The sequence below is a fragment of the Podarcis pityusensis genome, assembly GCF_964106645.2.
Source record: "Podarcis pityusensis genome assembly, chromosome: 6".
Taxonomy (NCBI): domain Eukaryota; kingdom Metazoa; phylum Chordata; class Lepidosauria; order Squamata; family Lacertidae; genus Podarcis; species Podarcis pityusensis.
In genome coordinates, this window is record NC_138030.1 from 42,856,577 (window position 1) to 42,971,385 (window position 114,809).

The 114,809-nt window shown below is 42.9% G+C and overlaps 4 protein-coding genes and 1 long non-coding RNA gene across 5 annotated transcripts; all 5 read left to right on the forward strand.

Moving 5' to 3' along the window:
* Window positions 1-2,528: 2,528 nt before the first annotated feature.
* Window positions 2,529-42,465, forward strand: LOC308479485. The gene is made up of 3 exons (XR_013987706.1): window positions 2,529-3,505; window positions 38,215-38,471; window positions 41,768-42,465. It is a non-coding gene; the product is annotated as an uncharacterized lncRNA (long non-coding RNA).
* A 433-nt stretch (window positions 42,466-42,898) lies between these two features.
* Window positions 42,899-57,900, forward strand: LOC308479405 (chitotriosidase-1-like). Its single transcript, XM_081010097.1, has 11 exons — window positions 42,899-43,032; window positions 44,523-44,552; window positions 45,706-45,907; window positions 46,478-46,534; window positions 49,051-49,216; window positions 50,979-51,103; window positions 51,316-51,406; window positions 51,928-52,110; window positions 54,548-54,664; window positions 56,033-56,168; window positions 57,331-57,900. The coding sequence occupies exons 1-11, from the start codon at window positions 43,008-43,010 to the stop codon at window positions 57,594-57,596; spliced, it is 1,398 nt and encodes a 465-aa protein (XP_080866223.1). The 5' UTR covers window positions 42,899-43,007; the 3' UTR covers window positions 57,597-57,900.
* Window positions 57,901-63,202: 5,302 nt separating this feature from the next.
* LOC308479426 (chitinase-3-like protein 1) lies at window positions 63,203-76,826 on the forward strand. The gene is made up of 10 exons (XM_081010128.1): window positions 63,203-63,360; window positions 63,796-63,828; window positions 65,185-65,383; window positions 66,514-66,570; window positions 68,465-68,615; window positions 69,350-69,462; window positions 70,817-70,940; window positions 72,506-72,688; window positions 74,463-74,579; window positions 76,267-76,826. Exons 1-10 carry the CDS (start codon window positions 63,336-63,338, stop codon window positions 76,423-76,425), a joined length of 1,161 nt encoding a protein of 386 aa, XP_080866254.1. The 5' UTR covers window positions 63,203-63,335; the 3' UTR covers window positions 76,426-76,826.
* A 4,339-nt stretch (window positions 76,827-81,165) lies between these two features.
* Window positions 81,166-90,814, forward strand: LOC308479402 (acidic mammalian chitinase-like). The gene is made up of 11 exons (XM_081010092.1): window positions 81,166-81,287; window positions 82,513-82,542; window positions 82,664-82,865; window positions 83,509-83,565; window positions 84,891-85,056; window positions 86,392-86,516; window positions 87,734-87,857; window positions 87,991-88,176; window positions 88,772-88,891; window positions 89,671-89,812; window positions 90,445-90,814. The coding sequence occupies exons 1-11, from the start codon at window positions 81,263-81,265 to the stop codon at window positions 90,720-90,722; spliced, it is 1,455 nt and encodes a 484-aa protein (XP_080866218.1). The 5' UTR covers window positions 81,166-81,262; the 3' UTR covers window positions 90,723-90,814.
* A 5,720-nt stretch (window positions 90,815-96,534) lies between these two features.
* Window positions 96,535-104,531, forward strand: LOC308479401 (acidic mammalian chitinase-like). Its single transcript, XM_081010091.1, has 11 exons — window positions 96,535-96,607; window positions 97,459-97,488; window positions 98,278-98,479; window positions 98,887-98,943; window positions 99,046-99,211; window positions 100,137-100,261; window positions 101,018-101,141; window positions 101,650-101,835; window positions 102,464-102,583; window positions 102,757-102,898; window positions 104,154-104,531. Exons 1-11 carry the CDS (start codon window positions 96,583-96,585, stop codon window positions 104,444-104,446), a joined length of 1,470 nt encoding a protein of 489 aa, XP_080866217.1. The 5' UTR covers window positions 96,535-96,582; the 3' UTR covers window positions 104,447-104,531.
* The last annotated feature ends 10,278 nt before the right edge of the window (window positions 104,532-114,809 follow it).

Below are 114,809 nucleotides of genomic sequence, written 5' to 3' on the forward strand. Positions count from 1 at the left end.
TTTTGTGGGGGGAGCAGTGAAAATAGCCAGGCTGGATGTGAGAATAGGGTTTGGTGTGGAAACGTGGGTGGGGGGGAGCAAGCTTTCCAGGCCAAAGAATAAGAGGGGAACTGAAAGCAGCAATAGGCTGGACATCTGGGCTTTTTTATTGCACTTACAAGAGCTGGGTTGCACCAGAATACCTTTCTTCTCTACATTTGTGTGCAATGGCCTTAATGATCACCTCAGAGGGCTGTTTAGGGTTCTGTGCTTCATACTCCCCTTTGCTTTTGTTCTCTTTCCAGCCTGCCTATTATAACTCAGACAAACATGCCGTTCACTCAAGAATCCTGAAATAGGCCTCATTCTTCATGGCAACTACCTCCAAGCAACTTGACAGCAATTTCACTTCTTAAACACACACACACACAACGGACCCACGGCAACAAAGGATACTTTGGGATAGAGGGAAGCAAACAAATTGCCTGTGGCAGATCTGGAGGCTTTTCAAGTAAAGCTCAGCTACGAAGGCATCATGGCAGCCAGCAAGACAGAGCCAAGACTGCCATTAGCTGAGGTAACAGCAGTGTCCTCTAAAGGGAAAATGAGATACGACGATAGATACTAGCCACAATACCTATGTTCTCCTTCCACTGGCAGAGGCAGTCTGCTTCTCAAGACTAGTTGGACTGAGATCTTGCTTATGGGCTTCCCATAGGTATCTGGTTCTCCACTGTGAGAACAGGATGCTGGACTTGATAGGGCTTTAACCTCACCCAGCAGGGCATTTTAATATATTTCCAAGTGTGCTTCCAAGCATTAGCTGGTTGTAAAGTAAGTTGCTATTCTCTCTCTTGTTACAGACGATGGCGTGTGCGGGGGGGGGGGCGGGGGGCGGGACTGCAGTCCGAGACAGAGAGAGAATGGCTTGCCTAAGGCTATCTAAATGAATTCATGGCAGAGGGGGAGTCTGATTTGTAGTTCAGTCTCTTGGTTCAGTCACGAAATTAAAAGATGCCTGCTCCTTGGGAGAAAGGCAATGGCAAACCTAGACAGCATCTTAAAAAGCAGAGACATCACCTTACCAACAAAGGTCCGATTAGTTAAAGCCATGGTTTTCCCAGTAGTGATGTATGGAAGTGAGAGCTGGACCATAAAGAAGGCTGATCGCCGAAGAATTGATGCTTTTGAATTATGGTGCTGGAGGAGACTTTTGAGAGTCCCATGGACTGCAAGAAGATCAAACCTATCCATTCTGAAGGAAATCAACCCTGAGTGCTCACTGGAAGGACAGATCGTGAAGCTGAGGCTCCAATACTTTGGCCACCTCATGAGAAGAGAAGACTCCCTGGAAAAGACCCTGATGTTGGGAAACATTGAGGGCACAAGAAGAAGGGGACGACAGAGGACGAGATCATTGGATAGTGTTCTCGAAGCTACCAGCATGAGTTTGACCAAACTGTGGGAGGCAGTAGAAGACAGGAGTGCCGGGCGTGCTCTGGTCCATGGGGTCACGAAGAGTCAGACACGACTAAACGACAACAACAACTCTTGGTTCACTTCACCAACAGGACATCAGTAGGGCAGAGTTTGCCTTGCATCTCTCTTCTCATCATTTCAACATGAGCAATGTGAAATGTACTTTGGATATATATGCAAGCCTGATTAAAAGAGAGCCACAAGTGCCAGCTCAAGACATTTTGCTGCTTGAAATGGAGCATCCAATTGCACTCCCCACTGATGGGGCCAACATGTCAAAAAAAGTCTAGCTGTACAAAAAAAAAAAAATATCTAGCAGCTTTTACTTATCTCCCTAAATTCTACTTCTTGAAGCAACCAGCTTCAGCATAGTAGCAGATAAGTAGCATAGCGACTCCCCCACCTCTTGACTTCCTGAAATATTAGACCACGTTTCTTCTCATATATGTATCAGCTTGACCCTATCCATGTCTAGTTAGAAATGAGCCTGAGATCATATGTGCAATCATTGCGTGTTTCAAAGCTACACACTGGTTGCATGTGGAGGTTCGAGGAAGGGCTATAGCTCAGGGGTGCAGCATCTGCTTGGTATGAAGAAGGCCCTAAGTTCAACTCACAGTACCGTATTTCCAGATAGGACTGGGTGAAAGCTACTGCCAGTTAGTGGAGACCACGGGTAGTCATACCTACCGCCCACTAATGCATCATTCTTGATGGTAACATTTCCTTACCACCCACCCACCAGTGCTAGATGGAAGGAGGATTCAGCTTGTGCCGTAGAACCCCCTACCGCCCACCTAGAATCCTGAAACACCCACTAGTGGGAAGTAGGGACCAGGTTGACAACCCCTGGTGTAGACAATACTGAACTAGATGGGCCAATGGCCTGGCTCAGAACATGAAGCTGCCTTATAGGAAGTCCTTTTCCTATGATTTTTTTGCAATGGGTGAAGCACATTTAAATTGCAGGTATGTAGATCCACACGAAATTTCAGGACAAGCAAGAAGGAAAGGGTTATAAATGAAAAACAGTGACCCAGGGAAGTAGTAGAATCACCCTACTTGGATGGTTGAGCAATAAAATAATAATAATATACCCATAATGTGGATGGGAATACCAAGTTACTGCTTAGTTTTGGCTTAAACTGGAGGCAGAGCTTTTAAAGCCAGTGAATAATATTTCTGACCCTTAATCATTTATACAAACACAAAGAGCTCTCTACAAAGTTAAGGCCTAGCTCTTTGTGTCTGCTGTATTCAGGAACTACCTCCTGTCCCATCCTTCCCAGGACTTGGCTCTGGTCATAGCCTCAGCTCTCAGGATCCCCTGCAATGCCCTCTTCTTTTCATACGGATTTGTCTAATGCCCATCCAGCACAGTATAGTTTCCTAATATGCAGAGCAGCAACAGACCACCAGAAATTTGAGCAGCACTTTTACTTGAGAGTCTTTAAATCTTAGATGCTGTGGACCAGACCTTGGATCTGCTACACGCTAAGTTCTGCCAGGGAACAACATCCCCATTATTTCAGTTTGTGCGTAAAAGATAGGAAAAATAGCTTCCTGCCTTGTGTCAGAACATTCTGTGATGTCAACAAAGGCAGCAGGGTCAGAAATACTTTCCAGCATCTTCTTGGCCCAAGCTGAATTACATCAGGGTCACTGAATACATCAACACACACAAACACACTCACACTCATAAATCATTGTACATTTGGGACTTCATAACTGCAGTATTTGAGACCAATGCTTACATCCAAAACAAATCATGCATGTCTTTCATTTTTGTAAAGTTATTACAGGGAGTTTAAAAGTATCACAGGGAGGGTCAATTACCAATGGTAACTGCCCAACTTTAATTCTAAAGTGGAACTTGCCCAGCTAGTTAGAAATGGGCAGGGCATTTAAATCTTATCCATTCAGCTAATAGATAAGCCATTGTGGGGACGCCCACAAGAGTCCTGACTGGCTGTAAGCAGGGTAACTCCATTAGCTGTTTCATGCCGTTTCCCCAAGTGGCAGGAAATTCCCAGGGCAGAATTACAGGGTCAGTCAATTTATTCGAGAAGAGTTTTAGATACTTTGGTCAGGGGTGTAATAGCTGCTTACAGTGGTACCTCGGGTTACAAACGCTTCAAGTTACATACGCTTCAGGTTACAGACTCCGCTAACCCAGAAATAGTACCTCGGGTTAAGAACTTTGCTTCAGGATAAGAACAGAAATCGCGTGGCGGCGGCGCAGCAGCAGTGGGAGGCCCCATTAGCTAAAGTGGTGCTTCAGGTTAAGAACAGTTTTAGGTTAAGAATGGACCTCCGGAATGAATTAAGTACGTAAACAGAGGTACCACTGTATTTACAAATGTATCTAGGTTAACCAGGAGGTAAGCAAGCAAATAACACAGGCAGGGACTTCTAATCCTGAAATAGCACCAGTCCCCTAAAACAGGAGGTCCCAAATTGTGATCCATGGACTGAACTTCATTTAGGCGGTCCACAGCATGTCTGTTAATTTGTGACTGAAGAGAAGATATCCCTGGCATTAAATATGCATAATTGATTTTTAATTGTATTTCCATTGCTTCTTGTGATTCTTATATTGTAGGGCTGCCATACATCTGGATTTTCCCAAACATTAACGGGATTTCAAAGGTAGAATTGACATTCGGGGGGGGGGGGGGAGTCCGAAAGGCGGCACTTTGTCCTGAACCTTAGGCAAGACAATAAAAAAACCACATGGATTTTTTTGGGTTTTTGTGGGGGGAAAGGCTCAACATCTTTTGTGTTTTCCTAAAAAAGCACAACAATTTTGGGGTCCTGCACTTTATTTTTATTGTATTATAGTTTGAATTCTATGGAAATCATGTGCCCAGTGCCTTCACAATTCCAGCTCCACTTAAAAAATAAATGGCAGCATGCAATTCCCTCTACAGCAAGGGTATATTTGCCCTTGTCCATACCTCCCTGCATCCATCTCTCTGCTGGGCTATTTACAGTGCTATTTAGGTGGTTTTTAAAGTATGTTTTGTACCTGGAAGGCCTATTGGAGCTGTGCAGGCCAGTAGTCCTGCACTGGCCTTTATCTGGAATGTCACTCTGCAGGAAGGGTTCTAATGGGCAGCGGAGTCAGGCAATATGCCAGCTTTTAGAGTTACAGCTCTTGCACGCCGGTAAGTACCAGCAGTGCATGAGCAGTGCACTCCCATTAATGAAGGACTATTTTCCTTCACCATATTTAACACGTGGAAATAGGAGTCATTAGACAAATGGTACAAACTAATTACATGTCATTGGTGGTGTTTTGCCCAGTGTGAAATTGGACTTGGAATAACATGTATGCAGCATCATGAAGGGCCACACCTCAGGCTGATGGGTTCATAACAAAGCAGTTATGTACGATGTGCAGACATTTTGGGTATTAAAGGCTACAAGGGCACAATTAAACCAGCTAACATTTACATGGCCCCCATTCCCATAGGATCTGATGCAATCCTTAATGCTAACAACTCTGGAAGCACAAGGCCAACTGGAAAACACGCTCAGAAGCAGAGATCTGAGCCTATGCTCACATTTGTATATGAGCTGAGTACAATGAACATTTCAAAGTAAAAGGTCATAGACAAGCATTACAAAAACTTGTTGTCCCCATCACTTATTCACTGTTGTTATTCAACTGCCTTCTCTTTCTTCTGAAGCCAGCTGTGAGCAGGGGGGCTGTGGATCAAACACCTATCTTATTTTTTTCCGGAGGATCAGCCAAAGTGGAGGATCAGCCAAGGGTGGTTGTCTGGGTCACCAGATTTGATTCATGGACGATCTGTTGGTTGTTGTTGTTTTAACATTTGTGTGATGCAGGGTGACCAGAATGTAAGCCAAAAGAACAAGCAATTGCATGTATATGCATTAGAATTTGCTATTGTCTACCATGGTAAATGCTTAACAAATATTTTCTAGCATGAATTAGATATTTCAAATATTTTGTCATCAGCAGTATCAAATTTCTTAAATACCTGGAAGGAACAATGGATGTTCTAGCCCATATCAGATTCTACTAGCCTGGAATCTAACCACGGTGCTTCTGCAGGTGTGCACAAAAGCTGTCTAAAGCAACATGTAAGCAGACACACTGCAAAAGAACCATCCACTCTCATCTACACACAGGCCAGAGCAGAAATGTCTCCTAGGGCTCCCAACATAGGAAGAGCAATGGGGATAGGAAGCTACCTTATAGTGACTCAGACCACTGATCTGATACTAGCTCAGTATTGTCTACAGTACACTCTGACTGGCAGTGCAGGGTTCCCAGTCCTACCTGGAGATGTTAGGACTGAATGTAGGACTAATTGCATGCAAAACATGTGCTCTACCACTGAGCTATTGCTTTAGCACAAAGTGATACAAGTGGTGCCCTATCTCGGGGTGAAGGATCCATTTCTCTCATTGGGGTATCATTGTGTCCTGACAGTAGATCCCCTGCCCCAGTGAGAATGTACCACTTATACCACTATCCCTAATCCACTTCCCATTTCTTGATCATCTGGACACCAGAACAACTGTGTTTGAGGTTAGATTAGGGATCACACTGGATCTGGGGCTTGGCACAGTGGACCCTTCAAATAGCTATAAGTTCTTCTTTTTTAAAATATATTTTTAATTACATTTTCTGTTTTACACTTTAGAGCAGGCTTCCTCAAACTCGGCCCCCCAGATACTTTTGGCCTACAACTCCCATGATCCCTAGCTAGCAGGACCAGTGGTCAGGGATGATGGGAATTGTAGTCTCAAAACATCTGGAGGGCCGAGTTTGAGGAAGCCTGCTTTAGAGTATTCATTTAAACAACCTTAAAATATCACTGACTTCCCTTCTTCTCTTTCCATGGTTCATTTTGCATAACATATTTATGCATATTTTACATAACCTAAACTATTCAGTATTCCATTATTACATCCATCAAAACATATTTACACTGTTGAATTTATCTTAATGCTGCCAACGTTTTCAAATATAACTATAAGTTCTAGGCATCAGCCTGACCTTGCTGATGCTAATGATATAAAACAGTACTCAGTTGGTCTAGGGTGGTAACTAACCTACTTTATTTCCTTCTGTAGGAGTATATACAATGCAATCTGGATAGAAAAGACTTGATGGAACAGAGCATTGTGATATTTTCCACTGAATGCATGGAAACGCAGATCAGAATGAGCTATTCACATATTTCCCACCATTACCTTTGCATCCATTCTTCACTGTCATTTAGATTTCTGCATTGCCCTCTGAAATGTCAAGAGATGCTGCTGTCATTGATGAAGTAGTGATTCACATGAACTCGAATTCAGAATTGGTAACTGGTTTCTATGGTATTGTCCATACAAACCCTTATCCCCACCCCAATTTTTTCCATCTTCAGGAAAGGTAAGGCAAGTGGGAAACATGATTTCAGTTTCTGTGCACAAAGCCTTCAAGAGTGCCATTCACAAGTAGGTGGTAAATTATATCCATTAATTACTTGTCATTTAGCGGCTTCTCTTTGCCAGAGCCCACAAAGCAATGTGCAATAGAATATCAAGTACAGTGCAAAAAGCAGTTGCTTAAAAAAAGAAGACAACGAAGAACAGCAGCAGAGCAAAGGAAAAGGAGCCAGATAAACATCCCTCATGGATTAATGGGTACAAATTACTCCAAACCGAAGGCCTGTCAAAGGAAGCCTCTGGAAAAGTGAATGGGATGGGGAGAGGCAGGCCTCCTAAAGGAAGGATTCCAGAGTCTGGGTGTGAAGCAGCCTAGAAAGCCCTACCCCATGTAACATACTGGTGCCAGTATGTCCACAAGTACTTGCTATGACACCCACAAAAGTCTCAGTATGCATCCCCATAGAAATCAATGAGAGATTGTTTGCTCTTCCAGCTCCATTCCTGTTTGCACCGACTTGGCTTCACCTACACTTAACACACATCCTTAAATGTGGCCATATTTCAACTGGATGTCTGCATTGGACACCCAGTCTTACATCCATTCTAGAAAGAGGATTGGTGCAAAGAGCTTCTCTCTGTGACCAAGAGTGGCAGTGGCTGACGTAGGTCCCCGTTTCTGTGTATTAGCTAGCATCTGTTCTGTTGGGTTTGGAACTTAACAGGTTAAGTTGTTCCCATGATGCCTCAGCATTCTGACGTCAGCTTTAGAAGCTGGGAGGAGTCTGGGAGGAGTTACGTTCTGTTCCCCTCTGGTCTCTGAGGGAAGAGGTCGCAGTTTAGTCATGGCTGCGGTGAGCCCAGGAGATTCCTGGGGAAAGTCGGAATAAAGGACTGATATTAGACAAACCTGGACTCTGTGTGTGTTTGTCTGAAGCTAAGTGAAGCTACGTGACAGTTTTCGCTGCTGTGTTCAACTCTGCTGAGGCGTGACTGGAGAGCTACTGGAGACGGAGCTGAGTGGCGCAGCTCGGAGGAAGCGCGCCGGGCATAAAGAGCTAATTGTGGACCGTAAATCAATTAGCGGGGTCACGCCAATAAATCAATTCCACAGGTTATGGACCCTTAATCACCGATCATAAAACTGTCACAGGAACGCTTTGAAGTGCCGGAATGCGTTTGAAGTCTGCGGTCTAAGGCAGAGAAAGCCGGCAGGACGCAGCGGAGATTTTTGCCTGGTGTTAAGAGGCAAAGGAGAGCTGCGGAGCTCAGAGCAGCTGAAAGACACTAAGTGGTTGCCTGTGTTGCTGCAGAGCTGAGAGCTGGGAGCAGCTGGAAACGGGTGCCGGATAAGCTGGTGAGTAAGCTTGGGGCCCCGGGAAGACGATGGCAGACAGCCAGGTCTTGGAGGACATTGCGTTTGAAATGCTCACTCTAAGAAGTGGAGCAAGGGCTGTCTGGGAATGTGCTGCTGCGTTTGCTGTGAAGCTTCAGCCGGAGGCCAGAGCCCTGGAGAAAGTATTGAGAAAAGCCTAAAGATGGCTGGTGCCCCTGTTCCTGATGCTTTAGCCTCAAGGAGTGCTAGTGAGCAGATCGGGGGGGCGAAGGATTCCAAAGGCAAGTGTAAAGGCTTGTCCACTGTGCGTGCTGGAGTGGAATGTCAACAAAGCAGGTTCCCAGAAAGCCGCAGTGGGAGCCAGGCCAGAGGGGGCGGAGCTGGCAAGGAGTGCTTTTCCGGAAGAAGGAGGGCCAGGCCAGCTGGGAGGAGCCCCGGGCAGTGTTTTTCCACTGGAGTTCGTCGTTGCTACGTGCTGCCCATGGAGAGCGGAGACAGCTGGGCAGGAAGGTCCCAAGGTCAACCAGCTGAGTTCCCATGGGAATCAGTCTCGGAGAGGAGGCCAGCGTGGGAACGCAAGGGAAAGACGTGGTTCAGACGCTGGGGAGGGTTGTTTTCTTATCACTGCTTCTATGGCAACTGTGAAGAACAACTCCAGCCAGGACACGGTGACACGCTGGGTTTTGAATACTGCTGTTGGTCGTCACCTGCTAAGCGAGCCTGCTGGCGAAATGCGGAACTGCAGGGCTGTTTCAACAGGACACAACTGTGATGTTAGCAGACGGAATGAGAAAGTCGGTTTCTGCTGTGGCTAACATGTTTTTTTCTCCTTTACAGGAGGAGCTAGAGGTCTACGTTGTGCCGGGACTGAATTGTTGTTTGTTATCTGTATCAGCTCTAATGAAGCAGGGATACAAAATTTGCTTTGAAAATGACACCTGTTCCATTTTCAGAGGGGGGAAACAAGTGGCCAACGTGAAAAGGGGGCAGAACAATCTCTTTGTTCTGGAGTCACCTCTGGAGGGTGGTGGGAATGCTGAAAAAGCACAGGCGCAGTGTGCTAAGGTTCCCAGTCATGTGCAAAAGCTGCACAGGTGCACAAAAGGGTACAAACTCCGGAAATGTGGGAGGTCCCTAGGGTGCTGGGCATGCAAGGGTGCACAGGTACATGGTTTTCCCGGGTTTGGGAGGGTAGCCAAAGAGCCCTTTGAGCTCTTTGAGGCAGGTGGTCCAAAGGTTCAGGAAATGATCTTCTGTGGATATGATCCTGCAACCAATGGGTGGAAGTTTGCATACCCAGAGGGTGATCAAACCAAGCTGCTGGTCAGTAAGCAGGCTGAGTTCTGGGAACAGGATGGGTGTTCAAGACTCAGGGATGGTCCTGATTTTCTCTCAGAATGTCTGTCTGATTCTGAGGAGGAAAGGGAGCCAGAGGCTGATCCCGGTGATGGGGACCAGGTCCAAGATCAGGGTTCAGAACCCGGTGATGGGGACCAGGTCCAAGATCAGGGTTCAGGGCAGGTCTGGGCATCTCCAAAGGTTGTGAAAGGAGTGTCCAGGTGTGAGGCCTCATCTCCGGTTAGCGTAATGGAGAAAGCTCACAAACAGGGTGTCAAGTCAGAGGGGGAAGAGTCTGACGGAGAAGACACAACTGCTGGCCCAAATGGGTCAATAGGGTATCAGGTCACAAGTGCGTGGAAAAGTGTCGCACAGTGTGATTCTGGGAATGTTGAAGGGGTTCAACAGGTGCCTGGGAAAGATGCCGGGAAGTGGCATAAGGCAAAGGGGAAGGTGTTGAACTCAACAAGGTCTTGTCAGAATGGTTCGGCAAGAGGGGGTGTTGGGTTTGGAACTTAACAGGTTAAGTTGTTCCCATGATGCCTCAGCATTCTGACGTCAGCTTTAGAAGCTGGGAGGAGTCTGGGAGGAGTTACGTTCTGTTCCCCTCTGGTCTCTGAGGGAAGAGGTCGCAGTTTAGTCATGGCTGCGGTGAGCCCAGGAGATTCCTGGGGAAAGTCGGAATAAAGGACTGATATTAGACAAACCTGGACTCTGTGTGTGTTTGTCTGAAGCTAAGTGAAGCTACGTGACAGTTTTCGCTGCTGTGTTCAACTCTGCTGAGGCGTGACTGGAGAGCTACTGGAGACGGAGCTGAGTGGCGCAGCTCGGAGGAAGCGCGCCGGGCATAAAGAGCTAATTGTGGACCGTAAATCAATTAGCGGGGTCACGCCAATAAATCAATTCCACATGTTCAACATTTTGTTTCTTCCTGCTCCATTAGAAGTGCCAGCCATTTTATGACTGGTGCCCATGACATTTCCTCAAAATTCCAAATGTGTCCACTGGCCCTCTAAAGGCTGGCAATCCCAACCATGCAACTACTAACTTTTCTTTAGACTTCAGTGAAACGATATATTTCAGGTCTTGGTGAGCAAACAGGATTGTGGACCTCATTTCCCACCTTGTTCTATATCCCCCCCCCCCAACCACAGTCATTTTACAGGACATTCATTGCTACAGATCAATGATAATCAGCATCAAGCATGTCTTTTTCTTAAATGAGGCCAGGTGCTTGGGTGGAGGAAATGAACTCTGCCAAGCATTTAAGAAGAGGAGAGAAAGTGCAAGCCCAGAATAGTGCGACAAGCAAGATGATCTATGAGATTAGATCAGGCTTGTTCTGCCCTGCACAAGAATTATATATGGGCCAACGGAGATTTTTGACTTTGGCCGAGATCCAAGGAGTAATTTAAGTATGCCCAATAACTTGGCATGCCTAGTAGCATTTTTAGAAGCTCCACGACTCCTGCTCTTGAACAGCAGCCATCCACCCATATCGCAATCTGCTTTTGAAACCCAAGTCCACAGCTCCCTTGACTGCAATGAACTGGTCATATAGTTCTTTGGACCCTGGCCCAAGTATTATTGGCTCCAACCCCCTAAATTCAGTGGCAGGAGGATATGTTCTTTTGTAGACAGAACATGTTTGACAGATTTGTCTAGAAGCCTCTGGTCCATTATGCAAGTCTGGCAGAGACTCAGAAGAATGACCCAATCTTGAAAAGGGACAAACCACAAACAGCATGATATGAAATGTGTCCAGAGTGAATACTGAACAGGAGTCAAGAATTTAGAAGGTGTGATATCATCATTCAGTAGGAGCCCTGTTTAGTCATGGATCAAAAATAAATGCAGGCAAGGCTTTTCGCTCTTATCCAAGCAAGTAGAAAGAGTTTTTGCTTTCCTAACAGAATCCCCATCGCTGTCTTCATCCTGCTACTTTTTGTCACTATCCCTTGACAATTAATGCATTGAAGAAGTTGGCCTGCTATTATCCTATCTGTTAAATCCTTTTCATTTCACAAAGTAGCTTACATTCTTACTTCATTCCATTCTCCTAAGAATCCTGTGAGGTAATTGGAGACTTCAACACAAAGAAAGCTTCATACTCTGCAGCCACAGAGTGTAGAGTAGAGAAACAGAATGGGAGAGAGGAGGCAGAGGTAGAATACAGTGGTACCTCGGGTTACATACACTTCAGGTTACATATGCTTCAGGTTACAGACTCCACTAACCCAGAAATAGTACCTCTGGTTAAGAACTTTGCTTCAGGATGAGAACAGAAATCGTGCTCTGGTGGCGCGGCGGCAGCAGGAGGCCCCACTAGCTAAAGTGGTGCTTCAGGTTAAGAACAGTTTCAGGTTAAGAACAGACCTCCGGCACGAATTAAGTACTTAACCCGAGGTACCACTGTACTCCGTATGGAGGGAATGCCTGGCTTAAACTCTAAGCAGGACCATTCCTTTTAGGAGAGAGAACACACAGCAACATTTCGTTGCAGATCCCATTAGTCAGGAACTATACAGTTTATACTTAATCCTCAATGCACAAGTTGGTACTAGTATAATGAAAATAGTTAACTCTCTATTTAAACCACACACCTCTGAAGCGTTTGTGGTCATTCAATCATCTTCTTGAGGATTTATAACAGCATTTAGAAATGTACTGATTTGGCCAGGGTTACACATCATAATGGCTACTCTCTGTAATTATGCAGAGCTTCATAATGACAACTGATGAGAAATAGCGCATAGAGCATAAAAGCTTAATTCATGGCTGAACTTTTTCCACCAATGAACATCCTCTGCAATAGCCTCATTGGCCTTTGCCACAGGTTGTGACTGGTAGCTCCCATGAGATTCGAATCCTGGGTGTGATGATGACATAATATTCATTACAAAGAAGTCAGATAAAATTACAGACTAGCCTCAAGGTTGTAATGGCGGAGAAGAAGGAGACGGGCATGGATATACTTCCTGTTCAGCCAGTAAGAAATCCCAGTGCTAGACCAGCCTGGCTGTCTCTTGGAACAGTTGCAACAGAGCTTTATCTATGTGCTATTGTTACTTCATGCACACACCTAAAGTCCTCCTAAATGGAATGCAGTAATTTAATTTGGATTTAAATTCATTTATACCAATTTAGTTTAACCTTGGTAATAATCCAAATTAAGGCTGCACACTCAGAGACCTGGAGGTAAAACAAAAAGGGCACTTGATTTTGCAAAGACTCGTTTTTAAATTCTCAGACACATCTTTCCATTTGTATTCATCCATCCTGCATATGTCTCCTTGATCCCCTTGGAGTCGTTTGAGTTTAATTAATTTTCTATATTGCAGTTCTGTGCCTAGCTATACCTGCATAAGCACCCTTGTAGAAAATAGGATTTCCCCATTCATAATCTCAATGCAAGATTGCATTCCTTGTAAGCTGTGTACAGAAATTTGCATTTTCATCTATTTTGTTTATTGAAACATTTCCTTATACATCTCACATAATCAGGGCTTTATCACAACATTGGGCCTACATGAATCAGATGTGTTTGGTGGGGATTAATTTTTAGAAAATATGCATTCCTCCTGCAATCCAAATGAATAAATCCCATTTCAATCCACATGTGTAGCTAAACCTATATGGTTCATAAAACAATAACCAAAATAAGATACAGCCTTTCCCCCTTGGGTCTATAGAAGATTGAATCCTTTGATGTTACTAAAGCTATTATATGCTTATGCTGTAAATATTATTGATCAGGGAAAACAATTGCTTTCTAGAGGATTCATTCTATAGACAATATGTGCAGTTTTATAATGCCAGTTACTGAGGATGGAAGTATCTTGATACTAGATTAATTCTGGTATAACATATTGTAGATGAGGAACATGGAGTCATTTCCTTCTATTTAGCTATTTGAAAATATTTCATCAGAAAGAATTAGTTTACCCACACAGATTTCTTCAAGATAGTTCTGTGAAATGGAACCATTCAGGGATCCACCATAGTTTATGAACAATCCATGAACAATCAATATGGCTAACCTAAGAAAAACAAAAGTTTTCACATTTATGCATCTACAGAAATCAGCAAGAAAACAACCACAAAGATGAAAAACATTACTGAGCCAGAATTGCTGTAGAGACAGTGGCAGCAAATTATTGCTTTAGGGAATGATTAAATACCTTATGGATGGATAGTGCAGAGCACATCAATAGGAAACCAGTTGCTGAGTTCTCAAAGGTTGTAAAAGATGAAGACAACTTTTAAACATTGTGCTATGTCATTACAATATTTGGACACTCAATTTTATTTTTATGTTGCTTTATGTTGCTTTTACTAGCAGATATGTAGTTTATTCCCATCATCATCACAGTGATTCTTCCAAGCTTGAAAAATATTTCTTTTTCATTCCACCAATTTAAAGCAGAAAAGCACTATGAAATTTGGTACACTAAAGAAACTGAGTTTCTGCAAGAAGGCCACATAAAGGTTCTATAGTATACAGCCTGATATTATGATGTGTACTCATAAGTAAGGCCTACTGTGTTCATGCTCCTAAGTACCTGAGCATGAGATTGGAGATTAAAGCTGAAAATGTCATCTCCCTGTACAGTACCAACATTCCCCCACCCCATGGAGCTTCAAGGAGGGAAAATAACAGCTTCAAGGAGGGAAAATGTTAATTAAGAAAACGAAACTGAGGAAATGATTAAACATCCCTTCTCCAGTGCCGAGGTGCTCCTGTAAATTCCCGCCCCCTCACAGCCACAGTCAACACTTTTAAATATATGCAGGAACCTGTTCATGGGTCTCACAAGTCACTTCTAGTTTGTCCTTCCAAGTCTTTCTGTCTGGCCCTCAAGAGACTCCACATGCCACACCCTCATTGAAAGTTTTTATCTGGCTGGAATATGCCTCCTGTTTGCCAGGATGGAAGATAGGGAGGGATGTGAGAAAGCATGTGCAGAAACTAGCCTACTGGGCAAAGGGGAAATTTACAATCATTGCCTACATGTGCCTCTGGCCCCGTTCACCACTGGCATGTAGCCCTCAAAAGGTTGCCTAGAGGCAATGCAACCCTTTGGCTGAAAAAGATTCCTAATCCCTGTTATACAGGCAGGACTAACCATGCTCTGCCTCCCCAGTTGGTCTACTATAATTTCAGAAATGCAAAAGTGGACCTTCTGGAAACCTGCTTTTTACCACTTACCATACATACAGCGGGATGCGGGTGGCGCAGTGGGTTAAACCACAGAGCCTAGGACTTGCCAATCAGAAGGTCGGCGGTTCGAATCCCCGCGATGGGGTGAGCTCCCATTGCTCGGTCCCTGCTCCTGCCAACCTAGCAGTTTGAAAGCACGTCAAAGTGCAAGTAGATAAATAGGAACCACTCCAGTGGGAAGGTAAATGGCGTTTCCGTGCGCTGCTCTGGTTCGCCAGAAGCGGCTTAGTCATGCTGGCCACATGACATGGAAGCTGTACGCCGGCTCCCTCGGCCAGTAAAGCGAGATGAGCGCCGCAACCCCAGAGTCGGTCACGACTGGACCTTATGGTCAGGGGTCCCTTTACTTTACCTATACATACAGCAGGTAAACATTCAACAGTATAAAAAATAAGGTATGTTAACCAATTCAATTACTTATGCTTCTAGATGCATGTCCAGCTTTAAAATAGGTTTGGGGAATGAAGCAAAAAATCTAAATTTTGCATGAATCATACAATAATGTGTTCCAAGTGTCTTTTTTACAACACACACACACACACGCAAAAACTCCCAGGTCTTCTCCCATCATTCAATCACATTTTAAAAACAATGTGTATCCCCAAACTGTGAGGAGCATTTGTCTCTTAGCTCCTTAAGAAATGTTCTATATTTGTGCTGCTTTTAAATGTTGAAATACCAAAATAGAGAAGCCTGGTATTTATGAACAGAAACAATTCACTACTGCAAGGCAATCCTCTAGCAAAAAATATAGTGAGTAATAGCTACCAACTTGGAAGGCTTTAAAAGGGGATTAAACAAATGAAGAGAGGATCAAGCCATGAATGGCTACTAGCCATGATGGCTGTGTTCCACCTCCACTTCCTAAGGCTTCCAAATAACACTTTTGGGGAAATCACAAATGGGGAAACTGGTATTGCACTCAGGACCTGTTGGTGGACTTCCCACAGGCATTTGGTTGTCCACTGTGAGAGCAGGATTAGGGCTGACTTTGGAAATATGGCTCTCTGAGGACAAACTTTGTCCCTCCTCTTAATTCCTTTTGGTACAGTTGCTTTTTATGAATCTTCTCTGTAAAGGTACCCCTGACCCTAAGGTCCAGTTCAGCGCTTATCTCGCTTTACTGGCCGAGGGAGACGGCGTTTGTCCGTAGACAGCTTCCGGGTCATGTGGCCAGCGTGACTAAGCTGCTTCTGGCAAACCAGAGCAGCGCACGGAAACGCCATTTACCTTCCCACCAGAGCAGTACCTATTTATCTACTTGCACTTTGATGTGCTTTCGAACTGCTAGGTTGGCAGGAGCAGGGACCGAGCAACAGGAGCTCACCCCGTTGCGGGTAGGTACCCATATATAGGTGGCTTATTATTATTATATTATTATTATTATTATTATTATTATTATTATGCACCTCCTCAGCCCTGTGCTGGGACCACCTGCACCGCCCTAAATCCAGTGCAGGCAGGACATAATGGGCCTTTCCTCTGTCCCAGCAGGGTTTTCCTCTGTGCTTTTTTTCTAGACAAATAGGTTCCAGTACCCACTATGAAGTTGTTCCAGAAAGTGCCCTAAAGAAAAAATAGATGTGCCGGTACTTCATACCCTGAGTAACCCCCCCCCCCCCGCGAAAAAAGGCATTGGTTCGACTTAAGCTCTTAATTTGCCAAGGCAAAAGGGAATGTGAGACTGTGTATTTTTCAAAAAAATACTAATTATCCCTTAATGTTGAGTCATAGTATGGGATATACATATATATTTAGACAGAGCAACGCAGGAGTGGGAATCAGCTCTGAACTTGTACAGATCTGTAAGGAAACAATAGCTGTTACGTTTCTTTCTTGTGCCTCAGCACTTTTAGTACTTTCAGTGAGGTTTTTTCAGTTCTTCTCTCAGTTGACCACTTGTGAACACGTTGCGTGGGGGAAGGGGGAGGCAAATAATCAGAGAGAGAGAGATTTATATGTTTTTGTATATATATTAAGGACGCCGGGAAGCGCTCCGAGATCAAATGGTTTATCGGCAGCGATCGCCAAAGGCTCAAATTGTGCTGAGCTCAGGCAAAGGGATTTTTCCAGTCCTGGGAAATGTTTACGCAGCCCATTGTCTCGGGGATTAGCCTTCAGTAACTGACAGTAAGCAGCTGTTCCCCTCGCTTGCCCCTCCCCTCCCTCCCAGCCAATCCTCTCCGCCGCTCTCTGCGCCCAAATAAGGAATGCGTTTCCCTTCCTGCTTAGGCGGCTTCTGACGTGGCAGACTCTCGAGCGTCAGCAACAGCAGCTTCGCTGTAGGTGGTTGGTAAGCGCTTCTGAAAAACATGTGACGTAGGACGCAAACAGCGAGGCTCTCGGCTGCTTAACCCTTTCGGTCCGTGGGAAACAGCTGGATGGGGGGTGGAACTGATCAAGGGACAGCGGTTTCCCCTCGGGGCGCAGCAGATGTGGGTGTGGGAGGGGAATCCTTTGAGGGAGAGGGTAGCTCGCCTCTAAAACCTTTAGAAATAGAGATTTTCTTGGGCATAAAAAAATTAAAAATGTTAGTCCAAGTATAGAGTGAAGAATTTAGGACAGGGGTCAGCATATTTTTTCAGCAAGGGCTGGTCCACTGTCCCTCAGACCTTGTGGGAGGCCAGACTATATTTTGGAAAAAAAATATGAACGAATTCCTATACCCCAAAAGTAATCCAGAGATGCATTTTAAATCAAAGGAAACATTCTACTCATGTAAAAACACCAAGCAGGCCCCACAAATAACCTAGAGATGCAGTTTATATAAAAGGACACATTCTGATTCCCAGACTGTCCACAGGCTGGATTTAGGAAGGCGATTGGGCCGGATCCGGCCCCCAGGTCTTAGTTTGCCTATTTAGGATATGAGACATGTGGAACTCAACCATTGGATGGAAACTGCAGGAGAAAGGGCTCCTGTGCTCAGATCAGTGCCAGATCTACGTACTGTATGAGCTAACAAGCTACAGCTTAGGGTCCCACTCTCTTGGGGCCCCCCAAAAAAATTAAAGGGAAAAAACTGAATGTACATTTTCAAAATATATTATAAAAGACAAATAAAATAAAACCTACATACAGCAACAGTGTTTTTTGTTGTGTACGGACCTATTAGGTCCATAAATTACCATATAGCATACCGTATATACTCGAATATAAGCCGACCAGAATATAAGCTGAGGCACCTAATCTTAGGACAAAAAACTGGGAAAACTTATTGACTCGAGTATAAGCCAGTTCACCACACCACAAACCTGGTGGTGGCGGCAGTGGAGGAGGAAGAACAAGCAGCCCAAAAGGGCTCCTTTCTTGCCGCTCGTCCCTCCACCGCTGCCTCTGTCGCTCGCAAGAGCAGGCATAGGAGCCCGGTTGGGAGAGGCACAGCGCAGTGCCTCTCCCAACCGTGGCTCCTGTGCCTGCCCTTGCGAGAGGCGGGCGGCGGCGGGACGATCAGCGAGAAAGGGCTCCTTTCTTGCCGCTTGTCCCTCCACCGACCACCTCACTCGAGTATAAGCCAAGGGGGGCTTTTTCAGCATAAAAAATATGCTGAAAAACTCGGCTTATACTCGAGTATATACAGTATATTCAACACAAAAAACGGTGACAATTTGTTGACAAAGGACAGCTGGACATATAAAGGGCCCCATTATCTTCAGTAGCTTAGGGTCTCATCAAACCTAAATCTGGCCCTGGCTTGGATCCTGTGCTTACTGGTTTCCCACAGGTATCTGGTGGTTCACTATGAGACCAGGATGTTGGACCAGATGGGCCATTGGCCTGATCCAACTGGCTCTTCTTATGGTCATGTTCTTAACCGAGGACACTTTTGGACAATTGTTCTCTTCCAATGCCACCATACCAACAGATTCAGGTTCTGCAGTTGGAGTTGATTTGGATCTGTTGTGCAACAAACCTGTTTACACCCCCTCCCCCCCCCAAAAAAAACCCCAAACACTGGACTTTCTGTGATAAGGAAAGTGCTGAGAAAATGCCCAGGAAAGTGTGTGATGACATTTAATTGGTGCAGTGTTGTCTTACCTCCCAGCAAACAAATCTGGATAAATGCTGAATAAACTGGTAGTCTGGAAGTTCCCTGAGTCACAGACACACCTGGGGACTGAGGGACAATGCTATTATTACTCATAATAAGCTTCTCGTCTGCTGAGCAGGCTGAAGAAGTGTTGGATGATGGTTTGTGCATACTCAGATTAAGCCCCTGTAGACATCTTCCCTGGTGGGAAGGGGTGCCATTTTGTGGTTCTCAGATGCCAAAATATCTCAGCCTGCCCCCATACCTAATGACATTAGATTCAGACCTGAATGTGAATGTATAGCGCTGTCTCAAGAGATGCGCTACAGTTGTTGAACTGTGATATAACACTATGCCATGTTTTGTTTAATAAACAACAAATTAACCACAAGTTGTCCCACAAAGAAACCATGGCTTTTTCCTCCAAAGTTTTTGCTTTGTTTTCCAGCTGCTCTTGTCTTTGTAGTGTGGTGATCTACATGTTCAGTAGTATTTCTTTATTTTGAAACTTCTTATGTTGCTTAATTACAAACATCTCTCAGCAGCATACAAGCAACTCAAAATAAAAATCAGTTTTAAAACTATAAAACCACAGAACATACTTATCCAGCCTGGGCTCCTGTTTTAAGTCTCATATTTGTATAACTGCTATTAACTTTCATACTGAAAGATACCAGGGCTTGCAACCCTAAGCGGAAAGCTGTGCTTATAACATCTCTGAGACAGAACTGCCATTCTGCACGTGTTCTTAAGACTGTGGTATCCCCTTTGTCACGACTTCATGTGTTGAAAGGCTGAGCCTGTAATTTGAAAACAAGTTTTGGGGTTGAATCCTGGAAACCACTTGCTCCAAATAATCTCTATGCATCCCTGATGAAGGGGTTAAAAAGAGAGAAAGAACACCGAAGGCCACTTGTTACATTCCTTGATTTATTTGCAAGATAACTATGTGAACAATAACATACTGTACAGTGGTTAAATTCCACAACAAGGAGTAGGTGGTTTATCCACTGGTCATCCCACCTCCTTGATGTTTAATTGATTAAAATGGGAGTTGCAGTTCTCAAGCCTGCATTCATGATAGTTGCCAACTTACAAGGAGTAAACAGTCTGGCCTGCTTCTCTGCCTTTAACAGCAGTTGGATTTGCAGAAATCATCCAGAGAACAGAAACAAGCATTTCTTCCTACCTATGTTTGTAAATCAAGGCACAGGAGCAGGGATTGACGTAGACCTCAAATTTATTCTCAGAGTGGTCAGGTGCAAAAGAGGACAGGGGGTTCTTGCACTATTAATAATTGGGTAGAGGATTGGATTTCAGCAAGGGCAACTTGTCATGCAAACTATACCTGCGGATACTCCCTCTTCAGCTACTGAAGGTGAAGGAACCCTCTTTTTCTCTTTTGCCAACTTAGTTCCAAACTTATTCCATAGGGATCTGATTCCTCATTGATTTGGGGGCAGGGGGAGAGAACAACTCTACATAAGCTCAGAAAAAATCCTCAATTCTTTTTTATTCACCTGAACCCAAGATGAAACCTGGATCACATTAAGGCCTGCCTCTTCGCTTGCAAGCACACTCTCAGGCATGCACACCCACAATTTAACTGGGAGGAGACAAGGAGAGTAAAGTGCTGTAACCTTTAATCATGTAAACAAAACAGCACCAGCACAGCAACAGCCTCCCACTCCTTATCAGTAGCAGGTAGAATCTTTTCCCAGGACTGAAAGGGAAAAAATATGAATAAGCTAATGTGGATGACAGCACACGTTTGATTAGGAAATACTTATTTATATATATATAAATTGTACAGAACCTGATCAGCATGCTCAACCACACGCACTGCTATCGATAGAGACTTTCTATTAAGGCTACTGAAATCCATCCCTGCTCCTTTCCCAAAAAATATTCTCTCTCTGTGAAAATGAGGACTCTTTTCTGCTGTTTTATTGAGGGGGAGAAATTTATTCAAAATTTCTCCATTGGTTGGGTCTGATAGGAATTGGGAGTCCATCAATGTCTGGAGGGTCACAGGTTCCTCACCCTTAATGGGTCTCAACAAGGAGTACAGCAAGGATGGAACGGTAGAGAAAGCCTCACGCCACTTCTCTCCAGCCACTCTTCCCAGAATGCCTTGGGAGAAATACAATGTGATATTAACTGACATCATTCCCAGGGCATGCTGGGAAGGGTGGTTGGCGGGTTGCTTTGGAGAGGGCATTGTGTTACTATGAGCTGTGTGGAGCTTGTGGGGGAAAGTTTGAAAACAAGAAAAAAATTGAAAACCCTTGGTCACCTGATAAAGATGTGTAAGGAAAGTGGCAACACCCTCCTGAAAATGCTTGGGAAAATGCCCCCCCCCCCAATATTCGAGAAGGGGGTGTTTCATTTTGCCCCAAATCCACCCCACAGATGATCAGAACTGAAATGCTTGAAATTTTCAGCACAGCTCTACTTTCAATATACCATTCCACTTCCAAGCAGCTAAAAAGCAAGGAAGTAGTTTAACAATGTAATATTGTAAACTTGCACATGATTGGCTCTGGCGCTTATGTGGGTGTTTTTTCTCTAAGGCTAAGGAGTTCATTATGGGAAAAGCAAGCAGAATAACCCTGGGTTGGGCAACAAAGGGAGAGGTAAAAAAAGTTAATCCAATTAATAGCTTTCAGGAAGTCATATGCACTCAACACCCACAATTCCTTGTGATGGCCTTGTTGCAAATGGTTTATGTGCTTCCCTTCAGGCTATATTTGTCGGGAGTCTCTGGACCATTTGCTTTTGCACTATAGCAGTGGAAGCAAAATTTTGAAATTGGCCAGTGATGGGGAGATGTCCTGCTCTGCCCTGCCTGTCATAAACACCCTTAGGCTGTGTACACATTACTGTTTACTCTGTCCCCAGTGTGCGCCCCTCACTGGTGTTTGAAGCTGTGTACTCAGGATGTTAGCCACAATCTTTATCTACCCTGCAGTTTCTTGAGAAATACTGCTCTTTGGTGCATTTTCCCTTAAACTAGCTTCCATCAGATTTGAAAACTCACTTTGTAGTTGAGTTGAGGTGTGTGCATTTGACACGGCTGCTGCACATGCACAGATGATGACTTCATTGAACATGATCTTGGGTGGTGACATCCCTGGGCCCTCTGGTGTGTACAGCAACATGCAAACACAGCTCAAAATGCAGCTGGATGGCGGGGGAACAACCTCAGTGCAGTTTTAGCCACTAATGTGCACATTGCCTTAGGCTGCAGTGCTAACCATGTCTACTTGGAAGTAAGTCTCAATTCAGTGGGGCTTACAGTAAGGTAACTGGAGCTAGGACCACAGCAGTGCCATTCCTTGTTTCTGGGCCAATAAGAAGCACATAGAATGAATATTGCTGCTGCTGCTGCTGCCTTGAAATGGCTACTCTCTATTTAGTTCTTTGTGTGGCTCTACTGTTCTCCAATTTCACACACACACACAAAAATGACAAGAACCAGACAGTGGATTGCACCTGTGTGAATTTTGAGGACAAGGACTGTGATCCAGAAGACCATACTAGGAGATCCATGCACCTGGTATGGCTGTTTCCACCCCACCTCTCCCCTTCTATCAGTCCTTTAGGTCATCTGCACAAGGCCTAAACACCACATGGAAAGCTGCTTTCGAAAAAAGACAGCTTGAAAGGGAGTTTCCGGGGGGGGGGCAGGGTTGACTACAGGTTTTGATGGGGCCCTGGACAAAGGACTGTTCCCTTTGTCAGAGGGTTGCCTCCTCCTTCAATAGGCCCCAGAAGACTTTCTTGGTGGTAATCACATCAGCAGTCATCAGCAGCAATGCACTGAGGAGCTCTGGGTGGGTTGCTTCTTCTCTGGTTTTAATGGCATTGCAAGGCCAAGAGGCTCTGGGTGGCTGCAGGTAGGAGGCATTTTAAATCCTCACAATGCCCCACACACCCTCCAACATTTCTCTGATGTAAATAGGGACATCCTATTCCACCACCATCATCATATTTATATCCTACCCATCTGATTGGGTTGCCCCAGCCACTTTGGGAGACTTCCAACATATATATAAGATAGATAGATATAAAAACATTAAAAAGCTTCCCTATACAGGGCTACCTTCGGATGTCTGCCAAAGGTTGTATAGTTACTTATCTCCTTGACTCGAGGGTCACATAACTCCATACCCTCCCACATTTCTCCAATGAAAATAGGGACGTCCTAAGGAAAAGTGGGACATTCCAGGATCAAATCAGAAACCAGGATGGCTTCTGTAAATCCAGGACTGTCCCTGGAAAATAGGGATACTTGGAGGGTCTGGCCCCAGAGTAATGTTGTATTGGAGGCACAGTGGAGAATGAATATGGTGACCAGATCCATCTTCCTAGTGTTGCCTGGAAAACTGAGCTGGTGGAGATCATTTTTAAGGGGGATAGGGCAGGTGTCGGAGTGGTCCCAAGCAGGGCACTGAAGCCCTGGCACCTGCCCAAGGATGGTTAGTGTTAAATACTGGACCTGGGAAAGGGAGAAGGTGGCACCAGTGCTGGTGCCTAAAAGTGGACCTGGTGCAATTTGCCAGCATTTATAACTGTCAAACTCAAGAACCATTGAACAGACCTGTATTGTTTTATGCCATCATCTTAATATTTTCTTTTAAAGAATGATGCTGTACTCCATAACTTGCATTTCCCTCTTGCAGTGTTTGCCACTGTGAACTGCCCACCGGGAATTCAGCCATCTCCTGTTCTACAGAGAAATGCACTACTGAGTATAAGTGAAGTTATCAGATGTGCTAAAATTAAATCTGCTTCACAAATGAATCAGTTCATAGCTATTTTCCCAGCACATCAGCAGTTTGTGCACTGGCTAATTCCAGAGAGTTTATCTTATCATATCCCAGGTTTGCTTTGCTTTTCTATTGGCTTCAGGTGTGTACACACATACACACACCCCAAAGTCCCATCCCAGGATCTCCCATTGATGCCAAACACACCCCTCCTTCAGTAATTCAATTTAATAGCATTTGGGAAATATGGGCTAGTAAAAAATGTTCCTCTTAATTGCAGTGGAACGAAAGCAGTCTTGTGATATTTATAGATATTTAAAAGTAAAAGCCATTTTTGTCTGGAGGCATGGGAAGGCCAGCGTTCTTTGGGAGCAGGGCCCAAAGAACGGTTAATCCGTCCCTGCCCACACACGACACCTTTCATTCCTATGTCAGTCTTCTAAACTGCTAGAATATTTTGTTTTGAAAAGGTGATAAAAATGAGACTCTTTGTATGGTAAGAGCAGGCAGGTAAACAAGTTGTGTCATTCCAGTGCCGCCAGTTCACATCTTAAATGGTGTGTGTGACACTGACAACCTCTGTTGTGTTGACTGTATTTTGATTTGGAGAAATCTTTGGTCCAGAATCACATGGGCAGGGGCTTCAGTTTCTCTTGATCATTTTGTTATGTTTCCAGAATGGACAGAGTTTCTTTAGAACATAAGAAACACACTCAAATTTTAGGATATTTCTTCAAAAACAACATCATGAGCTCCTCCAGATGACCTTCTTACTGAGCCTCATCCTGAGTTACCTGTACAATTCTTTCACAGAAGTTAATCAGTGTCCTGTCTTTATGGAGCATTCCTTCTGTCTTGTCTTGTTGATGAGGGGGGCTATGCTACCTTGAGCATTCATCCAAGGGCCAGAGCTTTTTCCAGCCACACTTTGTGGACCAACTTGACAGGTGGGTGGGTCAGACATTATTGCCAGATGTCACAGAAGGGGATGGAGAACCATGCGGGCCAGTTTTTGCCCTGCCTTTGGAGAGTGAGGTTTCCACTGTCGCCAAAGAGGTAGGTGGCCAGTTGGCTGAACCAGAGGCAGAAGGGGACTTGGAGGGACTGACTGAGGTCCTGTTGCCAAGGATGCTTGGCATCCACAGCCCATCCACAGGAGCACACACTTGTAAGCTCAGTATTCTCGCTTGGGATGAGAACCATGAAAATGACTGGACCCAGCCTGTTCTTTAAAAGTAAAATGGGAGGGATGTGTCAAGTGTTGTGACAACATTTTAGCTATCACCTTGTTGTGAACCCTAGAGTTCTGTTGTAGATGTATGTATCCTGTATCCCATACTTTGATCCAACTCCGAGGCCATGTACTGATTGCTTGAATAAAGCTTTTGGGTTTCTGCAAATCAAGAACTGCATCTGAGCCAGGATACTAACTAACTCCGCCAAATTGTAGGGCTAGTCCGGCATAAATGCACTTGATTCTTACTACACAGTAACCGCAAAGGTCTTCATGTTCTGGAAGGAAAATGGTTGTCTGATGATGCCGCTTAAAACCATCTCAACCTCAGACTGATACATTGCTTGCACCTTACCCTTGTGAAATTACACTGTGTGAACAATACCTTCCCACCTAAGTGTTGGAGGGGATGTGAGTAGGGACACACTAATGCATATGTGGTCATACCGCTATCTAGCAAACCTCTGGGATACGATTCTGGAAGATCTCTGAAGGAACGCAGCAAAATAACTTGAAGGTGCTTTAACAGCATTACTATCCATATTCACAGCTACAAACAAACATTCCAAACAAAGACCTGGTAATGTTTATATTGGTGGCAGCCAGGATCCCGCTTGTTGAGGGCTGGAAGACTTCATTGGGGTTTTCACTGCAGGGCTGATAGACAAGAATCTGGAACACCACCATAGCCGAAGAATTCAGACGTAATAATAGATTAGAGGAATGGCACAGTACTTCACTGGATTGCAGTTTCCATTTATAGCTTACGTGAACACAGAAGGGTCTGACATCTGACCTCCATGTTCCTTTTGTCTTTCTGGAAAGATGAGCTTATCTAAGAACTTTTGAATGCCTTCTTCTAGATAATGTGTACTGCTCTCCTATATTTTGAAATCCCTCATCAGAAATAGAAAGTTTCCTATTGTGCAAAATATGTATTGCTTGATGTTTATTGTTTTAAAAAGGACTCTCTGGATCCAAATTGGGATGGGGCATTCATGACAATGTTAACTGCATAGGATCCTATTTTCTAGGGTTCCCGTCTTCACCAAGTGGAATATTACTTCCCTCTTGAAAGGAAAACAGAACTCTAGGATATTCTGATAACATGACTTCAGAAAACAGTCTTTCCGGGGCAGAAGAATAATAAAGAACACACACTTCAGCTTAAAACATATGAGCAATATGCAAGATCCCTAATAATTCCTACAGACTCACCCAACATTGAATGTATTGTATCCACGTGTTGTTTTAATCCAATAGTTCTTACTACAAAGAAAAGGCAATTCTGTCCTTCTACCTCAGGATAGTATTGTTCAGAATAGATTTTTAACCATTCACAACAACTCAGCACAAATTGTGGTGGTAGTTTCTTCACTATAGAGTATATTAGTAATCAAAAGCTCACAAATTTCTGTTCCGTAAACAGGGATTATAGACTGAACAATAGTTCTTAAACTAGACTGAAGTGCCTGAGTGTTAGTCACCAGCGGCTCCTTGTGGCTGATCAGTGAAGCAACCTGAAGCCTGTTATCTATTCTATCAACAGGAAAAGCCTTGGTTTCACTGCTGCTATATGTCTGCTGAGTTGCTGCTTAAAAAGAAAAGAAGTGTAGCCTCCTTACAGCAGGGACTTTCAATTCAAGCCATGAACAGCCACTGTGGTGAAGTGGTTAGTGTGTTGGCTTGGACTTGGTCCTGAAGCTCACTGGCGGACGGTGGTCCGGTCTCCAGTTCTCAGTGTAACCTACCTCACGAGGTGCTTTTAGGATAAAAGCGTGTGGGGGGAGAGACATCATCTACATTAGCTCCAGCTAGTTGGAGAAGAAGCAGGATAAAGCCATAATAAAAGAAGGCATAAATACCATGAAACATACCAATTGAAAATGTGGAAACCAACCATTTTATAAAACCACCCAGAACATCATTCAAAGCTAAAGCCTATTTAAGAATCAAAGTCATAAGAATCCTCTTAAAGCAAAATAAAGACATAGCTTGCCTGCAAAAGCTTTTTTTCTGGTTTCCAAATCATCTCTTGAAATAACACATTCTGCTATTGGGAGTAGGGGGTGTTGGTGTTGGGGGGGTGGAGCCAAGAGTGTGGAGCTCAGTGGTTTTGGGGAGGGTTGTAGCTCAGTAGTAAAGCATCTGCTTTGCATGCAGAAGGTATCTGTTTCAATCCCTGGCATTCCCCTGAAGATCTGCTGCCTGTCTGTGAAGAGAATACTGGGCTAGATTGCCCAATGGTCTCATTTGGTATGACACAGCTTCCTACTTCCAAAAGGCCTGGGGACAGAGCTCAGCAAATTTAGAGAGCTTCAGAAATTGAGAGCAGCACAAAAGCTGTTGCCCTAAAATAAAAGTAGCTAACTCTTGATAAGAGTTGTACCCCGCACCCACCCAGATGCTGTTGGACTACAAATTCTTTCAGCCCCAGCTAGCATGGCCATTGGTCAGGGATACCTTTGAAACTCAAGGATGTGATGCAGGGCCAGTGAGGGGGGTTTCTGGGAAGGGAGTGTGGCCAGAAGCGGAGCTAGCTGCTCTGACACCCGGAGCGGTGCCCACAGGGGCGGGGCAGCGATTTCACACCCCCTCAGGGATGACACCCGGGGTGGGCCCCACCCACAGCACCCCCTTCCTCCACCAGTGAGTGTGGCCATGGGGTAATCCAGAGGAGATAGGTGGGTTGCGTTCAGTCCACAGGCCTGAGGTTCCCCACCCCTGAGATACACTGCTTTAAAAATGTGGACATGGAAGAGGAAAAACAAGCTTGGCTTTTGGGCAACTGGCCTCAAAGCAAAATTATTGTTTTCCTGCATGGTTGCTGACCCTAAACTTCTCTAGGAAGCAGATTCCACAACTCATTGGTTACGTAAGATACCCAGACATTCCAATAGGCCCTCCAGATGCTGATCTCCAATCCCCATCAACATGGCCAATAAGGGATGATAGGAATTGTAGTCTAGAAACTTCTAGAGGGCTACAGATTCCCATCCCTGCTATAGGAAGGCAGGTTGCAGTTCAGTAAACTAGTGCAACATAATGGTTAAGAGAGTGAGCAGGGAGCTAAAAATTAAGTCCATGGTACAAACCTCACTACAGGCACAAGCGCTTGTAGGTAGCTTTAAGGCCAGAGGTCAGCAAGCTTTTTCAGCTGTGGGCTGGTCCACTGTCCCTCAGACCATGTGGGGGACTGGACATATTTTGAAAAAAGAAATGAACGAATTCCTATGCCCCACAAATAACCCAGATATGCATTTTAAATAAAAGCACACATTCTACTCATGTAAAAACACACTGATTCCCGGACCATCCATGGGCCGGATTGAGAAGGCGATTGGGCCGCATCCGGATTGGACCGCATCCAGCCCCCGGGTCTTAGGTTGCCTACCCCTGCTTTAAGCAATCCATTGTCTCCCTCAGGTCTCTTTCCCCTCCCATATATAATATGATAATTTGAATGACAGTAGCCAGTAAGGGGAGGAGAAATTCCATTTGGTTTACATTTTAATGAGAAACTAATTCATACTTCTCAGACCAATGTGGGAACCAAAACACTGCTATCCTTCATTATTCTGAATTTTGCAATGTAGTTCCCCAACCAAACAATATGTACAAATTGTATATATTAGGGGAAATGTGCATAAAACAGATATTAGTGAAAATGATATATAAATATGCATTATATCGGGGAAGCTGTTTGCATTATATTGTCAAAACTGCACACACAAAATGTTTATCAAGAGAAATTCACACTATGATTCTGACAAATTTCATAAGGATTTTTTTTATTTTTTTAAATGCAAATTGCTGCAGAAATGTAGAGAACTGAATTTAAGATTTAAAAAGAGAAAATGAGAGGTCTGAAATTGACAGATTTGCCCATCCCTGCTCTTGGACTGGGAGGATCTTGGTTCAAATCCCCGTTCAACAATGAAGATCAATCACTCCCGACTCAACTTGAGGATAATCTCCTCCCATATGACACTTTCTGCTCCTTGAAGAGGTGTATAATACAGATGTAATCAATAAATGCTGCCCAGATCAGTGTCTCACACAGAAGGAGAATCTCAGCTCCCTTGGAGTTCTATTTCTTCCCCAGTTTTCACTCTTTTAGTTACTCATAAATGTATTTAGCCCTTATGGCTGAAGAAATAAGATCTCATTTATTATGTCAGTGTAAAATGATACTTACTAGAAGCAATCTGTCCCTCCCTTTCCACCTCAAGGCTGACATATAATATGACTGTGGAATCTGGCGTTTCCCTTCATAACACAAAATGGGGTTGCTGGTTGCATGTCATGGTGATCATAGAGAGGCCATGCCAGATGCCAGAGACGTTAAAACAAGCACATCATGTTATAATAAGAGGGGGATTTCAAAGTATGTGATCTGTGTCATGTGTCATGTTGTATTTCTTGATTCTCTGAGAGTTCTTTGCGGGGGGGAGGGGTGTTGCATCCAGAAATAATAGACTGCTAAAATGGACAGCTGTTTCTTTTTAGGGACTCCACAGGCTTTGCCGCAATCAGGAATACTGAGGGACAAGACTGCAAAAAATGGAATTTTTACCACAGCCCACGCAAGAATTGCCCTCACTACATTAAGTGACATCTGATCTTTGACAACTTTCTAAAGATACTTTCCTTCAACTACTGTATGTATATACACAAACACACACACTCATTTGTGATAGAAAATAAAATAATTTCTAATATTGTATGCTCCAGTGCTGGGCAAATTTCCTGCTATGAATACCTTTAACTGATCCCTGGGTAAATCCACCCCCTTGAGTTATACTTGGCCAGAGAGGCGTTTTCTGCCTCTGCCCGGTCAGCCTGGTGTCTTCAGCCACTGTGGCTGCAACCCATTTCTTTTTTACAGGTCATAAATGTTTGATGGGAGGCAGCTGTTATGTGTTATCTCAAGAGGCGGTTAAGGTTTCCAAGCTTGTCTGCAAGAATTAATTAGAAGCTGGCAGATGTTGGCCGGCTGCACTGTGGTGCCATGTGGGATAAGAGCTTAATAAGTAAGTAATTAGATATGGTGCGATAATGGAAGGATCAGAAGAGTGTTATTTCAGTTCAGAAAGGGAGGGCCACTAGTGACTAATAAGAAGATTTGGAAGAGTTCTATCTCTGGATACTTTATTCAGAACTGGAATTTTTCCCCAAGCCAAAAATTTCTCCGCATCCCTCTTCCTTTGGCTTATGAGGTCCAAACACAACATATAAGTCTGTTGTTTATCACCCTCTCTCCTCATTCCCTCTTGCTGACGTGCTTAGAATTCAGTGCAAGGGGCAAAGTCGACAGAGCTGCTCTTTCAGAGGCCCAGAGTTTTACAGGTTGTGTGGGTGACTGGATTTCTTAGCAGCAAAATCTAAGCCCAGGGTTCAAGTTTACACAAGCAATCTCCCCCCCCCCCAATACTTCTCCCTAACATGTCAGTTTTCCATCCACAGAAGGAATTAACTCACGGGCACTATCAAAACAATTTGCCATGTACTTTTTGAGGGAGTACAGTCCTGGGGAAAAAGTATTCTCTCTCTCTCTCTCTCTCTCTCTCTCTCTCTCTCTCACACACACACACACACACACACACACACACAGAGAGAGAGAGAGAGGGAGGGAGGGAGATTTGAATTGATTTTTGGTTATTCAGAGACTTGAATGGGTGGAGTGGAGAGAATATAACACAGCTGTCTCAATGCCCATCATACAAATCTCCATTAAAACCACATTCACACCATACATTTAAAGCGCTATGATACTACTTTAAAAAGTAATGGCTTCCCCCAAAGGACCATGGGAAGTGTAGTTGTTAACGGTGCTGAGGAAACCCCCTGTTCCTTTCAATGAGCTACAGATCAGGTTCAGCAATCAACCCCTCTTCTCAGTGAACTCTGGAGACTTTAGCTTGGGGGGGTAGTGTGAGGTTTCCTAAAAACTCTCATTATCCTTAACAAACTACAGCCCCAAAATCATTTGGGGAAGCCATGTCTATTTAGAGTGGTATCATAGAGTAATTCATAATGGTCCAAACTCACTCCTAGAGAGAGCCAATGTGGTGTAGTGTCAGACTAGGACTTGGGAGATCAAGATTCTGGTCCCACTTGGCCATGAGGTTCACTGGGTGACCATGGGCCATTCATGGTCTTTCAGCCTAACGCACCTCACAGGGTTGCTGTAAGGGTAAAATGGAGGCAGGAGAACCATGCTTGTCACCTTGAGCTCTTTGGAAGAAAGGTGAGATATAAAAGTAATGAACAAACACATCATAGATACCTATGTTTTGGTGTTTGGATGTGTTTAAAAAGAAGTAGTAGGGTAGCAAATTAGTGCAGAGTTTCCACTCAAGTAATGTTAGGTGGCAGGGGTGAGACCAGATGCTGCTTGGCCTCTAGCAGGATCCATCAGGTTACTGATTTGTATTAAGTTAGTGGAGATGGCAGCAGTTAAGTTTTCCTAATGGGAAGCTGCTGCTTCTGCAATGGCCACTTCCTCTCCCTGCTTCCTACTCTGTCTTCTATAGTGATTCATCTGCTAATGGATCTAGACCAAGGCTAGTAAAGCAGAAATTATTTCCTGTGCACCTTAGAAATTATTGTCCATACGCAACCTAAAGGGAAAAAAAGAATAAGGAGGAACCCAGACAATGAAATCATGGCTTTAAGTCCTGCAAAGAGAGAAAATGTCAGAGGCAGACAAGAGGAGAGGGTACAGAGTTCACAAAAACCCATGACATTGGGGTCACTGTGGTCACAGGCATAGCAGAGACCACATGGCAGTTGTGATCTCCTAGGAATGCCCATTGCGTTGCCTGTCACAGAGGAGCCAGATTTATATGGAGAATTGTACCCTGGCAAAAGAGGCCAGAGCGTTTTGCAATAGGGGGAGGAAACTGCTGTCTGCATTTACCAGGCCCTAATTATAGCCGCTCACTCTAGGGAGGGGAGAAGATCAACGCCCCACCGAGCATAGAAATAAGGATGTGATTATATACCTCATTGAGCTTTGCATCAAGTTACCTTCCCCACTGAGTTTGTTACAGTGCATGTGGTTCTGCACATGGGAAGCTTTCCCATGTGTCACCTCATAAAGCCCACCACATTTGTACCTTCTGAAGGCACCCAAGCAGAAGAAACTGAAAGGAATTACATGGCACATTTATGAGAAGGCGAGGGGGGAGGGTTTAAGGCAAGGATTCCGTGGGGGCATGTGATGGAAATATCTGGTGGAAACATTGTTAGTTAGCTCTAGTCTGTTATAAAATAGCAGATTCCAAGAAGAGAAATGAGCTCTCTCTTGTCCCTGCAGATTGGTGTTGCGGAAATGAACTTTAACTGCAGAATCCCTCTTAAGTCAGGGATGGGGAATCTGTGGCCCTCCTTTTCCTTCCCTTTCCTTGCACAACTCCTCCTAGGCTGGCTAACTAGAACTGGTGGGAGTTGAATCCAACAACATTTGGAAGGTCACATCCCCCCACCGCCTGCTCCAAGCAATTCCCTGCCACTGTGTGCTTTTAAGCATTATGAAAGAAAACAAATGGCTTTGCCAGACTATTCCATGAATTTTGCTGCACAACATCTGGAATTTGTTGTGGAATTTGGCTTCCTGTTCCTGAGCCACCACCTTTTCTAATTCAAAAAGCAGGTTTCTGCCCTGAACACAATCGCAGGCAAACTCTTGAAAATGTATCCGTTGAAGGCCCAGGAACCAATGAAAGCTTTCTGCAGAGCTTCTATTTATCAAAATGCCGGGCAACCTCCTAATCATTCCTTCTACTTCTGATGTTCAGGCTGTGAGTGCTGTTGCTAATGTACCGAACACCAACATACTACCCAGGCACAAGAAGAAGATGTTAGCAGATTTCAAGGAACCCTGAGGTTTGAAGAAATTTGTTTATTTATTTAAAAGAATGGGGTGGCTCCAAAATAGTCCCAAGAGAACTGGGTGTGCTTAGTAGCTACATAATACTGACTGATTGAGAGGGGATGGAAAACGGATTCAAATGCAATATGAATGGTTGGTATCCTAGGGCACACTCCACACGGCAACATTTTGTTGTAGGCCCCACTTCTACTGCTAATTCTTCCCCCTCCCTCACTCTTCTTTGCCTCTTCCTTGAATTCTACCACCCCTATTCCAAGCCTAAATATTAGATTCCGCAAAAACCAAATGGCTTGCTGAAAAGAAACCATATACATCAAAACGATACTGGCAAAAGGATGGATAGACTACAAAATGTTGCCTTCACCTACCCAAACAAGCACGCTCTCCAAAACCAAGCCATGTGGTGGAGAGATCTCATAGGAGAAAGAGGTTGGGCCCCAGGAAGCATTCTCCTCCCACTGAAGACATGGATAAACCTGTCAAAAGATAGCCTGAAGTGCCCCATATTAGAGACATCTTGCCTTATTCTCCCAGTGACCCCATCCTCAACCCCATATTGATCCCCAGTTCTTCCCCATCACTCTCTGAGACTCAAGAGCAAAGGTGGTGGCAGACCAGAATGGAAGCCCAAAGTCACAAGAAGAGCACCTGCTTGGCAAGAATATACTCAGGAAAAAAGGTCTACTTGGGGAAAGGATCTCGTGGCTCAGCAGAGGATCAGGTCAAGGCAGTGATGATACAAGTTCCTGTGAGATGGGTTTTAATGAGTAGGAGAGGCTATATTAATTGCAATTTATCACTCTGGGTACCCACATGTGTGGGATGAACTACTTGAGATCTATGGATGAATGCTGGTATACAGATTTAATAAATAATAATAAATAACAGAGTTTCTAAATTCCATCCTTGGCAATAAAAGCATAGGAATTAGACTGTAAATCATTGTTTTGAGCAAATCCAGCTGCAAGCCAAGCTGGTTCTCCTTTTCAGAATCAGGCAGCAGCTTGAGGAGTTAAAAAATATCATTTACTTATAATCTTGCATTGGTTCACAGCAACGGCAGCAGTAAAAGCTAAGTAGGCAAAATACTTATATTTACAGTATAACCAGCTTCAAGCATGTACCTAAAGCTGAAGCAAGCGGGGCTTGCCATGGCTAATCAAAGGAAGAGGGAGGGGAACAGGAAGTATTATGTTCTCCTTCCTCTCCAGGGGAGGAGGGGAAATGACATCACACAGAGCCCTCTCTCCCAATTGTATATCTATGATCTGAGTACCTGCCTAGCAGCGACATAGCTCTGTGGACTTAATTCCTTCTCGTGCTAACAGGCAAGAATATGCATTTGTTAAGTTTGGCTGCTAATCTCCCCCAGTTCCCCTGTCTCCTTTGCACCTTCACTGAGTTAATAGCTCTCTTCAGAGCTCATTAATCTGCGAGTGCCCTAGTAGGTGCTGGTGATGCACACATTCTCAGGTTTGTGCATTGTTCACTATGGTGATCCTGTTTTAAGAGCACATATGAGACTCAGAAGAGAACTGAACTAGTGCCTCTGTCATGCAGTTGTTGGGCAGCTGGATGGGAGTTTCAGCTGTCACCTTCCCACGCAGTGTATACTATTACAGTGTCAGAAATTGCTGTTATTCTGGAGAGGAGACGGGATATGATCTTGGCAGGATTTGGTGTTTTACTGTACTGGCTGCCTCATCTGCTGATCCACCTGCAAGCACAGCAAAGCCCTCTTTCTGCTCCAGGGTAGAGAGGGCCAAAACATCCAGGCATGAACCCTGCAAGGGAGAACTTCCAGTTTCTCCTTTTACTAAAACCAGGCAGCAGCTGGGACAAAATGTGGAGAGAAGAAAGAAGCTAACTTTGGTGGGAAGCAATGTCCTTTTCTGTCATTGGAGCAACTGGTGGCATTGAGGTCAGTAAAGTAATACAAGGTGACACGGAGGTCAGGAGTGCATAGACACATTAGTGGGGGCACTAGACAGGTTCTGCCATTGAGTTTGCAAAGCCCTGACTTTGCCATGGCAGCAACAAAGCTGTTGGGAGGGCAGCTCTGTGCTGCTCACTGGCTGCTTGTTGTCACCTGCCTCCTCCACTGACCCACCAGCAGGCATGGCACACACCAAAGCGTCTAAGGTTGAATATTGCAAGGGGGGAAATCCAGTTTAGCTGTGATGAACACCATGCAACACCTGAGACTGCACCTCTGTGCCAATCTTCACAAGCCTGGTACCTCCAATATACTGTGGGCTACATCTCCCAAAAGTCTCAACCAGCATGGTCAGGGATGATGGGAGTTGTAGTCCACAATATCTGGAGGACACCAGATTGCAGAAAGGTACTCTACACACATATTAGTAATCATTGAAGTGTAATCACTTCCAAGAGTAGGCACCAAGGGCACGTCTTTGGTCTCTTGAGCACTAGAGTAAAGCACTCAGTTTGAAGGTCAAGTGGGGTTGAGATTGCTTTCATAAAATACCAAGAATCATTCTTGTTGCCTTGCTTGGAGCAGAATGGGTCCAGAGACCATCCAGAGATTTCCTCAACAAATTAGGAATGGCTGAACACCATCACACACAACTCACAAGCCCAGATAGGATTTGTCAGCATTCCTTCAGAGTGCTTGTTTGCAAGGAATGCCTGAAAAATGCAAATGGGTTTGCCACCTTTCTGTCCCTTGCAAGCAAGCAAGGAGAGTAACCACCAGCAGGACGGAGCCTCCTTATCCCAGCCCACACCAAACACATAGTCTAGTTCAGCCTTTCTCAAGCTTGGGTCCCCAGATGTTGTTGGACTACAATTTCCATCATCGTAGGGAATAAAGGGAACTGTTGATATGGAGTCAGACCAATGGTCCATCTAGTTCAATGCTGTCTACACTGATTGGCAACAATTCTCCAGGGTTTCAGGGTTTCCCAGCCCTACCTGGAGATGCCAGGGATCAAACCTCAGTCCATCTACATGCAGGTCAGATGCCGTGTGCCACTGAGCTATGGCCCATCCCTGACCATTGGACCATACCGGTCAGGGCTGATGGGAGCTATAGTCCAGCAACATATGGGGAGCCAGATTCTAGTTTTGCTGCACCGCACCTGCAAAAAGAGGGCAGGTGACTGGACTACTGATCACTGTGGCTGCAATATGTTGCTAGCTCTGTGCATTATGTTTTACTGCCCAAGAGCAAATAAATTGACACATTCAATTCACAGGTCTGTGGATGGCAAGAAGAGGAAAGCTGCTATATAGACTGAGGACAATGAGCTCCTGTCATTCCCTTTGAATCACAGTTCTGAGCACAGGGATCAGGTCAATTCTTGGGCACAGGTACACAGGTTCAATACATTCTCTGGCAAAAGCCTCTACCTAAAAGCTCCCTTAACGAAGTGGAAGAAGAGGAAGAGAAGCACCTCTGCATTCCAAAATGGCAAGCCTGCTGATATAGCTGCTCCGTTTATCTCCCTCAAATGGGAGTCTTTGAACCACCACGCCCTGCTCCTAGCAGTTCCAAGGTCACTCACTCTCACAGTGGAGGTTGAACAAATAAGTTTATGTTTGCAGTGAGTAACTATAGCAACACCGTTCAAATGGATGAACAGCAGCGGAAAGGGCTGCTCCCTTCCTGGTTAACTTTTCACCTGAGATCTGTTATATTCGAAATTAACTAAAGCACAGAGACTGTCTCTTTCACATATGTGGATCTTGGTGCCCCATCCCCAGTAACACTACACCCACTCATGGCCATCTCTCAGGCAGATTTAAAATGAATAACTTGACAATGCATGGTGATGGAATATGCATTCATGGCATCTTGTTCTGCATTTTTTTTGGTCCATGTCCAAAACAAGAGTGTTGAAGAGTTCAGTTCCCATGATGCACTAAGCTCAAGTGTTCTCAAGCACCCCTTCATTTGTTTCAATAGCAAACACACCCTCTACTTGTGAAAACTGAAGTTTCTCCTCAAAATAATGAAAGCAACTAAGCCATCCATGGTGTACTATTGTTAACCTTCTGTGACCCTTCTGTCTTTGCTGGAGAAAGATAAATAATTTTAAAGGCAGTTGGAAAGGGTATGACAAGAGGCTTCCAGGCTTTGGGTATATACATGCTTTTTCTTTTGTCCCAGTGTTACTTCTGGTCAAATGGGTTTTGTAGGGTTTTAGAGAATCACAAAACCAGTTTATCTGGGGAGGGGGGGACGGGATCTGTAATACCACAAGCCATCACAACACTGAGAGCCAGTGTGGTGTAGTGGTTAAGAGCGGTGGACTCCTAATCTGGTGAACTGGGTTCGCGTCTTCGCTCCTCCACATGCAGCTGCTGGGTGACCTTGGGCTAGTCACACTTCTCTGAAGTCTCTCAGCCTCTCTCACCTCACAGAGTGTTTGTTGTGGGGGAGGAAGGGAAAGGAGAATGTTAGCCACTTTGAGACTCCTTCGGGTAGTGATAAAGCAGGATATCAAATCCGAAATCTTCTTCTTTCAAAGAAAAGAACAAAGCATGTTCAGGCTTTCTCATTGCCAAACTAAATGAAATAGTTCTTTATCTTAATATGTGGACACTGGTGGTGCTACAGGAGTGATTTATACCTTTGCCCTTAGAACCATAGAATTGTAGAGTTGGAAGGGACCCCTAAGGGCTAGCTAGTCCAACCCCTGCAATGCAGGTTAACATGTTAAGGGGGGGAACGACGACACACACATCTTTCTAGCAAATGGATCCATGTGCAGTCCATGCTTTTGAAGCTTGAAAACTGCACCTGTCATAGTGGAGGGAGAAGGTTTGTATCCTTCCTTTGATACTGTCCTAGAAAAAGACTGGTGGGTGCTGCTGACTCACTGGGAGGTTCCCCATGGCCATGACTGGAAGTTCTGTCAAAGCACTGAACGATCTCTTAAAAACAGGGAAGTGTGTCATTGACACAATTACTCCAAGAACTCTCCAATGCCAGTAGCAACCCAATCAACAACTTGGTTTTCTACAGACCCAAGGGTTGTGAAATGGCAGCAGGAGTGCCAACTTGGCCCCATGACCGTGAGTGCCTGGGGCCGTGGGTGCCATGCAGCATGTATGGTCCTGGCACTGAAATTTGTGGGTGCCAAGCCCCTTCATGGGAGTTTTTGGGTGCTTGGGCAAAAACCTATGAATGGCAGGGACACAGCATCTTGAGCAACGGTGGAGAAAAACATGGTGGATCCAACCAAGCAGAGGCTAGAGTTCATTTTTAGAACCTACTCTATACCAGTAGTGGTAGAGAGAGAAAAAAAACCTTTTAAAAAAAATCACACTTCTGTGCCACTGTTGCATCTGCATAGATGAGTGGTGTGAGTAGAGATGTTGGAGAATTCATCAAAACTTGAAACAGGAGTGGAAATTGCTGGAATTTGCATGTTCAACAGAGGTCAGGAATAGAGATCACACAAGCAAGTGCGAGCAGTATTCACTATCATGGTTTTCTTCTAGGTCCACAAATGTTATGTAAACCCACCACTAATACACTATTATTGCATCAGTGACTTGTTGCAGAACTCACCCGCAAATAAACACCAGCCAGAAGAGAGATCTGTGACCAGGATGAATGCTCAATACGTCATCTGGAAGAGCCCCATCTCAAAACATGCAAAACCTCAAAGAAGCCCCATGGAAAGCCTTAGCTGCTGCACACTCTCCAAGCCTCTAGATGGCACCTCCCTCACATCGCTCCATATTTACTTCTTAATATTAACCATCTTGTAAACAACCTCTGTACTTCACTCTGTCACAGTTACAGGTGGGTTTTTTTTTAAAAAAAAAAATCTCTTATTGTTCTGTATAGCCTATGGACTTTTTACAGCTGCATTTTCAAAAATCAAACGTATTTTTTAAAAGCACAGTACTTCTTCTGTTGTTGAGACCAATAGATAACACCATTGCATTATGAGAAAGCAAGCAAGCAAGAAAGCAAGCAAGCAAGAAAAGAATATTATCTGTTTTTCTTTTTCCCTTCAATCATTTTCTTTTCTTGGCCATTTTACCTCAACTACAGATCTGGGACTCATCTACACTGGTCGTTCTCTTTGTCTTCATCTGCTGTGGCATAGTTTCATGGGATTTGCATCACGCTTATTCCAGAATGCTACGTCACACAACTGTGTGTGTGTGTGTTTACATTACCACCTTAGAGCAAAGTGGTTTCCTCTCCTCCCTGTGCATTTCACAGCTCTTTCACCCCTAGCCACCCGCATAGTTTCAATTGGTTTCTGTTTATTTATTTATTTATTATTTATTTATTTATTTAATTTTATTTATACCCTGCCCTCCCCGGCCAAGACCGGGCTCAGGGCGGCTAACATCAAGTATAAAAACAATTGATTCAAATACAACTTAAAAACAGGATTAAAGTACAACTTAAAATGCAGCCTCATTTCAGTGGAAGCCAAGATCAAAAAACTCTTTGGGAGGAGAAAATGTCAAATCTTCACCAAGGCCAACTATCCAGACTGGCCCTACGTGGGCCAGAAAAAAGCCAGGGAAGTCCCCAAATAGGGGTTCCACCACAGAGGGAAAAGGAAAGAGGGGGAGGGGATCAGGCTGATTCCAAGCCAAAGGCCAGGCAGAACAACTCTGTCTTAAAGGCCCTGCGGAAAGAAATCAGATCCCGCAGGGCCCTGGTCTCATGAGACAGAGCGTTCCAGCAGGCCGGAGCCAGTGTTGAAAAGGCCCTGACCCTGGTTGAGGTTTCTGTACATACCAGGGGGAATTAATGGGGGTAGGGATGTACAGGATGCATATGCATCTTGGAGAAGGTCGTGTGAACACAGATTAAAAACCGAGCACTGTATATGCAGTGAGTGCAGAGTAAATGGGGTGTGAACACAGCTTAAGAACATTGGAAGCACCTTCCATGGAGTCATGTCCATGGAGTAATAGTGCCACTGTATTCTGCTCTGGTCAGACCTCACCTGGAGTACTGTGTCCAGTTCTGGGCACCACAGTTCAAGAAGGACACTGACAAACTGGAACGTGTCCAGAGAAGGGCAACCAAAATGGTCAAAGGCCTGGAAACGATGCCTTATGAGGAACGGCTAAGGGAGCTGGGCATGTTTAGCCTGGAGAAGAGGAGGTTAAGGGGTGATATGATAGCCATGTTCAAATATATAAAAGGATGTCACATAGAGGAGGGAGAAAGGTTGTTTTCTGCTGCTCCAGAGAAGCGGACACGGAGCAATGGATCCAAACTACAAGGAAGAAGATTCCACCTAAACATTAGGAAGAACTTCCTGACAGTAAGAGCTGTTCGACAGTGGAATTTGCTGCCAAGGAGTGTGGTGGAGTCTCCTTCTTTGGAGGTCTTTAAGCAGAGGCTTGACAACCATATGTCAGGAATGCTCTGATGGTGTTTCCTGCTTGGCAGGGGGTTGGACTCGATGGCCCTTGTGGTCTCTTCCAACTCTATGATTCTATGATTCTATGATTCTATGTCATGGATCCATCTAGCTCAGTATTGCCTACCCGAGGAGCAGGTTCACATTATCTACTTTATTTCTTACTATAATCCTAAAATCAACTACCGTAATTATTGTCTGGTGTAACACAGCAGCTCTTGCACATGCAGCACACACATGCACTCCCCAGACACATACAGACCACAGGCACACATGCATATTTCTCTCACACACTACATACACACATTCTTAATATTTGTAAACTGAATTGAATACCAAATGCCAAGGACAATAAGCCCAATGGTGCCAGTGGGAGCTTTCCCTCCATATCACTGGCTGCCATTTTGGAGGTGGTGGTTGTCCAGACTGCAGCTAGGGAGCAAAGAAGCAAACCTCCCCTTCCTGATGTGTTGTGATCTCAGTGAAAACCAGGACCCTGGTACCTGGTGTGATACATTTTTTTAAAAAAACAACAACCCAGAAATTGTTGCTAATTTGCAACTAAAGTAACATTTTGTTTGGCTTCAGTATAGGGTGATACAAAGTTTAAAATTGGTGCTAATCCCTCAAAAGCTGTCATTGAGACAATTTCTTTATTATTCATTGTTAAAGATAACAGAATTGGCTCATTGTCTTAATTTCTCCTTAGATTAAGGTGGTTGTTTTTGCGTAAGAAGTATTTAAACTTCCTGAAGACAAGAACATCCATTCATTAATCACCAAAAAAAAGCTGTCTTTGGCAACAAATTCAGGATATTACACTGAGTAGCAGAAATTGTAACGCGCAAGCTCCGCTCTTTTCAATGAGTGAAGCTATTGTCACATTTTGTATCACGCACATATCCTTGGCACCAGGGTTTTTCAGCCACAATCACTGGAACTCAGTTCTGGCACCTCTCAGGTGGGCGCCATTGGCATCTAAGAGAACAAGGGAAGCGTTCATGGTGAGTTCCAGCACCTCTTTTTCTAGAAAAATAGCACTGCTTGGCACGGAGTGGTCTCAGGACAGGTGCCTGAAAGAACAAGAGCAACCTTCTAACTGAAGCTCCACATGCTTCTTTAAAAACCATTTACAGCATTGCTGGAAATAGATGCATCTTCCCCTGGCTTCAACTGGCATTTTGTTTTCACACTCTCTGACAATGCATCTCTTTGTTTTTGCTGGTACACAAGTACATATAGTCTTGGGACATTCACATGGTGACAAAGGTCTGCTTTTTCTGTGTCACCAGCCTAATAATAGCAAAGATAGTCTTCAAACCTATCTGCCTCCCATATATCTCATGAACCAATCATTGACACTTAAGCTCACAATCTCAAAACTGGAAGGAAGCGACAACTTGTGGCTGTTATTCAATGCACTGAAGTGAAATCACCATGAATCAACATATTTGAATGATTTTGGCATGACAAAGGAGCCTCACTGTGGGGGTTTCCTTGTTTTCCCACAGTTGGGCAATGCAAATTCTGGTGTTCATGAGTAGGCTCATTACCAGTTGCAATCCTTATATCTGACTTTTGCTATTAATTAACACAGGAGTGAAGTCTTTGGGTTAGGGTTACATTTTAGTGATACATTTTAACCTCTACTTTCTTGCATTGTGGCAAGTTCTGGATTTCAGATTTTCTTTATTTCTCTTAGTGGCCCATCTGCTGTCCTGAACCCCAGGCCTACCTGGCGGCAAGTCAGTATGTCAAGTCCTTAGTACAAGGTCAAGCCACGTGTCCAAAGTCCAAACCGAAGCACCATCTGGCAGAGATCCTGGAGCATCCAAGATGAGGTCCATCAACATGGGCAGTTGAGAAGACACAGCACCTCAACTCTGCTTCCCTTTTGCATGCTGATTGCAGCATCTGGGCTTGATGAGGCATGTGACCCTCACCTGTTCCAATCCTACTCCATCTGAGGAATCACACCCCTCCTCCCAGAGCTAGCATGTCTCACCTGGCCAGAGCTAGAGAGCTGGGCTGTGGACCCTTGCCTGCCTCAGCCTCCTGGAGCTCCCCACCCATTGCTCCCTATGCCTCAGAGCCCACCGTGTGAGGGTCATTATGGCTCTGGTGATGGGTCCTGCTGCTTTGGTTCCTGTGCACTTGACCCCCATCCCCTCATCATCCTCTGTCACCCCATGAGTACTTCCTACATCAACCTCTCCTTCCCCATCCCCAGCTTGCCCCAGTGTGTCCCAGTCCCAGCCACACCCCTCACTGGGGTCTTCTTCCTCTTCCCCATTGTCCTGCCAGTTTATGATATCTGCTCTCTGAGGCTTTTGATGTCAGATTGAGGTGGTTATGATTAATGTTATGTTTCCCCTGTCTTGTTATGCAGCTAAACATGTTTTAGTCATATTTTAATGTGTGTGTTTTGTAGTGAACCACCTTGTGATATTGAATGAAAATGGAACGATATATATTTTAAATAAAATAAAGAAAAAACTTCTCCCCTGGGGCTTTTTCAGTTCAGTAAATGTGGACAAGTTGGGGAGGCTGCGGAGACAGCACTGCAGAAATGCTACAGTGGAAAGAGAGAGAAAACCAGATACCACCCTCAGTTTTCTGTTCCCAACAATAAGGAAATTTCAACTTTTGAAGGAATTTTGATGTGACCTCAGAATGAGGAAGAAAAATAGAAGCCTATTTCCAAGAGGAAGAGAATTTCCGAGACAGAATAGTTGTTGGCACAGCCCTTGTGCTCATCACCACCTGATTGTAGCACGCCTTGATCACACACACATAGGGGAAATGCTCTTTTGATTTCACAATCACTCTTTTTGGGTGCGAGTAGCTATAAATGCCACAGGCAAAGTGAGCTGAGACAAATTCTGAGGAGCAACCACCTGCTTTCTTAAGAACAGGAGGGCTGTGCTGAATCTGTACTCATCATGGGCCGAGCATTCATTTTGGCGTGTAAGTTTGGCTTCAATAGCATGTGTATTTTGGATATTGATGTTTTGCTAGATTTCACTCATTAAGATATGCTACTGTGCAATGTGCTCTTATTAGGAATGGAGGAGAACTTTGATCCAGTTCATACTGAAAAAGTAAGCATATGTAATTTGCACTTCTCAAAACAATAGGTCAGGCATAGGCAAACTCGGCCCTCCAGATGTTTTGGGACTATAACTCCCATCATCCCTAGCTAACAGGACCAGTGGTCAGGGATGATGGGAGTTGTAGTCCCAAAACATCTGGAGGGCCGAGTTTGCCTATGCCTGCAATAGGTGTACCAAAACTCAGGCATCCTTCAAAATGTGCACCTATCTGAATTTTGCAATGCAGTTCTCCAGTAAAGTAGGTTGTACAAAGCATGCAAATTTTGGGGTAAAGTGTGCACATAAATGCATATATTTGTGAAAATAATTTTAAAAATGCATTATCCTTGGGGAAATTGCTTTGCAAGAGTTTGTATATTTGGAGAAATTTGTACTAAAATGCTGTTGAGTTTTCATAAGGACTTAAAATCACAAAAAGATTTTGATTGAATCTAAAAAGATTAAATTACAGGTCCTAAGTTTGCCTGTGCTGACTGATTTGGGCTTCAAGATTAGACCCCATTATTTGAATTATATTCTAAGGTACTATTCCACAGCCGTAGACAACTTTCTGATGGTGTGGCAGAAGGTTTGTATTGAGTGAATTCTGAAAGAAAAGCAGATGGGGGAATGAGAGAGAGAGGATCTGAATTACTTTAAGAATAAACCACCAGTAGATTGTCAAAAAGGGGACTTTGGCTAATGGTGCAAAGGGTTAAGACACACACTGGTTGAAATTTCTCCTTCCTCCCAACTATTAAAGCTTGAGACCAGAAGCAGTGCCTTCTTTTGCTTCTAGTCATATGAGAAAAGGCAAAGACACCCTAACACTTCATTTTCTGTTTGGGAAAATATACCATCCATCACATTCTAACCTTTATCTGAATGACCTCAAAAACCTTCATAACATTCACCATCATTTTAGCTGTTGGTTATTGGGTTAGCAGGATGGATGAGAAACTCTTTCAATAGCACAGGAAATTAAATGTTATTGAAGAGGGGCAAGCTTGAGATTTATGGGTTACAGAACATGTAGCCAAAATGATATCATTTGTCTTTCATTTTGTATATTCTATTGAGGGATTAAATACCATTGGTACAGTATTTTATAATACATGGCTGGACCTATTGTAGAGGAACACATTATGATGTTCAGGCATGTGGTTATTTGATATTGGTGTTTTAATCATTAGGACAATTCAATTTGGTGTTTTAGTCTATAAACCATATTGAATTCATGTACGGAAAATGCTATTAGTGCTAATAATAATGCTATTAACAACTATCATAACAGAATCAACTTACTGGAAGGTTCCAAAGTATCCAGCTACCTGTCTAATATCTTCCATTTTCATTTTTCTCCAGGTTTTGCCATCTTGCTGGTTTTTCACTGCAGTAAGTAAGCCTTCCCAGAGTTGTTACTCGCTTAGAACAAACCAAGTGAAAAGTGTTGGGCTTCGTTAAGACATTTCCTGCTTTAGAATAATCTACCGCATGCTGTGCATGATGGAGCCAGTTAGACAGAGCCAGGTGTCAGCACCTAGCACAAACACCTGGCATTGCTCACCTGGGCATGGTAGGTTGAACATACATATCATGCCAATCCTGGCCCAACAGCATTGGCTACCAAATAGTTTCCAGGCCCACTTTAAAGTGCTGGTTTTGACCTGTAAAGCCTTAAACAGCTCAGGGCCGCAATGCCTTAAAGACTCCTTCTCCCCACAATTATCATCTGAGACCCTTCTTTGTGTGTCCCTTCCGTCAGAAGACTGGAGGGTGGCAACATGAGAATGAGCCTTTTCCGAAGTGGCTCCCCCCCCCCTGCAATGGGCCTTTTCTGTAGTGGCTCCCTCTGCAGTGACTCACCTGGTGTCTTTGTCACATATCTTTAGGCACCAGGCAAAACATTCCTCTTCTCCCAGGCCTTGGGCTAATTAAACAATCTCTGGCTTTTTAAAGGAGTGCATTGTTTGCTACTATGGTGTGGATTCTTGTGTTTTTATGTTGTAAACTGCCTTGTGATACTTGGCAGTAAAGAAATTTATTTATTTATTTAATAATAGGTTCAGTTTCAAACTTTGTCTCTCCCATATATGAAAGGCATATCTAAATTCTAAAACTATAAACAACTTCTTTATCTATTTCCTCTCCACTTCTCTACAAATATGGGTGGGCAAATATAGTAATGGAAAAAATCCAGCCATATTATTGATATGATGAGAGCAAGGCTGTAACCTTAAGGTGTTATGTCCCCACACTGGACCTCTATCATCAGTAAGGCCAGGATGGGTGGATGTTTCTGTGGAAGCAAGTAGGGCAGATCTGACCTTGGAACTCCCTCACCAAGAGTGGGGTTCATTCTCAAACGAGAGAGAGAGAGAGAGAGAGAGAGAGAGAGAGAGAGAGAGAGAGATTGGGGTGGGGGAGATAGTTTGCATCAGTACAATCTCTCAGGAGCTGTAGGAATGCACAGTTAACAGAATATTACCTCAAGGTAAGTTATTTTGTCAACAGTTCCAGATTTTTACACGCACTTTCATCTTTGCAGGCTCTGCTTTCAAACTGGTTTGCTATTTCACCAACTGGGCTCAGTACAGACAAGGTGAAGGGAAATTCCTCCCTCAGAACATTGATCCTAATCTGTGCACTCACCTCATTTATGCATTTGCGGGAATGTCAGAGAACAAGATCAAAACACTGGAATGGAACGATGAAACACTCTACAGGGATTTCCAGAATCTCAAACAAAAGTATGGAGAGGGCTGGGGAGGAAGGATGACTTTTTTTGAATTTCCTAGAACTAGGATCTAAACTTGTATGAGTGCTCCCATTTTCTGATAACAGGGAATTCTGGGCTTAAGAATTGTATAGAGTTTGGTTAATGAGATTTGAAGGTGGAAAATTGGTCAAGCCAACACCTTTATATAATGCTGTGTCATTCACTGTTTCTTAGGAAGAAGCTTCACTTCCCCATGGAGGTAAAAGGGGGTGAGACCTAGCTGAGTCTAAGAATCTAACTCTGTGATCTTAACCCCTTCATGTACTAACTAGCCCTATGCTTGGTAGTAAGGTTTAAAAGCAATTTCCTATGCTCCATACCCTCAAACCCAAGTTGGAACTTCGAAAGAAAACTACATACAGTATGCATGATCTGTTTGTGTACACTGTTTTCCATGCAGCTGGGAAATATATGCAGAAAAGCTAGCTTCCATGAGCAGCACAAATGAACTTCACCGGGAATGATCAGAGATATTTGTAAACTCAGCTGTGCAAGACAAAAAAAAAACTGAACTCTGTTCCTCTCTTCTCCTCCTGTCTAGGAATCCAAGACTGAAGACACTTTTAGCTATTGGTGGATGGACATTTGGAAGTCAAAAGTAAGACTTGGGCATGGGGTTTCTAAAAGAGGAACTTCATCATGAGTAGGCAATATGTAATAAAGATGGGTGTTTGCTTCAGTCAAATCCTGAATGCAGAACTGAAATACTGTAGCTGCTTCAGAGAGATTTGGGAGAAGTCCACAGTGAAGTGAGGTCCCTATGAAGTGATTCAAATTGCACCAGGCATTTCCAAATTCCCAAATCAAGGTCCAGACCAAATATTGTGTTCTGTGCCGCTCTGTAGCATATCCCATTCCCTCCCCCTCCTCAATAATAATATGCATCATGAAAGTTTCCTGTTGGAATCCTAGAACCCCATCTTTCTATTTCATTCATTCATTTTTGCATTGCATTGCATTGACTAGATGCCCAATAATGTGTATGTTCTGGCGAGTGTGTAAGGAATTCCAAAATAAATAAAAATGACAGATAACTAAAATGCAAATGATAACAGTGCTAAAAGGAAGCTAAAAAAAATATCAAAGTTTGTAGCAACGATGCATGTTTTCAGTTTCATTTGTTTTCATAAAGCAAACGAAGGTTAAAGTATCAGATTTAAAAGGAAGCATAAGGTGTGAAGTTCATTAGGTGAACGTTTATTAGAAGGTTGTTTCTTTAGTAGCCACCCATCATATTCTGGATGGTGGAAGCACTTAGAGAAGTGTCTTCATAAATGATCTCTGAGCATTTGCAGGTACATTTGCAGGGAATGGTAGTCATACCAATACTGTAGCATCAAACTGTGGTGGGGTTTTAAAGGTCAAAATCAACACTTTGTGATTTGGGCTGGAAGATGATGTATTACCATAATACGCGCAGAGGCAAGTGCTGCCAGTACTTGCAGCAATTTTCCATCCTGCTCTCAGTTTCTAGACTGTATTTTAAAAGAGCCCCATTTCCAATGTGTTACACAGATACAGTAGCCAACATGGTGCCCTCCAACTATTATTGAACTACAACTTCCATTAGTCCCAGCCAGTGTGGTCAGTTATCAAAGATGATGGGAGTTGTACTCCAGCAACATCTGGAAGAAGCACATTGGCTACCTCTGAATTACAGTAATTTGAATAAGGCCTGAATAACAGAAACCAAAAATTCTACTCCATCCATGTAGGCTCATAGTTGGCACACCAGCCTAAGCTGCTATTTAAAGTTAAGTTGCCAATTTTCATGAAGGTATTTTTTTTTTAATTGGGTGGCAATGTTAAGATGCTTTTGGAAAAAAACCTGGAAGAAAGTAAACATGCCTCATTCCACCACCACCCCCTCTGTACTGAGGCAAATAGCTTCAGAATAATTTAAAGGTCACATGGCCATGAAATTGAAATACTGAGAACTATCCATATTAGTGCCAATCTTCCATCTCATGTTAACCACAGTGCTGAAAATGCCCACTGAAGCCAGTCCTTCAGATTCATCTAACAAAGGCATTACAGTTGGAACATTAACTCTGAGAAGCATATGTTCTCAGAATAATCACACACTGTGGTTTACCTCATTTCTCCCTACTCCCAAGTCCATTCTTTGGAGACAAATCAGGTCAGGGGCATGCTTTATGGAAGCAAAGCAAAAACAGATTGAACAATGAAGTTTCTCCCATGGCTTGATGGAATAAAAGGAAAGTCTGTTCCTGTGTTACGTATTCTATGGGGACACTGCCTGATTTGCTCCAAGGCTCCAGTTGTAGACCTGTTCTTCATAAGATGGCATTGTTGGTTGGCAGCAGAAATACTGTAAGCACCAGTTATGCTTTTCCAAAATTAACAACTACCAATACACCAGAGTGTGTGTGCTTATGCAGCCAGTATGGTAGCCTTCACCATTCTGGTGCCTTCTGAATGTTTTGGACCACATCTTCCATGGCACTGGACTATCGCAGCCATGAACTGTAAGAAATAAATAGGCAAAGACTACAATTTGGTCTTAATGACTTGATTCTCTACCTATCATGGGTGCTGTAAAATTAGACATATATATTTTTTGCATTGGCAGGGGACTGTTAGGGGTGGAATCGAGACCTCCAGCATGTACTGCTGATCATTTAATGCCACACAAGCATCTTTGTGGCTTTGGGAGTGATGAGAGGTGCTACAAGAGCCAACCATGAGCCCAGGTGATGGGTGATTTAAGCTCCAGTCGTGGAGGGGGGATGTCCAGATCTGATGGCTCCTCAGGGTCACTGGTAGTACAGAGATCTGCTGTGGGCCCTGCTCTTCCTAATTTGCTTCTGAGGAGACTCTACGTTTGAGGTCTGAGCAGGACTGAACCAGGACACCAGAACATGGTGACCTTGCAGTGAAGCAAAACAGCAGCATGTTGGAAAACTAAAATCAAACAGTAAAAGCTTGTGGGTGGACAAAGTCTTCTTCAGCAACCATCTGAAAACTAAAAGACAAGGGTCCAATGGATAACCAAAGGGAAGATATTTTGTATTTTTAGCACCATCACTGTCTCGGGTGCCAAACAAAACAGCCATGATGTGTATCTTTTGACTTGAATTGCTTCCCTTCTAGGTTCTCTGCTATGGTAGCTACTCCTGACACACGTCAGACATTTATTAATTCTGTGATACAATTCATGCGAAATTATGGTTTTGATGGCCTGGACCTAGATTGGGAATATCCTGGAGCCAGAGGCAGTCCTGCAGCTGATAAAATGCGTTTCACTTCCTTGGTTCAGGTACAGTAAAACTCAGCAAATCACCATCAACCAATTCTACTGTCTGGCTGCAGATTCCAGGGGCAACTTCTGTGCACAACAGGCAATGAATTTAATAGGAATATCAGGGAGTGCTGCAAAGAGACAATATGAATTATTGTTTTCTCAGTGAACGGATGGAATCAAGTTACAAGATTCAGACTTGTGTCAAATCCCAGGCTGGGCCAAGGTGTTGTCCAGAGACCAACCCCTAGATTTGCCTTTGTCTCAGTTATGAAAGGGAAGTTGACCAACCAGTCAAGATATCAGAACTGTGTATACAAATAGAGCCCTAGACCAGCAAAACTAAATTATGTGAAATGTGAAAGCTTGTGTAAATCACCAGACATATCTGGAGTGGTTTTTGAGACAATATGGAACAAGGGGCTTAAAGAAAGGTTCTTGTGCCTCAAGTAGTGAGCTAATAGGTTGAACCTATAACATATAGGTAAGATAATGTATAAATATTCCATAAGCTAGCCCTACAGTATGGTCTGAAGGTACACGAGGCCACCACCTTGTTGCAATTAAACAGGTTTGGATCTGGTCATCTGCCTGAATGGGTAGCCACCTGGGAACTACATGTACTTTGCCTTCGGTTCCAGAACAGAAGAAAGGTATGGGATGTAAATGTAATCAAAACATATGGAATTTTCAATTAGTTCTGAGGGAAAGTGATTGAATCAGTAGGTCTCTACCTACACTTCCGCTCTTTACTGGGAAACCTCTTCTGCTTTGATTCAATTTAGATTTCCCTTTTTATTGATTGATTTTAATTTGATTTATTGTATTTCTATGACGCTTTTCATTCAAATGAATCCCAAAGCGGCTTACAAACAATAAATTACAACATGATAAACCATAATAGAACATCACAAATATAGTATAAATCGTATAAAATAATTAACAAATTGTCAATGAAACAATTACAATCTATAAAACAGCAGCTGAAAAATAAACCGAACATCACAATTGCAACAAAAGTCATATTGTATGATTAACAAATCAATACGGCATTTATAATCTATAAAACAATATTAACAACTTAACAAAATAGCAGCTGGGAAAAAAAGCTAAGCACTGTTAAGTTCATGCCCACTCTCATAACTCACAATCTTTCACTCTATTTGGTTCATTAAAATAAACATAAAATACAGTACACATAATATACATCAGCTCAACCAAATGCTATACTAGCTGGGGTCCTCATGTAGTGGGTGATGGAGGAGACAGTGGGGCTCTCAGGCCTACTGCCAGTGGCAAGGTAGATATTGACTCCAGGTAGCCTGCTCAGGTGCCGTTGATGAGGAACTCACCCACATCGCTCTCAGTAATAAGGAAATGTGAGAGGAGCCTGTCCCTGTTCCAGCTTCTTCAGCTGCATCTTGGCCAGCCTGATGTCAGGGAAGGAGGAGGCTGCTGAGGGGAATGAGGGGGTGGCTGGTTGAGTCCATCAGGCAGGAGGGAGAGGCCATGATTAACATGCTGAGAGCACCTCAGCAGGATCCTGGAGGCCTGAATGAGCTCGCAGCCAATGACTCAGAGCTGTGTATCTGTCTTGGTGTCCATGCAAGGCATGAAGCAGAGGTCATCGGCCAGCATGGGTGAAGCAGGAGATGTGGGGGTGGGCCAAGAAGCTAGAGAGTGTGGAAATGGGGATGTTTCCATCTCTGCCACATCCTTGAGCTTTAAGAGAAGGACAAAAGCAAATTTAATTATTGTTCTACTCAACTATTTGCCTTAGGAAATGGTGAAAGAATTCCAGGCAGAAGCACAACGGACAGGAAAGGAAAGGCTGCTGCTGTCTGCTGCTGTGGCAGCTGGGAAGGAAACCATTGACAATGGCTATGAAGTGGACAAGATTTCCCAGTGAGTATGTTGAGGCACTTATGAACCATGAAGGGAAATTAATGGTGGCAACTCACAGGCAGCTTGCATTTGATACTTGAGAACCAGTTTAGTCCAATAATTTCAAATCATGGTTGACAAATCATGCCAGTGGGCACATAATTGCCCGCAATGCATCCACTCAGGATTCTTATGCTAGAGATGGAATAAACATATTCGAATTCCCCTTGCAGGTCTCTGGACTTCATCAACCTGATGACATATGACTTTCATGGATCTTGGGAACGCGTTACAGGACATGTCAGCCCTCTGTACCCTGACACCGTAAGTGTTAAATATTTCCTAGCAAATTGTAGCCTCTCATTTTAATTGAAAGTAAAGAAAATGTCCAAAGGTACAAAGCAAACCCACTATTTCTTGGTCCTCTAGATCAGCCTTTACCAAGCTCCTCATCCTGTGAAAGGTTTCCAATATGGAACTGGGATAAAGTTCTTGGCTGAAATAATGTACAAAAACAGATCAAAGACGTATTGAGATACAGTATATGAAATACATTGAGATACAATATATATTGTGATATAATGCATGCTTAAATGCCATTGTTATGGCTTTGTATCGTTTTAAAAATATTCATCATTGACTAATGTGGAAATGGGGTTGACTAAACTAATGAATGGATATATGAGAATTTGATACAGACTGGGAAAAGACTCATGTCTCCATCCATAGTCTATTGAGTCATGGCTGCTGGGAAACTACAGGTCTGTGGAGCAACCAGAGATCTGAACAGTAAAACTGGGCAACATGCATTGATATCATGCTTTCTATCTCATTGCCTCATCAAGGACAATGCTGTGAAGTACTGGATGGGCAAAGGAGCACCAGCTGAAAAGCTTGTCCTGGGAGTTCCTCTCTATGGACGAACCTTTACCCTTTCTTCCACACAAAATGGGGTTAATGCGCCAGCCTCAGGACCAGGGACAGCTGGCACTTTCACCAAAGAGGCTGGATTCTTGTCTTATTATGAGGTAGGAAAGATGCTTAAATATATATATTGTTAGGCTTGCCCCACTTCTCTAAGTGGTGAGACGTTCCAGGAGTAGAGTGCTTGCGAAAGTTTGTGTTTTGCAATACTGGGTTGTTGTGGGAGGTTTGTTTTTCGTTTTACAAATACAGGTTGTGTATAGGTGGAGGCACTTAAATACTGCAGAAGAAAGCTGCCACATCAGATCTCCAGAGAGAGGGCATCCCTGATACCGCTAACTTCCAGAGCCCCCAAAACTCACCTCTATTTCGCTCTACAAAAATGGCAACCCCTTTCTTCTTGCAGACCTACGTTACGTCATCCTCGGCTGAAGGAGCAACACATGCCCCTTCCCCAGTGTGGGCCTATATATAAAAAAAAACCTAGCTGTCCAACATTTTGTTGTCATGGGGACACATCTAGTGCTGTACTGAAAGATCCCATTCCTAATATTTTTGCAGGGCCATTTGCAGTGACTTTATTTCCAGTTACTTTCTTGTGGGTGAAATCAGTTAATTGCCATGTCTCCCTCTGCACTGTTGGGCTGGGCACTGGGATGGCAGAATCCAGAGGAAAGTGAGGAGAAATAGAGGGGGGGGGGTGAGGCTGGAACGGATGGAAGCCCTTCCGTTCCCACCACATGGTCCCTCCCCTCTGGCTCCAGTGTGGCTCCAGACTTCCAGTTGCCTCCCCTCCTGAGCAAGTCTTAATAAAAATTCATTTTCTTATCTAGAATTAGGAGCATCTGCTACTGTGTTTTGATCATGGCAAACCCGCTGCCTTTACTTTCCCCCACCCCAATTAACTAATTTCCTCAAACTTATGGACACATACTTCCCTTTTCTGTTCTGCTTTTCATGCCACACACATCCTCAGATTTGTTGAGAAAGTTGTGGGCAAACTTCAGGACAGGGCTGAGAACACACAATCCAAGAAGGTTCAAAGTGGGGTTATTGGGTTGTTGTTTCTGTTTTTATTAGGTATTTAGTGGTTTTATATCTTGATTTCATTCTGTGAACTGCACTGAGACCCCCCGGTTATAGGGCGGTATACAGTGGTACCTTGGTTTGCAACCGCTTTGGATTACAACCGTTTTGGATTACAACCACGTCAAACCTGGAAGTGCGTGTCCCTTTTTTTGGATTTAAACCAATGGGGGGGGAGGCCCCATTGGCAAAAGCGCGCCTTGGGTTACAACCTGTTTTGGTTTACAACTGGACCTCCGGAACAGATTACGGTTGTAAACCAACGTACCACTGTATAAATTCCATAAATAACAATAACAATAATCATAATCATAATCTGCACTATACATTTAAAGCATCATGGCTCTTTAAACAATTGTGGCTTCCTCCCTGCCAAAGAATGATGGGAAATGCAGTTATTAAGGGGGCTGAGAGTTGTTAGAAAACTCTTATTCCCCTCACAGAGCCACAGTTCTCAGAGTGGTTTAACAGTTAATTTCTTTTCCCAGGGGCTCTGGGAATTTTAGCTCTGTGAGGGGAATAGGGGTCTTCTAACAACACTTGGCAGCACTAACACTGTACTGTGGCTGGTGGAGACTCTTCAAGGTCCCCAGCAGAAGTCTTTCCCAACACCTGTCATGTGCCTGTGGCCTACCACTGAGCTATGGTCCCTCCTCAGGTCAGCAATCATTCTCTGTCGTATAATATATTTCCAAAACATCCTGGAGTAGCGTTAAAACCCCTATTTTGCTTTACTTATTTTAAGGGTGAGGCACCTGATACAGACAGCTTTAAGAACATAAGAGAAGCCTGCTGCATCAGGCCAATGGCTCATCTAGTCCAGCATCTTGTTCTCATAGTGGCCACCAAGATGCCTCTTTGAGACCTGCAAGCTGAGCACGAGCACAACAGCACTCTGGCCACCTGCAACTTCCAGCACCTACCTATTATTCAGAGGCACAATGCCTCTGACTGTGGAGGTGCAAGATAGCCATTGTGGCTAGTAGCCATTGGTAGACTTGTCCTCCATGAATTTGTCTCTCTGAAAGCCATCCAATTTGGTGGCCATCACTGGTTGGTGAAGGATCACGTTCCATAGTTTTACTATGTGCTTTGCAAAGAAGTGCTTTCTTTAATGCGTCCTAAATCTTTCACCATTCAGCTTCATTGAATCTCCATGAATTCTACTGCATGAGAAAGGAAGAGGAACTTTTCTGTATCCACTTTCTCCGTGCCATGCATAATTTTATAAACTTCTATCATGTCATCTTTTCTCTGAACTAGATGCCCCCAAATGCTTAAACCATTCCTCGTAAGAGGAAGCTTGCTCTATCTCCTAGGTCATTTTAACTGCCCTTCTTGCAATTGCAACAGGCTCTGATTTCTACACCTCTGTAATGGGGAAGTTGTCTGACCTCAAGTGTCTCAATTCAACCATGTGGTAACACAGCCATGCTCCAATCTATTTTGTTTCAGATCTGCAACTTTAATAAAGGTGCCACCACAGCAGTGATTCCAGGGGGGAATGCTCCCTATTCCTTCAAGGGAAATCAGTGGGTAGGATACGACAATGTGGACAGCATTAAAACTAAGGTAACAATTATACATATATTTGCTTTTATCTGTACAAAACATTTAGTGGAGCTCAGTCAATGTTATGCTTCAAAATCATCACCTAGTAAACATGCTAGCAAGCTACATAATTACTAGATAATAAAGATACTAGGTTGTTTAAGGACCACTTTGCTATGTAGAATGCAATTTCCAATAGGAATTAAGGTGTCAGGGGCTGGACTGAGGAGGAATGGTGGGAGTCCCCCCCCCCTTTTCCTGAGGGCAGGACAGTATTGATTTAGAACAGTGGTTTGAAGAGGGGCATAGTCCAGAGGGGGAAAGCTGGGAAATACTGGGTGAGGAACAACTAGAAGAGGAAACACCAAGAGAGAGACAGCTGGCAGATTCAGTGTCATTGGACAGCATTCCTGACCCACTTGTCCCCCCCCCCCTTCGCCTAAGACTAGAAGGGCTTTGAGAGTGGTAAAACAGAAAGCACAGCGGCAACAAACTCAGATTACCCAACATAGGAGTGACGTAGATTAATGGGGACAGAGGGGCTGAATCTTTACTGGGAGCATCACCATTTCTAGAGAGATATGCATTACTTTGTCTTTCACTGTGATTATTAAAGAAACTAACTGGTAAGAACTCTCCTTTCATTTGATCTGTTTATTACTGCCACCGGGGGAGAGATCTGATTCCCCGAAGTCTGACATAAGCTGAGGTTTTCACTGCCGATAGTGATTAGGGTGTTGGACCTGGGAGACCATGGTTCTAATTCCCACTCAGTGATAAGCCTTACTGGGTGACCCTGGGCCAGTCACCATCTCTCAGCCCAACCTTCCTCACAGTGCTGTTGTGAACATAAAATGTGGGAGAGGTAGAACCATGTACACCACTTTGAGTTTCTTGGAGGAAAGGTGGGATATAAATGTAATCAATCAATAAAAACACATGCAGTGGGTAGCTATGGTTCACCACGCTTTTCCAAGGACAAAATGCTTAATGTTGAACAATAGCAGCCAGTGATAGGGTGATGTTGCAGAGCTGCTCTCCCAATACTGACATCACTGCCGCTTACATGGGTAGGGTGGGGCAAGGCACTGGGCTGCATGGATGTCCTGATGGAAGTGCTGGATTGGCTCTAGCCATAAGCTGCAGTGATGCTAGTGTCTGGAGGTCAGCTCTGTCCCACCACTCCAGCAACTGCTCATATTGAAAGTGTCAGTTGTCATGATGATTTACTTTTGTCTTGGACTTTACTGTTAAAGGCAGCATACTTACAGACCTCTGAATATTCTAATTTCCTTCTTAAACAGGAGCCATATTCATTGCCCTAGAACGGTTCTCACCATTATTATTACTCCCATAAGCCTTTGAATTCCTGTTTTCTGTTTCTCTCAGGTCAACTATCTGAAGCAAAAGAAGCTGGGAGGTGCCATGGTATGGGCCATGGATCTGGATGACTTCAGTGGTTCTTTCTGTGGCCAAGGAGCATACCCACTCCTCCAGACTCTGAAGAGAGAACTTGGCTCCACAGGTTAATCCTTTGTTATTATATTTGTTTTTCTTGAAATCCTCAGTCACAAGGCCTGTAGGGAACTAAATATTTACCCAACACTCTTACTTCATTCTGGCTTCCTGTTATATAGCAATAGGTAGTTGCACCCATGATATAAGAAGAAGAAAAAAGGTCTCTGTGAAAAGGGGAGTTTCTTGTCTCCCTTTAGGCCTCTGGCTGTGCTTAAATAAACTTGTTTAACCTAAAACAGCTCTCTTAGGCTGTGCATTTCTCCTCCTCTTCATGCAACACACCAGGGAATAAACAATCAAGGCTGTGTAAGCACATAAGAGCCCAGTTGGGTCAGCCCAAAAGTCTACCTATTCCACTATCCTCTTTCCCACAGTGGCCAAGCACATGCTTCTGAGAAGCACACAAGCAGAACGTGAGGCACTAGGTCTCTCCTACTGTCCCCCTCCCCCAGCAACTGTGGGATGCTGCCTCTGATCTTGGAGGCAGCATATTCTCCCCATGACTAGCAGCCCTAGCTTCCATCTAATCCCTACCTTGAAATCCATCTAATATGGTCAGCGCCATTTCTTGTGGAAGCAAGAAATCCCATTATTTAACCAGTTAACCGTTTCTGACTCTCCCACCCTTCATTGGGTGACTCCAGGTTCTAGTATTATGAAGGAAGGAGAAAAACATTTTCTCCACACCATGCCTTCTGTTTTATGAACATTTCCCACACACCACTTCTCTGCACCAAACAGCACTTTCCCTGGTTCCTTTTCTACTGATATTGAAAGGTTCTCTTTGTGTGTGACTAATTTCACCCCATCCCCATTAAATTTCAAGTTAGATTTCAGCACCATTTAATTTATTTCATTAATCTGGAACATCTGAAGACCACCTTTCCTTGATTGAGCAATCAAAGGCGTACCTCACACTGCAAGCTTAAATTTGCCACAGCATCCTAAAAGTCAATGTGCACAGAAGCCTTGCATGTGGTACCAGAAACAAGAAGTCAGAGGAAGAGGCAGAAGAGGCAGCTGCATTGCTGGAGCCTTTCATGAACGCCAGCTCCAGATATATACAGTATTATATATATATAGAGAGAGAGAGAGAGAGAGAGAGAGAGAGAGAGAGAGAGAGAGAGCTTTTTTAAAAGGCTAAACTATCTATATTCTTCTTCTGGCAGGCCTGGCACCAAACCCCAAACCTCCAGTTCCTGCTGAACCTCCAAGACCTGATGCGCCACAACCTGATGTGCCACAACCTGATGTGCCACAACCTGATGCACCTACAGCAGACACCTTTTGCCTTGACAAGGAGGATGGGATCCATGCTGATTTGCAAGATGCCACAAAGTATTATATGTGCACCCACAAAAAGACTTTCAGCATGCCTTGCCCAACAGGACTAACTTTTGACAACCAGTGCAAATGTTGCAATCATCCTCAATAAAGGGCTTCTAATATAGGCAAACTCCAAAGATGACATTCCGTTGTCTTCAGAGCTAAGTACTTCAGAGCTAAGTGCTTTGCTGTCCCTGTAAAACTGCCTATACTTCCAATATGTTCATCTGCATATTTCTCCAAGTCTTTAACAAATAGGGTTATAGTATCTGCTTCTGCTTTGCACTAAAGAACAATGCACCAGCCAGCAAGATATGAGCACTTTATAATAGTTTGTTTTATACAATATGTAGCCACTTGCTCCCTATTTCTGATAATTTTAGCAAAAGAAAATAAACTCATTTCAACTAAAAGTAGTTAGAGGCTTGTTTTGTTGCATACCTAGCAGGCAACCAGCTCCGTGAATTCATTTTAATAATAACTGGTACTAAACATGTATTTCAAAACATTCTCTCTGTTTGGTTCATTAAAAAAACAAACCCACAAGGAACAAATTTAGGATCCAAAAGAGTGACATTTCTGCTTTTGCTTTAGTATCTAATAACTTCACAATTCTTGGCTCTATGTATGACGTGGTGTGCATACACACGAAAGCTTATACCAGAACAAACTTAGTTGGTCTATAAGGTGCTACTGGACAATTTTTTATTTTGTTTATTTTTATTTTGACTGCGTCACGGCTACCTACCTGAATCTAGAAATCGGAAACTTATTTCTGGTGGCTGTGCCCAGTATTTCTGCCAATAGATGGCACTCTACACTTCTCTAACAAATAATGTTCTATATTTTATCAGATAGTTGTTCCTTTTATCTGAGTAGCTCAACCATGCTCTTGAATTTAAGCTTACAGCTATTTTGTATTTATTGTTTCCACTAGGGCTGAAATATACATGTGGCACAGAAGAACTGTGATTAGCCTCCTAAAGATGGTTTGATTTCATTTCTGAACCGAAATACAGCCTTGTGTCTGCTTTCATAGCTGCAGGGAAGAAAATACAGGTTTTCTTGAGGTGGCATTTCAGTTTTAAAATGCCTATAAATTAATCACAGTTAGGAGCATAGGAAGAAAAAAAGCTAGCCATCTTAAGTCTCTATAACTGAGATGAAAGGTTAGAAAACAATAGATTCTGTTTGAGTCACTGAGGTCTTCATGGACTCATGAACAGAGGGCAGGTTAGAAAGGAGTCATGATCAGAAGGCTGGCTGTCCTTTCTTGCCAAAGCCACAGTTCCAGCCACCTTCATCATCTCTAAGGATTCGTCTTTCTTGACAATGAACCATCCTTTGCAATGTTTACTTAGACATAAGACCATTCAGTTCAATGGTGCTAGCTCCCTTGGATGTTTAAGATTGCAGCTATAATTTTGGGATTCTAAGCAGTTGATTCTGATTTCATGTAAGTGATTTAGAGAAAAATTCCCAAATATCAGAGCTGTTGCAAGCGCTCAGCATCCATCATCAGTAAGAAGCAGTGAAGCATATACACATACAGTTTAAGTTGATTCAAATTTATTCTTTTACCACTGAGTTTACTGTGTGACTCTACTAAGACTATTGATATAGACTTCAAGACCTCTTGCTCCTTTATTTCCTTAACTAAAAGAAGCCACTATGGACTAATTATTGTCCTGGTCACTTAACCAAGTTATTCTGCTATTATTTTTATTTGATGGATTATTTGTTCATTCATAACTAACATCATTGGTTTTCTGGTTGTATTTATCCAGCATGGAGTGAGTATTAGGCCCTGTATTCCCCTTGTCTGATGTTGAAACTACAATTACTTCATCTGCAACTACATCATAGGTCAAATCAGTTTCATTCAAAATGATCCCTAAATATGTATATAGGACCAATACTGACTCACTTTTTAAGCTGAGTTCATCTTAAATGTTCTGACCTAAAAAAAATTTCCTCAGTTGCTGCTAATATTCCCTGAATTAGTTACAGAGTCTTAGAAAGCTGTGTATGAATTAGGAACAATATTTGCTATATCACTTTCACTTCTGCAAAGAGCTTTCGCGCTAGGCTAGATTCTGCGTCAAAAAACAATGAAATGTAGACTCTCGTACCAACTGTTAATCACGCTGGTACTTGAATTTGCAGAAGTAGGAAAATGTTTAATTACCCAGTAGAGCAGCTTCTCTCTGAGAATCTCTACAGTACTTTCAAGTCACTTAAAGGGAAAAGAGTAAATTGAGAGAAAACACCGTTCTGTACACAAATTTCCTTCCTTTCACAACATTTGATCCTCTTCCCTTACATCTCTTGGTGGCTGGATTAGATGTATGAGAAGGAAGGTTTTTAAACCCTTCCAGCTGTTGTTGGGCTCCATTTCCCATCAGCTTATTGGATTGCTGGGTTCTTCAAAGATATATCTGGCAATACTCTATCATCTATCAATCGATCATACGGCCTGCTATTAACGTCCACATTAATTCAATCAAAACAATATAATATCATTCCTATAACAAATAACTTATTTATCCTGTCATAAAAAAGGCCCCTAATTAATACTTTGATCCTAGCATGTACCTGCAAATACCTTTTAGGAAGTAATTGTTGTACCATATTGCCGGACTACTGTACAGTTCTGCTACGAATACCAGGAATGACAACAGCACAGGTTGGTCATATATACAGTACATGCCTAGCTCACACATCACAGCAAACAAAAATGGAGGATAGTCTTCAAAACTATTTGTTGTGCTCTTTTTTTGTGATGGGATCCAAGTGTGCCTGATCAGTGCTTTTGGTGTGTTAAGCTGATCAGCACCGGAAACCGATATCTGAAGGCTCTATAAATCAATGTGTGAGCCCCAGTTCACTTATTAGTGCTCAAATGCAAGTGTGGGTCTTCTTAATAATAATAATAATAATAATAAAATTTATTTATATCCCGCCCTCCCCAGCCGAAGCCGGGCTCAGGGCGGCTAACAACAATAAAACAGTACAAAAGTACAGCATAATCAACAGTCTAAAATCATGCGTTATAAAATTAATTAATTCAAGCCACTGGCAACCATTGGGCCAGAGCTCCGCGAAGATTGCCGAGGGAGGGAGTCAGGCTGTGCCCTGGCCAAAGGCCTGGTGGAACAGCTCTGTCTTGCAGGCCCTGCGGAAAGATGTCAAGTCCCGCAGGGCCCTGGTCTCTTGTGACAGAGTGTTCCACCAGATCGGAGCCACAGCCGAAAAAGCCCTGGCTCTAGTTGAGGCCAGCCTAACTTCTCTGTGGCCTGGGACCTTCAAGATATTTTTATTCGAAGACCGTAAGTTTCTCTGTGGGGCATACCAGGAGAGGCGGTCCCGTAGGTACGAGGGTCCTAGGCCGTATAGGGCTTTAAAGGTTAAAACCAGCACCTTAAACCTGATCCTGTACTCCACCGGGAGCCAGTGCAGCTGGTATAGCACCGGGTGAATGTGATCTCGCAGCAAAGACCTCGTAAGGAGTCTCGCTGCAGCATTCTGCACCCGCTGGACTTTCTGGGTCAGTCTCAAGGGCAGCCCCACGTAGAGCGAGTTACAATAATCCAGTCTGGAGGTGACCGTCGCATGGATCACAGTGGCTAGGTCAGGGCGAGAGAGGTAAGGAGCCAACTGCTTAGCTTGGTGGAGATGGAAAAATGCCGCCTTTGTTATAGTTGCAATCTGCGCCTCCATGGAAAGGGAGGTGTCGAAGATTACACCCAAACTCTTAACGGACGGTGCTGGCACTAATTGCGCCCCCGTAAGAGATGGGAGTTGCCCTCCCAATCCCATATCGCCCCGTCCCAGCCACAGGACCTCTGTCTTCGAAGGATTTAGCTTCAACCGGCTCCCACGTAACCATCCAGCCACAGCTTCCAAACATCTGGTCAGTGTGTCTGGGGCCGAGTCAGGATGGCCATCCATCAACAGATAGAGTTGGGTGTCATCGGCATACTGATGGCAGCCCAGCCCAAAACTCCGGACAAGCTGGGCAAGGGGGCGCATAAAGATGTTAAAAAGCATCGGGGAGAGTATCGCACCCTGAGGTACTCCACACACCAAGGAGTGGCGCGATGACAATTCCCCCCCAAGCGCCACCCTCTGTCCCCGACCAGAGAGAAACGAGCGCAGCCACTGAAGGACTGTGCCCTGGATCCCCACGTCGGCAAGGCGGTGGTCCAGAAGTTTGTGATCAACCATGTCGAAAGCTGCTGACAGATCTAGAAGAATCAGCAGCCCCGACCCGCCTCGATCCAGCTGTCTACGAAGATCATCTGTTAGGGCAACCAGAGCCGTCTCGGTCCCATGACCAGCGCGGAAGCCGGACTGGAATGGATCCAGAGCCGATGTTTCATCCAGAAAACCACCAAGCTGTTCAGCAACCGCTCTCTCAATCACCTTCCCCAGGAACGGAAGATTCGAAACCGGGCGGTAATTGGATAGATCTAAAGGATCTAATGATGTTTTCTTTAAGAGCGGGCGCACCACTGCCTCCTTCAGTTCCCCTAGAGACACCCCTGCCACTGCACTCCCTCCGCCCAGCTTTGTCCTTCTTGAACTCCATGATGTTATGGGTTTGTGCCTGGATTTAGTAAAAGTTTGATTGAATAATGGTTTGATTAAACATTGCCAAACAGAGAATCCCCAGGATTTAGTTATGCTAACAAGCCAAGCCAGCTCAGGAGAGCTAGCTGGATGGTCCCCTAGCAGGGGACAAAGGCTGGTGATGCCCCATCAAGGAAACCACCAGAGGGCAAGACAGCCAGGCAAAGAGTAGTGGGACTCCTCCTATGCTGGGTGCTAGTGGGCAGAGGCAAAGGCCAGGTTTAGGGTTTCAGCTTTGAATGAAGAAGGCTGTGAGGAGGTCCTTGGAGTCAGTTAGCAGCAAGAAGGAGAAGGAGGGGCAAAACTCCATGTGAGCTGGAGCTGACAGGCTGGGACTAAGAAACACAGAGGGTGGCTTTTTGCTGTTCTTTGAATCCAATGCTGCCCTTAAGAGGGAAGCCAGGATGCTTTGCAATCCCTCCATCTAGGTGCAGGTTGTATATATGTAAAAAACAACAACAAAGCCATATATCATAAAGACATCACAGTCTTTGCTGTGCCTAATTTCTGAAGGAAACACAAAACTTGGGTAAGTACCTGGAACCCCTGGAATCTCTCATCGCTCGGATATAGGGGTGGCATCTAACAATATGTTAGCCACAGACATTTGCAAAGGAGAAAGCTTCATGTGTACAGTTGTGTATGCAAAGGCTTCCACACAATTTGGAACCCATGACCTGAAAACCTTCATACATGTAGCTAAACAATGTATAGCACACGTGTCCCCTTTGCTGATGTCCATGTCAACATGCAGGTGTCAGGGGCATGGTTGGTCAGGCGAGTGGTAGCAGTGGGACTAGCTGGCACACTTTCCACCCATGCGTTGATGTGAACTGTAACAAGTGAACAGGGCCGAGGTATTTTGGATAAACCTGGTCCTGTATCAAGATTTAAAATGTGCTAATCAAGCAGTCTGGAACAGATAGGAAAGGATATTAAACTTGTTTGGTTTGGTTTTCCCATTATGTCAGCTTCAACCAGCATGTCGTGAAAAATAAAAATTCCACAGTCCTGATTGCAACACTTCCTGGCTAGACAATTGCACAATCATTCCAGGAACAGAAATGAGGACATTTTCACTCAAGTGTGTGAAAGCCACACACTTGTTACATGCTTTCACTTCCTCTTCTAATTTTATTTTTTAAAGGTTGGGATCAGCGGTGTGGAAGCACAATTGTAAAGAAAGCAACGTTGTCATTGTGGTACAGCAGCCAGGATGGGTCAGGCTTCCGTGTGGGCTGGTGAGTTTGGCAGTGTGATTGAAGGTTAGGATTGGAGACTATCCTGGGCTTTCTCCAGCTGGAGTTCCAAGGATTTGCTTTGGCAGGACAGCAGTGACTGATTGCATGTTGTTGATGTTGCTAACTGGGTACAAGTTATGGAGAGGGTAACTGAATACTATTTTGAACGTTTATGGTTATGTACCTTTTAAAATTTCATGGGCAATACAGAAAAGCCCATATCCCTGTGTGGGGAAATCCCATGTAGCTAACCATCTAAGCAAGTTTGCAATCCCTCTCTGCCTAGGGTAATCATGCTCATTGATTTGAGTAGTTTTATTAATCAAAGTGCATGACTTTGAACATTCAAGAATTTGAAAAAGGTAGTGATCATATGGTATTTATAGCAGGTCTAGTCTTGTCATAACATGACTTTCTCCTCTTGACTTTTTGCAGTAAGCATCACTGCGCTGATCTTTCTGCAGTCTGGTAAGTTATTTTTTCCTCTTTTCTTGGCTTTCAGAAATCACTCTGGGGTTGGAAATTCCTTGTGTCAGTCTCTACTAGGGTTCTAATATGCTCACATTCCCTCATTTCAATCATTCTACAAGGGTTGGTAATGAGGGAAGCTCTCCATGATGGGGCTTTGGCCACTGAACAGGTATCCCAGGATGTCTGAAAGTGCCCCAACACTTTCCCCCTCCCCTGGAAGGGTCTGAATCAATGTTTTATTTGTGATGTGCGCAAAATTACTAAATGGAGATAGAATTCCTGTCCTTGCCTTCAACCCAGAGTGTATGCAGTGGGGCAGGGAGAGGTTAGGAAGGAAGGAGCATATCTGTAAGCCCTACTCCTGATATAGATACAGGCTGTGTGAAGTGAGTCTACATATGTACCAACTGCCCAAGCAATTGGAGGTCCTGCATTTTGCCCTTTTGTGACAGGTTCCCACATATTATTTGACTAAGGGTGGGTCCAGACTGTCATTAATTATGGGTAGGATCCAAGCACATACAGACAAATGCAAGTTGCACAATTAAAGTTGGTTTGGTGCACTGACTCACCTCAAAAATGGACTCTCCGTGAAAGGGAAATTCCCAGAAGACTGTGAGATAACAATTGCTTGATGCAACATCATATAATATCCCTGCAAACAAATCAGTATGGATTCTCAGGGAAGAACTGACATCCTCTAACCTCCCCACAAACTTTATGCAAACAAATCAGGATCAGAGGCAGGTTTTGGGTGGTGTGACCAGGGCAGTGCCACAACAATGCTGCAGAATGGAGAGTGAGAGGTGGGGAGCACTGAATTTTAGTGTCACACAGGGTGCTGCTGAGATTTGAGAACCTAATGTCCACCACTGTCAGGGTGAATGAAACGGTCATCTTGAAGTACGGCTGTTGGAGAATTCTGGTAGAAATGCCAGGGGAAATTGCTGGTGTTTGCTTTTTCATCCCATGTCCAGAACAGAATCGAAATAGTGAAAAGAATCAGTATTCACTGTAGTCTTCAGTCTGCAAACAATACATAATTGATCACTCCCCGCCCCAGTTTGTATTGCACTGCCTTTCCATTGAGTTGAATGGTATGGATCAAAACAATGACAATGTAATTAACGATGTGAAATTCCACCACAGTGGACAGCAAGACAAATAATGTAAGTTTCGTCAGAAGAAGCCCAAGAACAGAGGAATGGAAGGAGCACTGCATGCGATGGACACAGGTGGCAGCAGAAAGCGATGCTTTGTTACATCTCTATCTGGAAGGGAACTAACTCCTTTTTTAAAAATTATCTCTCCTAATTATCTTAACCTAATTATCTCTCCTAATTATCTTAACAGTTTCTACCTCTAAGCTGGTTTGCTATTTCACCAGCTGGTCCCAGTACCGAGAAACTTCAGGGCGTTTTGTTGCTGATCAGATTGATCCAAATCTCTGCACCCACATCATTTATGCTTTCGCCAAAATAAGTGGCAACCAGCTCGAGCCCGGTGAATGGAATGATGCCACTACATATGGGACTCTCAATCAGCTTAAAAGGTGGGTAACATAAGAAGGCACATACAAAACATGAAACACAAAGGGGACCCTACCTCCACAGCATCCTCTATTGTTGACACAGCCCACACTGAGCCTAGCTGGGACTTCTCTTACAGGGAGTGAGTGGGTCTTGGGTCAAACTACATATGAAGATGTAACTTAACCTCATATGTATATTTTACAGTAATAAATAGTCACCGGGGATGGTGATCAGAAACATGGTGTGTGCTTGGACATGGCTTGTTTAACCCTTCCCCTCCACCATGGTCCCAGTGATAATTAGCCCCTGATTTTGTATCTAAAATGAAGCTCTCATTGGAGCCAATGGAAACTTTCATCTTCAAAAATGAATGCTTTGGGACAGTTCTTGGTATAACCATGGCAGGGAGGTTATATCATATCCACCATGATTCCAATCCGAGTTGCCTCCCCAGCAGTAGCTAGTGTTCACTGTTTTCAGAAGGGTAAAACCCAAGTGTTATGTAGCATGCAGTGTGGACCCCCAGACTCTATCTCTTGCAAGACCCCAAGTGCCTTGACTGTTTCCTCAGTGCAAGTCACTGCACTTTCCACCAGCAATGGAATCAATAATGCTTATAATTAAACCACTGTGAAAGGAGAGGTCTCATTTACTTAACTAACTTCACAGGTTGATGGGTATTTGGGGTTCAAATATCACATTGTGTTGAGTTGTATTATTCTTTCTCAAACTTTTTAAAAGTAAAAGCCTTGAAGCAGTCTCTGGCAGGTTGTTTCTGAGCAGAAGAGGAGTGTATCAAGGGACACAACTTTACTCTAACCTCTCCAGCTGTTCATCAGCTGAAACAATTATTTAAAGTACTCATCACTGCTTTGGTAGCACTAAATGAGGGATGGTGAAAAATATGCTACTTCCAAGTGTATCAAATGCTCTGATTATTCCATACAGCCTATTACTCAGAATGCTTGGCCTACTGCCAGTCTCCCCTCCCCTTCCGCACAATCCAGAGAAAATTAATTAACTGTGCACATGTAACACTCTGGATGATGTTCTGTGCTATAAAAAACCCAAAGTTGACTTCTGCTTTGCTGAAATCATTTTTTAAAAATATCCTAATACTCTTTATTTTATTCACTCTTTTCTTCTTTAGAAATCGCAACTTGAAGACCCTTCTCTCTGTTGGTGGAGCTCTCATGGGACCTGAACCGTAAGTCTAGAGCTATCTGTTTACAGTCGTACCTTGGATCCCGAATGCCTTGCGAGTTGAACATTTTGGATCCCGAATGCCGCAAACCCAGAAGTGAGTGTTCTGGTTTGCAAACGTTCTTTGGAACCCAAACATTGGACACGACTTCTGCGGCTTCCGATTGGCTGCAGGAGCTTCCTGCAGCCAATCGGAAGCCATGCCTTGGTTTCCAAACATTTTGGAAGTTGAACAGACTTTCGGAATGGATTCCGTTCATCTTCTGAGGTACCACTGAACTTAATTTTTGCTTATGCCAGTAAAAATCATAAGTGAAAAAAAGCCAAAGGTTTCTCTTCCAAAGTGGCCTGTCCTTTCAGTATAGCAAGTATACTTCCCAGAAGTGGGGTTGACACCTTGCTGTAAACTCTCTCTCTGAACATGTGTGGTGATGGTCAGAGCCTGGCTATTTCCGCATTTCTCCCTGTCTAACTGTGAGACAGCCTAATGCTTCTTGACACCTCCAGTGGGAGGGTGAGCATGGGCAAACCCTGGTGTATAAAGTTGCACAGTGAACCATTCTTCTCTTGGATTTTAGATTACAATTCATCTCAGCAAGTGGGACCTGCAACAAAATGTGTATCTTCTTCCTTTAACAAGAGTGCTGCTTTCCAGTGCTCCAGTCAGTCAAGCCCTCCAATATATACTGTGAGCTGTAAAAGGACCAACACAGGCCAATTCACCTTCCCAATTTGCTTTCTTGTTTTTCTATAGTCATCACCAGGGCTGTCTTTAGCATATGCACTACCGGGGTGCAAAGATCCTCCCAGCACCCCCAAATTAATTTTTATTGAGCTTTATTTGGGGAGGAAGCCAAAGTTGCTGACCTTTTTTAAGGGGGGAAATCGCTCACCTGCAACAATGACGCAGCGGAATAAATTGCTTTTGTTTCCTGACTCGCTGGTGATATTTGATGCTATGGAGTAGCAAAGCAACGGGGGGGGGGGGGAGAGAGAGAGAGAGAGAGAGAGAGAGAGAGAGAGAGAGAGAGAGAGACTTTCGCTCCTGTCAGGGAACTGCCATTGACTCAGAGGCGAGAAATAGAAGGGCAGTTGTGTTACAGGGAGCCTCCGAAAATCTTGTGAAGCAGTTCCTCTTCCGGGGAGGAGGAAAGCCCCAACTCCGGTGGGGAAGAGGTGCAAGGACCAGAGGATGCTGGTAGGAGCCTTAACACCACACCTGGGCAAGCTGGACAGGAGGGAAACACGCCCTTGCCATCGTCCATCCTGCACAGTAGTCTGAGGTGCAGAGAGGGGCGGAGACGGTTAGGGGTAACAAAACTCTTATGTTGGGGGAGGTCCATAAAAAGACTACTCCCGGATTCTGCTAGCGATTGAGCCAGACATGAGCTTTGGGGCTCTTCACTGTAAATAGTGTGCACCAAAATAAAGCCTGTAAAACACAGGTCGCAGTCCTGCCTGGTTACTCTCAAACTGCAACAGCCACCTGACAGCTCCATTGCTTTTCACTGCCGCCGATCGAGAGGGACCGGTCGGTATACAGTAGGTATACATTTGGCACCCCCCCCCCCCCAGAATTCAGCGCTGGGTGCCCCGCACCCCTTGCACCACTGGGTAAAGATGGCCCTGGTCATCAACAAGTTTTTCCAACCCTTCTGTTGGCTCCCTTTTGTTTTCCAGTGGTCCATTTCTGTTGGCATGGTGTACTGGGTTTTTTATTGGAGGGAGTGATACTTTCAGTATGAATACTTCTCTGCCCGTGGAAACTTTTTTCCAGTTATTGTGGAATACTTCAATCATCTACTGTAAAAAATAATAATAATGGCTTCATTTTATTTCTATGAAAAACACAAAGTAATCAAGAATCCCTCTACAATTTTGTCTCCTGTCTGTAATAGCTTTAGAAGAATAACTGCATCTCCTGCCACACGCTCAGAATTTGTGATGTCTGTGTTGCAGTTGCTTCGGACAAATAACTTCGATGGCTTTGATCTTGCTTGGCCCTTAGCAGAACTGTCTGATAAAAGCCGTTTGACTAACCTGGTTAAGGTAAAGCAAAACACAAATCATCCTTATGCAAATACATTTAACAAAGAAATTGATTCAAAAGACAGTGATGGGAAGGAATTACAAATAATAACTTACGATTTCTGTTTTGACTATGTCTTTGTTTTGTTTTTGCTCCACCGCTTTCTGTGCAAAACCCTGCTCTTTACCACTGAATTGGCACAAACAGCAATCTACAGAAAAAAACTAAAAGCCATTTGCTTCAATTCAGCTGTAAAGATCAGGTTTTTCTGGGGAAAGATGTGGGGCAAAGGGAAAAAAGCACTTGGATACAGAATGGGAAAATGTGGACTGGTGCCTTGAAAATGTAGGGTAGAAGATAACTGTGGATAAGTCCTCAGATGTCTGAAGAGTGGAAGGCCAGGAGAGAGATTTCTTTGTGGTAGCCCCTAAATTGTAAAACTCCCTCCCTACACAAGTGAATCTAACAGCATCATTATTCAGCTGAAAAGGCACCTCTTTACCTTTGACAGGCAAAAATTATTTTTGTGACCTACTTGAAAACTAGGAATTAACCTGATTGGGGTGGTTGTGGGTGGGTGTGAATGGTTGGTTATTCTGTTTTAAGTTGTACTGCTCTATTTCTTACCCCTCCTTCACCATAACACCCCAGGGCAAGTTACAATAACAAAATTGCCCTGGGATGTTATGGTGAAGGAGGGGTAAGATTCATAGTAGTAGTTGCCGCTGCATTAATTCTCCACATCACCCATTAGGATCTGTCTGTAGCATTTCGGAGGAGGGGTCAGAAAAGACTCTTACTGAGTGTTGCAATACCCGCTGGAAGGGAAGCCATTGACAAAGGTTATGATATTCAGACAATCTCAGAGTAAGTACCTTTTAAAAAAATTAATCTACATTAAACAGAATGAACAGCATACTGGGTGGGGCAATTACAGTGAGCAAGCAGTACATTTCTTTAGTTCCAGTTTAAATGGTTCAGGCAAGCAAACAGATGCTATAATGATGATTTAGGGCTTATTTGCACAACTTTCTTTGTGTACCCTGAGAAGGGTGGTATACAAATTTAATAAATAACAGTAATTTACTTTCATAAATAATATTTATTAAGTTTTCCAATTTAACAATCCAGTAAAAACTACATAAAAACATTCCAAATTATAATGCAACAAAACAGCCAAATAATCATGCCAAATTATAAATCTGAAGTTCAGGGAGTGATGATCTAATGTTGTTATTGCATTCCTTAATTAGTCAGATAATCCTGATAAACATTTCCAAATGTTGATCCTTTGTTTATTTTTAACATCCTCTGAGTTCGTTTAGACAAGCGGATTAGTCCTTTGTAATTCTGTGTCAAATATTGTCCTGTAATCCAACATTCTCATCCACTTTCACTTTCTGCATTTCTTACTGCATCACAGCCAAGACCGGAGGAGATGTTGCCTCTTCACCATTAGCGCCGGGCAGATATCTAAAATTCCCTCCTGTAATCTTTTCCAAGGTGCTAATGAGTTGATGTTTCCGTAAAAAACACCGTAGCTCCCATCGTAAATTCTTTTTATCATTCAATTAAAGGTCTTTGCCAGAATCATAGTCCAAATTTCACACAGTCAATTTTGTAGTTAAACCATAACAATAATGATAGCAAGATACTCTTTCAGTCCTGCTTCCTCATTTCAAACCGTACTTCGGGGGAGATTTGCCAAAAAAACCAGCAAATGCAAAATATATCAAAAGGAAGTAATGGAGGCTCACCTTCCCAACATACCAATAGTTGCAACGAAAGTCCTTCTCCAGGTCGAATCCTTGGCACCCAGTGGCTGAATCAGTTAGCAGAGTACTTTATATTCCCTAGTTCAGAGCATGCCTGCTAATTAAGCCTGAATTTTATCTTAAAAAATAGGTGTCTGCTACTTATGGCAACAGCTTTGGAGAGTTGTCAAGAAGTGCAGTGCAATGCACCCAGCGCCCCCTGCCCCCCACATTAAATAACAGAAATTTAATATCCTCAACATAAAGTGCCTTTTTCAGTTGTAAGGTAGAGGTGAGACCAAAAAAATGTCAGCTCACAGTTTTGCTCCAAAATGGTAAGTAACTACAAATAGATTTCCATTCTGGAAGGCTAGTGTGGATGACATTTATTAAACCTAACAGAAACTGAAGATAACTGTAGTTATTCCCCAAGGGTCTCGAGTAACCATTTGTTCTTCTTTCTCTAGATATGTTGATTTCATTAACTTCATGACCTTTGATTTTCACGGCGCCTGGGAAAGTTTCACAGGCCATTTAAGCCCCCTTCAGAAGAGCACAGCTGACAGTGGATCTGCATCCTACTACAATGTTGTAAGTTGTCAGTCCAAGGACTTTGTTAAATATTTCAAAGGGCTTTTCCATAAGCTTTTTTTTAAAAAAAATGCCACATGTTTTCTTCACTGTAGCAATAGTAAAGCTAGCCTGGTGGACAAGGTTCTGAACCAAATTGATTTAATGGCTGGCACAAGATAGATTCACCTCTACCCCCATTAAACAGATGATTAACTCAAGCAGATGGATAGGGGACAGATTTCCCAAATAAAACAGTCTGGTACTAAAACAGCCTGGTATTCAGGATCCTGCATTTTTCCAAGGCACATGCAACCCATAGATAATAGCATTGAGCAACAGATCTGCAACATGTCCTGAACAGGCAGGTCTAGGAATTAGAAAGTTGACCTGTTTAGCATGGGGAGAACCTCACTTGAAGGAAACATTTCATAGCTTAAGGAGTACTCCTTGATTCAGCATTGTCTTTGGAGGTCTAAATGGCATCAGTGGCTCAAAGTGTCCTTTTCCAGCTATGTCTGGTAAGCCATGGTCATTTCTGGATCATAAGAGCCCTGACACAGTGATCTATGCTCTGGTAACCTCTTGGTAGATTACTGTAATATGGTCTTCATGGGGCTACCCTTGAAGATAGTTTGGAAGCTCCAGCTAAGGGGAAACACAGCTGCTAGAATCTTGAGTGGTTCAGTCAGGTCCTTCTTACCCTGTCAATTGGTGAAGTTTAAGATAGGGCCTGTTCTGTGATAACACTTTGGTTCTCCCTCAAAGTGTGGTTGGTGCCATCAATGCTTCCTTTTCAGCAGCAGCTAAAAACACACTTCTTCAGCCAAGTTTTTGCTGGGAATACTTTACTGGGTCATATAGAAACTGATCATGGTGCTGCATTACATTTTGGGTCAGGGATGGGCAGCAGCATGAGGGCTGAGAGAATGTGTGGACAGAGGAGGCAAGCGGGGAGGAGGAAGATCTAGGGGAAGGGGTCGGTGATGTGTGGGGAGCTGGAGGAGGTATTGGAAGCTGAAGAGCCTGTGATGGGTCCAGAGAGAGTGGTGCCTTTGGAATCGCCTCTATCCTTCCCCACCACTGTCTCCATATACAAGGAGGGACTTGAAGTGACAGGAGAAGCTGGAGCTGTCACTGAGGAGGAGCTATTGGGTGCTAGTGTTGGCCATGTCAGACAAGGGCATTTAAGAAATCAGGAAGAGGTGTGGCTATGTTGTTGCTCAAATGTCCAAGATGGAACACAGGTCTACAGAGATAGATTGCCTAGAGAGCTAGTTAGCGGGGAGTGGTGTGTATATCCCTTGCAACATAGGAGCTGACATAACCGAGTGCTTTGCTGATAAATAAATAACATTCAAGTCAGTTGTCCTCATCATGGGTCTGGGTATGAGCAGGACGTATTGTCATTTTGTATATTTTATCTGAGTTGTTAATTGTTTTAATGGTGTGTTATGTTGTTAACCATGTTGGGACCATGAATGAAGGTTGGGATAGAAATTGAAATAATAAATAAAGAAGTTTAGAAATAACATTCAGTGTCCTACCTAATGTATGCAGTAACTAGTCTACTCTTCCTTCTTCAGGACTATGCTGTGAAGTATCTACGCAGCATAGGTGCCCCAGCTGAGAAGATCATCATGGGAATCCCCACTTATGGCCGGTCTTATACCCTTTCTACCAAGCTGACTGGAGTTGAAGCCCCAGTATCTGGTGCTGGGACACTAGGTCCTTTCACAAAAGAAGCGGGGATACTGGCCTATTATGAGGTAGGGAGGATTTCATTTAAGTTCCCATTTAGCCTATAGAAACCCCAATTCCCTTCTGTCTCATCAATCTCAAGGAGATGGATTCAAATCAGAATTAGGATGGGAAGAAGGCAGGAGAAATTTAACATGAAGTTATCTCATGCTCTGTCTTAGAAATGGTACATAATTAGATATGTGTGGCTCATAGACAACCCAGACATCACATGGGGGGTGTGTGGAGAGAGAGAGGGAGGGGGAGAGAGAGAGAGAGAGAGAGAGAGAGAGAGAGAGAGAGAGAGAGAATGCACACACCACTATGTCATACAGTCGAAGCATTTCTTCACGCCCATACCCTCCGAGTGTCCTGATTTTCCAAGGACAGACGTGGAATTATGAAAGCCATCCTAGCTTCTGATTTGATCCCAGAATGTCCCTATTTTCCCCACCAGTGCTGCCACTGCTGAGCTCGAGGAGGAGCTAGCACTTGTCCTGAGCAGCAGTGGCAACGAGGGAGCATCCCGTTGCCTCTCCATGGCCTCTCCATGGCCGCCACTGCCTACCTCCTCCCTTGGGCAGCTCATAGCGGCTGCTGAAGAGCAGGTGAGGAGAAGAAGCTGCTGCTGCCCAGGCCCAGGCCCACCATATGTGCTGGCTCTGAGGAGCAGGCAGAGCACAGGGCCGCCCTGGGCAGGAAAAAAGGGGAAGCGGAGCAGAGAGCAAAGAGTCTAGATTTTTTTAAGCTTTGTGCACCCACATTTAATCTTGTCCCTTTCTAAAATTTATTTATTGCTGTGTGTTTTTCTTTTTAAATCTACCAAAGCAAAATAAAAAAGGAATAAGGGGTTTTCTCAGGGCGTTAGCGTGTAAGATGTGTCCCGTTGGTATTGTGGTGGTGGCACTTGCCATTCGTCTGATAGGAAATGCTCTGTGGGGGCAGGACCAAAAAAGAGGGGTCAAGGAGAGTCAATTGGTGGGGGGGGGGGTGAGCAATGTTCTTATTTTCATGAGGAATGTTGGAAGGCAGTGTTTTTTTTCTTTAAAAAATGTTTAGGGGTATTCTCATTTCCCTACTCATATTGAAATACTGCCCCTCAACAAGGCCAAACTTAGATTCACAAAATGTTTAGGGGTATGTGTACCCCCACAAAAAAGCACTGTTGGAGGGTATGCACTCCCAGTCCCAAAGCAATAGGAAAGCTAAAGTCCTCAATCTGAAATAAAGCATTTGCCCTAAAATCAAGTTTAACTGGCAAGAATTGGGAAAGTGGGGGAGTGATGTGTCCAAACTGTACCACTACCTGTGGAATCCCTTTATGGACCTCAAAGCAATGGTATGGGGGAGGGCTTTAAATCTATATCAGATTTTCTCTTCAAAAACATGTGTTGTGGTAAAACTTTAACCTACTTTTTATAGCTCACATATATATTGTTATAGCGTCGTGAGTGCTGCGGAAACGTTGTGGAGAGAGTAGTCAGAGGATAAATGGGAGGACTTTGGAGAACTAACGTGGGGGAAGGTCCTAGCAGGTTGGCAGGTGGAGATCTGGACACAAGGGAAGGGTCTAGTGGCCTATTAGAGGAGAGACCCACTTCTATGAGATCAGACTCCCCAAGCAATATGTCACCAGCTGTGGAGGTAACTCCAGCGCCTTCCATTTTCAGTGAAAAGCCTTTCCATCATTGGCAGGCAAAAGAGAGATGTCAGGACAAAATGGTGGCTAGTGATGTCCTGCAGTAATAGACAATCTGCTAACATCAGCATTCATGTTTATGACTTTCAATTTATTCCTGTCAGATCTGTGGCTTTAATTCCGGTGCCAAGAAGGAATGGATTCAGGAACAAAAAGTCCCCTACTCCTATAAAGGGAACCAGTGGGTTGGATATGAAGATGTGACAAGTGTTCAGATCAAGGTAAGTACTGGCAAATGTCTATTCCCTTTGTCCATTAAGTTGCATGATCTACAGGCATTGGTAAGGAAAGTTATGAAATTGTGCGAGGATAGGTCCTCTTATTCTTAAAATAGGCCATAGTGGCTGAGCACCTGAATGTCATACAGAGAGATGCCACCACTCAATTTTATTTAGAGGGCAAATCTTGTTTCCATCAAAGATGTACATCAGGATAGGAGCTGGATGATCCCAGCTGCCTACACAGACCATATCTGCAAGGACTAGCAAATTAAGTGGCAAGAAGCAAAATAAAAGAAAAACTGTGACGGGCAGTACAGGTGTCCCCCACTTATGTATAATCAATTTGGTAACAATTCACTAATTCAATTCAAACCCAGAAATGGCAGGAGAGAGCTGGAGAGCACTTGCGGTTCATAAGGATACCCTTTCCAGAGCCCAAAGAGAATATCAGTGAGGGAGGAGGAAGCCCCAAACAGACTGGAGGCACAACAGGGATTTGTTTAGGCTGCTGAGCCTCCCCACCTAGCAGCTGATATATGGAGTAGTGCAGCAGCAGCCGCTTTTCCAGCCTCCAGCCAGCCCCCGAGTTTCAATTCTAGTTGTAGGTATTTTTGAATACAGTATTTTTGGTATGGGTGAAGAGAGAGCAGCAGAGAGGGTGTTTAAAGGCTATTTAGAGGGTACTCTCCACTTTACGAGATTTCATTTAAGCACACGGGGCTCTGGAATGTAACTCCTGCATAAAGGGGGGGCTGCCTGGACATGTTTTTTACAAAGATTTGACTACTGGCTTGGTTTCAATCTAATTTTCTATTTCACTGAGCAATGATACTCAAATGAGGTGGCAAGCCATTGTACAAAGCTGTGTGGCTGTTAGATATGAGATTGTAGCTTGGATTGCTATACGGTTAAGCAATGTGCAGGCCTGCTCACAATTCTATTCTCTTATCAGGCTGCCAACATCAGAGAATACAGAGGCCCATAAAAAAAAAAAATCCCAGCAAAATATCACTTTGCTGCTTTGCATGTATGAGCTGTCACAGAATACATGTGTGCACTTTGGGATCATATGGGAATTTGTTGCGCATTGTGCATGAATATGCTGGTAATGCACTGTGCCGTGAATGTGAATGCGTGTGCATTTGACTGCCATGTGGAAATCCAGCCCTAACAGAAAACCTATAGAGGTGGCTGGTACCATCCTAGAAGATATGTTTGTCAAAGGTGTGCATGTGCAGTATGGTGACCTTCTTGCTGCTTGACAGACAGATGTGTCTCTATTGAGGAAATGACAGCAGTAGCCTGTTTTACACATCTGGACCACAGCGTAGACTAAGACGCTTCCACAGCCCAGTTTTCACACCATGGTAAACCATAATTAATGGGTTGCTGTGGGTTGCTTTGTTCTTCTCTGCCTTGTGTATGGAGAGCACAAAGTACTACAGACTGGTTTGGATGTAATGTTAAGAAAGGGGGTAATTTGTTTTTCCCCAAGCTAGCAAGATGGGAACAAAACAGCCGTGTTTGGTTCATGCATGGTAAGTCATGTTGTATGGCGTACCAGGATGTGCAAACAAAATCCATGTGTGGTATGCAAAAAAGTTCCATAAAATTTTACATTTGATATAGAATTTGTTTTTGTTTTTAAATTCTTTTTTCCCTTTCTTTCTTTTTTAATCTTCTTTAGGTTCAATACATGAAGGATAATCAGTTGGGAGGTATTATGGTTTGGACACTTGAGCAGGATGATTTTTCGGGTTCCTTCTGCAACCAGGGAAAATACCCTCTAATTGGTGCTATTAAGAAAGAACTAGATAAAAAAGCTCCAGTTTTTGCAAGAGGATAATCTTGAATATCAGGAGAACTGTGAAGGCATGCTGGAGCTTATCTGTTTCTTCTAGACATGAATGCAGATGATCCATTTACTATGTGGGAAATGTCAGGAAGTTTATTTGGTTGTTAAATGCATGTTAAAGTGCTATAATGTAGACCGCCATAGCAAGTTTTCTATTATTTCTTGGTTAATGTTACTTCCTAATTTGCTGTACTGCTGTGAAGTGAAGACATCGTTTCTCCACATCCCACTCTGTGCTTCTGCAGTCTTTCATCACTATTGCCAAGTTCCTGGACGAAGGGCTATGAAGTTACTGGTTAACTCTGTTCTTAGCTGTCTTAAAAATGAACTCACCGTTGTAATTGTGGTGCTTGCATTGGTTTCCAAATATATAAATAATGCATTCAATAAAACACTCTCCTGTCTTTTTTCAGGGAAAGCTTTCTTTTCTTATCCTGCAAAATAGTTATCTCGGAAATTGTGTTTGTGCGTGTATGTCTTGTAATGATGTGTTGGGTGAGGAGGTGTGGCATACAGATTCATAAAAACAGAGTTGGAAGGGACCCTGAGGATGTGGTCCAACCCCTTGCAATGCAGGAATATGCAGCTGTTCCTTATGGGGATCGAACCTGCAACTCTGGCATTATCAGCATGGCACTCTAACCAACTGAGCTATCAAAGTTGTGCCATTAATCTGGTTTAAAATATGTTCAATGCGTAAATGTAATTGCTTTAAAAAAAACACACTCACAAACAAGCATTTTGCACACACAGGGTGGTATTCAACTAGTATTTACTCAGAGTAGATCCATTGAAATTAAGCAACCTGAGTCATATCTATTGATTTCAATGGATCTATTCTGAGTAAAATCTAGTTGAATGCCACCCATGGAGGCTGAAATTGTCTCTCAGGTCCTTTCCACACAATCAAGCAAAATCATTTGCACAAAACTCCTGCAAGCCTTAATCTATTGCAAATAAGCCACATTTGCATTTAGGTAAGTGTGCATAGCATTGCAACCATGCCACACAGTGCTATGTTTGTTACCAAGAAGGACAACACCATAACAAGAGGACAACACCATACATTTCAGGCACATTTTACCCCAAAGAATCCTGGGAATTGTAGTTTATATTTCCCAGGATTCTTGGGCACAGGGTTGCTTTAGATGTGCTTTAAGATGTGCATGCAACCTCTCTCCCAAGTGTGTAATCTGGATGAGAGAATGTGTTGCTATCTTCAGTAATCAACTGCAGTCAAGTGCAGTTCTGTATCCAGAAGTTTGTTAAGGGTTTAAGCAATTATCATTATGATTTGTCCAATCCCATTCTTATTAAGTTGAGATCATATTTATGTCCTCTGTACAAGTTGGGGTTATTTCAGCACTAGGGCAATTACCAAAACTTGCCAAGGTCCTAAGCAACATTATATCTTATCTTAATTTCCCCCCAGTAAATGTTTTTATAGGAGAATTCCAAGGACAAATGCTTAATGTTACATTTGCTTTCTAAGGTGTGATTCCTTCAAAGGCCCTGGTCAATTCCATTTGCCCCTTTCTTTCAAAGCAGAGATGGGGAGCCTGTAGTCTTGCAGATGTTGCTGGATTGCAGCTCCCATCATCCCTAATCACTGGACATGCTGACTGGGGCTGATGTGAACTGGAAGTCAGCAACATCTGGAGGATCACAGGTCCCCCAGCCTGGTTTGAGGACCATCAAAAAAGCTATTTGACTTGTTTCAATATGCATTAAGTCCGTTGTATAGAATGAAAGCATTTTTCAAAGCTGGCTGGTAGATTTTTTTGCAGCTGGGTGTTTTTGGCAACTGTCCCTTGCTAAAGTATCTATTTCATTTAGCTATTTCAGCAGTCCAGGTATAAAGGATTTTTTTTGTTTTGTTTAGCTTTCTTTGGCCTTTGTTGCTGTTGTTAGCTTCAAAGCATTTTTTTTAAATGACAGATTCTGAAAGAAGCACCTATGAAGTACTGTTTACAGCAGATGTTGTATCTAGCAAAGATAATCAAGTACATGAGGAGCAATGACATACAGCTTTGAGGCATTTTAAATGTGCTAGGTTTGCCCTGAATCAGAAACGTAGACCCAATTTGCAAGGCATGTAGTCAGCAATCATGTAGTTTAGCTTCTGATTAACTCTCCCATACTCTGCAAAATTGGTCCATGTTAGCAGTTTTATGGGGTTCAAAGCAGTACAAATGTTCGTACATTCGGAGTGAAAGCAATGTAATTCAGGAAGCATTGCACTCACTTTGAACTGACTTCATTCAATTTCAGCGATGTAATTGTGTAGAAAAATCTGATTGGCTACATACACCCTTGTGCAAATTAATTGAAACAAAGCATGTTTTCTATCTTACTCGTAATCCTGTACTCAGAAAACCCACAAAAAGTCAGTTATTATTATAATAATAAAATTTTATTTATATCCCGCCCTCCCCAGCCAAAGCTGGGCTCAGAGTGGCTAACAACAGTAAAAATAGCACAGTTTACATAAAATCACAGTCAATTAATTGAAATACATTCTAAAATCAATTTGGTTGATCATTATGGTGTCGGAAGCCTGCAGCAATGAAAAGAATGATGCACTCGCCACAATATATTGAGGTTCTACGAAAGAGAGTTATTCCAGAGCTGGAAAAGATAATTCTGACAGTACTGGGATATTGCAGCAGGACCTAGCCCCCTGCCATACATCGAAAGTGGTGAAGAAATTCATGACAGAGCAGCAAATACAGGTACTTGATTGGCCAGGGAATTCCCCAGACGTAAATCCCATTGAGAATTTGTGGGCTATATGCAAAAGTCTCCTCTGTGCTGCAGACTGTCCAACTATGGAGAATCTCATTCAGGCGCTGATTCAAGTGTGGTACAGGGATCCAAAAATCAACAGTGACTGTTTGAAACTAGTAGACTCCATGCCAAACTGTGTTCAAATGCTGTTTCAAAATAGCAGAGGTCATATCCATTACTAATGTACATATATGTGAGTCTTGTACATGTATATGTGAGTTTTGTACAACAAACTACTAAATTCATTGTTTGTTTCAATTAATTTGCACAAGGGTGTAGTAACAGCAGGAAGAAGGATGAGTTGGGGTGGGGAGGGAGAATGACACAATGGCAGCAGATGGCCGTGAGCAGCATGTTCAGGGAGCATTTTTATCCCTCTCTCTGACAACTCCCATTATTTAAGCAACCTCTGATGGCAGGGGATGCAAGACATTATTCAAGCGCTGCAGTAGAACATAGAAAGTTGCCTTATACTCAATCACACCATTGGCCCACTTGACTCAATATTGTCTGTACTGACTGGAAGTGGTCCTCCAGGATTTCAGATAGGAGTCTCTTCCAGCCAAGGATCAAACCTGACTGGGATTGAACTTGGGACCTTCTGCACAAAGAGCAGATGCTCTACCTCTGAGCTATGACCCTTCACAGCATCAGCTTAGCTACAAATTAGAGATCAGCAAATAAAATATGAGATGCAACACTAGTAAACACTCCATCACTGTCAATGTGAATGCAGCAGTACTAAGTCCTACCATTAAGCAGAATAACACACTAGCTCAGGCAGCTGATTTGGGGTGTTATGAAAGGGCAGTGGACTGATAGCTAATGCATTGTTTATTTGTATTTCTACTGCCAGGAAGAGGGAGAGGAAGTCATGAGATACCCTGTCTCAGGGGCCAAAATAACTGTATAGTTTGTTAAATGTGCCGAGACTTGTTAGGAGACCCTGTTTCTCTCATAGAGTGACAATTGCTAGAGTGGTTCTCCACAACAGGCACTGCACCATGAGGAGTGTTGGCTGCTAATTTAATAATGGCAAGAACTGAAGTAACATATAAATGGAAAGCATCAAATGGTTCTAAACACTGCAACCCTTGACACATTGGCTCAGATATAAGACCCCGTATTGGTTAAATGGGACTTACTCCCAGGTAAGGAAGTAGAGAATTGCAACCTTGATTTAAAAATAGACTAAGATAATTGAAACTACTCTGCATGTGCTGAAATTTATTCCCTTAGTTAGATTTGGGAGGAAAGAAGAAATAGGATTAGATTAAATGATATTGAAAGTTAGAATCTTTTTTTATCCGATTGTAATATGTTATTAAATCAAAATATTCCACTTGGAAATCTCATGGCTTAGAGTTGATTTTGAGTATGGAGAAAATGTATAAATGCTTATTTTAAATTTATATTCTAATTAAAATTGGGGAAAATATGTGTTACTGAGGATGATATGCTTTGGGCGTGAATGGAATTTGTACATGCATGCCTATGCACAGCATAGTACTTTAATTCTTGGTGGCAGCTGATTAGAAACTGGCCTGAACCAATAATTAATTTGCTTCCCAAATAGCTGTTATCTCTCATGCCTCACTAAGGGCTCGTGGATTTGTTTCCAATGTCATTTCTCTGCAATTAAATGGTCCATTTTCAACACTGTAATTACATAAGCAAATCTTACTGATACATATGTTTGCCTTCCTTATCCAATACCCAATATCTTTGGTAAATTTTGAGTGGAAGGGTATAACATTGATTTAGGATCTGGGATGCAAAAATAACCTTCCTCTTTCAATGCATGCCTGCTTAATCCCAAACTTCAGAAGATTGGGATGAAAGATAATATTCCAAGGTGAAGAGGACGGTCGGTATAATAATTTACTTTAGTTGTGTCTACCAATGATTACATATTAACTTTCTATTTAATTTTGGGGAGTGAGGGCATCTGAAGTCACATGTGTTCAGAAGGAGGTGGGAACTGAATGTTTCTTATAAAAAGGAAACAGAAGATGAAACAACCTAGTACACAGGTATCAAAATGGGCAAACTACTCCTTCTGACTGGTGAGTAGGTCAGGCTCAACTTACCACTGAGCTGGCAAAAGTTTCCATCTCTCTGTCAATCTATCTCTTTTTGTTGTTCTCTGACTTCATCAACACACTATTCTAGTCTGACCTAGCTTACTTTCAGGCAGTCTTTCTGTCCACGTACATCTATAGACTACCTAGCTATAGTAATTTGATGGCCATTCTAGAAAATGTTCATAAATTGACTAGAAACTGTGATGGTTTAGGAAAAAATAGGCCTCTTACTAAAAACATAAGAATAAAAATAAATTATAACAGATGTTTTTAGGCTGGATGACAAGAAATGCTTCCAACAGTAAGAACAGGCATAGATTAGAATAAATTTTAGAATTCCTTGCTCTAGAGTTTTAAGAGACTGAGGGAAATTTCTCAGGATGTCTCTTAAGTCTCAATAATTTTTTTAACATGTGGAACTAGGGTAGGTGACCCACAATATCTTTTTACAGCAACAAATGAGTCAGGGTAAAGCTACACAGTATCTCAGCAACCACATATTCCCAATCTTGCATTTGATAACATCAATGTGGAGGACACTTGAAGGAGACAGAGGTGGACTGGTGGGGCAGATTGCTGGGCTACAACTCCCATCATCCCTGACCATTGGCAATGATGGCTGAGACTGATGGGAGCTGCAGTCCAGCAACATCTGGAATTGTTCCCCATCGCTGCCTTATTTAGGAAACAGGATTTGGGGAACCCCATGTTTTCCTCATAAATGTGAATTTCCACCCATTATATCTATGCCATTATGAAGAGGATCCCAGAATCCAAGTATTTATTTATCATACATCTAAGACAGGACCACAACATATAACAAACTGAATTGTCTGTCTCATCAAGCCAGTAACCATTGCTTGCAATATATCAGGACAAACCCATGGCTTGCTTCAAAAGCTTCAGAGATCTACAGCAAAACCACCTGATGAGAACACCATTGACTTAAACAGGCTTAGGAGTAATGCTGTCTCTCAAAGGAACCATGGGTGAGAAAGCCTAAGGATCTATAACAAAATATTCTCAATTGATCAGCACCCTTAACAAACTACGCTTTCCATGATTCTGTTGGGGGAAGCCATGACACTGATGCAGACAATGCAAGTTTGTAGTGTAGATCTGTTCACTGACTTGTAGTTGGGGTGAACTAAGAAATATACATGACTAGCTTCTGTGTTTGACTAACAATGGAACTTTTCTTTCATAGGTCTGGCTCTCCTGCTGCATGTGCAGCTGGGTAAGTTGTAGCAAATCTCATTTCATTTCATTTTATTCCATAAAAAGCAATAGCTAAAAGAAGCTTCTCCTCTAGTAAGCAATTTGAATGCACTGGTTGACTTTAACCTTTCAAACTGCAGGTGCATCTACCAATATTGTCTGCTACTTCACCAACTGGTGCCAGTATAGACCTGGTATTGCACGTTATATGCCCGAAGATCTTGACCCATGCCTATGTACTCATGTCATCTATGCTTTCGCGGGCATGGCAAACAACCAGATCCAGACCATCGAGTACAATGATGTGGCTCTCTACGGTGGCATCAATGGACTCAAAACCTAGTAAGATTCAGCTGTTTGACATACAACATTCAACACAAGGGGCAGAATCAAGAGAATTAATTTCCAGTGAAATAAATGGGGATTGAGTATTAAGTTTAAATCCCATGAACTTCCATGCAGCTTTAGCTCCATGTTTTTCTATGGCTTTCGCCTAATTTTTGCATTTCCTATTCCATTTCAATAATATACCTGTCTTTCATATTAGCAAAAATCAGACATATATGATACAGAAGGTAAAAGAAAGTAATATATGGGTGTGTCTGCTCCTTTTTCCAGGCAACTTTCTGCCCACTTTCATAACAGAAGCACACTTTTACATTTTGCTTTCTGGTTTCTTGAAGCCCTGGACAGGCTCCCTCCTAAATTTGCTCCAAAACTCTCGCAACTCCCCAGATTCTGAGGGAGTATATAGAGGAATGAGAAGCAAATGTCCAATTAGATCTCACTATCTGTTGCATTTTTATATTAACAATCGCCCTTTCTATGCAATTCTTAAAGGGTACAGGAATTCTCTTTGGATCTATCCCCGCTTGTAAAGTTTGTGTGGATATTTCAATTCTTTCTTTTTAAAGACAGCCCGCTTGTAACTGTTTGCATATGGTTCCGAGTCTCTTTAATGACCTTCCAAATAATTTGTTTACAGCAATCCTGACCTGAAAACCTTGCTGTCTGTTGGAGGCTGGAACTTCGGTACCCAAAAGTAAGTTCCTCTAGGAGATCCCCTCCCATATTTAGCACTAGGATGATCAGGTGAAAAACAGGACAGGGCCCCTGTGCCTTTCATAGCTGACCAGAAGAGAGAACCTCCACAACTGCTGGAATTTCCTCTTCTACACAACTGGTGCAGGCGCCCTGTCCTCTGTTCCACCTGGACATATTGTTTAGCACCGTCTCCAAGCTTGCTCTACATTAGCTGTTCTATTTCCCTGGCCCATAAATTAGCACATCTGAGAACTGTTTTCCCTTCTTCCAGCTCCTTAACTAGTGCAGTATGGTTCTACATTAAAGAAGCCAAGGACCACTTTTACATGTACAAATCTAGTCACATGTATGTAGATGTGTGTGAGAGTTGTGTATTGTGAGGATGCTCCCTGTGTCTCTCTTTTTGTTTCCTGCTCCTTGTGTGCATCTGGAAGTAGATTCCATGTTTCTGCTTCCAAGTAGTCAGAAAAAGCAACTTCCAGGGGCAGGGGGCAACTTTCATCTCACAAGATACATACACACATCTCTGTACTGGATTAAATCCATAGATACACATTTTTACCACGAGAAGGGGTCTGGATATGCTGGGTACGCTACCAGGAACAACAGGAAAGTATCTTCAAGTCCAAACAATGAAGATTAATGTAAGCTGTTTCTCAGAAGGGAGGGAACTCCGGTTCACAGCCAATGCAATTGGACTTGGACTGGAGACACTTGGGTTGAAATCCTTGCTCAGCTATGGAATTCACTGGGTGGCCTTGGGCAAGTCACTGTCACCCAGACTAGCCTATCTTGCAGGGTTGTTGAGGAGATAAAATGGGATAACAGTTAATATCACACTTAACACCTTTGTATGCATGTGGGAAATTAACATGCCTTAAGAGATGTGAGGAATATTATCAGGAAAGAATAAATATTTGGATTTTAAGGTTAAGTGACTGAAGATATCTCCTTCCTATCTAAATCAGGGATAGCATTATGGAGCAGGAAATCAAAACCTCTAGTTTGGGGAGGGAAACCTATGACCCTCCAGCTACTTTTGGACTCCAAAACTCCCATGAACAACAGTCAGCATGGGCAATGGTCAGGGGTGACCAGAGGTGGAGACCAGCAACATCTGGAGGGCTGAAGGTTCCCCATCCCTCCTGAAGTCTGTGGAATTCAGAACTTAACAATCTCAAAAGGCAATGCTGTTTGCAATAATCAAAGTATCTGGAAAGCACTCGGTTGGTGAAAGCTAGCTCAGACCATCAGCAGCAGATCTAATTAAGCTCTATGGTTTCAGATTTGTGGAACTGATCATTCCAACCTTCCTCTTTGCAGGTTTTCTGACATGGTCTCCTCTGCTCAGAACCGCCAGACTTTCATTCAGTCTGCCATCTCCTTCCTGCGCAAGTACGGCTTTGATGGGTTGGATATTGACTGGGAGTACCCTGGCAACAGAGGCAGCCCCGCTGATACCCAACAACTTTTCACAGTCTTGCTCAAGGTTGGCTTCGACAATGTGCTCTCTCTGTATCTAGGTGACTAATATAGCAATGAAGGGAGGTTTGTTCTGGAATTTTACCCAGTGCTATTTGTCTAGGCAACGCAATCACTAAAACAGATATAATAACACCTCCATGTCTTTAGGGTAGGATACATTTTTTCTCATTCTTTCCTGGGCTGGATCTAGACACATCAAAAAAGTGTTTCAGGAAAATGAGTTGTGAACTTTATTATGGGAAATATAATGTAGCTGAGTACCCTGTTCGTGTTCCAATAATCTGCATCTCAGAAATATTAACAGCATTTGTGATGCTCATAGTTTGAGGCAAATGGTGGGTAGAGAGCTTCAGAAGTGGATATAGAGGGAAGTGAGACTGTGATTACAGTTTTTGATTAAATAACTGCATGAGTGGAATGACTTCTTCTTCTGCCCACTCCCCCCACCCTCTGTACATGCCCAACACCATCCCCATCTCTACTCAGGAAAGTTAGACGGGGGACCCAGAACAGATCTGGGGGGGGGCATGCAGAAAGCGGAGAAAGTTCCATCAAGCAAGCGGAAGTCATTCTGCTTATGCAAGGAGCTACTTAGTGCTACGTTGAATACAACCCAATTTTCTTAGTTACCCTGTGCCTTACATTCTGGAACATCACTTCATTATGTCCGCAAAGCCAAGCATTTTAAACATTTTTTTAAAACCATGACCCTGAGATTAAGAGTCTCATGCTCTACCAACCAGACAATGAAGACTTTAAGAACTCAGATAAGGGTGTGTGTGTGTTCTTAAAAGAGTAGCTTAGTGCTGGAGCTACAAATTTTCTCTTAGGAGCAAATGTCTGCACTGCTGCTCCCTTTATCCCTCCTAGTGTGGTGTAGTGGTTAAGAGTGGTAGTCTCGTAATCTGGGAAACCGGGTTCGCGTCTCCGCTCCTCCACGTGCAGCTGCTGGGTGACCTTGGGCCAGTCACGCTTCTTTGAAGTCTCTCAGCCCCACTCACCTCACAGAGTGTTTGTTGTGGGGGAGGAAGGGAAAGGAGAATGTTAGCCGCTTTGAGACTCCTTAAAGGGAGTGAAAGGCGGGATATCAAATCCAAACTCTTCTTCTTCTTCTTCTACTCCAGAAGCAGGGGGGAGGTTGAAAAGGATAAAAATAAAAAAAAATTATTTCCCCCTTGACCACCATTCCACTCATCCATACACACACAGGAGCAGGCACAGCAAGTCTGTAGTTTTTCCACCATCCCAACCTACCTCCTGGGGCACTTGCCCCCTCTTGCCCCCTACCCTCGATCCAGACCTGGAGTAGCTTGTGACAATTCACTTCTTCCAATAACAGGAAATGTATGAAGCTTTTGAACAGGAGGCTTCTCAAACCAACAAGCCCAGATTGTTGATCTCTGCAGCTGTGTCTGCTGGTGTGGGCACCATTGAGACTGCTTACCAGATCCCAGAGATGTCTAAGTAAGTTGCATGTGGATATCTTGGCTCATTGTAAGCTAGCATAGACAATACGGACGTAGCTGGCCCAATGGTTTCATTTGGTATAAGGCAGTTTCCTATGTTCCTAAGAGGAGACAGGCGTACACAGTGGAAAGACACTGGCATTGGGGTAGACTGGTCATTATGGCAATTGCACCATAGCTTAAGACTTCTGCTGCAGTGATCACCCACTATCGTAAAAGCTGAGAGCTTCTTGGGTTGGAGTGGGTGCTTCCTCACTTTGCCAAACACTAATAAAAAAAATCCAGAATATGATGGCTGGTTTCCTGGTCACATATCAGGCAAGCAGTGTTTATGTCTATGGCTCAGCACTTCAGTGAAATCTGAAATAACAAGAGCAGCAAAGATTAAACAGAGAGTACCTGCCTATCTCCATCTACTGTATCTGCCTGTGATCTTGCCTATACTTGTCAGTTCAGGAAAGAGGAAAGAATGTGACTTATGTGGCAGAGGACATGCACAGGCCAAATTATGTTTCAACACGGAATTCTTTACATCCTTTAGCATAGTCTGAAGTAGATACATAACAGTTTATTAATGTGTGCATTGGAGCATATTACTGTGTTCACCAGTGACAAAAACAAACATTAGCAGTAATGCTGAAGTGATTGATGAAAGTCTCTGTGTGGATCTTGTGTGTATTGCATCTATACCCTGCAAATCTCACAAATCTTGAGAGGCTGCCCCATGCTCAGTGATTGGGAACTTGGCAATATCTACATTGTATTAATATTAACAATTAAACTCTATTGCAGAAGCAAGACACTTTGCCTTCTTACTTATCAATGATTTGAATCATGAGACCAAACGAGATAGGGACCTGAGAATCACCAGAGATGGCTGAGGATATCATGTAATACTGCCTCCGGGCTAGAATCCTAACCAACTGAAATCTGATACATTTTCGGGGTGAGGGGTACAAGACGACAGCATCAATGCATGCCAAATGGCCAGTTTTAAATTTGCATAAATTTAAATGAATTGTAATGTTGAATACACTGAAACTGATATATAGAAATGTGCAACAGCCATGATTCTTCCCTTTTCTCTGATAGAAGTGGCAGTGATTAGTTAGCAGAGTAAACACATATGAGGAAAGGGTCCAAAGTTTTCCTTAGAGGAAAATAAATTTCTGGACTGACATATTTGCCTATTTGCTTCCCTCACGTCCCTCCAAGGTACATGGATCTGATCAATGTAATGACTTATGACCTCAGAGGATCCTGGGAAGGTTTCACTGGTGAGAACAGCCCTCTGTACGCAGGCCCTGAAGACCAAGGCTCCTATATTTACTTCAATGTGGTAAGTGACTGAACAGAAATGAAAGGTTTCCTTTATCATCAATCATATCCTACATATTCAGCTGCTGAATATGTAGTTCAGAATTGTCCCATGATTTGTCTTCTGATTGCCTCCTCAATGTTCTTTCCACCAGGACTATGCTATGAACTACTGGAAGAAGAATGGTGCACCAGCTGAGAAGCTGATGGTGGGATTTGGAGCCTATGCTCGCACTTTCACCCTGAGCAACCCTTCTAACCATGGCCTGGATGCGCCAACCTCTGGGCCAGGGAGAGGTGGGGCCTACACCCAAGCAGCTGGGACGCTGGCCTATTTTGAGGTAAAACTCTGGCACAGTTCTTGCAGCGAACCTGAACATTTGTTAGTTATCATGATGTCCTGCATTTTCATTTTTTTTTATTAATTATAGCTTTTTATGTACTACTGATGCAGTTTTGCATCTGGACATTGCACTTGTGAGCCAATATAGTTATCCAGTTTATTTCTGTATAGTTTCATGTTCCTGTTTTTGAATGGGTGTTTATTTGTTGCTTTCTGTGCCAAGGAGCATAATGGCCAATTCTCGCATTCAGAAAGTGTGCTGTTTCTAAGCCAGCATCTGCTATCCTGGTGCCCTCCAGATGTTTTTGACTAAAACACCCATCAGCCTGCTTTAAACTATGGCAATGTGCAAGCCACTCTTTGCACTGTTGGAGCTGACGTGGTTGGAAGGAATGAAATTTTGTGCATCTGCCTTGTTTCCCTAATAAAATTCTAAGGCCAACTATGATTTCCACATTTCTCTTCCCCTCACAGCTAACAAACACTCATATGATTTTGGGAAATGGGTGTAAATAACCCAATATAGTTTAGCTAGCCTTGGGTAACTAGATCAAACATTTTCATTGGCTTAATCCAAGATATTGTCTCCGCAGGTCTGTACCTTCTTGAAGGAGGGTGCCACTGTTGTGTGGAATGCTCCCCAGGAAGTCCCTTATGCCTATAAAGGAAATCAGTGGATTGGCTATGATAACCCTAAGAGTTTTGGTATCAAGGTAAGCCTGTTTATTGTCTCCATATTCTGCCCTTATTCAGCACTCTTCTAAAATGGCCAGAGGCTCCTCATGGAAGGTATCTTGCCTTTCTTCTCCCACCTTCCCCATTCCTGTGGAGCGTGATGCCATCAAGCTTTCTTTGAAGAAACTGCAGGTTTAGACTGTGTTGAGTCTGAAAGGTCAGAGGAGAAGGATTTCTAGGGAGCTCAGGAGGAACAAGCTCCCCCCACCCTCCCTTTTAGAAGCCTAATGGGGGAGTGGTATCCATTATGTTCCACCTGTATATTTATGCTCTGCCTGTATATTTGTATAGAATATGAAAATATTACACAACATCTTAAGTCTCCCATGACCATATAGAAAGAAAACTGCACCCAAGTACACACACCCAGGAAAACTAGGGATAGTGGAACAATTATGTATTATTTCCCCCCTAAATAAAAACTTGATTAACTGAGTTTCATGCCTCTAACAGTGCAAATCCAAGTCTCTCTCTCTCTCTCTCTCTCTCTCTCTCTCTATATATATATATATATATATATACTCAATATAGTTCAGCTGGATTTTTTTCTCCAAATATGGTTAGGATTTCAGACTATCTGTTTAGGATTTATGTAATTCCTTAACCTGTTTCCTGTAACTGCAGCTTTAAAAGTTACAGACCACAACTCTGGAGTGTAGAGTCAAGCTGTTTATGCTCTCTCTCTATCTTAGCAACTCAAGGGAAAGATAGCTCTGGTTCTCATTTATTACATAATGCTTAACCGTCTAACTCACAGGCTAAGTGGCTGTTGGAGAACAACTTCGGAGGAGCCATGGTCTGGGCTATTGACTTGGATGACTTCACTGGCACATTCTGCGGGGAAGGCAAATACCCCCTAATGAATGCCTTGAAATCTGGATTGGGAGTCACCACACCAAGTGAGTAGCATACTCCTGTTGGCAGGATAGAACAAAGTGCCTGGCATGCCCAGAAACCTTCATTTTGTCTGTATGTGAAATAGTGCTACTGACTCCTATTGTGTGTTCATCTCTGTCCTCTTTGGCTCATTTCTTTTGAGGCAGTATGGCTGGTCCAGTACTGAAAAAGCCACTGGGTGTGATGATAATTATCTGGATTTCAGTAGATGGGAAGCGGAATTTAACCCTTTCCTTTTCTGCTATGGTCCTTAGGAAAATCCCGCCTCTGAAGTCCTTACTTACTTTGGACGCCTTCCTCTCAATGCAAATACTAGCTGAATTTTCAGAATGGAGGGAAAGGTTACATTTCCCCCTCTACATGGGCTGCAGCCCCAGTCATTATCCTGCATACATTCTCTGCTGGTTATATTTTTGCAAAGATACTGTTAACGTCATGTCTAGTCTGGCCAGGGCTTCTTTTGCCACGCTCTGTTAAATTTTAAATTCTCCTTGAATGAGGTTTGTGTTTATGAGACTTTTGTTCCTCACTCCTAGTGCAGGCAATATTGAAAGATATTCCCAAAAGTCTGCCTCAGTTTAAGGCAGCCTTCTGTGTTCCTAAAGTTCTAATGCCATTCTCATCTTCCTTTCAGACTGTAAGGTGCCTGCAACAACCCTTGGCACTAATGCTAATCAGCCTGCCCAGGCTACAACAGCAGCCCCATCTGGTGGTGGAAGCTCTGGTGGAAGTGGAAGTGGAAGCTCTGGTGGCAGCGGGGGCAACTTCTGCAATGGAAAAGCCAGTGGCCTCTACCCAGATCCCACTGACAAGAATAGCTTCTACCATTGCGTGAATGGGAAGACCTACCAACAATATTGCCAGAGTGGCCTTGTATTTGATGCCAGCTGCTCCTGCTGCAACTGGGCATGAAGAGAACAGCCTCAGAGTAGTACATACACCTTCCACTGCAGTCAACAGCAAGGAAAGAATTCAGCATGATAAATAAAGATGCATTGCATTCAGATCATAGTCTGTGGTTTCTTCTGCACAAATTCAGTGTCTCTTCCCGTTGAATTGAGTACTTCAGTTACATTTTCTTGCAGTGCTGTAAAAAAACCCACCACATATTAGATCAGTGGTTCTCAACCTGTGGGTCCCCCGATGTTGTTGGACTACAACTCCCATCATCCCTGAGCTCTGGCCTTGCTAGCTAGGGGTGATGGGAGTTGTAGTTCAACAACATCTGGGGACCCACAGGTTAAGAAAGGCTGTACTAGATCAAATGTGTGATTTATTTAATTTATTTGTTTGCTTTGAAAACATATTGATCATTTTTACCATCCTAAAAGTGTCCAATGAAACATGTAAGGAAACTGTCGACATACGAATATAAAACATGCTGCAAGAGAAAATCATGACAACGATTACAATTCTGAGACAATGTACGAAGCTCTCATGTAAATATTTAGTTAGATATAGGGAGACAAATGTAGCAGCATAGTGTTCTTGTTGGAGTCTGAAGATCACCATTTTCCTACAGTGAGGAAAAATCCTCTATTCACACACTCCACAAACTATAAAAGGTGCTACAGCATTCTTTGTTGATTTTGTTACAGCAGGCATAGTAAGCCTGTGTATATACAGTATTACATCTTTAAAGCACATTCTTTTCCTTAAAGAATTATGGGGAGTGCAGTTTACTCCTCAGAAAGCTACAACTCCCAGCAACCCTTAACAATCTACAATGCCCAGAATTCTTTGAGGGAAAGAATGTTATTCAAATGTGTTTTAAAGGCATAGTATGTACCCAGCTACCCCTATGGATGCTATTTCTGGGATTGTAGCAATCGGGTGACCAAATGCAATTAAATTGTTTATTCCCTCTAACTTCCCCCAACCCTCAATGCTTTTCTTGACTGCCACCACAACATATAAAGACCTCAATTAGCAGCAACCTTTAATGAATTCAGGCCTAGTGTGGCCATGTGTCCTGCTTTCCAGAGGGCAGACTTTTATTTGAAGGGCTGTCAGAGAGAGGACAAGCCTCTGTTTCAAAATATCCTCCATCTGAAGGGTCTTCCAACCCAAGTCTGGTCTAAAGCCCAAGAACAGTAAGAAGGGAGAGCAGGGGCCTTGAAGTCAGCACCTGGACAGTGGACTGAGCAGGGACCCAGGTCACCCAGTCATGTTCTTCTGCACTATACTGAGATGTACCTATACGTACAAATCAACATTTGCCAGTTTTATGCAGATCTGTGTAATCTTCTGTCCTTTTTGTTGATAATGTATTTCCTCCTTTGGGGCAATGAGTGGAGTGCAGAGCAGTTGCCATTACCAACACACATGGAAACAACAAGAAAGAAAAGATCTACAAAAACTTTCCAAGTCCAACATGGAAACATTTCAAGCATTAGGAATGGAAGGATCTCTCCATTTCCCATTTCCCCCAATCTTCAATTTAGTCCTCCACTTTTCTGCAGAAATTTGTGGTTTAAAAAAAAAATCCTCAAGAAAATCGTTCAGCTTTTTTGTTCCACTTTCTCCTAGTAAACATGTAAACTTTGACTAATGCACACATTTTTGCAAGACTTTTCTCTTAATATAATGCTTTTTTGTATGTTACTTTCACTAAGAAATGCATTTTTATGCCCATTTCCCCCTAGTATGTGCACTCTTGGAAAATTGGTTGAATAACTGCAGCACAAAATTCAGCTAAGTGTGAATTTTGCAGGATGACAGTTTTTCAGTTTTCATATTGTTTTGGAAAGTGCAAATTCGTTAGGTTCATTTTTAAATGCAAGCACAATAGAATTTCACCCCCATCTCTACAACCAGTGCTTTTTTCTGGGGGGTACACAGGGGTACGCATACCACTAAACCTTTTGTGAATCTAAGAGGAGAGAGAGAGAGAGAGAGAGAGAGAGAGAGAGAGAGAGAGAGAGATTGAGGGGCAGTATTTCAATATGAGTAGGAAAATGAGAGAACCCCTAAACATTTTTAAAGGGGAGAAAGCACTGCCTACCACTATATACATTCTTCCTCAAAGAAATTGTGGTTTTGGTTGTTAAAATGCCATCATCGTTGTCAACGGGCTTGATCACACAAATGTGGACACGTTAGACAGAAGGGTGTGGCAGTGTTATGCCCAATACAGTTGGGAACATGCACCCATGCTATTTTCCCTAATGGGCTACCAATGCTGGCCATTTCACATTCATTACCAAGGCTTTTGGGCAAAGAAAGCTCATGACCACAGCCAACCTGAGACATTCATGATGGGGCAACTGGTGCTCCTCAACTGCATGTCTCCTGCTTCTTAAGGATCTTCCCACTATCTTATCCTGCCCTGCTCACCCTCTCTTGACCCAGTGGCTGGCACTACAGCAGCTGTATGAAATAAACAGAATAGTATTTGATAACTGATATTTGACTCTATTAGACTTTTTTTGTGTAAAGGTAGATGGTATTTGACTATTGACAGATTATTATGAGGCTTCACATTTGATTTCTACCAAAATCAAGACAAAGACATGCTGACAACTCTGAAACATTTGAATTTCTAGTGTTAAGGCAATTCTTCAGTAACAATCTGAATTTGAAACTCAACTCAAAAATATTATTTTTTATACCATATAATTTACAAATTGCAAAATGTTGACAAGGAAAACAGGAAACAAGCAAAACTGTTAGCTCAAGCCAGCATTCAATTCATTGGTATGCTTGGTTGTTAGTTTCACTGTGAAACCAGGCACACAGCATGGCTAGATCATTGCATAACCTCACCTTTTATGTTAATTCTTTCTTTCCTGTTATGGATCCTGAAACACAGCTGTTTTGCGCAAGTAGCTGAAATAATTTGCCATGCCTAAACTGTAGTGGGATATAGCATTCCAAGTAGAAAATCCATCAGATACAACACTTACGTACTGTCACTATTTTGTGGGTGGGATTCAGTTGCATACTGGGTAAATTCAAGTAACGCAATTAAAGTGTATTTGGTGCTCTTGCACAACAAGCCTACTTTAAAAAAAATGGACCTTTGTAGCAGGAAAAGTTATTGGAAAGTGTGGTTATAATTATTGATTAATGTGATATCATATAATAACCTCCACAACAAAGCTGAATGAATGTTCAAGGAACAAATGTCATATGACCTCCTCACAAACTTTGTGCGAACAAGTCAATAAAAAGGTCACCTGAAAGTGACGCTTACTGAGTTCTGTAGTCCCTAGAATAGAGGAACTCCTGACTTCCTCAGCAGATCCTGTAATGCAACACTTGTTGACACCATATGTTCCTTTTTAAAAAATGACTTTTTCTCAATCACCACAATGGAGAAGAAGTTAGTGGTTCACTTAGGACAGGGGTAGGAAATCTGTGCTCTTCAGAAGTTCTTGGGCACCAACTCACCCAAAAAATGCTTTTGATAAAAGGCTTCATCAAACACTTCTGAGTAAGCTTAGCAGTTATGAAAGAAGAGGTCTTCTTGTGGACTGGTAACTGGTTAAGAAACAGGAATGAGAGAGTAGGAATAAATGGACAATAGAGGGATAAATAGAGTGGAGTCCTCCAAGGGTCAGTATTTGGATCTATGCTTCTTAACTTGTTCGTAAATAATCTGGAGTTAGAGGTGAGCAGCGAGGAAGCCAAGATTGCTAATGTCAAATTGTTCAGCATGGTTAAAACAAAAAGAGATTGTGAAGAGCTCCAAAAGGATCTCCCCAGAGTACATAAGTGTAAAATGATGCACACTGTGACAAAAAAAATCTTAATTTCATACACATACTCATGGGGTCTGAACTGGAGTTGACTGGTGAGGAAGGAGACCTTGGCATCATAGTGGGTAGCTTGATGAAGATGTTTACCTAGTGTGTGGCAGCTATGAAAAAGGTCAATACCATGTTAATTAATTTAGAGAAAAGTCATGTAAGTGGTGACATGATATAGGTGTATAAAATTATGCATGTAGAGAAAGTGGATAGAGTTTTTCTCCCTCTCTCAGAACATTAGAACTTGGGGTCATTCAATGAAGGTGAATGTTGGAAGATTTAGGTCAGACAAAAAAAACCACAGGGACCTCTTCACACAGTACATAATTAAACTATAGAATTTGCTCCTACAAGAAGCAGTGATGGCCACCAATGTGAATGGCTTTAAAAGAGGGTAAGATAAATTCATGGAGGGTACAAGCCACACAGATTACATTCCACCTCTACTGTTGGAGGCAACATGTCTCTGAATACCAGTTGCTGGGAATCACAAGTGGAGTGTTGTTGCACTCGGATCCTGCTTATGGACATCTGACTGGCCACTGTGAGAACAGGATACTGGATTAGAAGGACCTTTGCCCTGATCCAGGAGATTCTTCTGCTCCCATACACTCCAGCCAGCATGATCAGTGTGGTGTAGTGGTTAAGAGCGGTGGACTCATAATCTGGTGAAGCGGGTTCGTGTCTCCGCTCCTCCACATGCAGCTGCTGGGTGACCTTGGGCTAGTCACACTTCTCTGAAGTCTCTCAGCCTCTCTCACCTCACAGAGTGTTTGTTGTGGGGGAGGAAGGGAAAGGAGAATGTTAGCCACTTTGAAACTCCTTCAGGTAGTGATAGAGTGGGAAATCAAATCCAAACTCCTCCTCTTTTTCTTCTTCTTCTTCAATGGTGATAGGAGCTGTAAAAAGGTAAAGGTAAAGGGACCCCTGACCATTAGGTCCAGTTGTGGCCGACTCTGGGGTTGTGGCGCTCATCTCACTTTATTGGCCGAGGGAGCCAGAGTACAGCTTCCGGGTCATGTGGCCAGCATGACTAAGCCACTTCTGGTGAACCAGAGCAGCGCATGGAAACGCCGTTTACCTTCCCGCCAGAGCGGTACCTGTTGATCTACTTGCTCTTTGACGTGCTTTTGAACTGCTAGGTTGGCAGGAGCAGGGACCGAGCAACGGGAGCTCACTCCGTCGCGGGGATTCAAACTGCCGACCTTCTGATCGGCAAGTCCTAGGCTCTGTGGTTTAACCCACAGCGCCACCCACGTCCCTTATAGGAGCTGTAGTCCAGTATTATTTGGAGGGTCACAGGTTCTACTCCTGTGACACAGGAAAGCCTAACAAGACTTGAGAACCAGTTTTCTAACCATGGTTTTGTTAAACCTAGTCCAGGGAAGCAGAGAGTATTCCTGGTTGGGAGATCCTTGTAATTTCTCACTAATTAAGGAATCGTCAGTTGTCCATTTATATGCATGGTTGCAAACCTTTCTAAGCTTCTGGACACATCTAGATTCTTGAACAAATGCTGGGGGAACCTTCTCCTCTAGTCACTTCTCTCCCCTTCACCCTAGATCGGCCCCCTCAAAGAGACAAAATACATGCACACAGTTCAGTTTTGCAAGGGAACAATCAGGTAACTGGGACAAACAGCTGGAAGTCGTCGGTAAACAGGTTATATAACTGTTTGTTCTCAGTTTATAAGTGTAATCAAAAGCAAACTGGTACAGCAAATATAGAATCCTGACTTCTATATGTTATCATTCAATTAAAGAGACTTAAACACTGTAATCTAATTCCACCAGGATCCCAATGGCACTGGTAAAATAAAAAATAGTGATAACCATGTTTTCTTAAGTTTGGTTTTTTAATTGTACCTTTGTTCTAGTAGTGGAATTTGTTGCATGCCAATAATTTTAGATGAATGTCCCAATCACCTGATGCTTTGGTCACAAGGCACTGAACAGGTAGAAGGGCAAGTGTATGGTATAAAAGGAAGAGAGAAACAATGTTAGATCAGTACAGAGACCAAGATGGCCAAGTTGATGCTTCTTACCGGTAAGTACAAATCTGAAATTCATAAAATGGTGTAACTTTTCTCTGCTGGTGGAAGAAGCTCATTCTGTAATTCTCATTCTTTACTTTTCCATGCATATTCTATTATTTAAAAGAGAACAGCTTTTAATTAACTGAATGGATTTCAAAATAACTGAGCAAGTTTATTTTATTCTTGCTATTTTATAGCAAAGATTTCATTCACTACCATATTTCCTTACAAAACCAGAAGTGTTGCTTCCCTCCATTCCATAGTGTGGAGAGAAAGCTTTCTTTGTTCGGGATATTTGGAAATCAGGAATTCCCTCCATTGGAGAATAGCTCAGTGGAAAAGCACATGCTTTGCATGCAAAGAGTCCCTGGTTCAGTCCCTTGTGTCTCCAGATAAGGTTGGGGGAAATTCCTGGAGACCCAAGTATGTTCCCTGTAATACTGACAACTGAAAATCTTGCAGATTTTTATTCAGTTGTATCAACCCCTTCTTTTCCCACTATTAATTTCAGTTTTTGAAAATTCCTGCATAATACTTAGCAATGAAGTCCATGGATACCTTTGAGGTACAAATTATGGAAGAAAATTAATTATTCCTCCTCCTAGTAGCATGCACAGTGTAAATTATACCTCCATTACAATTCATTTGAAAATTCAAGCAGTTAAAGTGCTTCTATTTAAAATCGTGTTTGAATAACTATATAATGTAGCGGTCAATATAAGGCCTACAACAAAGTCTTTCATCAAAACAGAAATTGTTTGCCACTCTTCTCAATGTTAAATAGTGATACACTATGATTTCTAAACAACTCATAAAAGTTTATACATATTTAACTTACAAATTATTCCCTTTTTCTTTATAGGTCTGGTGCTCCTGCTGAATGCACAAATAGGTATGGAAAGCAGCTCTTTAAATTAATGTCTATGTGTCACCTAGTCGCTTCCTGTGTTGGAATGACACCCTGGGTGATGGGCCATTAAGGAAAACAAAGGAAAGGGGCTCTATGTGAGGCAGCAAATGGGTGGGCCCTTCCCTCAACTCATAGATAGTTAGAAGGACAAAGCCTGAGTTTAGAGTTGAGTTGCAGTGATGTGACCTAGAGGTAAATCACCTCTTGAGAGCAATGTTTGATTTCTATTTGAATCCAAGGCTGTAATTTTGGGAGAAACAAGAGCTTCTGTGGGTGTTAATGCTGTGAACCCCTCCATCATAGGTGCAGGTTGCATATATGTGTAAATAAACCCAATATTATGAAACACCACAGTCTCCACAGTGGCAGGCTGTGGTCTTTTCAGTGGAGCCCATAGCCTTTTGTGGTATTTTGCGTTTCCCTAAACGTTGCAACACAGTTCCCAGCTTTCAAAACCATTAAAGGGGATTTTGAAATGCATATTTTGAAAGAAAATATGTTTAGAAAATTAGTGCATTTACATGACACTAAGCTGCATGTGTCTATCTCTAAGAATATTGCAGCAATCCCTCCTAAATATCACAGCAATGAATGTTCTTCTGCACCTACTATAATGACATGCCGAATCTGCAATATATACTAAGACCTGGCAGATATACATGTTTTATTATTGCTGAAGAAAATACACACTTGTCTTTCTTCTCCTCACCCTTCAGTCTTGCTCAATTCCATTTAAACTTTTATTATAACCTGTCCTATTTGTCTTGATAGGTTCTGCCTATGTGCTATCATGCTACTTCACCAACTGGGGCCAATACAGACCAGGCCTTGGGAAATACAAGCCCGACAACATTGACCCTTGTCTGTGTACTCACCTGATCTATGCCTTTGCTGGGATGCGCAACAATGAGATTGCAACCATTGAATGGAATGACGTCACTCTTTATAAATCTTTCAATGGCTTGAAAAACCAGTGAGTATCCATGAATAATGGTCACCCGCCCTTCCCACATTCTGCTTCTGCCTTGTTTATATGAGGCTCAACTGGAACAGAAGGCACTATCATATGCCTTCCTGCCCAGAGGGATCCAATGGCCAGTGTTGTAACCTAGCTGAACCTAGCGCTACATAGAACAAAGAAGCAAGAAAGTTTGAGTACATGTGGAGCTACGATACTACAAGGTTGTCAGCTGATGTTGGGATGCAAACCAATAATAAAAAGTGACTCATTCTAGACTACTTGACAGATCGTCTGACATAAGAAAATGGGGTTCAAAATTATAAAAACAAACACAAAATAGATAGCAAGATGGCACCAACTCGGGACTCCTTGTTCCAGAAATAGGGTAGATTTAATCTCTGCAATCTCTTCCATGACAGGAATGGGGACCTGAAGACTCTTCTGGCAATTGGAGGCTGGAACTTTGGAACAGCACCGTAAGTTGAAGCAACGCTTGTATACTTCACCCTAGTAATAGAGAAAAGAATGCACATAATAAGTAGGTAATTATCTTCTACCCTCTTATGGCCACATTACAGATTCACTGCAATGGTTGCCACTCCTGAGACCCGCCAGACCTTCATCAACTCTGTCATCACTTTCTTGCGCCAGTACGAGTTTGATGGGCTGGACTTTGACTGGGAGTACCCTGGCTCTAGAGGCAGCACCCCTCAGGATAAGTCCCTCTTTACTTTATTGGTTAAGGTAAAACCACTGATTATGTTGTTCTTATTTCACCACCACCACCCAGAAAGGGAGAAGCCAGATTGGATAGTTTAGCATCAATTTATCTCTGCCTTTATTCTCCTAACCTAGGGTGGCTAAAACCAAATACTGTGGACCACAGCACCCACTGCTCCTGACCGTTGACCATTGCTGGCTAAGCTGATGGGAGTTGTAGTCCACAATAAAGCGCACCATATTGCCTACTGCTGCCCTAAAGTCAAGGAAGGAAGTCACTCTCACCAGCAGAGATGAGTGGTCCCGTTGCCATAGCAGCATAACAATAATGCTACATAGGGCTACAACATTTATGCTGCTATCCTACACACAACCACTTGGGTGTAAGCCCTACAGAAGATGGTGGAGCCTGTTTCTAAGTTAGCATGTGTACGACTGTCCCATTACTCAGTTAATAGGTTTTATCAATCTTTTAAAACCTTGCTATCAATTAAAAATTGCCTCAGATTGATGGGGTCTTTATTTTTAATATCATTATCTACAAAAACCAAAACTGGTGAGCATCATTTTAGAAGAGACAGGCTTTCATCTATCTCACAGAGAAGTGGGCGCCTCTTCTAAAATGGTGCTTCCTGTGACAACACCTAAAACAGGAGTGGGGCAACTTGTGGTCCTCCAGTTGTTGTTTCACTACAGCTCCAATCAGCATAAGCTAGCATGGCCAGTGGTCAGGGATGGTGGTAGACCAACAACATCTGCAGGGCCACAGGTTCCTCACCTCTTAGTTTTTTCAAGAAATTTTTATTCATAGGCATTTTTTATAGTCTGAAATTGTCACTTTAATTATTTTGTTGACTAAAATTCATAGGATTGACTCAAAACCCGAACAGTAAGAAGAGTGTGGGGCTCTGTCAGAAAATTCACATTTACCTTACTGTTTGCTTTGTAGGAAATGTTGGAAGCCTTTGAGAAGGAAGCCAAACAAGTGAACAGACCCAGACTCATGGTCACTGCTGCTGTTGCTGCTGGTCTTTCTAATATTGAGTCAGGCTACCAGATTCCTGAGCTTGGCCAGTAAGTACAGTATTTTAGGTACTTTGTATCTCTCTCTCTCTCTCTCTCTCTCTCTCTCTCTCTAAATTTAACTTCTGTCTTTTGTATATGCATAGGTGAAGATACCCTTACAATTAATGTTATTTTGAATCATCTGATGTGTGTCATATTGTTTATCAGTTGCACACTGTGCATTAAAGTGAAACCAAGCCAGTATGTCTCATTGGTAAAATCACTATGCCAGCGTCACTGTCATAGAGGCAGCTGCAGTATTAGCATACTGGCTGGTTTTAGGAGAACAGTGTACCTTACAGCCAGTCCTAGTACACAGAGTTACTTCAGGAGACAAGGCAGCCACAGATACTATTTCCTCTGTTGATTACTTTAATAAAGCACCAAAACATTGATAGTGCTATAGATATTCATCCTGAAGGACAAACCTAAGAAGGTTGGCTAAAAAAACCCAATGATCAAATATTCCAAAGTCAAAGTCACAATAATGATCTGTTTTGAAGAGCAAACTGGGCCTGTGATGGGCTTACACTATGGAACTGCATTTATGGGTCTAATTATACATCAAATGCTATCATATATAGTCAGAAAAAAGAATGGTGGTGCTACTGCATAGCAGAAAATGGGCTATGGTATAGAGAGGTAATGTTTATGGAAGATGAGACTGCAAAAGCCTTAGAAGCATAGAGTTTATTCAACATATTACTAATAGTTGCAAAGAAGAAGAAGAAGAACTGGACACAGATACATTTAATCTCCTCACAGGTATCTGGACTATTTCCATGTGATGACCTATGACTTCCATGGCTCCTGGGAGAGATACACTGGAGAGAACAGCCCTCTGTACAGAGGTCCTGCAGACACTGGTGGAAACATCTACTTCAATGTTGTAAGTTGAAAGTAGGGCTGGGGGAGACATTTAAAGGTCAATCTGCCTAATTTGCACTTTTTGAAACAACATGTAAACTGAAACATAGCCATCCCTTGAAATTCACACTTTTCCAAATATTGCAATGCAATTCTTCAGGAAAATAATGTGTCAAAAGTACATATACTAGAATAAGATGTGCATTAAAAAATAATACGCTAGTGAACATAACATACAAAAAGGCATTGTATTAGGGGAAATTGCTTTGCAAAAAAAATGTGTATAAGGCAAAAGTGCTTGCTTTAATGAAAATCATACGCTGATACGGAAATGTGGAGAACCAAATTTAAGAGTGAAAAAATAAGAAACTGAGAGAGAAAACCTGCAACTGGCAGATTCACTCATCCCAAGCTGGAAGCCTATTTTTACAGGGTGCTTCAAAGCCTGCCAGGAACTAAACCTAAAAAAAAATGAAGAAATTAACATTCCACTTTGCAAGCAGAGAGTAACACATGATTTGCCTTTGTAGGACTATGCCATGAACTACTGGAAGACGAATGGTGCCCCAGCTGAGAAACTCATTGTTGGATTCCCAACTTATGGACACACCTTCATCCTCAGCGATCCATCCAACACAGCTGTTGGTGCTCCCACAACTGGCGCTGGGCCTGCTGGACCATACACAAGACAAGCTGGCTTCTGGGCTTACTATGAGGTTTGTTCACTTTTCCCACCACAATCCATTAAAACATTTATTTGCATCACACTATACAGATGAAGAATATAATTCTAAAGATAGGCCAATCAAATAAGAAATCCTGCAAAGACGCTACAACTAAATTTTGGCCTAATAGCTTGGAAAATATGCTGTTTGCACAAAACCAGTGGTGCAAAAAATGTTTCTAAAGCTTAGTAGCCAGTGAGATTTTTCTCAGTGCCAGACAGAAAGCGAGAAAAAAATTCCTCCATAGGGATCAAGGGACCATTTTTTGTATGGATATCACTAGCTAGGGCACCTGGGTTTTAGCATTTCTGCTCAAAATTATACTGAGATGAAGTAATGTGGCTAATACACACTGGTTTTTGGGGTAGGCAGGAATTTCAGGTAACTGAGGACAAGATAATAACTTTTTTCACTGTGCAGCCAGCAAGATATTCTCAACTCTTGATACACATTGTGCCTCCTTTTTAAGCCATGGAGGAAATACTTTATGAAGCCTATGCAGATTTGTGCATTGATACTTTCAGTTCACTTCTCTGCACTATGCGCATAGCATTATGAGACAGCAACCAAGACAGTCCTGCAATGATTTGCAACGTGCCTTTTTTGTTTCCTCTGTTAGATCTGCACCTTCCTGAAGAATGGAGCCACTCAAGCTTGGGATGCTCCTCAAGATGTGCCTTATGCCTACAAGGGAAACGAGTGGCTGGGGTATGACAACATTAAGAGCTTCCAGATCAAGGTATGGTACCAATCTCACAAAAGCATACATTCATTCTGGTGCATTAGAATGTCTTGGTAGGTTCATCAAGAGTTTCAAAATCAAGGTATGAGGACTATGGCTTATGTAATGCCACTAAGTACAACTTTTCTATATAGTAGATTGACTTGGGCATCTTTCTTGGCATCTGACAGGCTGAGTGGTTGAAGAAGAACAACTTTGCAGGTGCTATGGTTTGGTCTCTTGACTTGGATGACTTCACTGGTACTTTCTGCAACCAAGGCAAATACCCCTTGATCACCACCCTGAAGAACGCTCTCGGACTACAGAGTGCTAGTAAGTAGCAGCAGCAGCAGCAGCAGGAGGAAAAGCTCTCAAAACGATTGTGAAAGCCAAAGTTCCAGCAAAAGTTCATAATGCTGAAAAACAAATCACTGTTACTTATTTTAGAACTAACCTCCAAACTGAGGTACCAAGGTCAGTTAAGTCACTTTTAGGCCTGTTTAGAACATGCTCAATACGTTTCGATATCAATGGTAGCACTTAAAAAACAAAAACAAAATAGAGAATGAGAACAGTTGGATTTGGAAGGTTTCGAAGGGCAAAAAATTACAATGCATTATTAAAGGATGGGGGGGAAACAACCAAGAAGAATTCACCACACCTATAGAATCAGGGACCGATAAGACTCAGGGAGAAAGGGCTGCTGCAGTCCAGAGTGAAAGAGAAGGTATATTTTGGAGATCATATCACTGGCACTGAATGCAGAACCTATGTATTCATAAATTAAGAATGTTGGAAGCTGACTTATGCTAGGACAGACTATCAGTCCATCTAGCTCAGTGTCATCTAGACCACAGATCTCAAGGGTCTTTCCCATCACCAGGTTCTGGACCCTTTAAACTAAAAATGCCAAAGGCTGAAGCAGGGACCTCCTGCATGCAAAGCATGTACTCTACCACTGAGCTGTAGTTCCTGACCTACTCCACAGATAGCCAAGTACTTTAGATTTACAGCCACAGGGACCCTCAAGTTCTGGGAGGATTTGAGCTGGACTGTACAACTCATGACCCACCATCTGTGTATGAGGTTGAATTAACCTTCAGTACTTGCTACCTGTTTGGAAACAGAAAAAGACAAGTTCTCAAAAAAACTGCCAGGCCACAGTTTATAGCTGGTGACCTGCATTCAGCCCAATGGATCACAAGTTGTACAGATCTAGAGTAGAATGAGAAATCAGAGGTCTTTTAAATAAGATTTTTAAAAGCCTTTTCCTTGTGCTCATGATTGATTGGTGCCCTCTAGATGTTTAGGATTAGAATTCCCATAATCCCTGACCATTAGCCAGGCTGGCTGGAGCTGATGGGAGTTTCAGATCAGGAGATCACCTTCTCTATTCACACTGATGTGGATCACACACTAGGGAGAAAGTACAAGGCAGGTTTTCTTTATGGAAAAAGCCAAACACATGTCATGTAGGCAGAATCCCTTAAATCAAGTTCAGAATGATGTAGAATTCACATTTTGAGCCAGTAGTGGTTATTTGAGAGATGAATCAGCTGAGATGGCTTACCTTCTGCTTCTCTTCCAGGTTGCAAAGCCCCATCCAAGCCCATTGAGCCAATCCCACCAGCCCCCAGCGGTGGTGGAGGAAGCTCCGGTGGCAGCCCAAGCAGTGGATCTGGTGGCAGCCCAAGCAGTGGCTCCGGTGGCAGCCCCAGCACCGGAGGCAGTGGATTCTGTGCTAGCAGAGCCGGAGGCCTGTACCCAGACCCAACAGACAAGAACAGCTTTTACCACTGTGTGAACGGCAGGACTTTCCTGCAGCATTGCCAGACGGGTCTCGTCTTTGATGCCAGCTGCTCCTGCTGCAACTGGGCATGAAGTGATCAGGTTTTTTAACTCCATAGCCTTCCCAATCTGACATTCCATGTAGCTGTAAAAGTGAAATAAAATTCAGCAAAACCTATGGCTCTTTCCTCTGTGTCAATTTACTTGCATGGCATGCAGGCTTTGCTATTCTTTTCACCTGCTTCTCCTGCTAGGGCTTGCCGATCAGAAGGTCAGCGGTTTGAATCCCTGTGACGAGGTGAGCTCGTAAAAGGCATTTCAGTGCACTGCTCTGGTTCGCCAGAAGCGGCTTAATCATGCTGGCCACATGACCCGGAAGCTGTACGCCGGCTCCCTCGGCCAATAAAGCGAGATGAGTGCCGCAATCCCAGAGTCGTCTGTGACTGGACCTAATGGTCAGGGGTCCCTTTACCTTTAAAGTTACATAGGAAATGTAGCTCATAATCCAAGGGGAGCTTCCTGTGATACTGGCTTCCTGGTTGACTGTTGAACCAGTACCCATAAAACTATGTTATCCGGCCTTTGCTTTTGGTTACTTGCAACATTGACCCATGTGGGTGGTGGCACCCATGTGGCCTCCATGACACTCACAGCCTGCCATCTAGGCCAGTATCATGTGGCCTGCAGAGGCTGCATGTACCTGACCCCCAACAGAGGGGGATCCAAAAACACGTGACCCCGCAATGCAAAACAACAACAACAAACCTTCAAAGAAATTTACCTTTCACATAAACTATCATTATCTACATTTTATACAAAAAGTATCAAAGCAACTTAAGAAGCACAAAAAGATAAAATCAACCAACAGTAAAAAATAATAATCTAACGAACAGTCCAGAATACAAAATCTCTAAAATGTTTGTCCAACAACACAATAAGACCAGTCCTACCCCATCCCACCAAAAGGTCAGAACCTAACTTAGCTGCCAAAGGGCTGGGTAAATCAAAAATGTCATAGCCTGGCACCCCAAAACTGACAATGAGATACCAGGCACCACTGAAAACAGGGGGAGGGGGCACTCATGCAATCCGTCATAAAGCAATGTTAAACTATAGCATAAATCAGTGGTTCCCAAACTTTTTTCCAATTGACCACTTGGAAATTAATACAAAGTTCCTAATATACTGGTAGGTGAATCAATATGAATTCATCTTCACGACCACGTTATATTTTATAGCATCTAGATCTAACATTACACTTTGTAGCCATCTCAGAGGTGTTGCTACCAGAGAAAATAATGGATGCAAAAGTAGAAAATGTGGTGTCAAAGTTAGAAAAGATAGTCCAGCCTTTCACTACAAGGCAAGCCTGTCTATCCAAAAGCCCCTACTGACCGACCATGAAATCCTAAAGCAGAGAGCAGATCCCTCTTAGAAAGATCTGCTTGGTCCCAGACAATTTATTTTGTTGGACAAAGCTTTGTAGATATGCAAACTTTTGAGTTATGTAGATTCCCCACCTCAAATTTAACTGTGTTACACAAACTGGCATACTCAGTTGGCTCAAGATAGTTAAAATTGTAGGAGAGGGAAGCAACATTGACTTTAGACCTCCAAGCCAGACTGAAGACTTGGATGATGCCTTCCTAGAGCAGATTGCCAAACATTCAAAAAAGGAGAGATAAAGTAGTTATAGGAAACTTCAACTACCCAATATCTGTTGGAACTCAACTCTATCACGAATGTAAGGTCCAACATATTCCTCCATTGCCTCTCTGACAATTTCATTTCCCATAAGGTGGAAGAAGCAACAAGAGGATCATCTGTCTTGGATCTGGTCCTCACCAACAGGGAGGAACTGATTCACAAAGTGGAAGTACTGGGAACCTTGGGAGGAAGTGATCATATCCAGGAGCATAGGAAGGGGGGGGGCACCCCAGGTGCCATCAAGGAGGGGGTGACAAATTATCAAGGAGCAATTACTGCCCTACTAGGGCAGCTCATAAGAAACTTTTTTTTTTTTTTTTTTTGAAAATGCCTGCTCCAAAGGTCTTATCTTACTACACTAGGAATTATTTGGCTATATATGAAATTTCATGCATATCAGTTAATATCTTGACCCTCCTCCACAAAAATAGCTGTTTACTTGACCGTTTTCCTGTGTCATGAAGGCTGAATTTTCAATTCAGTGGAGCAGGGTCAAGATATTAACTGATATGCATGGAATTTCAGATATAGCTATATAATCCCAAGTTTAGTAAGATAAGACCTTTGGAGCAGGCATTTTCAAAAAAAAGTTTTTTATGAACTGCCCTACCCTCCACTGGGTTTCCTGCCCCCAATTCCAGTCTCCGTTGTTGTGTCTTTATCTGTTGTGTGTCCTGGCTGAGGGGAAAAACAGAAGAAGGATGGCCATCGATCAGGGATGGTCTAGCTGAGATTCCTGCATTGCCCCAGGGGTTTGGCTAGATGACCCTCAGGGGTCCCTTCCAACTCTACAATTCTCTGGTGCAGGCTTGTGCAGAGTTTTAGGTACAAGTTGGATGCAAGGGGTACATAGGATTGCAGCCCATCTTATGCACCGTCGGCTCGGGAATAAGTCCCACTGATCATGACGAGATTAGATTGCTGCTGTGCAGTCCTGTTTTTTAAATAAATGTTTTTCTTTTCAGATAATACAGAGCATGGTGAAATCAAAATAAATAAAACCTCACCTTCAGTAGTTTCAAGCACTACTACAGGTTCCACATAATATCTGTGCTGCATTGTTTACTGTTACAGCACCTGCACTTTGGAACTCCCCGCCTACTGCAACAAAGCACATGCCTTTGATAAACTCTTTTCGGGTACCTGCTAATAGCATTCTTCTTTAGACAAGCAAACCTAGATGCTTAGGAAGTTGAAGTAATTTTAATTTTAATATTTTAGCTTTTGTATGTTTTAAAGTAGGATTGTTAATTTTTCTTGATTTTACTGCTGTGGGGGTTTTTTGTTTTTTGTTTTGGTAAACTACTTTGCAGGTTTTTAAAAAATAAATTGTATTAAATAAATAAACAATAAATATAAATAAAATAACACAAGCCATAACACAATCAATCCTGTAGATTTAAGTATCTGTCCATAGTCGCCTACTTGTTATCAGAGGCCCAGAATCCACATTCCTTTGTAAGAAAATATGAAATAATGTAAAAACATTTTTGCAGGCAAAATAAAAATAAAAAATCAATGGGGGGGGGTAACAAAATTTTCTGCACCGGGTACCACCTGACCTTCTTATGCCTCTGATCATATCCTCTTGAGTTTCATGACACAGAGGCAAGAGAAAGCTGAGCGTTGCGTGCCCAGGCACCACACCACCACCCACCCAGTCTTTTAGAATACAGTAACCAGGCAAAAAACAGTACTTTGGGTCAAATAAGACCACAACTTTTACTGATTACAGGTGTAGGAGGTTTGGCATAAGCATGGGGTATAACCATTGACTTTGGGCCTGCCTACCAGAAGTAATTCGTTTTAGGGTGATCCTGAAAGCAAGAGAGAGGGAGATGGTTTGAACAACACAGGAAGCCAAACTATGGTTTACCAGAACCATACAGAGCCCCACATTGGGCAAAAGATTCCTGCATTGCAGGGGGTTAGACTAAATGATCCTTGTGGTCCCTTCCAACTCTATAATTTTATATGTGGGCTCTCACAGAGGAGCTCACGTTCACTTTGCTATACCAGATTCTATTTTACACCTGTGCTGAGCTAAGTCAAAATTTAGCTTACTGTGTCATTGGGAATCTAGGTATCAGGCGTGGGGGATTCTCTCCTCCCCCAGTAGCATCAAGGATCAGGGAAGAAACCAGAAAGATCATATCTGTCATGCATGAGCCAGTCTCCAAGGGAAGTTTGCAGCCAGCTCCCAGTGAAGGAAGGAGCCAGGAAGAGAGAGGGTTAACTGCAAGACATGAGGATTATAGCTGAGAACCAACTCCCCCACCCTTAGGAATGCCAACTGATAGCAGAGTTGCAGATTCAGCTGGCAGTTTGCCAGTGTGCCAGTGAAGGGCAAACTGCAGGGACTAGAAACGAAAGCAGCTCAGAGAGCGGGAAAGACCATGGAAGTACACTCTCAGAGAATGAGGAAGGGGTGGGAGCTGACGCCCCCCTAGCCCAAGATCTAGGCATATGGGGGGGTCTTCAAGACAGAATATGTCAGAAGAGGAAGTTCGGCTGTTTCTGATCTCGCCGGAAACACCCTCCTTAGAAGGGACATCTTTGATTTATGAATGGATGGCTGTGATTGCCGCTCCGGTGAACTCTGTTTTTTGCAATAAATCTTCCTTTTAATTAACTGCGCTCGTTTGTTATCAAGACTCCTGACAACATTTATGGTTTTTTTCAGTCATCGTGGTGCAAGACAAAGAATCCAGTCCTTAACTCTATAGTGACATTGCTCACTCTGAGCTCCTCCCCTTCTTTCCCCAGCAACAGTCCTTGGCTATGGGCCTCAGGAGGCAAATGGCATTGAACCCTTTGCTCTTCAGTTCTAATTGAGCGGCGAGTATGCAGGGATGGTGGCTCTTCTATGCTTTCCAATGACGTCTCTGCTGGCAGGTCTCCCCCTCCCCCTCCTTCTCCTAGCACCTCATAACTTGGCAGCTCTGAGTTCTACTGTAATTTAATCCTGTCTCCCTCTTCTCTTGAAACTACTGGAGGGGGGGCGATCCCCCCCACTCCCACTCCTCCTCCTCTGAGGGAAGCAGAGGAGAAGGAGGGGACCAGCCCTCCTCTTCAGTCCAGTCCCTGACATTAGGTTTCTTCCTAACCATGAGCTGTTGCCAAGGTTTGTTCTTGACTGCAGCTCACAGTCAGCGATGAGAGAGATTAATCACAAGCCCAGTTGCAGAAAACAGCTCTTAGCATCCTTAGCCATTGGCCATGCACCCGGTGGGAGTTGTAGTCTGAAACGTCTGAAGGGCACCAGGTTGGGGAAATAAATAAATAAAAATTTAAAATTATCCAGTAGCACCTTAGAGACCAACTAAGTTTGTTCTGGGTACAGTGGTGCCCCGCAAGACGAATGCCTCGCAAGACGGAAAACCCGCTAGACGAAAGGGTTTTCCGTTTTTGAGTTGCTTCGCAGGACGAATTTCCCTATGGGCTTGCTTTGCAAGACGAAAATGTCTTGCGAGTCTTGAGGGTTTTTTTTCGCTTCCCCCCCCCCTTTATCTAATCTGCTAAGCCTTTAATAGCCTTTTAGCAGCTAATCCGCTAAGCCTTTAAGCCTTTAATAGCCGCTAAACCGCTAATAGCGCTAATCCGTTAAGCCGCTAATAGGGTTGCTTCGCAAGACGAAAAAACCGCTAGACGAAGACTCTCGCGGAACGGATTAATTTCGTCTTGCGAGGCACCACTGTATAAGCTTTCATGTACATGCACACTTCTTCGGACACGCTGAAACGGAAGTCACCAGACCCTTATATACAGTGGGAGGGTGGGGTGGATTTTTTCTCAGAAGGGTAGTAGGAGATGGGTGATTGACTCAATGGTATGGTAAACCTGTTGACGACTGTTAACAACTGCAATTAGTCCTACAGGAAAAAGCAAGGGATAGTATGCAGATGACCAAAAATAGCTTTAGGATATGTAATGAGACAAGAATCCAATACCTCTTGGATTTTCAGTTTAGTAATAAGTTGTAATTAAGCAACTTCTCTTTCAAGTTGGCAATAAACCCAGATGCCAACTTTGCTGCCACATACACCCAGACAAAACCATCACTGGACCCAACAACATCAAACATGCCATCTCAGGCCTATTTAATTGTTCATCTTCTAACATTGTGTATGCCATCAAATGCCAGGAGTGCCCTTCAGCTCTCTATATTGGACAAACAGGCCAAACCCTACACCAAAGTAATCACAAGACAGAGAAGCCAGGAGGAGAACACTTCAGTCTCCCAGGACATTGAATACAGGATCTCAAAGCAGCTGTCTTACTACAAAAGAATTTCAGAAATAGACTTGAAAGAGAAGTTGCTGAATTATAACTTATTACCATACTGAACAGTGGAAGACAGGAGTGCCTGGCGTGCTCTGGTCCATGGGGTCACAAAGAGTCGGACACGACTAAACGACTAAACAACAACAACCATACTGAAAACTATGGAGAGACCTGGTCTGAATAGAAATATTGGATTCTTGTCTCATTACATATGCTAAAGCTATTCTTGGTCATCTGCATACTATCCATTGCTTTTTCTGTAGGACTAATTGCAGTCGTTAACAGTCATCAACAGGTTTACCATACCATTGAATCAATCACCCATCTCCTACTACCCTTCTGAGAAAACCCCCACCCCACCCTCCCACTATATATAAGGGTCTGGTGACTTCTGTTTCAGTGTATCCGAAGAAGCGTGCATGCACACAGAAGCTTATACCTTGAACAAACTTAGTTGGCCTCTAAGGTGCTACTGGACAATTTTTTAATTTTTTAATTTATTTTGACTGCGTCAGAGCAACACGGCTACCTACCTGTATCTAGAACCAGGTTGGGGAAGATTTTCATAGAGTACAGTCGACTCACAACTTACATTCATTTAACTTGCATCATCAGAGTTTTAAGCACTTGGTTGCCAGCCAGTTGACATGGCACAAATTAAACGCACGCAAGGCAAAGAGCTTAAAAGTTCTTTCCACAGTGGGCAAACCTGATGCAGAAAGAGCTTTAAGCTCTTTGCTTTGCTTAAGATGCTCTGGGAGGCTCTCTGCCTTGTGGGGGAAAGGCTTGCTTGGCACAATGGCTTCAAAAAGGTAGGGTTTCTTGCCTGGGGGCAGTTCCAGGGTTGGTTTGACTATGCACAATTTTGGCTTGAAGCACCATCCCCAGAACATAACCCTCACGTGCATTGTGCATCAACTGTATAACAAAGAGATTTCATATTAAAGACGTAAAGCTTTAATCTTTAATATTCTTATTTAATAATCTTTAATATTCCAAATGCTAAAGAATTCTTAAAATGCAAAATGAAAGTCACCTATAAAGAGACATTGTTCACATTCACTACAGTGCTTTCACATGACCGTTCCCTAAAAAGAACTATGTTATCTGGGCTTTTTTTATTAAGTCAGCAAAAAATAATTGTAGTTTATGCGGACAATAAAAGAACTAAAATGAGTACAATAGGAATCGCAATAAGGAAAAATACTGGTGCTGCCCAGAGGTTAAAGGTCAGTAACATGACAAGGAGAAAAGGGACTAAGAACCGATATTTGGCTGAATTGAAGCACTGTGTAAACATTGGTATTTCACTGGTCACTTATGACTAGTACCACATATATTTGTTTGTCTGTAATTTTAAAAATTCCTGGCCCACAGAACTGCAAGCACCATAGCAGCTGTGTACCTGCTCTCAGAAGCCATTGGGCCTCCAAAAGCTGGAGCCTCTGAAAAGAATAATCTGGGACGCAAGCAAAGCTGTAATGAGGGGATTCTTGATACAACAGAATGCAGTAAAGAAAAGAACACAAAATGAGAAAAAAGATAAGATCCTGGATAAAATAAAAGAATTAGAGAAGAAATTAAGAGTGAATCCGAAGTCACAGCCAACTCTGAGAGAAATTAAACTTTATCAAACACAATATTCTAAATTGATAAATCAGGAAATTGAATGGAAGGTTAAATTAATGAAACAAAAAACGTTTGAGTCGGCGAATAAATGTGGAAAACTGCTAGCTTGGCAGTTGAAGAGAAGACAAAGATTAAATACTGTTACAAACTTAGAGGTTGATGGAAAAAACATCCAGAATCCAGTGGATATCAGAAAGTGCTTCCAGAGATACTTCAAAAAATTATACACCCAAGGGCCGCAAGACGATGTTGAGATTAAACAATTTTTGGCAAAAAACGGACTATCTAAATTGTCACAAGAAAATAGGACAATCCTGAATTCTAAAATAACACGACAGGAGATCGAACAAGCCATCCAGAACATGCAACTTGGCAAATCTCCAGGACCAGATGGGCTGACCTCCAAGTACTATAAGACATTAAAAGACTATTTGATACAACCTTTGATGGAGGTCAGCAATGAAATTATGGAGGGGAAGAGGGCACCGGAGTCTTGGAAGGAAGCGTTTATCACATTAATACCAAAGTTGGAAGCTGAAAAGACACAACTTAAGAACTACCGTCCCATCTCTCTTTTAAATGTGGATTACAAAATATTTGCAGACATTTTGGCAAATAGATTTAAAAAAGTTTTAAATGAAGTAATTCATAAGGACCAGGCCGGCTTTCTCCCAGGTAGACATCTGTTTGCTAATACAAGGAACATTATTGACATTTTGGAACTTTTGCAAACAGATATAAATACAAAAGCAGTTTTAATTTTTATAGACGCGGAGAAGGCCTTTGACAATATCTCCTGGAAATTTATGATGGGAAATTTAAAAGAGATGGGAGTGGGACGGGGTTTTGAGAATGGGATTGAGGCGATATATTCAGAACAGAAAGCTAAACTGATAGTTAATAATGTGGTTACAGAAGAGTTTAAAATTGAAAAAGGGACACGACAAGGTTGCCCTATTTCCCCTTTGTTATTCATTTCGGTTCTGGAAGTGCTATTGAACATGATTAGAGGGGATCGGTTGGTGGAAGGAATTCAGGTCGGTCAGAAACAATATAAATTAAAAGCTTTCGCAGATGACCTGGTTTTGACCTTGCAGAAGCCAGAGCCCAGTACGAAAAGAGTATTACAACTGATTAATGACTTTGGTCGGGTGGCTGGATTTAAACTAAATAAACAGAAAACTAAGGTTTTGGGGAAAAATTTGACTGATACAGAGTCAGAACGGTTTCAGAATGAGACGGAACTTAATGTGGTTAAAAAAGTAAAATACCGAGGGGTAAACATAACAGTAAAAAATCTAAGTCTATTTAAGGACAATTATGAAAAATGTTGGACAGAAATTAAGAGAGACTTAGATAGTTGGTCAAAATTGAAACTTTCTTTGTTAGGCCGAATTGCTGCTATCAAGATGAATGTATTGCCAAGGATGTTGTTTTTATTTCAAACACTTCAGGTTTTGGACAAAACGGAGTGCTTCCAGAAGTGGCAGAGAGACATTTCTAAGTTTGTCTGGCAGGGCAAAAAGCCCAGAATTAAGTTTAAGATTTTAACCGATGCAAAACAAAGAGGGGGCTTTGCCCTGCCAGACTTAAAGTTGTATTATGAAGCCGCAGCGTTTTGCTGGCTAAAAGACTGGCTACTTCTTGAAGACACTGATGTGTTAGATTTGGAAGGGTTTAACAATGCCTTTGGATGGCATGCATATTTATGGTATGACAAGGTTAAAGCAAATAAGGCCTTTAAGAACCATATTGTCAGAAAATCATTGTTTAATGTCTGGACAAAATATAAAGACTTGCTGGAAAATAAAACACCAAGGTGGCTTTCACCTTTGGAAGCCAAGGCCCGAAAAAGACCCAATATGGAGGCTAAATGGCCAAAATATTGGGAAATACTAGAAAAGGATGGAGACAATTGGAAATTGCAGAGTTTGGAGAAAATGAAAGACAAAGTGCGAGATTGGTTACACTACGCTCAGATTAAAGAAGTTTTTAAAAATGATAAGAAACTAGGGTTCCAGGTGGAGAAATCGAAATTAGAAACAGAATTGCTAGAACCAAAGATTAAGGTACTTTCAAGGATGTATAACTTGCTGTTGAAATGGAATACACAAGACGAAACGGTTAAATCGGCTATGATAAGGTGGGCACAAGACATTGGGCACAATATCATGTTTGAGGACTGGGAGAGGTTGTGGAGTAATGGATTGAAATTTACTGCATGTAACGCTCTGAAAGAAAATGTAATGAAAATGATTTATAGATGGTATATGACCCCAGTCAAACTTGCTAAAATTTACCACCTGTCTGATAATAAGTGTTGGAAATGCAAAGAGTGCGAGGGAACGTTCTTCCACCTCTGGTGGACTTGCCCTAAAGTGAAGGCGTTCTGGGAAATGATTTATAATGAACTGAAAAAGGTATTTAAATATACCTTCACTAAGAAACCAGAGGCTTTCCTTTTGGGTATTGTCGGCCAAGGGGTGGCAAAGAAGGACCAGACATTTTTTATGTATGCAACAACAGCAGCAAGGATACTTCTCGCAAAACATTGGAAAACTCAAGATCTACCCACACTGGAAGAATGGCAGATACAACTGATAGACTACATGGAACTGGCTGAAATGACCGGCAGAATCCGTGACCTGGGAGAAGAGAGGACTGAGGAGGACTGGAAGAAATTTAAGAACTATTTACAAAAGTATTGTAATTTGAGTGAATGCTAAATAAGATGCTAGATCAAAATAACTGAGCACCACTAAATTTAGAAGTTTTTAAGAAAATAAGTAAGACTGTGAAATTTAGCTCCTTCTGAGAATTATAAGATTATGAAATA

What these genes read in the sequence shown, in the direction of transcription:
- LOC308479405 (XM_081010097.1), top strand. Translation starts at nt 43,008, where the DNA reads ATGGGCCGAGCATTCATTTTGGCGT. An exon ending in CTTGCTGGTTTTTCACTGCA is followed by an intron (nt 44,553 to 45,705) that starts GTAAGTAAGCCT and finishes TCATCTTTGCAG; the next exon opens with GCTCTGCTTTCAAACTGGTT. An exon ending in TGGACAGCATTAAAACTAAG is followed by an intron (nt 54,665 to 56,032) that starts GTAACAATTATA and finishes TGTTTCTCTCAG; the next exon opens with GTCAACTATCTGAAGCAAAA.
- LOC308479426 (XM_081010128.1), top strand. Translation starts at nt 63,336, where the DNA reads ATGGGTCAGGCTTCCGTGTGGGCTG. An exon ending in GCTCTCATGGGACCTGAACC is followed by an intron (nt 66,571 to 68,464) that starts GTAAGTCTAGAG and finishes TGTCTGTAATAG; the next exon opens with CTTTAGAAGAATAACTGCAT. An exon ending in GTTTGACTAACCTGGTTAAG is followed by an intron (nt 68,616 to 69,349) that starts GTAAAGCAAAAC and finishes ATCACCCATTAG; the next exon opens with GATCTGTCTGTAGCATTTCG.
- LOC308479402 (XM_081010092.1), top strand. Translation starts at nt 81,263, where the DNA reads ATGGGCAAACTACTCCTTCTGACTG. An exon ending in CAAACTACTCCTTCTGACTG is followed by an intron (nt 81,288 to 82,512) that starts GTGAGTAGGTCA and finishes TTTCTTTCATAG; the next exon opens with GTCTGGCTCTCCTGCTGCAT. An exon ending in TTTTCACAGTCTTGCTCAAG is followed by an intron (nt 85,057 to 86,391) that starts GTTGGCTTCGAC and finishes TTCCAATAACAG; the next exon opens with GAAATGTATGAAGCTTTTGA.
- LOC308479401 (XM_081010091.1), top strand. Translation starts at nt 96,583, where the DNA reads ATGGCCAAGTTGATGCTTCTTACCG. An exon ending in GAAACATCTACTTCAATGTT is followed by an intron (nt 101,142 to 101,649) that starts GTAAGTTGAAAG and finishes TTGCCTTTGTAG; the next exon opens with GACTATGCCATGAACTACTG. An exon ending in TCTCGGACTACAGAGTGCTA is followed by an intron (nt 102,899 to 104,153) that starts GTAAGTAGCAGC and finishes CTTCTCTTCCAG; the next exon opens with GTTGCAAAGCCCCATCCAAG.